Source organism: Mastigoproctus giganteus, chromosome 11 (genome assembly GCF_048544385.1).
Source record: "Mastigoproctus giganteus isolate SK-2022 chromosome 11, ASM4854438v1, whole genome shotgun sequence".
Classification (NCBI taxonomy): Eukaryota; Metazoa; Arthropoda; class Arachnida; order Uropygi; family Thelyphonidae; genus Mastigoproctus; species Mastigoproctus giganteus.
This window is the reverse complement of record NC_143585.1, coordinates 34,835,342-34,979,520: the sequence shown is the minus strand read 5'-3', so window position 1 is coordinate 34,979,520 and position 144,179 is coordinate 34,835,342. Positions and strand designations below refer to the sequence as shown.

The window sequence follows — 144,179 nt, the reverse complement described above, 5'->3', positions numbered from 1 at the left end:
GTCAGCAAGGCAGGGGGGTTACCTAATAGGTTGCTCCCACTGGAACAAATTAGGTGGGCCTGTTAGAACAATGCACGCTCTGCATGCACTCATCCCAATTGCACACCTGTCATACATTTATACAGAAAGGACAGTGTCTAGTGTTTATTGTCAAGTGGCACTGGGGTCTCCCCTTAAACTGTGTAGTATTTGCTGTCTTGCAGTACAAACTCTGTAAACACCAGAGGTGGTGTAAGTTTTGGTGTTGGTCTGCATAGTGTAGTGTTAGGTTGTTGGTCTGTTGTTCCTCTGGCATTTAGTTGTGGTTCCTCTAGTGGGACTCCAAACTGCCCATCCATTATCTTATGGAGGTAGCCAGGTGTAGTAGAAAACAGATATAGTGGGGTGAACCCTGGTCAGCACCTGAGCTTGGCAAGGCCCCATAACAAGAAGAAAAAAAAAATTCTCTAAGATAAAAAGAGCTGGGGAGACAGTGAAGGTAGGGGGGAACAGATGAAGATAAGGAAGGAGGATGATAGGAAGACTGTCCATCTGGAAATAGGAAATTAGGGAGATAGTGGGGCAGGTGGTAGATGACTTTCATCAACCAGTGAAATACCACCACTTTGCTTATTGGAGGCTTGAAGTGGCGAAACCCATGTTTAGTCTCTAGAGCAAAGTTTCCGGCATCCCCCTCTCCCCATACTTCTCCTTTAACCCATGCACGGTACTAAGTACTATAGGTTTTGATACCTTTCGTGTTTGGGGTTTTCATAAAAAAAAAAAAAAAAAAACCCTTTGTGGAAGGAGCCTATCCTCCACAGGGGAAACTTTGAGGGGAAGGGATATGGGATTGGTTGGGAGCAAAGTCATAGGACCTGGGTGCCCTATGGGGGGAGATCACACTGTGAGTGCACAGTGGCTCTCTATTTAAGATCCCACACTGGCCAGACTGGTTGGAACCAGTGTCAGCAGTTACCATGCCAGAGGGAAGAGGCATAATGTCAGCTTTGTATAGGGGTGCCTAATAGTTTGTCCCCTGCTGAAGTCTAATTTGGGACCTGTCAGAACACACTCCACATATTTGGCCCATCTATATACCTGTCACACATATACACAAGTACACACTTTTTTTTTCTAAATTATTTAGGGGCAGACTGAATAATAGGACAGGACAACTCTCTCACACACTTTGTTATCATGCATCCTTCATTCAGCCAGACAGGATGCAGGTGTTACCTAAAAATAGTAACTGTCTGAACCCCAGGGGCTGACATCTGGTGAGTATGGGCTTAGCACACCTAGGGTCCTGAACTGGATATCATCATTCTTCTCTTCCTTGGTGATTCCCTTCTACTTTTACTCGTTTCCCCTCCCTCTCTCTCAGGGTAACACAGAATTTTTTTTGGCTCATGCAGCAAAAGCCTCAGGCTTTCTTGCACCATATTGGCTAAATATAATAATAATAACTTTTATTTTATTTTATTATTGTTATTAATTTTTTATTTTATTTTATATATTTATTTATTTTTATTTTTTTGTACTATTCACAAACATTCACTAAGTTGTTGCATGGTCTACACAGGTGACCTGACATTCACTCACATATACAACTCAGCCTGCAAGTATCACTCTATTTTTTTAAATTTATTTTAATATTTTATTTAATTTTTTTTTCATTTTATTTTTTATTTTTAATTTTTTATATACATATTCAGAGTTCAATAGTAACAGTATCTATCATATAGTGCAAGGTAGCCAGAGACTTTTGCTGCACTGGCAAAAAAAAAATCAAGTAGATGCAAATTGTTATGATGCAAGTAGATAGCACAGGTTACTATCCAGGTGACCTTTGAATTTATTCAAACTGTCAGCCTCAACTACCTGTGAGGGCAACTTTTTCCAGCAATCAATGACTCTCTGGCTAAAAGAAAACTTCCTACAATCTGATCTAAATCTCAACCCCTGCAGTTTCAATCTATGACCCCTAGTTCTGGAATTCTTTATAATAGTGAGAATTCCACCATCATTAATTTTATTAATCCCTCTCAGAGCCTTATAAACTTCAATCAGGTCACTTCTGAGGTGCCTGGTTGCCAAGTTCTGTAGCCTACATAATCGGTGTCTATCCTCATATGGTGGTCTTTCTGCCGATCTCACGATTAGTTTGCCCTTTTTTTGGACTCTTTCAAGCTCTGTCTTTTATCATATGAGGCCTCCATACTTGAACACAGTATTCTAAATGCGGTTTTACAATTACCTTATACAGTGGGATTATGGCCTTCTTATCTCTAAATGATAATGTTCGATAAATCATCAATAGGACACCATGGGCTTTCCTGCCTGCCTGCCTGTCTACACTGTTCAGAAAATTCCATATCTGCCTATATGGTGCCTCCGTAGCCAGGTGGGAAGGAGTAGTAGTGCATAGCACACACTTCTTGATTAGACCGTGGTTCGAGCCCGTCACTACCAAATACGGAGGATGCGGAAAGGTCAAGGAATGACTACCGCATATCCCGGAGCAATATGGCCTTAGTTGCTAATGCTCCTAAAAACCAAATAACAAACAAACATCTGCCTATATTGTAACTCCCAAATCCCTTTCCTCCTCCACTGTTTTTAATTCAATCCCACCAAGTGTATCATTTATTTGTGAGTTGCTATTCCCCAAGTGTTAAGACCTTGCATTTAGCAGCATTAAAACATAGCTGCCACTTTTCTCACCATTTTTGAAGTCTGTTCAGGTCATCCTGAAGGAGTGTAGCGCTCGGCAATGACCATTAACAACTCTGCCAATCTTAACGTCATCTGCAAATACATATGTAGGATATTCATATTCAGCCATCCTTTTCACTCATCCCACTCACTACAGTGCTGTGAAAAGGACTACACTGACACTTTTTTCCCCCTGCAGGTTGAGCAGACATTTCCCAGTGCTTGAATATGAGCACTGGGATAACAATGTGTCAACATATGAGATAACAATAACAACATTCATAATTACTTAATGACTTGCACATTACATGTGACCCCTGCTTAATGCTGATAATTCGTTCTGGAAAAACAGAAAGCTAAGTGAATCAGCACTAAGCGAGCGCCATATTCCCATAATGTAACATATGTATTTGTGAGTCGTGGTCTATACCACTGCGACTTACAAATAATAAACGGTAGTGAAAAGACTTCAAATGTCGGTCAAAATATTTAATATTAAAAATCTGTACATATAAAATATTCTCCATTACATATGTATATAATTATATGGTAAGTAACTACATTACCTATCAAAATTAAACTTAAAATGCCAATTTAAAATCATGAATCTATTAATCTGATGGCCCTGGGCTGTCGAGTTTTCATACCTTTGGTCAATTTTGGGTTGTACTTTGGCCCTCTTCCTAGTAAACTAAAAGAGGTTTTACTTTAAAATCCACCACAGCGTTACCACTCAACAATAAACTCAACCGATCCTTCGCTGCTTTGAAGCCTGGCATGTTTTTTCCTTCTTTCGATATGAAACTTCTTTTAGGTATTTGTTTCCAAAAAAGTCCTATTTCATCTATGTTAAAAACTTGATGAGAAGTGTAACACACCTCTTCAATAATTTTAAGAAGTTCTTTTTTGAAAGTTTCGGCTCCTTCTTGATCTGCACTCACGGCTTCTCCCTGAATTTTAAATCTATCGAACCAGCCCTTACTAGCTTTAAATGGTTCCACTTTTTTTTTTTAAGGTGAGCTTTCTTCAGATCATCATAATATAGGCTAATCACTTTTTATTTAATAATATTTAACTTAACGGAATTGTGCATTGGTTTATTATCTTCAATAAAATTATTTAGAAATCTCCATTTTAATTATAATAGCCGGCCTAGCCATAACCAATTTAGTTGCTTGCAGTGGAACAACTATCTTTCCCACTGCTAAAATTAATTCTTTATTTTTTTATAATTGTTCTTACAGTTGAATCTGCCAGTCCCAAATGATTGCATCCCCTTGTTGTTGAACAGAATCGATTTGCTTCAAAACGTATAGTTTAATTTTCAAATTCAGTCTTTTTCTTACCTTAGTAGGCTTCGTATCGCATCCAGATGTTGTTGTTGCTTTTTAATTCTTATCAGCCATTATTCGTCTTCGAAAATGTAACTGCGTTGCATTAATTATTATACAATGTTCAAGTAAACTGTCTGTTACCTAACACTGTACTGAGTGATGACTAGTCTTCGGATAAATGCATATAACGCAAATATTACAAGAAATATACGTGATAATTTTTTGAAATGTTGATCTCAGAACTACGTAACAAGCCACTGTACTGCAATTAAATTAGCATGGAAGAAAATTTCACTGAGCATGGGAAACTTTTTAATGCTGTTTTTCTATTCATTTTCAAGCTATCGACTACATCAGATGAAACATTTTTATTAAACATGCCAAAAATTTAATCTGTACACTGGTTGTTAATCTGTACCTTAGTTGCTGTACACTGGTAAAAGAGCGTCATAGTGAGTTGTGACAGCGTTAGAGTGAGATATGTGTTATAATATAAGAACAGCATTATAGCAAATCAGCGTAGAGCGAACCGCATTATAATGAGGGCCTGCTGTATATGCACAAACACAAGCAAATATTCAGTCTCCCATACCTATGTTTACTCACAATATAATCACGGCGCCTCTGTTGCCAGGTGGGCAGGAGCAGCTGTGTGTAGCACATGCTTCTTGATTAGACCGGCGTTCGAGCCCGTGACCAAATACGGAGGATGCGGAAAGGTCAGGGAATGACCACCGCATATCCCCGGAGCAATATGGCCTTAGTTGCTAATAAAAACCAAATAACAACAACATATAATCACAGATACAGTCAATCACCCATGCATACTTAGGCTATCACAGATATTACTTTGTTTACATGATTAATTTTTACATTTAATCCAGAATATTTACTTTTAATTAAAATGTGCATTTTGGCAAGTCTATCAATCAAGTGCAACAACATGGATACGATTGAGAGCTGCAAGCAAGCACACACTGACATACACATTTTCACTCATTACCCACATGTACATGAAGATGCAGAACCATAGACTAGAGCTCTGTATGGTAAAGCAGACATGACTGAGCGCTATTAGCAACCACACACTGCCATATGCATTTTTACACAAAATGTTTCGCTGACTACAGCCGTTCATCACATCCGGCAATGTGGACTTGACAGAGAGCCACAATTAAGTAAAATTGTAATGCACACATAAATTATATAAACAATTAATATTCATACAGTGCATACAACATGCTCTCAAAAATAAGCACACTAAAAGCACTTGAACTAAGTACTATGAACCCATAGCATTTATATGGTTAATATAAATCTGAATTAATTATAAAAACATATAACATATATATTTATGAAAATATATACATGAAATTATGCACAGAGGTCAAACACATAATTTAATACAATTTCTAACGTGAACATTTTTGCTGGGTGAGAAGTGCATTCTAACAGACCAGTCACATTCAGGTTTGTCACTATCAGTAAATGTCACAATTAGGTAGGAGTGTCTGTTTAAGTGGGAGGGTCACAGTCTGGATTATAGCATGGTTGCTTTTTCTAGTCAAAAGTTTTTTTGAGCAAATTCAGAGAAGCCACGTAATGCATGTCATCAGAGATGAATAGTTGCTCAACTGCAATTTATGGGTCCAATTTTGGTCATAAGTCTACATCTGAGGGGATGGTAATTGGGGCAGTCATAAAGTACATGAGTCCTATCTTCATCAGCTCCACAGTACGTTTGGGATCCTTGGTAAAATCCAGTTGGCATAACTGTGCACTTATGGAACCATGCCCTGTAAGCAAGTAGGTGGCATATAGTCCTGGGGAAATCAGGAGGGTGGTTTGGAGGGAAACTAGGGTTACCTGAAGTAGGAAATGCCTATTGACTTCCCCTTTAGTTGACTCTTCCTATCTGGTCTTCCATTGTGGCTAGAATGTGTTTGTTTTTTTTCTTTCTTTTTTGATATCAGTTTCAACATGTATTGTAATCCATGCCCAACTCAATGCCAAAGCTCACTCCTGTGCATCAGGCAACACAGCGGCAATCTCCAAGGCAGAATGCGCTGGTCCCACAGGAGCCAGTTATTGTTGGTGACTTTATTGTCAGGGAGACTGGTATTATATTATGCAAAAAGGATAGGTATGTCTGCCAGGGGCAAAAGTTGATGACGTTGTAGAGCAGATATCATCTTTTAAGGGCACAAAAGGTGATATTGTTGTATACGTTGGCACTAATGACCTTAAGAGTAAGAGATCTGCAGATTTACTTAAAAACAAATACAGGTCAATGTTGAAAAAAAGTTGCGAGTTAGGGTTAAATTTGAAATTGTCTGCAATTCTGCCCAGACACGATAGGAGGGATATATGATGAGAGCCTTGTCAATCAATTCGACCCTGGAGAGATTGTGCAAGCTCGTGGGGTAGAATTTTTTTCAGCATGGTCTGTGCTTGCTAACAGGAGAGACTGCTTCTACATGGATGGGATACACTTAAATAGAAAGGGTGCAAGAATATTTGCTGATACTATCAAGGCTGTGTTAGGTGGGTTGGAAAACTGCTAGCTTGGGGGGGGGGAATTCAGAGACTAAAAGATTAATGTAGCTGCAGACAGAGGCAAAAGCGATGCTTGCACTGCTTCTATTGTAATGAGCATTAGACTAGAGAGCAGGTTGCTGGGGATTTCAAGAGCTGCTGGGAGTCATCATTAATATTAGCATTAGTAGAAGCATTTGATGCAAGAAAGCAAGCTTATGCAGCATCAGCCAAAAAAAAAATAATAAATAAATAAAATAAAATAAATAAATGAAAAATAACCATTTCCACTTCACCCCTCTGTTCGTTCGAAATACCTGTCCAGCTGAGCCTTAAACTTATTTAGGCTGTCAACTTCCACGACAAGGGATGGAAGTCTGTTCCACCAACCAACTACCCGCTGGCTAAAGGCAAATTTCCACACGTCTATCCTACATCTGTCTTTCCTCAATTTGAATTTATGCCCTCTCAGGTGATTATTCTGAGCAAGAGGAAGAATCCCATCAGCATTGAGCATGCTCAAACCATTCAAGGCTTTATACACCTCTATCAGATCACCTCGCTGGTGCCTAGTCTCCAGACACTGTAATTTGCAAAACTTAAGCCTTTCTTCGTAAGAGCACCCCTTTGTTCCATTCACTAATCTTGTTGCCGTTCTCTGTACTCGTTCCAGCAGCTCTACATCCTTATTGAAATGGGGCCTCCAGACCTGTATACAGTACTCTAGGTGTGGCCTGACCATTGCCTTATACAAGGGAATAATCACCTCCTTATCCCTGCTAGAAAAATTCCTCTTTATCATTGACAATACACCATGAGCTACTCTTGCAGCCCGTCTGCACTGCTCAGAGAACTTCATATCTGCCTGCACAACCAGCCCCAGGTCCCTTTCATTCTCTACCACTGTCAGTGTAGTACCACAGAGTTGATACTTTGCTCTGGGGTTGCTGTTTCCCATATGTAGTACTTTACATTTGTCAATGTTAAACTTCATTTGCCACCTCTCAGCCCATCTGCTCAACCTTTCCAGATCCTGTTGCAGCAGCATAGTGTCAGTAGTGTCCTTGACAACCCTGCCATCATCAATATTTTTTATAAATACAGAAAACAATAATGGACCCAACACTGAACCCTGAGGGACTCCACTAATAACATTAGTCCACAATGAGCCTTGAGCAGTGTCCATTGATTACCACTCTCTGTCTTCTCCCCCTCAACCACCCCTTTATCCATAGCAGCAATTTGCCTCCAATGCCACACTTCTCCAATTTGTGCAGCAGTCTTCCATGTGCAATAGTATCAAAAGTCTTTCTAAGATCCAAGTATATAATATCAAAGTTATTCCCTGCATCCAGTTCTTTTGTGACTGCATCATAGTATCCACTCAAATTGGTCAGGCAAGGCTTCCCTTTAACAAAACCATGCTGTGTCCGAGCTATAACTGAAGTCTTGTCTAGATGATCCTGCAGTGCTTCTTTAACCAGTGCCTCCATTCATTTTCTGGGAACAGAAGTTAAACTCACAGGTCTATAATTACTTGTGTCAGCCTTTGATCCTCCTTTGTGAATTGGGGTCACATTTGCACATCTCCAGTCCATGGGTACCTCCCCTGAGTCCAAGGAAGCTCTCATAATTATGGCTAAGGCTTTGCTTACTTCCTTTGCTGCCTCCTTTAATAAAACTGGATAGATCCCATCCACCCCAGGTGCCTTTCTCGTGTTTATCTTCAACAATTTCTCCTCCACTTTACTCTCAGTTATTACAATATTCTCTAGCTTACTGCCAGAGTTGAATACACCTCTGGCATTCCCCTCGCTGAATAACTCCTCATGTGTGAATGTCGATGCAAAATATTCATTTAGTTTGTTAGTTACCTGAGCAGGATCATCAAACAGTTGACCCATCGATATCAAGTGGACCAATCTGATTCATCCCCTTCCTTCTAGAGTTTACATAAGTAAAGAACTCTTTGCTGTTTTTCTTTGCATTCCTTGCCAAAGATTTCTCGTAATCTGCCTTCACCTGCCTAACCTCCTTTGTAACTTGGTTACAGATCAACTTGTATCTATCATAGGCTTCTGTGTCACGTGTTAATTTGTATGTATCCCATGCATTTTTCTTCTCTGCCATATGTCTCATTAGTTCATCTGACATCCATTTAGGCCTAAACCTTGAACAATATTTCTTATTTGGTATGTAAAGCCTAGTAGCTTCCAAGATCTTTGAATGCTTTCCATTTTGAATTTGCTGTTGGTAACATCATCAGTTAGTCCCACTGTATAGAATTTAAATACTGTCTCAGTCCATCATAGTCGCCTTTAACCCTTCCCTTTACCCCTAATGGTAGTTACCTCTTTGAGTAAATCCCACTTCAGCACACTGTGATCACTGCCACCTAGTGGCTCATTTATCTGCAGATTCTTAATGCATGAAGAATCACTACTGATAATCAAATCAAGAGTATTACTCCCTCTAGTTGCCTCCCGAACATGCTGATGTAGAAAACAATCATCCAATAAATCCCCAAAAGCCTTGCTAGTGTGTGAGTGACCAGTCCCCAAATTCCAGTCAATATCTGGGAATCATGGAACAAGTAAATCTGTATTTACTTGTTCCAGTCATGGAACAAGTAAATACATGGGCTGTGTTAGGGTAACTAAGAGTAAAAACAGGTGCATGTATACTTGCATGTACAGCAATGCTAGAAGTATAGTAAATAAATTTGATGAATTTGAGAGTAGGAGTGTGCTGCAAGCCTGATGACTCTGATGAGTACAATGAACAATTGTGCAGAGAAGTAGAGTAGGCCAGTAAATCAATGTCTTGTAATGAGGGATTTTAACTTTCCAGATATTGACTTAATGTTTTCTCTTTTTCGGTTCAAAAAAATCTTAGTTCATGTGACATCTGTTTGATGCCAGCGAGATCTTTCTAATCTTGCCATAGAGGTTTGGTTTCACTAGCAAAATGTGAATGGCTGACAAAACAGAGCCATTCGTGTGGTGTTTGTGTTTTTATTCCGAGGATGAATGACCTTGAAAATTTTAAGAAATATGATGAAAACATTATTTATAGATGAAATTATTATTATTAGTTTCTCTCATTTATTTTTGTTTGATATTTTGTAATTGAGTTCAGTAAATCATAATTAACCCTCAGCCGGATGTGCATCGTTGATGAGACCCAAACAGTATTTCAGTAATTCCTACTCCTCATCTACTCTCTCTCTGTACACAGCTGAAATTCTTAATATCCAGTTTTGAAAATGTTTTCTTTGATTTCTCCACTGAAAATTCCAGAAAAATCTCTGTTAATTAATCATGTAAAGGAAGGGTGCAAGAATTAAGTTATCTGTCACTTGTGGTTATTGACAATGAGCTGGCCTTGATGCATGCTTTTCTCCAGTTGATAATGATCTTTGGGTTCAGATGTGAAATGGAAGCTTCATATGGAATCAAACTGTTGATGTGTAGCAGTGTTTGTGATATTGACAGGCTGGCATCGAAATGCACGTTTGTTTGAAGCACAGGTTTTTCGATTTGTATTTTGCTTTGTCAGTTAGTCTTAATAGTTTTTCCTGTAAATGTACCACTATCCAAATTTTTTTTGATTTTCCAGTTCTTAAGTCATACCAAACTGATTCAACATTATATTGACTGCCTATGTCAACCAAGTGTCTACCTTAGAGTCTGTGTGCTACTAAACCAAGGCCATAACTCCTTTCCGCTTTCTCAAACTTTCTCAAATGTTATACTTTCCATATTCAAATTCTGCATCCCCTGCTCCTGAGTAGCATCTTGTTTCTGCTATCCCTTCAGTGTCTACATTTGATGACCTAACTAATATTTCAAATTCCTCAAATATATTTACTATACTGCTATTGTTAGTTTACTAGCAAGTGTATGTGCACCTGTTTTTGCTCTTAGTAACATTAACACATCCAATGTAACTGGCCTGTCCCATGAAGACTGCTAATAGGCCTTGTATTCCCCCACGTCTGTTTGCTGATTTCCATCGGCAAGCTTAGACCTAAAATTTCAAATACCTATATTAACATTAGTAGAGGCATATGATGCAAGAAAGCAAGCTTATGCAGCATCAGCCAAAAAAAAAAAAAAAAACCCTCCATTTCACCTCCATTCATTCCAAATTTTTGTGTAGTTCTGCCTTGAATTTATTTAAGCTATTAACTTCCACAACAACAGATGGAAGTTTGTTCCATCAATCAACTACCCACTGGCTAAAGGCACACTTCTACACATCTATTCTACAACTGTCTTTCCCCAGTTTGAATCTCTGCCCCCTCAGGCTTGTAATCTGAGCAAGAGGAAGAATCCCATCAGCATTGAGCCTGCTCAATCCATTCATGGCCTTATACATCTCAATCAGATGGACTCGCAGGTGCCTAGTCTCCAGAAACTGCAATTCGCAGAACTTAAGCCTTTCTTCATAAGACCACTCCTTTGTTCCCTTCACCAGTCTTGTTGATATTAGTGTCATTAATAAAATTAGAAACAGTAAGGACCTAATAATTTTCCTGGCTGCTGTGTGTCCCTATAGAAGCAGCACAAGAATCAGTTTTACCTTAGTTTTATCTTTACAAGAATCAGTTTTACCTAAGTTTTACTCTTCTTTGTCAGAAGAGTTTTACCTCTTCTTAAGGCTGCTATCAAAATTATTAGTCTGTGTTCCCTCAAGCTAGCAGTTTTCCAACCCACTTAACATTGCTTCAATAGCATTATCAAATATTCTTCCACTCCTAATTTAGTGTATCCCGTCCCTGTAAAAACAGTCTCTTCTGTTAACAAGTGCAGACTATGCCAAGAAAAATTGTACCCCATGAGGTTTCTCTATCGGAATTGACCTACACAGGTTTCTTTGATCGACATTTCACTCACTGTCACTTGAGATAATAAGGAAGGTAATATTCATAACCTGCAGATAATGAGATGTGATGAAAAATAACATGCTGCTGTAAGAAGCAATTATTAAGCAATTCTGTGAATGTCCGGCTGCTAGGTAAGGGAACAAACCATAAGTTCTAGTTAGTCTCTTGAGAAATTGACTTCCATAATAAGACTCTGATTATGTAAAGATATTTATTACACTCACCACAGTCATCTGGTCTCTAAACACTTCTACATACTTCTATGCAATGTACCTTTGTTTCTCCAAGTGCTTATGTTATGCCATACTGATTTAACATAATATTGGTATTGGCAATATGATGCAAGGAAGAAAAAGAAGAAAGCTTATATAGTACCAGGAAAAAAAAAAAAAAAAAACCCTTAATTTGGCCAAACTGTCCTTAAATTTATTCCAACTACATAGCTCTGCAACTAGATAGCAGTTTATTCCAACAATTGATTACAAATTTCCATACATCAGTTTTACCACCATCCTTTTCCACTTTAAATTTATGCCTCCATGTGTGTGTGTCATCTGAGAAAAAGTTAATTTCGTTAGCATTACTTAACCCTTTTAAAAGCCTTATACACTTCAATTAAGTCACCATGTAGGTGGTTCCAGAGATCACAATTTGTAGAACCTGGGCTTTCTTGGTATGAATATCCCTTTTTTATCTTTTTATATATCCTTTTTTCTTTTTTCCCCACTTATCCAACAGATGTATATTCGTAGGTTTCCAAATCTGCATGCAGTATTCCAGATGTGGCCACAGGATGGCCTCATGCTACAGGATGATCACCTTAAGGGCTAATCCTAATGAAAAAAGTTCCATTATATCACTGACAAAACCCTATGAACTGTTGTAGCAGCATTTTGCGCTGCACAGAGATTTTTTTGTTGGACTACAATTGCCTCTAGATCTTTTTAACACTCTACTAGTTAGGTACCACCCAAATGGCATGTTATTCTGGGATTACTGCTGCTCAAATGTAGTACTTTGAATTTATCCCTGTTAAACCTCAGTGGCCATTTTCCAACCCATCTCCTGAGTTTATCGTGGATCTTCTTGAAATAGCATACCCTGATTACTGTCATTATTCACTGTTCTCACCTTTGTATCATCAGAAAACTTAGACATAAAACTTAAAACTATCAGTGTCATTAATAAATATTAAAAACAATAAGGGCATACAAGTTAGTGCAATTTCATAATTTTTGTACGTAGCCAACTACTTTAGTAGTTATAAATTGGCATCATTAAGTATATTCTGTAAACAATAAAGGCATAACACAGACCCTTGTGTAACTCCACTCATCACAGTAGTCCACGAAGAGCAGTGGCTGTTTGTAAGCATCCTTTGTCTCCTACACCATTTTAATCATCCATTTATCCATAGTCATATCATCATCATCAGCCATTTTCAATCCACTGCAGGATGAAGGCCTCTCCAGCAACTTTCCAGTTCCTTCTGTTTTGAGCACTGGCCATCCATTTACTACTCAAAAACTCATGAATTTCATCTATCCATCTCCGCCTTTGTCTTCCAGGTTTTCTTCTAGCTCCTCTTGGGTACCATTCTGTTATTTTCTTAGTCCATCTGTCATCATGTCTTCAAGCTATGTGTCCTGCCCAAGACCATTTTAGTTCTTTAGTTTTGATAAGAATGTCCTTTACTTGAGTTTGCTGCCTAATCCATGTGTTTCTCTTCTTATCTAACAGTCTGATTCCCAATATAATTCGTTCCATTCTTCGCAGTGTAGTTCTTAGCTTCTCTTCCATTCTTTTGGTGAGTGCCCAAGTTTCACTTCCATAAGTCATGGTGGGGAGTATACATTGATTCATTATTTTACGTTTCAGACAAACTGGGATATTTGCTCTTCAGTATGTGACTATATTTCCTGAATGCTATCCATCCAAAATTTATTCTTCTCTTGACTTCCATCCATTTATCATTATTACAGCTAATAACTTGTCCCAGATAAGTATATGACTTCACCTTTTCAATTACTGCTCCTTCAATCATTATTTCCCTTTCCGTGGCATACTTGTTCATCATTACTTTTGTTTTAGCCATATTCATCTTTAGTCCAAAATCCTTACTCTAACTGTGCATAACTGATTATGATTTTCCTCTAATTCTTTGGGATCGTGGCTAAGTTGCCCCTAATGCCAAATTGTTCCAGTTTATAAAGTATATAAGGGCTGCTCAATAAAGAATGTTTGTCATTTTTTTTTTTTTTTTGCTAGCTTTATTAATTATCCAGTCCTGTTCAAAGTAGCCCGCATTTGATGAAATGCACTTACTCCGTTTCTGCCATTCTTCAGAAATATGAGGGAACCTATTTTTTGATACGTGTTTAAGAATTGCCTCTGATGCCTTTACAACTTCTGACGACCAACTGGAAACATTTTCCTCCCAGCTACTTTAACTTTGGAAGTAAAAAAAAAATTGCAGGGTCAGGTCTGTAGGGCAGATGAGGAACACATTTGACATTAATGCTGGCTAAGTACTCAAGGCCTACATAGCTAAGTGGTCAGGAGCAGTAGTGCAGTAGCACAAGCTCTTCGAGTAGACTGAGGTTCAAGCTCTTTATGCTAAATACAGTCTATCTGCCGACTTGCACTGACCGGCGTGTTTGATTATTGTCCATTTCCCTCAACATGAATCACTGAGGAGCCTTTAAACTGTGGCCTTTATCAATCCATGCTTGATTGTGAATTGATAAAGGCTGCAGTTTTACCTTTTACCTTTAAGTACTCAATGATAGTGTGAGCAATCTGTGAGGTCTTTGCATTGTTGTGATGCAACATCTGCCCCCCTTGCCGTGCAGTTGTGGTAATTTGCGACGAATGTGATATCCTGAAAAGTGTGCAGTACAGTTCTTTTGTAAGGTCCCATAATAGTTGTATGACATGCACAACATGCTACTAAACCATTCCTTGAATGCCAAAAAAGGAGATTACCATAACCTTTCCTGTAGAAGCTGCAACTTTTCCTTTTTTTGGTGTTAGTGATGACATGGACTTCCAGACAGAGCTTTGTTGCTTATTCCCTGGGTCAAAATGATGAAGCATATCTAATCTTCCTAGTTCATTTCACAAATATACATGGTCTCAGTTCTAATCCCAGTGATGCCCATTTTCACTTACAGTCTGCCAAATCCCATGTACTTTTTCTGACAGAATCTCAGTTATTCGTTGATTCAACCACTGCTCATCTCAGTTGCCCAAATTATTTGCTGTATGATTCCTTTCGCCTCAAAAGTGGTACTTGTGCATATGTCCTCTCTGTTATTCCCTGTCAGAGACTTGGTAATTTGGAATCTCTTCTTTTCGATCTTCTCTGGCTTAAAATCTCTCTACCTCATTGTGTCAAATTCATCTGTTGTCTCTACCGTTCTCCCATTTTTCACTAATCACTTGGAACTTTTTGACTTCCTCTTTTTGCAACTTGACTTTCTTCAGTCCAACTTTCCTAACAGTGAGGTAATTTTCCTTGGTGATATTAATGTTCACAACTCCAGCTGGCTTCCGTTTTCTAGTCACGCCGACCCAGCTGGTTGAGATACTGAGGCTTTTGCAATTACTAATGACCTTGCACAGATTTTTCATTTACCTACCAGAATACCAGACAATTCTAACCATACAGCCAACACGCTTGACCTTTTTCTCACAAACAACCCTTCTAAGTACACGGTCGAAGTGAGTGGTCCTTTAAGCACCTCAGATTACAACTTGGTGATTGTCTCTTCTCCAGTTGAGCATTTATCTTGTGGCTATTCCCAACCTCGTGTTGTTTGGCATTACAAGAATGCAAAATGGGATGACCTTCAAGATTTCTTTTCTTCTTTTCCTTGGTTGGATTACTGTTTCAAAACTTCTGATGTCAGTGTTTGCTCAGATCGTGTCAGTAAAATTATTCTTGTAGGAATGGAATCCTTTATTCTAGACTCCACTTTAAAATGTTGTCCTTTATCTAAACCTTGGTTTTTCCAATAAATGTGCTAAGGCTGTTCAGGAGAACAATGTTGCATATCGTAATTGGCTAGCTACCAATTCATCAGTTTCATTTTCTGCCTACACCAAAGCTCGCAACAATTGTAAGGCAGTTATTAATCAGTCCAAAATAGATTTTGAACAGGCTAAGAGTAGAAAACTTGCTTCTTGCCCAAGCATTTTGGTCTCTCACCAAAGCTATTGGCCACAACTTTTGCCCATCTCTGCTCCCACCTCTGTCAAAACCAGATGGTTCTATTGTTACTTCAGCCAAGGCTAAGCTGACCTGTTAGCATCACATTTTTCTTCCAACTCATGTATTAATGATTTTGGTAAAACACCTCCCACCATTCCCAATACACTCCATTCAATGCCTCCTGTGGTCTTCCATCAAAAAGATGTCAGAAGGATTTTGACAAATCTTGATGCTAAGAAAGCTCCAGGTCCTGATGGTATTTCTCCACTTTGTTCTCAAAACCTGTGCTCCTGAACTTACTCCTCTTCTTTGTTGCCATTTTCTCACTTTCTTATTCCAAAGGTGTTTTTCCTTCTTGGAAATTTGCTCATATCCAGTCAGTTCCTAAAAAGGGTGACAAATACCTCTCATCCAATTATCGTCCCAATGCGCCAAAAACTAACAAAAAGAAAAAAAGAAAGTAGAAATGTATCACCAAGAAAGAGAAGAATGATGATATCCAGCTCAGGACCCTGGGTGTGCCAAGCCCATTCTCACCAGCTGTGAGCCCCTGGGGTTAAATATGCAAATGATAATACTGTGCTTGCTTTCTACTGATATTCTCAACGTCTCTGCCAGTGACATGTGACTATCTTCTCTCTCATGATTACATAAGTAGTTTTTATTGTTTCTGTGATGACAGCAGTGGCTGGAGCTCCAAGGTCACAGATTTTGGTGATTGAATCATGCCTATCTTTAAACATTCTAAACCACTTTGGTTGGTTTTATTTTATTTTTTTTAGGAGCATTAGCAACTAAGGCCATATTGCTCCGGGATATGCGGTGGTCATTCCCTGACCTTTCCACATTCTCCGTATTTGGTGGTGACGGGCTCGAACCCCGGTCTAATCAAGGAGCGTGTGCTGGTGCTCCTTCCCACCTGGCTACGGTGGTGCCTTCTAAACCACTTGTGAGTTGTGCTACATTGAAGCATAGATTCACCATAAGCCTCTTTTAACGTTTCATATGCTTCAGATGATGTTTCCTTGAGACAGAAACAAATGTAAATAGTAGCATACTGTTCCTTCTGTCCCATGTCCATTGTTCATAGGCGAAACTGAACAGGCATAAACTTGACGAACTGCCAAGGTCACACCCTGCACACACACACGTCGACTGCACAATTTGCAGTCGACGTGTTTGGTTGGGTTTTAAATTACACAGCTCAGCTAGAAATAGCAAGCAGTGTGGTTAATGGAAAATTATGATCATTCTTTATTGCGCAACCCTTATAGTTACCTACTGGATATGCTTGCCTTGAATCTAAGTGTTTGGAAATTAAAAATATACCCTTCCTCCCCTTCTGTCAAGTCTATTCCCTTGTATAAACATTGTATTTTTTCCATATACATATTTAGCTTCATGTACTGCATAGCAACTCACATTGAACATCTCTACTGCTATTTTGTCAGGAAGTGGCAGTTGGCCGCCTGCTGTCAGATGGACCAGTAAGTTCTGGAACCAGCAATTATAGCAGTGTCTTATCTTTTTAAGAATAACAACTTAAACTTTGCCATTGTAATTTGTTTAAAAATTTATTGCAATATTAAGACAAATGATAATACAATTTGTTCTGCTGAGAGTATTGACTATTGTATTAATTAGGCAGTTTAACTCCTGCTAGCTACAAAAACTCAAAGTAGGTTGAGCAAGTCATTCTACTTTTCATTATTAAAAGCATCAAATATTTTAATTAATTTGTGAATTTATTTATAAATAATATTTTTAATTCATAAATTAATAATTAGTGTTTAATTATAATATATAAACAATTTGTTTATTACATATTTCTTTAATTATGCATTCATTTTAGTAATCAATGCATAATTGGTGCATAAGATTATGCATAATTAATGCATAATCTGGTCATGTCCCCTCCCCCCAGTGCCTTCATACTATATTTATTAATAATATAGCAGTGTTCACGTCCTTCATCTTTAGACAAATAAGGAAAAATTTGAAGAAACTAAATTGTTGCACTATACCTTTGATCAGACCTATAATGAAAGGCATACGGTCAGGTTTGGTATAAAGGATTTTTAAGCAAGCTCTCTTCGTGTGTATTTTTTTTTTTTTTTTTTTTTTCAGAATTGGATGAACCAGTTTCCTCACTGACTTTTCATTGTTTGTAATGTTAGCATTGGCATATGATGCAAGATAGCAAGCTTATACAGCATCAGCCAAAAAAAAAAAAAACCTTCCCATTTCACCCATCTATTCGTTCCAAATGTTTGTCTAGTTCTGCCTTGAATTTATTTAAGATGCCAACTTCCACAACACCAGATGGAAGTTTGTTCCAGCAATCAGCTAGCCATTGGCTAAAGGAAAATTTCTGCACATCTATTTGACAACTGTCTTTCCTCAGTTTCAGTTTATGCCACCTCAGGTTTGTAATCTGAGCAAGAGGAAGAATCCCATCAGCATTGAGCCTGCTCAATCCATTCAAGACCTTATATGCCTCAATCAGATTGACTTGCAGGTGTCTAGTCTCCAGATGCTGCAATTTGCAGAACATGTTGAAAGAAAGACAGCTATATGTTAGTGGCATGGTGTCTTTCTTTCTTTTCGGCTTATCCTGGGAGGCATCAAGGTTCTTTTCTTTCACTCATCACTTTTCTCTTGTTCATCCAGTAACTTTCCATTGACAGGAAGTTCAAAGAATAGTTTTGTTAATGTTAGTACATTTTGATGTTAGCTTGTTTGTGCCCTGCACAAACAAGCCAAAATTACTTAACATAGTTGGTCGTGTGGGATTGTTTTGCCCCTGCCATGTGTTTTTTGTCTCATGCTAAAAAAAATCTTTGTGCTCTCTCTCTCTCTCTCTCTCTCTCTCTCTCTCTCTCTCTCTCTCTCTCTCAGGAGTAACTTACAGTACTTTCTGAGCTAATTTTCTGCCATTATTTCTCTATTAAAAATTTATTTGGAAAATTAAATGCACTAGGCATAATCCTTATGGGTTTTGATAATTAACTATATAATATCGGTGTAAATACACCATAGTTAACCCATATATTTGAGCTACGATTGTAGCGTAGAAGGCATCGTTTTAATTGTATCTCATAATGTGGTTGCCTTCACAACAAGATAGCTACTATTGAATTACTTCAAATAAATAACGCTTCTCTAGTAGAGAAGACTACTGTTATTTATTTTCAGTGAAATTCACTGAAAATAAATAATTCACTGAAAATAAAAAATAAAAAATTCACTGAAAATAAATAACAGTAGTCTTCTCTGCTAGAGAAGCGTTATTTATTTGAAGTAATTCAATAGTAGCTATCTTGTTGTGAAGGCAACCACATTATGAGATACAATTAAAACGATGCCTTCTACGCTACAATCGTAGCTCAAATATATGGGTTAACTATGGTGTATTTACACTGATATTATATAATTAAAAATTTAAGAGCTCTCTGAACAAGGCCAGAATGACTGTAAAAGTGACAGCCTTGTTTATGTTGTCACAAAGGGATCACTAAATATTTTGTGATCCCTGAGTTCCACACTAAATGGCAGAGAACGTAATTTCACAGCACTTAGAGATCTAGATAAGAACACATTTTTACTTGCCATTGAATAAAACCAGAAAATAAAACGACAAATTCTGAGCCCAGCCCACCATGAGTTTCTTCTCTCTCTCTCTCTCTCTCTCTCTCCTCTCTCTCTCTCTCTCTCTCTCTCTCTCTCTCTCTCTCTCTCTCTCTCTCTCTCTCTCTCTCTCTCTCACTCACTCACTCACTCACTCACTCTCCTCCATTCACTGCCCACATTGAAAGTTCTAGTAGTATAATAGTTTTCCTGATGATTGATACCAACTTCAAATCTACTTTTGTATGAGTAGATTATAAATATTGCACCCTCTATATGAAAAAGAAAAAAAAAACTAGGCTTTCTCGTTTGCTCTCAACACTACTTTTTCTAGCAGTTGTTGCTAACCCTGTTGTGAATTAGTGTGGAACACCATTTCCAGATCTGAGTTGGTATATATCCAGAATCATTTTATATATTGATTTTATTTAGAGCTGTAAGATTAATAACTTATTCAGCCTTATTCCATTACCTACCATACAGATATTGTGTCAACTGCATGCCTTTCTACAGATATTTCCATGGGAACTGTTATTTCAAACTGACTTTTGTAATTCCATCTTTCTTCTCTCTAAACCATTCTGAACTAAATCAACAAGCCAGCATATACTCTTAGTTTAAATTCAAACTTATCTCACTTATTTTTAATTTATTTCTGTTACTACTTCTGTTTTCTGAAACAACCATCCTTGTAGTCACTCCCCCCCCACCAAAAACATGTAGCCAGAAGAAAAAAAACAAAACAATGTATTTCCAAAAAAATTATAACATACAGAAATTGAAGTCCAGTGTCAACAAGTTTCTTATGGCCTTCCAGCTCATCCACAGTACTAGAATGCTATAAATTTCAGCAACCTCTTGCATTTGGGATTACTATTTAAAAAAACCCAGATTTCTAAAATAATTTAATGGTAGTAGAATATATGTATCAGAATTGATAAATATTTACTTTATAAATAAATAAATTATAAATAACTTTAATAAATAAAATAACTATAAATTCCTGTATATCATTGACAAAAATATTTTTGTCATCTGCGAGGTGATCTGATTGAGGTGTTAAGGCCTTGAATAGTTTGAACAAGCTCAATGCTGATGAGTCCATCACTGATGAATCAATCTTGTCCAGATTAATTGCCTGAGGAGACAAATTCCAATTGAGGAAGGACAGTTGTAGAATAGATGTGCAGAAATTTGCCTTTAGCCAGTGTGTGGCTGATTGCAGGAACAAACTTCCATCTGTCATTACAGAAGTTGACAACTTAAATTCAAGGCAGAACTAGACAAACATTTGGAGCTTTAATATTTGAAACTTTGGATGCACTTCAGACATTTTATTTTTATTAGAAGTACAAAAAAAAATAATAAAGCAGTTGAATGTATGTATGTTTGATGTGGTAAAAATATGAATAACCAGTTTTAATGATCATTATTCTTTGGAATTACATAAAAAAATAAAATTAAGTATGGTAATTTAAGGTATTATTTTACAGTTTCTATTGGGAAGAATCAGCCACTGAAACATGAAAAGCCTAAATGGAAAAGTGCTGTTCCGTTGACAGAAGGGCAATTACGTAGCAAGAGAGATGAATTTTGGGACACTGCTCCAGCCTTTGAAGGTCGGAAGGAGATATGGGATGCTCTGAAAGCAGCATCATATGCTGCAGAAACAAATGATTTTACATTAGCCCAAGCTATAATAGATGGTGCTAATATTTCCTTACCAACTGGTAAGATATATATTGTTTAATTAAAAGCATGTTTTTGATATGATCATTAAAGGGCATATTTGTATTTGAGTTCCATATAACAATGAGAAACATACTTCACTGTGGAATGGATTACATATGGTTGTTAATATTTAGCAATGTCTGGTTACTGTTTCTAATTTTAATATTAAATTTATAAACAAAATTTATTAAATGCATATTCTAACCCATTATACAATGAAGTGTTTGTTAATCATAGTTAAAAGCATGTTATATTATTATTAACTACTTTAAACATACTTAAAAACAAAAGTAAAATAAGCCATTCAATCTGCTTACTATTTGAACAGGGCAACTTTTACAAAGAGCCTAGGTATAGTCAGGTGCTACTAGGTGACCAGTCTTAATTAGGCTCTTTCTTGAACAGCAAAAGTTTTTTTACATTTTTTTTTAAAATTAATTTTGCAAAAATATGGGTGTATTGAAAGTTTTACTGTGATATAACCTTATTGATTAATCATGCAGATCAAATGTATATCTGATATCTTTTGAATTAATTCTGTAAAATTTACATAAATACATCATTTCTACATTTAGTTCCATAAGGACTGGCTGTGGGTGTATATGAAATTAGATATGCACTACTAGTGCCTATCTTTCCAGATCATCCAGTATTACAGAAAATATGCATGGCCCATTGTTAACTGTAGTATCTGGTTCCATATTAACTATGGTAACTTGTGAGGGTGGCCACTGGCCAAATTTAAGAGGAATATTGGAACAGTGCAAAAATTTCAGGAGAGGGGTAAATCAGGCCACAGATTAAGATTACATACCTGAACTTAATGCCCCACCTTTCTCTCTTCTATTTCTGGTGGCTATTTCCAGTTCCATATTAACCTCTGGTTATATCAGAGATTAATATGGAACTGGGAACAAGGTGAATATTATATGACAGGGCAGGAGTGCGCCAGGAGTGTGCAGTGCCTGTGTGCAAAAATTTATACGTCGCTCCATTAATCGAAAACATCAGAAAATAATATTTTAAAATTCAACGAGTTTTACCTTTGGCCTCCTGGCACCTTTGGTGCCAGGAGGCCAAAGGTAAACAGGAGTAAAAGTTGTCCCTGTCATGGGGTATGCGTCACACATGTGGATGGCATGCCCCATGACAGGGACAACTTTTACTCCTGATTTGGACTCTGTGTTCAACATTAAGGTCCAACCTTCCTCTCTCCTACTTCTAGTATGCAACTTCTGATTCCCAAGCCAACGTATAGCAGACAAGGAAGGAAGATTGTTGGGCAAGTGTGGGTTTGTGTGAGAATGGATGGCTTTTGAATGGGTGGGACAACTGCCTCACCCTGTGCAAACCGTTGTGTGACTTGAGTCTGGGTGGCCTTAACCAGAAAAAAGAGTGTCATCTATACTCAGAGTGCCATGACTGATAGGAACTAAATGTTTGAGCAAATGAGAACATCCAAATTTATGTTAAACGTTATAAATGTGCACTCCTCTTAAGTATATATATAAAAAAATATATAATAGTCCACTACAAGCTGAAATGTGTAATTATAGCATGAATGATTTGGTCATGTTTGTAAACTGTGTAATGACAAAATGAGTGCTACGTGACTCATCATAAAAAAAAGTGTGTGGCATTTATTTTGTAGTGCTGTGATATACTCCATTTGCAAGAATGAGTGGAAGAGGGCAAATGGAGGGCGAGTGCTAAGTGTTTAAATGTTGTCAACAGTTCTGTCATATGTGCATCCTGATATTTTATTTTTAAAAAAAAATCCTAAAATGACTTGTGTTACGTAGGTATGGGTAGGAGTATGACTGATTGGAATGTGTTGTGTTCCCCGTGAATGACAGAAGTCTACCCTTATCATGGCAGTTGGGGGAAAACCAATTTTGGAAGCCTCCACTCTGCCCTTGCTGATGCTCTTCTTAGGTGGCGTGGGATGCTGACACTGGTTTCAACTGGTCAAAACCAGTTGAAACCAGTGTGGAATTGTCAGACTTTTCTGACCCAACTAGCCAGGATTGTCACCAGGAACCCACTTAAGGTGCCCTGGTCCTATGATTTTGTCCCCCACTTTATTCATAGGACATTGCCTATCTCCCTACCCAAACTTTCACTGTCATCAACAGTCCCCCCATGTAGGGTTGGGTTACCTCTGCAGAGGTGCCCATCCTGTCCTCATTCTTCCAATTTTTGGTGAAAGCCTTCCTATTATCCACCTTTTTTGCCTTAAACTATTATCCAAAATTAAAACTGTTGCACCCACTTGCTCTCTTCTGGCCTGGCTTCCAGATGAACAACATAACCCTACATTAAACTACAGGTAGTTCTCGGCTTTACGAGTTAATTCTTTCCTAGCGCGTGCTCGTAAAGCGAAAACTCGTAAAGCTGGAATTTATTTCCCATGGACATAATGTTAAAAATAGGAGTTACGTTATCAACAATGAAATTAGTTAGCTAATTAGTTTGTTTAAACAATGATTGATTTATCCAAAGAAATGAAAATCTAGCCTGTAAAATCAAGCAAATTATAATAATAGAGAAATTATTTATTACTTAGAAATGTTAAAGAATGTTTATCTTTCATCATCGACTAAATGCACACTCGTTGATTACTCATTATTGGCTTGGCACTTGTTGGTTTGTTGTACAAGGAGTCGTCTTCTTCAGAAATAAAGCAAATTATAATAGAGAAATTATTTATGACTTACAAATGTTAAAGAATGTTTATTCTTCATCATCATTGACTAAATGCACACTCGTTGATCACTCATTATTGGCTCGGCACTTGTTGGTTTGTTGTACAAGGAGTTGTCTTCTTCAGAAATGCTTCAAGAGGCGTTTATTTCCAAGATAATCTTCTCTTTTCTTTATAAATTTCAATAGCATGCATAAGCATTTTTTAATGGAACATACAAATTGCAACTAACACGATTTGCACGGAGTAACAAGTTTATGAAGCAAAAAAAAAAAAAAAAGATTGAGGAGAAGATTCTGAAAATTTATTTGTTTTTTATACGATTGAAGATTTCAGTAAAGGGCAAACACATTTCACCATAATAACGTAAAAAACCACACAATTGCAGTTTTCGGTATTTTCTCAAATGCAATAACATCGAGTTTACTTCCCATTTATAATTGCTTGCATAACAGAAAAGCCCAATAAACCGGAAAGTGCAAATTGTTTTTATTGTTTTATGGTCATGACTTCTAGAAATGTGTTTTAGAAAAATATCACAAAGCCGTTCAAAATTGATTCTTATAACAAATGATAACATTGAAAGTGTAGTGCATTTAATGATGTAATTGGTAACTAACCAATTTACACTATAAAAATAACCTTTTAGGGAGTTATATAGTGAAAATTTGAACTTCTGAGGTCGTGGAATGAATTACGTACCAAAAAACAATGTGTTATAGGGTTCCCATTACGATATTTTCGTGATACAATGGTAATGGATTAATATCGTAAAGCAGTACACCGTATTGTATAACTACGCGTATGGTTTGAAATGCGGTATTTATGAATGTTTAACATTCATTTTTTGCAATTAATGTTCATATTTTCGATTTTGTTGATACTTGATACTTTGAAAAAAAAAAAAAAAAAACCTCATAAAGCGAGAACTGCCTGTACATAAACCACATATCACTCACACTGTCTGGCCTTTATATGTACTGCATTGAACACAAGAATGAATTGCAGAGTTGTGGAAAACCACCACAGTTGATATACCCATACTATGTTAATTGTAGTACTGGTATATCAACTGTCTTAAGCAGTTGTGATGAAGATGTAAACTTTTCTTGCCATGGATGGCTGTACAGAGTATAAAAATTTATTTGCTGAGAAGTATGTGAAATATTACTATTCACTAGCATTAGCATCGTTTATGTACTGATGTTATAAATATCACACAACCAGGTTAGTGATTCTCAACCTATTTGACCCCACCCAAATATGGGCTGTCATTAAATTGCTAGGAATGCAAAACATTATGCATTATACCCATTATTTTTATATTTAATAAAATACTGATAAATAATATTTAATAAATTATTACTTCTAACCTGTCATTGTGCAAATCATAAACACTTGTTTTGTTATTAGTACAGCAGTGCAGTGTATTGTAAATTTTATTTCATTCCTTTTCACTAAAGTATGTTGACCTAATACATAAAGCATGTATTTACTTTGATAATTATAGGAGTTGAAAGACCACAATACATATGCTGAAGATCTGGCGACCAAAGCAGGACATTTGTTATAATGCAGCTATGTTATGAGGTGTCCCACTTTTATAAATATAAAATTGGGATGCCTGACAAAAGTAGAAGGTTATAGCTTTTCCATTTCTACTTTAATTGCATTATTGAAGTAGTCCAAATTTTATTCACCATATAAAAAATGCATTTTAATGTCAGCATTACACATTAATTCTGGATAAGCATAATAAGTATACCTTTATGTGTTTTAAGTTTTCCCAATGCTTCATTTACTGAAAAACATTAAGATATGCCCTCCTTATAATCAATGTGAGTGTGTGTTGTTTTCTTCTGATATTCACAATATTTAAGCTGGCAGTAACTGTACCTCTTATCATAAAAAAATTGATTGCACTGCACCTGGAAAGTGCCCAACTTTCTTTAAAGTTCTTTGTTTTTTTAAAATTCTACTTGTATGTGCTTGATTGTTTATTAATGGATTATATTAATTATATGTAATTTTTTATTTTTTAATGAAAAATTTGAAAAAATTAAGACACATCCCTTCTGTTTCCTAGTTTATAAAATATATAAATATTTTCGAAAAAATTATATGTGTGGATATATACATGCATATATAAATTGAAAATAATTGAAGGAATACAGAAGAATATTTTTTTCCCTGTTTTTCTGTTCTTTTATGTTGTTATGGTTATGTTTTCAATATCAATATAGTAATATTTCATATTATTTGGCTTTGATATTGTCACGGGATAATAATGATGGTTTAATTTTATTCATAATTGGCTTGTAAATTTTCCCTTTTGCCATTTAATTGATGTATTCTGAATTGTCAGGTATGTATTCCTCCTGCAACAACCTTAATTCTTTCTGTAACACCTTTCATTTTTAATTAATTCCCCCCCCTTTCATTGTTTCTATTTGTATAGTACTGGTTTTTGTTGGATTTGAATCTCACAGGGCATAGCCACTCTGCTAGTTTGCTCTTAATTTAATTTGCATTCATAATTTAACTTACATTATACATATATATTCTATTGATGACGTCCCTTTTTAAGTTTATTTTAAATGCAAAATGATGCGTTTAGAGATTTCTGCTTATATATCATGTATAAAAATTTCACACACCCACATAACTAGTATACAGGGTGTTTCAAAAATGATCAATAATTTAAAGGTGAAAAGTACAAACTAAAATAAGCAAAAAAGTCCCAGTGAACGTTGGGCCGCAAATGAACTGGTTTCGAGATAATGCACATTTTCTGTTAAGTTCTGCCACTGACTGTGGGAGCACTAGTTTAGCAAAAAGCTGTGAATCCTTTGCCAAGGGTGGTTTTATTAAATGTAAGATAATACATTTTTAATTTTTGGTTTCAAAACCACAGGATTTTACAGATGTTACAAAAGGTGTTCAAAATGCTGTCCTTGCATCCGTACGCAGCTTTGTAGCGTTCTCTGCATTGAGTTGCGAATCCTCTCAGGCATTCCTGGGTCATTTCTGATTTGCTGAAAGGCTCCAATCTGACGCTGCAATTCCTCAACTGTGTTAATGTCAGAAGTGTACAGCAAGCTTTTTACAAGACCCCAGATACAAAAATCCATAGGATTTAAGTACTCTTCATTGCTGTAACCTCTTTCCATGTTGACTAGCCTTTGACAAGTACTAGTATGCCTGCTATGTCTCAGAGCATTGAGAGAGGGGAAAGGGAGAGAATGAGCATAACTTAACCTAAACAAACAAGTCAGTGGTGGATTCCAACTCTGTACAGTTCACCTTGTCAGTGGTGGATCTCAACTAGAAATGTACAATATCTTGAAAACGATTCACTTAAGGACCCATGTTTATAGGCTTTTTTTGCATATTGTAGTCTGTAAAGTTCATCTTTAAATTATTGACCATCACTTTTGATACACCCTGTATATGTGCACATACCCTCGTGATCTGTGTGTGATTAAAAATGAATGTAGTACAAAAATAAGTGTAACGATCATTGTAAAGATTGCCAGGCTTACAAGAAGTAAATGATAGTAAGCATGTTATATACATTTAAAATGAAAATAAAATGCTGTCAGTAATTTGGTAAGTAAAAGTATTAGTTATAAATTAGAAATATATTATAGATATTAATAATGATGTCATGGGGATATGTATTAAAATAAGTCAGAAGTGGATGGAGAAGAACGAGAGTAATATAAACATTGATATCAGTATAAATTGAGAAGTATACATTAAATTTTTAATTTAAATAAAAAATTTATAATTACTTAGATAGCTTTGGGTATAATTACTTAGATATTCAGATTATAATACTGGCACAGTGGACCTCCGCTTTACAATATTAATATGTTCCAGAGACACCATTGTATTGTGAAAATATTGTAATGTGAACCCAAATAACACATTGTTTTTGGTAATTTATTCCAAGACCTCAGGAATTGAAATTTTTGATATATAACTATGTTATTTATCTCTCTAAAAGATGATTTTTATAATGGAAATTGTATTAGTTTTATATAGAATACTGAATACCGTATTTAGTAAATTTGTCAAATAAGCACAATACAAAAAATCACTTCAACTAAAGGATGCAAAAACAAAACACGTGGCCAACACATTTACAAGCACTGCTATTGGCTGACAGAACTGGTCTGGTCAGAGACAATCGTAAGTCCCTGTCGTAAAGTGAAATAAGTAGGTGCCAGTTGACATCACAGAGTAGTAAGATATCTTACTACTCTGTGGTTAACATGATCATTGGTCAGTAGAATCAGCTGCTTTATAGAATAAATTTCAAAAACCTCAAATCATTAAAATGCACTACACTTTCATCGTTATCATATGTTCAGTTATAAGAATCAGATTTGAACACCTTTGTGATATTTTTCTAAAGCACATTTCTGGAGGGCACTACCATAAAACAAAAACAATTTGCAGTTTCCGGTTTATTGGGCTTTTCTGTTAGTGCATTCTATTATAAACGGGTAGTGAACTCGATCTTGTTGCATTTGCGATAATACTGATAGCTGGAATTCTGTGGATTTTTACGTTATTATGGTGAAATGTGTTTCCCCTTCCACAATCTTCAATCATATATTAAAAAAAACATAAATTTTCAGAATCTTCTCTTCATCCCTATTTTTACTTCATAAACTTGTTACTCCGTATATCAACCTGCACATATTGTGTTAGTTGCAATTTGTGCCTGCCGTGCTCGTTACTTTTTTTACTGTTTTAAATTTTACAACCCAAAATAAATCAGCGAACAGAAATATTAGTTAGTTAATTATTAGTTAGTTAATTAATACTGTAATATACATGCATGCATGTATATTACAGTATTAATTAAGCTATGCATATAAGCATAAATTTATTTTTATTTTGCTAACCTCTGGAAAATATTCTTCAGATTTTCACATATCATTTAATTTTGTTATTTGGTAAGTATTTAAAGATTAAATGCACAAGGCATAATATGATATGGGTTTAAATTGACTATATAATATTATGCCTTGGTCATTTAATCTTTAAATACTGTCTCATTCTGTTTACCATTTGGCATTTCTCATATTGTGGAATTAACTTTGCAACTGTGATGACATGTTTGCATTATCAGGGTACCTGCCCACCCACCGATGATGAAGCCAACTAGCTTTGAAACGGTGCTGTCTGGGTGGTGGTGCCCACTGAGAATAAAATAACAATAGTCTCCTCTACTAGAGAAGCATTATTTATTCAAAGTAGTGCAATACCTGGTCTCTCGTTGTGATCATCATCATCAGCCATTTTCAATCCACTGCAGGATGCAGGCCTCTCCAGCAACTTTCCAGTTCCTTCTGTTTTGTGCAATGGCCATCCATTTACTACCCACAAACTCGTGAATTTCATCTATCCATCTCTGCCGTTGTCTTCCAGGTTTTCTTCTAGCTCCTCTTGGGTACCATTCTGTTATTTTCTTAGTCCATCTGTCATCATGTCTTCGAGCTGTGTGTCCTGCCTAAGACCATTTTAGTTCTTTAGATTTGATAAGAATGTCCTTTACTTGAGTTTGCTGCCTAATCCAAGTGTTTCTCTTCTTATCTAACAGTCTGATTCCCAATATAAGTCCCAATATAATTTGTTCCATTCTTCGCTGTGTAGTTCTCAGCTTCTCTTTCATTCTTTTGGTGAGTGCCCAAGTTTCACTTCCGTAAGTCATGGTGGGGAGTATACATTAGTTTGTTATTTTACGTTTCAGGCAAACTGGGATATTTGCTCTTAATTATGTGACTATATTTCCTGAATGCTATCCATCCAAAATTTATTCTTCTCTTGACTTCCAGCCATTTATCATTATTACAGCTAATAACGTGTCCCAGATAAGTATATGACTCCACCTTTTCAATTACTGCTCCTTCAATCATTATATCCGTTTCTGTGGCATATTTGTTCATCATTACTTTTGTTTTAGCCATATTCATCTTTAGTCCAAAATCCTTACTCTGCATAACTGATTAAGATTTTCCTCTAATTCTTTGGGATCGTGGCTTATGACCACAATGTCATCTGCAAATCGTAAATGGTTTAGGTACTCTCCATTCACATTGACTCCTTTCTGCGACCAGTCTAATCTTCTGAAAGCTTCCTCAAGGGTAGCAGTAAACAGCTTCGGAGATATTGTCTCCTTGTCGAACTCCTTTCTCGATTTTAAATTTGCTACTCTCTTTGTCTAGTCTAATAAAGGAGGTAGCGTTCTCATATATTTTGTTCAAAATCATAATATATGGGGTATCTATGCCTTGTCTTTCCAGTGCCCGAAACATTGCCTTATGCTGTATGGAGTCAAATGCCTTTTCATAATCCACAAATGCCAGGCATAATGGTGTTTTATATTCATTTGCTTTCTCCATTAGCTGTGACATCACGTGAAGGTGATCCATAGTTGAGAATCCTGTCCTAAAGCCAACTTGCTCTTTTGGTTGATTCTCATCAAGTATTCTTTCTAATCTGTTAGTAATGACCCTTGTGAACAACTTGTAGATGTGGGATAACAAGCTAATTGGTCTATAATTTCCAATTTTTGATTTATCTCCTTTCTTATGCAGAAAAACTATGACTGCATTATTCCACTACTTAGGCACCACACCTTTTCTATTGCATTCTGTGAAGAGTCTTGCCAGTTTTTGTGTCATGTCTCTTCCTCCCAATTTTAACAACTCTACAGTAACTTCATCTTCCCCCGGATCTTTCTGATTCTTCATTTTCTTCAACGCATGTTCTACCTCATCAGGAAGAATATCGGGTATGTTGTATGTGTTACTAATTTGCGATCCATCTTCCCCACTACTGGCATCATTCCCTCCCTCCTTGTATAACTCTTTATAGTAATCTTCTGCTATTGATAAGTATACCATCGCTATTCTTCAGTTTCAGTATCATTTGTCTTTCTGTATTACTGCTCATGACTGCTGATTTAAATCCTTTGTTTTCCCTTAATGCTTGTTCTACTTTTCTTGTGTTAAATTTTCTTATGTCCTTTCTGAGTCTCTTTCTAATGGCTTTGCATAACTCAGTATACTCAATTTTCTCCTTGTCAGTGTTTATCTTGCTCTTCATTTGTTGCCTTCGGTTCATCATAAGTGTTTCCTGACTGATTTTTTCTTCTTTGGATTTCTTTTTCCCTGTAGGTTTCTTGGGCTTTATCACTTTCAGAAAGTTGTAATATTCCTTGTCGATATCTTGGTCCTGAGCAGTGTGCAGAAGCTCAAACTTGGTCTTAAGTTCCAGTACATACTGCTTTTTCTCCTCTTCTGTTATCTGAAAGACCTTTGTATTATTTACTCGAGTCAGTTTTTTCCTTTCCTACATCTATATCAAGTGTACATCTTACCATTCTGTGATTCACTTCCAACATTTATCTTATTCAGGACGGTAACATCATTCACGATATATTTTCTGTTAGTGAGGATGAAGTCGATTTCATTAGTTAATCCATTTGGACTCTTCCGTGTCCACTTTCTGTTCACCCTTTTCTTGAAAAAAGTGTTCATTACTGACAATCCTTGAGATTCTGCAAATTCCACAAGTCTTTCACCTCTTTCATTTCTTTCACTAATTCCAAAATTTCCTATAGTTCCCCTTTCTGCGCTGTTTTGTCTTTTTCCAACCTTAGCATTGAAGTCCACCATAATAATAGTGTAGTGGGTTTTCTGCTCATCTGGGACTCAATTTCAGTGTACATTTCTTCAACCTCTTCATCATCATGGCTCGATGTTGGTGCATAAATCATTATAACCTTTAGCTTGTACCTCTTAGAAATCTTGAGTATTAGTCTTGACACCCTTGGTGATGTATTTTTTGTATTCCAAAATGTTGTTTTTTAAATCTTTATGGACCAGAAACCCAACTCCACCTTCCCTCCTTTCACTGTTTCCATTGGTGTACAGCAGATTTCCACTTGATAAACTTATAAGTGATTAATTTCTTCTTGTTTCAGCCAAACCGATGATATTCCAATTCACATTTTCTAATTCCTTTTCCAGCTCTAATATCTTGTCTTCACCAATGAGCAATCTTACATTGTAACAGGCCAAGTTCAGTTTCCATGCATGGCAGCCTGGTCGTACCCAGAGATTCTTAGCACCCTCTGCTTCCACTCTGATCCTCTCGCTGCTGTAAGAGGGGGAGTGAAAGCCGCTGGGGACTGATGGCCATTTGTTTCGTCGTGCAGTCATATGCTGTGTGCATGAGTGGATTTTAGGGAGGCAGGCCAACCGGACTTCTCCTAAATCTTCTGTAATAGAAAGATATTGGATCCATCAATGTTTTAGACTGAGTGTCTGATAACACACAGAATACCTGTTCCTCTCTAAGCCATCTCTTTGTGAAGGTAACCACAATATGAGATAAAATTAAACAATGCCTTTACACTACGTATGGAGTTAAATTTATGGGTAAACTATGGTGTATTTACACCGTTATTATATAGTTAATTGGTAAGGTAATAAATTGTAAATTTGTGCTTTATATTATAATATAATGTAAAGGTAATATTATCCAAAGGCTATAAAAGTAAAGATACTTTTATAGCCTTTTGGATAATATTCCTCCTATTTTCGCTTATTAGAATCACCATTTAATAGAATTAAAATTCAATTTACAAACGTGATCACAATGCTTACCACATATCATATAGTGAATGGTATTTTATTATGGAAAGTCCATAGAAAGTGATTTGATCGTACAGTGAACCAATCATAAAGTGAGGATCCACTGTACATTCATTTGGACTCTTTTTATGCATTGGTATGGAGATTTGAATTGCTGTGCTGTTGCAGATTGATTATTAAGAGTGCAGTCCTCTGAATATGTTGGCATTAATAATTACTATCCTCTCAGTTTATGTTGATATCTATATTATTTCTCATACTTGCTTACTTTTTTGACTTTTAAATTTTAATTTAATACACATCTATGACATCATTATTAATTAATATGTATCTCTCTGAGACAGTGCCATTGTTTTAAATAAATTTGCTTGCAAAATTGCGATATTAAGTTGCTGGACATGCTTAACTTTTTTTTTACTTGATCATCAGTTTAGTGTTTTATGACTGCATCACTCATTGCAAAATAGGGTAATTAAAATTGACACTACACTTTATTTTTACTAATTTTGATTACTGCAACTTGCAAAAAGCCAAGTTGTTGAGCTAATATTTAATAATAATAAAAGCTGTGTTAATCAATTTTTTAATCTAAATAATTAAATATATCCACAAGAATTCACCAGGTATTAGATAATTTAACATCAATATAAACAAGTAATTTTTTAGAGGTAAGTGCATACACACCTGTCTACCCATCCATATGCAAAGAATATATTTGTATATTTTAGGATACTCATTTTTATATTTAGCAGTAAGTAAAAGACTATTAGAAGGACCATTGAGAGTAGGTGATGTAGTTGGGTCTCCTGCCCTGGCCACTAATGTAAGTTATACAAAAGGGGAATTGGAGTGGAAGGCTGGGCCAGAGGTCTGGCCTATACTGGTTCTTAATGCACCTGAGTATTACTGCTCTTCTCACTCTATATTTAATTTATATATATATTAGGCTACTTTAATTGCTGATTATTTAATTTTTACTTTTAGGAACATTAATGGACTGTTATGATGAATTAGGAAATCGATATCAGTTACCTGTCTATTGTTTAAGCTCTCCAGTCAACTTGATAGAGAACAGCAGTGATGCAGACTCTCCCTCTCCTGACAGTGAATCTTCAAATGGTGGTGGTGATGAGTTAGTAATAAAACTACGACTGTCTACTACTGGCAGAGATGTCAAGATGGCTGTACGAACGCGACAGACAGTACTTAGTGCCAAGCGTAAATTGCAGATTATGGAGGGTATTGACATCTCTCGTCAGAGGTGGTTCTTTGGAGGCTTGCTACTTAATGATAAAATGAAAATAGAAGAAGTAAAGCTCCAGACCGGATTTGTTGTACAAGTGGTAATATCAGTAACAGAACCAATTCAGACTGAGAAATAAACTCATGGAATTCTAATTCCTCTTGTATTGGTGACTGAGGTGATTGAGATATTGTTTGATATGATAAAAAAAAAAAAAAAAAACAAACTGATTAAAGTGAGTGTATAATCATGACACATATATTAGGAATGTTTAGTTTAACATTGTAATTTTTTCTGAGATATGAATTTGAAAATATGACAAGTATGTAATGATGATATTTTATAACAGATAAGAAATGCTGCCTGAATGGATTGTGCATTATAAACTGTAGGATTAAGATTTATTTTAGTGTAGATTTTTAATTTTAATTACTGGGAATTTTTTCCTTTTTAATTGCATTTGCATTTTAGAATAGGATAATTATATAAATGAATTAGCGATAATTATGAAATTTTAAAATTTTTCTTTAAAAATTTATTTTAAAAACTGCAATAAAGGGAATAAATCTTTAGAAGAGGTTTTTAATCTCTTCTTCAGTGTATATATTTCTATACAGTTTTTCCTGGACACAGAAGTTGATGGCTTTTACATTTAAAAAGATGTCATCATTCATTGGCTCCTTTAACTGCTATTTTGATTTTATTTTTGAAATTTACCTTTCAGTCAAATTGGCAGGTGACCAGTCAAACTGAAAATTTCATTGGATGTTCCTGTAGTGACTGTATTTTTCTTTTATTGCTTTCTACACACAATCCCACAATTTTCAGGTTAGATAAGTATTCTTTATTCTGTTACCTTCTCTGAAGTATGTGAAGTGGACATCGATATTCACAACATGAAGTGATTTTTTGGTATGTTTACTTTTCAGTTTTTTTTAAACCAGATGAATTTTATAGTTTAGTCTTAAGATGAACTCTGAACAACATTCATATGTTGTATTTAATTTTTAATGAACTATTTTGTTTTAAAATAAACTTCTGCCATTAATTTTGTTATTGGGAATTAATGGCAATTCACTGTTTATATAATTTGCACCGTTCTTGTAATCTTATTAAAAGAGTTTGTCTACTTAATGAAATCAGTTTCTATTGGCTTTCAAGAATAAGTAGCATAAATATTTAAAGAATTTTTAAAAATTTTATTTTGGTTAATTTAAACCAGCTTTTTGTTTTGACAATCATAATTATTTCTGACATAAACTTTTGACTAAAACAAAGATTGCACATAGCACTGTGATATTAAATTGCATGAACTGGAAATAGTTTTTTTTTATGCACACTCTTTGAATATACACAGAAGGAAAGGTGTTTGTATGCACTTCACTTGAAACACATTCGTTATCTTATTTATTTCACTTTAAGTTTATGCATTATTAGACAGTCTTCACACTGGTATGTGAAAATTTTTAGTAGAATTTGAATGAATTTGGAAAGAAAAATGTTTAATGTTTCTGTAATTTGCAACTGGAGGTTATTTCTAGTGAATTCACTTCTTTATAAATATAAAATGAACAAACAAATTACTATAATATATTTACACAAATGGAAACTTGATAATTTCTCAGAAATCCTGTGTTCTGCTCTGTATTATTTATTATTCCTGTCAAGGCCAGATTAGTTTTGTCCTTCTGGAAAATTGCTTCCACATCAGATAGCCTCCAGAATTAATGTGCACACTTCATTCATAGTTGAACTCTTCTATTAGTGCATTTTTTTTTTTTATAACTGAAGAGTGACTATTTGTAATGGAAAAGTTTCTGAAATCTTAATGATATGAGAGAAAGAAACTTATTTTCCCTGATGAATGCCTAGAACAGAAAAAAAAGTTCAGGTAACTTTTGAATGCTTTTATTATGATGGTAATGCAGCCTTTATATAATTTTTTTTTAAAGAAAAGGGATATTTTTGAGGTAGTCCTGTAACTTTTGCAAAGTATTTTATGACAGTTTACTTTTAGTATGCTTCTATTTTTAATAATCTTCTGTTGACTTTAGTTAACAAGAGTGCATTATTCTGTGTTCTCTGCTGAAGTAGCATATTACAAAGAGCAATGAAATGTCAGATATAAAATGTGCCTGAAGGGAATATATGCAAAAATTGCAAACGTACATATTTAATACTGCAAGAGTGCATTATTCTGTGTTCTACACTGAAGTAGCATATTACAAAGAGCAGAGAAAAGTCTAATGTAAAATGTGGAAGACAGGGAATGTATGTGAAAATTACAAATGCACATATTTAACAGTGCAGTGTGTTGAAATTTTAAAGATACTTTCTGAAAGCACTTACGAAATTATAGTGAAGATATCTGAGACTAGTAATATTTCCTTGACAGGCTGCATTTGTCAAGAATTAAAGGCTTCAGTGAATAAAAAAAAGAAAAAAAAAATATGCATTTTAGTAAATCCTAAACTCTGCCCATAGAGCTGGATTCTGAGGCTGTGGTCCTATGCTATGGAACCGCAGTTATGAAGTGCTTACCAAGCTTCGAACTGAAAGACCAAAAACTTTAGTACAAATCAATAAATACCCCCAGAAAGTGCTCTCTTAATGGAAGTGTCAGTCAGAGCAAAAGTATCTTGCATTTATTTCACTAATTTTTGCACTCTTTGAGAGCACCAGTTACAGAGGAGACAAGATAGTTTCAACAGGTTTTATTTTACTTTTTTTAAGTACTTTCCAAAATTTTCTTTCAGATTTCAGTGAAATGTATTATGAAATACATAGAGAAATGAGTGTTCACTTTGGTCAGAAGTTTCTCTTGAATGTCCTGTTTTATTGATAGAATAAAAAATTTCAAATTTTCCATTTTCTCAAAATATATATATTTTCAATCAAGGAGCCTCCATATTCATAAAAGGTGTGCATATCTCTCAGATGTAAGTTATTTGATAACTTATTTCTGGTAAACTGAAGTAATTCCTTTAGACTTAATAAATCAGTTCTTATGGTCCTGAATTCTTAAATTAATTCATTCTCTCTCTCTTGAGAAGGTAACTTGCTTTAAATTGTTTTTCCGTAACATAACAAATATTGTAGAATTTGCTTTGTATTTTATAGACTAAATATGGATCTAAGTACAGATTTTCTAACATTAGAAATATTAGTTAAAAAAAATAAATCCTTATGCTTATATCAGGATTTTGAAGTGATACATAATTGCACTTTTACTTGCAGTTATAATTATGAGCCTTGTAAGAGTAGCTTACAAATTAAAGTACTACAATTTACTGTTACACTGTGATTTTATACTGTGTTACACTATTACTGTACATTTTGTAGCACAAAATGCACACTAGTAGTAATTGTAATAAGAATTGTTTGGTATAACATGAGGGACCACAGAGTAGAATTAAGTGCCTGGAGACTTTCCACGTTACTGATTATGTGGAAATGTAAAGATTTTGGAGCAAGAGAAAACTTTATTACTTCAGTGATTAAATGCCCGGAAGGTGGATAAGATATAACAGTATCCTTGAATATATCTCATGTTTGATTTTTGTGATATCTGGTAGTATTGATATACTTTAAAGTTAGTCTTTTTCACCTAATGTAAGAAAGAAATTACTAGAAAAATTATTTTACGTTTCCACGAAATATTTACTAGGATTTGCACCACTTTAACATTATATTAAATGCCACATTAAGTTTGATTTAGGAGTTACCAAATTTAGCCTTAATATCTACATATTTTAATATTTGAGGAAGTTATAGTATGTGCAAAATAAAAGATGGGGTTTACCTCCATGAGACCCACTGAATAAAAATAAAAAAAATTTCACTGCTAAATATAGCTGTTATACTCTGCATTGTGTGCAAAAAAACCATGGAGAAAATTAGCTATTAGCCACAAGTTCATTGAAAATTAAAATGTTTCCACATTAAATTTCTTGACTTGCTGCACTTAAAATTGTTACTTGCACATATACCATTTGGTAATGTAACTATCCTTTGTGTTTATAATGGAACATAATTCTGTTTACAAGTGCCAGCTAATACTTAAGTGCATATCAAATAAAAAATGTCACAGTATACATACAACTTATTCTGAAAGTTAAATAAGGCTACTTTCTGCCCCAGATGTAGCCTTATTCTATGCCTCTTTATTTACTTTTTTTTGAAAAAACCTCATAATTTAAGCAGAAAGTCTAATGACATTTACTAATAAGAGTGCTTATCATATGTATGCCGCTGCCAAATATTTTATCAGCATTTGCATTAGTCAAGGCCTGACAGAAAAGGATGTTTCAAGTTACTCAGACGCTGCATTTTAATTTTTTTTTTCTCAGAACTTATTACAAAATTATCATTACGCCTTTTTTTTTTTTCGTATAATTTTATAACCAGGCAGCAGTGTTAAACTTACATTGAGTATTGTGGATTAAATTTATTGTGTAACTGAGTATTAGTAACTATCTATTAGAAATATAGGCCTTAAAGAAGGAAAGCTCTAAATATAAAAAGATATTTTTTGAAAAACCAGATGAATTATTTTTTGAATAAATTATTGAAAGACCGCCTGATTTTCATTCTTAATGGTTGCAGAGTTTTGCAATATATAGTCTAGTTTAAATTCATTACTTAAAGTTTTGAGTCACTAAATTGTATCTTCAAGATTAAAGCATTTTTGTGCTGAGTTGCCAAAATACCATTCCTCTTTAGAGGTTTGCTCATTAAGTAATTTCTGCTAGTTGTACTACATTAAAAAATGAGTACTAATTTACTATTTGATAGTGGAAAGGTCTCACAGATGTATAACTATGAACTGATCGCACAGTATGACACACACACACAGCTGTTAAACATTTTGAAAAATTCCAACAAAGGACTTAAAATCAGAAAGCAGATTAAATACAGACTTATACTGGAGTCAGTTTGACTCCATTTATTATTTTTGGGTTGTTTCCAAATTATATAATGTTTAGAGTTATATAAGGTTTAAAGCTGGGTTTCAAGAGTAGGCTATGAAATTAAATCAGTCACAGTAATAGCTAGAAAGGATCAACTAGAAATGATTCACTTTATAAACTATCTTTTTTTGTTTAAGTACAATAAAGCAAATCAACTAAAAACTCATTGAGAATACAACTTAAAAATATCTCCAAGGTAACCAACCTAAGATGCATTTATTGTATACCCTGGTTCAACAGTTGAATCAGACAAATCCCTAAAAAAACTGATTACTGGAACTGATATTAAAGTTATAATTACTGCCAACTGCTTTCACATTCAAGCATTCTCAGTTGATATTAAACAAGAGAAGTGCATGATAGAAAGTAATAAAGGCTGTGCCTCTATCTGTGATCTGCCAAATGTTTTGCAACATCAGATGAAGAAGCAGGGTATACAATAAGATGCATCTTAGGTTACCTCTGAGGTATTTTTAGTTGTACAATATAATCTCAGTGATTCATTACCAGTGGAGCCATCACAACTATGATGAATTAACCAACATGAAAAATGAAAAGGTCTAGAAATTTACATAAACCAGCGGAAGCTTTGGGAGTTTAAAAAAAAAATTAAAAGTGGGGATGACAAATTAAATGGGTGATGAATTACTGAGATTATGCTGTATTTTAACTTATGAATCCTTTATTTTCTTTATTATGTATAAGTGGAAAAGATACAATATATAAGATGAGTTGGCTCATTTCTAGCTATTGCTGTGATTTGATTTAGGAGTTACCAAATTTAGTCCTAATTATACATATTTTAATATATGGTATAGAGAAGTTATAGAAAGTGCAAAATAAAAGATGGTGTTTACCTCCATCAGGCCCATTGAATAATAATTAAAAAAATTCACACTGCTAAATACAGTTATTCTACTATGCTTGTGTGCATAAAAACCATGAAATTGCCAAAAAAAAAAAAAAATCCTAAGCAGTATAAAGTTAAAATATGATTTTACTATACATTTTTTAGGTTGTAAAATATTTGCTTTTCCTTTTTTCCCCCATTTATGCATCATAGGAAATGCACCATTTTGCTTTGAAAAATATTAAAGCAAAAGGATTGTTCATTTAAATTAAGTATTAAATAAAATGTAAACAGTTTTATTTACACTACATGCTAATTAAGGAAAATATTTAATTTTACTATGAGTACTTATTATTTTATCACATGCCCTATATTTGGATGCTTTCTGAATATATTAATTATTTAATAGCAGCTGAAACCCCAGCTATATATGGACAAAGGTCAGCTGTATTGAGTTAAATGAAAAAGAAAAGAATTTTTTTTTCTTTCCCTTTCAGTCGTAGGTCCCAATCTGTGTACCCATAGCCTCCTTCAAATGACATTGAAATTAGGTAAAACTCCATTGAGTTTGATGGCAATCATTCTTTAGGCCTGCCCCAAATATGTCTTTTAATTCCATTGTGACATAAGTGACAAAAGGTTAAGAACCGTGTTATTATATTAAAGATATAACTTTAATTCATTCCAATAAGTGTGCAACCTCTCGGATAGTGATACTAGTGGTTTTTTTTTTTTTTTTTTTTTGTTTTCTTTAAGCTAATTGGTGAACAGAATTTAATTATCCAAAAAATCCCTTTTCTCATGATTATTCACGCAGGATCCTTTATTATAAAGATATTACTAATATTTTTAATAGTGAGGTATCTTCGTACTTATGTAGCGGAAGTGCACCTTGCCAAGTATTAGTGTTTCTTTTTCTACAGTAGTGACCCAGGATAATTCTTATGTTGATAATTCAGTCACTTTAGGTACTTCTTGAGTTTAATTTTAAAGACAGTGCAGTACAGACCATTTCCCTTATTAGTTTTAAAGGAGTTATTTTGATTTCTTCTAAAAGAATGAACCTGATCTGATATTTATTATATGACAATTATATATGGTTTAACAGTTACAATAGTATTTGTAATTAAATAACTTATTCAAAATTCTATTCACGACTAAAACCCGTTGATACATTTGTAAATGTCTTAACATAGTTTACCGAAAATTTATATAGAGATTTTGCTCTGAGGAAACTTTAAGGCTTGATCACTCAAATTATTTGTAAAGTCTTTTATTGAAGAAAAAGCTCTTCACTAATCACCAGTATGTACAGGATTTCAAAATAAGGAATGTTCTATAATAGTAGTTAGTCTTATATTGTGTTGTTTGAAAGACTTTTAGAATAAAATTGAGTATTGTTGAGATTATGATAATTTTCAGGGTGAATTTATGTACTTTGCATTTTAATATAATTTTATATACCTATGCTGTTTTAGAGATTAGTTTTTTTCACATCTTTTAATTATTGTGCTGAGGAACTGAAAGCAGAAACCAGTTGCAAATATATACAGCCAGTTAACTGGACAATTAATTTCAGACTGACTGGAGCTACTCATGCATTTGATTTCAAATTGAAGTAAAGGGATGCGTGTGCGTGCTGCTTGCAGTAATTTGAATTGAAATCTGTTTTCAATAAACAGGTGCGCTCCTGTATTAAAGACAAGAATTTAGAAAAATTATCCAGAACTGTTTTTGTTACAAATTTCATTTGGTACTTTTTGATTTTATTTCAGTTTTAGAATTGTATAAAATAAAACTTGCTTGAGCTTGTACTTAATAACTTGATTGAAAGCTTGATATTTAACTTGCTTTGTACAACAAATTAAAAATTAATTTACTTGCCCCTCCCATCATAGTAGGTGTCTGGAAGTAATTTTTCTAATTTTAAGTAGTATTGTTTTTGAATTCCTGACAAAGCACAAGATTCAAATTCACTGGTTATACAAAATATTGTTATATCCATGCACAAAAAAATGTTTGTCTACTTAACATATATTTTAATCATGAAGAAATGCCACCTTAGAACAGTGGCTATTCAGAGATAAACTAAAAATTTGCCACCATATTAAGAATTAGTTTTTTCTTATAAATGTATTTCTAGGTACAAATGTTTAGTTTGATTTTTGGCTGTATCTTTGATTGCTTCTTTTGCCCATAAAAAGTTATTAATTAGTATTTGACTGATCTCAAAAAGAATTTCAGTTGCTTCTCAAGTTATAGTGAATGCAGTTCCTAAGAAAGTTTTAGGACACTTTCTTTTCTTCAAGAATTCTATATTATTTCAACATTTAAAGGTATTAGTACCTCAAAGGCTAGCAGTGCAAGCCAGTCATTCTGAGTGCACATGGACTACTGCTACAAATAAATGAAGCTGATATAAGTCATTAGTGGTGTGTTAACTAACTGCAGAATGCTGAAAAACAAAAAAAAAAAAATTCTCTGGCACATTTTATGCCCAGCAGGTAAGCACAGAAATAAGTTAATTGAAATTATAGTGGTTCTCTCTTGCCTACACATTTAAGTACTAGGAATGATTAGAAGCTACATGATTAATTAATCTCTTATATTAAAAACTGTTCTAACATGTAGTTGGGCTCCCTAGACAGCCATTATCCATGAGTATTTGATAATAATTCTAAAAATAATTTATCTTGAACAGCAGTGATTATCTTTAAGTATTTAATTGGTTTTCATGTCTAGTTTCAGGCTTGCTGATTCCAGCTAAGTTTAAAAAGCTATTTCAGGTACAGAAAAAATCTTGGTTGTTTTTCATGAACAACCAAGAAATATTCATAGTTCATGTTCTTTAAATCTAGGGAGGCTAGTAGGTATAGTTTGTTGCTTTTACTAGTTCAATCATTGTACAATAGAGACTAAAACTGATATGCTTGGTTTTAGGATAGTGAAATCCCTAATGGAAGGCACAAACTTCCCTTTCTAGTTAATAGTTAAATAATTTGTATAAGAATACATTAACCTTCTAATGTATCAAAAAAAATTACTAATGAAATGTGGTGTAATCAAATGATTTCCAAAATTGAGTGCTATTTATTTTGTAGTGCTACTGTACCTAATTTTTTTCACAGTACAATAGTGTAAATCATTAAAATAACATTTGTAGATGTGTTATAGTACAGTGGTCACCAGTTTTATTTAAAAAAAAAAAAAGTAGGCAAATAGTTTAAAGTTTGGACTTTAAAATTTTATTCCTTGTTCTGACACTTTTGGATGAAAAAAAACAAATAATATCTTCAATAATAGCATTCTTGCTATCCAAAAAAATATTTCCCAGATACCCTGATGGCCAAATCTCAGGGCTGTGAAGCAAACAATAGAAAGGAAATCAAAACTTTGCAGAAAATTAACACAGGTGTAGGTGTACAACAGATATTTTACATGAACCATGAGCCATAAAGCATTTTTCTGCAATTAAAAAAATAATCACTGATGCAGATCAAAACTGAAGATCATACTAGAAGAATACTAAAATTAATTATTTTAGTATCCTCACATTTTTAAATTTTTTTTTTATTTCTGGTTGTTAGTATATTATAATAGATCTGCTGGAGGGTTAAGAGCGAAAATATATTTTTGGATATTTGCACCTATACATTATAGTTCCATAATATTATATATAGTTTTAAAATTTATTATACGCTTTATTATTATTATATTTAAAATTTCTTATTAACTTATTTAGCATTAATTTCTTAATGCTGCATTTTGAATAATTATGAGAAATTAAAAATCAGTGGTAAGTAACTTGTAGATGTCCTTCATATCTATTTGTTTCAGATTTCTTATGAAATTAAGATTGAAGATGTTTGTGTAGAGCTACATATTGTTAATTTAATGTATTTAATCTGCATGAGTATAGCAAGCACAATTCATTAAAATGATATTGGCAACATTTTTGATCACTAAATTCACTGTTTACAGCACAGCATGTTAAAAGTTTTCATTTTCTCTCTTGCTCTGCTATTACCAAATTCTCCTGAGGAATTTACCTAATCAACATACTCACCGAATTGTCATAGTCACCAGTCGTCTTTCATCAAATTGTCTCGTACACCAAACTGTCATGCACCAAATTGTACATCTATACTTGTCTCGTATATATATATATCAGTAACCCCCAATTTTTATGCACCTCAATTTAATGAACTTCATATTTAATGGATGAAAAAAAATTGGCTGGTGCTAGAGTTATCAGTCAATCATCAGAGTGTGGTTTTGACTTAATGGATATGCAGCAACATTCAACTTCCCCTTACCCCTGTTAGCACAAAAATTGAGGGTTTAATGTAAATATATATATATAGTTTCCAAAGAACTACACATTTATTTAAATAAAAAAATTAATTACAAAGCCAAATAAAATTTTTACAAATTTACAAGAAAGTTGTTACTTGACAAACTAATTATTAGGCATAGGTGCTCTAAACATTAATTTGATATTTCACTTGTGACCCCACTCACAAGATACTTAGCTTATTAGCCCCTCTCTAATTTTCCCATCTTGTTTTAAATAATTTTATATTTTTTCAATCTACTACTTTCACTTGGTAAGTGAACCAAAATTACTCATTTTTTTTTTTTTTTTTCTTCTTCTTTTGATACCTAGCTTATATAGAACTCATCCACTGAGTTACATTAGGGTTGAATTTAGATACCATATTTTTTTTACAACTGATTTTTCCTATAATAGATTGTTCATATGACTAAATTTTATATTGGTTTTGCAATTACCTACCTACAAATTTCTCTGTATTCAGTATTGTGTTGTGTATTTCAATAATCTGACTTATTCCACATCTTATGTGGCCATCTGCAATTCACAATTTATTAAAACCTGGAACAGTTACAGATCTCAGTATATTCATGAATTTTTGGTAAGTTTTTGGTGTGATTTTTTTTTTTTTTTTTTTTTGCATCATTGATATGTAATAGCAAAAAAAAAAAAAATCTGTTTTGGATATATGAGTATGAGAAGGAAGATGATTTGCTAAATTTTTAGTCGCTACAGTGAGCTTTCACTCTTAAAATTAGTTTTCTAGATGTGTTACTATAATGTTCATGTGATGTATGTTAAATTTTCATCAAATGATTGTGAATTTTTACTGGTGCAGTCTTGTTCAGTCAAAAACCGACTGCATTATAGTTCCTTTTCATATGCTTCAGTTATAAATTTCTCTTTTCAAAATCTCTCGAAACTTGAATGCTTAGGAGCATATATCCATCCACTTAAATTGAATCAAGTTAAAATGGTTACAGTGCATCAGTTATGGTACTGAATTTCCACAAATTAAACTTGTTTCATCCAGAATTGATGACCATATATATGTAAACTATGTACAGATGTAAACATGAATATATATTTATATATATGTTTACATACAAAGCGATGTACAGTAAACTTTATGCAGGAAATCTGTTCTTCAAAGTAATAGCCATAAAGAACATAACTAAATTATTTATAGAGTGGGAAAAATTACTTAAAAATAATGCCTGAGTGATACCTATAAATCTGAATAACTGTGTGTGTGTGTGTGTGTGTGTGTGTGTACGTGTGTGTACACTTTTGTGTTTCATATTCTTTTAATGAAGTGAATGTAGTGAATCAGAATGTGATTTTAAGTTTTGAAACTTATATTAACCTTTGAATATTAAGAAAGAGAGGATAATGATAATTGTTCAGCCATCCAACTTTTTTTGCCATTTGTATATTAAAGATGGGAGAAATATGCAGGAAAATTTGCAATATAAGTATGTGATTTTTAATGCCCTGACATTTAGCAATATCAAGCAATTTTTTAATAGTTCTTTTTAGCTATTTCTATGGGAGACTATTGGATAAACTCAGTCAAGTCATTCTATAGTCTTACTGTACATTTATTGTTAACAAAAAAATTATAATACAGAAGAATTTTAAAATATTAAAAGCAGTTATATTAATGCACTGTATCAATGATGAAGAAAATAGTATTTCTTTGAATTTTTGATGTGAACTTATTCTTACTAAAATAACTTTGATTTCATATGCTAGGACTTGGATGATTCAGGGTTGATCACAATTAGACTAGATTATAAAGAATGGTTGGTTTGCAGTGCATAGTAGATTCAAAGTTTTAAAATTTTTGAAACTCCACTGAAGGATACATGTGTGCATCTATGGGCCAGTTGCAAGCACTGATATGAATATACATAGTTGCTTGGAGGCCAGGAAGGGTTGATCTGAATCTCTGTTGGAGTAAGCAACAAGTTGTGTCCATCTGTAAAAGATTTTCTCATATTTTTCCAGACTCTTGCAGAACTTGAATTATCCAACTAAATGCCTGAACATGTTCAAGCTTCCATATACATCCATACATGCAGATCTGAAGATGCACACAGATGCTGTCTCCTTTGAGAGTTTGTTTAAAAACAGATATGAAACTTTTTGACTCTACTATGTATATTGGCACCTGCCTAACCAGAAAATTTTCATTAGATTACAACTAAACCACTGACTTCTGCAAAAGACTTCACATTTGCTAACTCTTTCTTTTACAAAAGTCTGTATTACTGAATTATTTTAGACCAGATCATTGCTTGCACTCAGGAGTAACTTAGTGCTTTTCAGAGAAATTTTTTTGCCACATTTTCTCTACTGAAAAATTTAGGAAATGTATTGAATAGAGTTAGATTAACCATCAAAGTGGCAACTTATTTCAATGACAGTGGTTGAAGTTACAGGAATATGGCAATTAATATTGCTCATCTTTTTTTATACTCTGTGGAAGCATTTAGAAAGATCATGCAAAATTTAGAATATTTATTCATATTTTTGTCTGTTTCTGTAGGATAAAAATATAACCTCTAGTTATCAGTTGCTAAACCCCAGAGTTGCCTTCACTGTTGGTTTCTTTTTGATATGTTTGCCTATTATTTTTATCCATTTTTATTTTATTTCTTTGCATTTTATCATCTTGAATTACACAAAGCTTAGATATTGTTTATATCACTGAATTTATTTTTTCCTTCTCGAAGCCTCTTATTTAGGCATGTGATATGTAGAATAAAAAATAAAAAGAACACTATATTAAAGAATCTCTTAATCTTTTCTGAAAATAGCTAGAAAAAACAGAATTTCAATATGTGAGTTTGATATTTATTAATCTGACACTGCTGGATTACCATCGGAATGAAACATGCTGGGTACATAATAAAATTCTTCTAGACACTAACTGATTATATGAAAATGTAAAAAACACAATGAATATAAATTAAAACAGAAGTATAAAATTATGGAATTTTGTATAAACAAAATGAGTAGGGTAATGTCAATTTTTTCTGCCACAGATATAGTGGTAATTAATAGCATCTTAGGTAACTAGTTACTTGTACCACTTTATTAAATGATATTTCTTTTATATCTGGTATTGATAATTTGTATCATTTATATTTCTTACTTGACAGTCCTGAACATGTTCTTATTAAGCATTATAACGTAATAAAAATTTTTGATCTTCAAAGTGTATTAGATTCAAATTAAATCAAAATTTAGGCTGTAAAGAAAATTTTTTATATGACAGTTCTACAATGTCCTTGAATTAATTCATGATTACTATTAATAATATATACATCTGTATTTTCATTTGTAATATTCTTTACATAAAGAAATGCTTTATGTAATTCTGTGTGCATTCAAAATGCTGATAGAAAACTGCTTATTTATTGTGCAGATATTTCTTAAAATAGTTAAAAACCTTGGTACATTTCACGGTATTGAATTTCTTTTAGTGTTTATATGCACTTGCAAACATATATATTTTTTGTGTTGTATATTTGCTTAAACATCTGTTTCTTAAAGAACAGTAGCCGTCCTTTCTTGTCACCATAAGTGAGCTTTAAGGTTGTCCTCTTTATTTTATGATTATTATTTTTTTCTGTATTTAAATTTGATTTTTTCAAGTGTCAATCTTGGTGCCAAGTATTTACTATGTAATTTCATCTCAGCAGTGTTCTTCTTGACTTTTTTTTTGTGTATATAGTAACAAAAATGAATGTAAGAGAAAAAAAATATTGTTATTTAATTATATTGCTCATCTGGTACATAACTTTATTTTTAAGAATCTGAAGCGTAGAGTTTAGTTTGAGATTAGTATTTCTATAAATAAATGAGATATGCTAAAGTAAACAGGCAAGATGTTTTATGCTAATATTTTGTCATCACTTATTTACTGTGTATTTATTTTGCTATTTTTTATATAAAGAGAATTATGAAAGATTCTGTAGATGATAACTCTAAAATTTACTTGTATTTAAAATATGGGAGTATTCAGATTTTTTTTATTCCATTTGAAATTTGTACTCCTATTATATTGTTTATAATGAATATTTAAGAACTCCATAATTATAATATGTTAAAATGAATGAGTTTTTTTTTTTTTTTTGTTTGGATTTTCTTGAAATAAAGTTTTTGCATTAAAGTAATACTTTATATTTTAAAAGTTGTAGTTCTGCAAGTTTCCAAAAAAAAAAAAAAAAATTCATAGGGATCTGAATGCATTTTGCCGTGCAGTTTGTCTTTCAGTTTCAACTAACAAATCATAAGACTGCACTTGGTAAAATGCTAGCAAAACATATTCCAGATATTCCAGGAAGCACATGTATTTTTCTACAACTTTGTTTCTAATAAAATGTTTCATATGGATTAGAATATTTTATGCATCATTACCTTGAAGACATTGACTCTCATAGTTTGAAAAGAGATGTTTTTTCTGATAACTTAAGTTCAGTTAATACAAACCACATAAAAGACATGAGATATTACATTATAATATAGTACAGTTAAGTCAACGGTTATAAATCAGTCTGAGCACAGCTTATCTTTATGAAACCTTGAATTATTTCTGAAATTTCTCTAAAAAAAAATCTAAGAGATAATGGTAATTAAAATTTTATGACATTTGTTTTTTTATTATATCAGTACACATGCAGTACTGAAAGTGAAAAGTAATTTAGGTTTCTTATAAAGGTTAAATGAGCCATAATTTTTGATAAAGAAACAAACTAATATTGTAATACAAAAAAAGAAGTTCCCAGGGGAGTTTCAAAAATGCATTAGTGCAAAGCTGACCCAAATAGAGAAAGTTTGAGATTTATGGTACTTCAGTTAATGTGCCATAAAATCATAATTGCCATTACATCTTAGTTTCCCCTCCCTTTTCTGAGTGCAGGGCTACACCTGCTCAGATTTTTGTTTTCGTGACATTTTTTAGTGTTCATTTGGGATTAAACTCAGAAGTCAATCTGTTTTCCCAAAACATGCCAATTTGGGAAAACGGATTGACTAAAAATAACACATCAAAAGACCAAAAAAAAATTGGAATGTCATTGAAATCAATGACATTCCAAGGTCAGGCTGTTCTCACACTGTGGTGTGTGGAAAATGAGTGGGGGAGAGGGAGAGAATAAACTTATGCATTTAGATGCAGTAAATGTATATAAGATTGGGAATAGGCTTTAATGCAGTCAAAACAGATTAGCATTAGTAGAGGCATTTGATGCAAGAAAGCAAGCTTATGCAGCATCAGCCAAAAAAAAAAAAAACCACTTCCACTTCACCCCTCTGTTCGTTCAAAATACCTGTCCAGCTGAGCCTTAAACTTATTTAGGCTATCAACCTCCACCACAAGGGATGGAAGTCTGTTCCACCAACCAACCACACGCTGGCTAAAGGCAAATTTCCGCACGTCTATCCTACATCTGTCTTTCCTCAATTTGAATTTATGCCCTCTCAGGTGATTATTCTGAGCTAGAGGAAGAATCCCATCAGCATTGAGCATGCTTAAACCATTCAAGGCTTTATACACCTGTATCAGATCACCTCGCTGGTGCCTAGTCTCCAGACACTGTAATTTGCAAAACTTAAGCCTTTCTTCGTAAGAGCACCCCTTTGTTCCATTCACTAATCTTGTTGCCCTTCTCTGTACTCGTTCCAGCAGCTCTACATCCTTCTTGAAATGAGGCCTCCAGACCTGTATACAGTACTCTAGGTGTGGCCTGACCATCGCCTTATACAATGGAATAATCACCTCCTTATCCCTGCTGGAAAAATTCCTGTATATCATTGACAATACTCCATGAGCTACTCTTGCAGCCCGTCTGCACTGCTCAGAGAACTTCATATCTGCCTGCACAACCACCCCCAAGTCCCTTTCATTCTCTACCACTGTCAGTGTTGTACCACAGAGTTGATATGTTGCTCTGGGGTTGCTGTTTCCCATGTGTAGTACTGTACATTTGTCAATGTTAAACTTCATTTGCCACCTCTCAGCCCATCTGCTCAACCTTTCCAGATCCTGTTGCAGCAGCATAGTGTCAGTAGTGTCCTTGACAACCCTGCCAACCTTTGTATCGTCTGCAAACTTGGACATTAATCCCGATATACCATCATCAATATCATTTATAAATACAGAAAACAATAATGGACCCAACACTGAGCCCTGAGGGACTCCACTAATAACATCAGTCCACGATGAGCAGTGTCCATTGATTACCACTCTGTCTTCTCCCCCTCAACCACCCCTTTATCCATAGCAGCAATTTGCCTCCAATGTCACACTGCTCCAATTTGTGTAGCAGTCTTCCATGTGCAACAGTATCAAAAGCCTTTCTAAGATCCAAGTATATAATATCAAAGTTATTCCCTGCATCCAGTTCTTTTGTGACTGCATCATAGTATCCAATCAAGTTGGTCAGGCAAGACTTCCCCTTAACAAAACCATGCTGTGTCTGAGCTATAACTGAAGTCTTGTCTAAATGATCCTGCAGTGCTTCTTTAACCAGTGCCTCCATTAATTTTCCTGGAACAGAAGTTAAGCTCACAGGTCTATAATTACTTGTGTCAGCCTTTGATCCTCCTTTGTGAATTGGGGTCACATTTGCACATTTCCAGTCTATGGGTGCCTCCCCTGAGTCCAAGGAAGCTCTCATAATTATGGCTAAGGGTTTGCATACTTCCTTTGCTGCCTCCTTTAATATAACTGGATAGATCCCATCCACCCCGGGTGCCTTTCTTGTGTTTATCTTCAACAGTTTCTCCTCCACTTTACTCCCAGTTATTTCAAGATTCTGTAACTTACTGCTAGAGTTGAATACACCTCTGGCATTCCCCTCGCTGAATAACTCCTCATGTGTGAATGTCGATGCAAAATATTCATTTAGTTTGTTAGCTACCTGAGCAGGATCATCAACACTTGACCCATCAATATCAAGTGGACCAATCTGATTCATACCTTTCCTTCTAGAGTTTACATAAGTAAAGAACTCTTTGCTGTTTTTCTTTGCATCCCTTGCCAAGGATTTCTCGTAATCTGCCTTCGCCTGCCTAACCTCCTTTGTAACTTGGTTGCATATCAACTTGTATCTATCATAGGCTTCTGTGTCGTGTTAATTTGTAAGTATCCCATGCATTTTTCTTCTCTGCCATATGCCTCATTAGTTCATCTGACATCCATTTTGGCCTAAACCTTGAACAATATTTCTTAGTTGGTATGTAAAGCCTAGTAGCTTCCAAGATAAGTTCTTTGAATGCTTCCCATTTTGAATTTGCTGTTGGTAACATCATCAGTTGGTCCCACTGTATAGAATTTAAATACTGTCTCAGTCCATCGTAGTCGCCTTTACGGAAGCAATAACCCTTCCCTTTACCCCTAATGGTAGTTACCTTTTTGAGTAAATCCCACTTCAGCACACTGTGATCACTGCCACCTAGTGGTTCATTTATCTGCAGATTCTTAATGCATGAAGAATCACTGCTGATAATCAAATCAAGAGTATTACTCCCTCTAGTTGCCTCCCGAACATGCTGATGCAGAAAACAATCATCCAATAAATCCACAAAAACCCTGCTAGTGTGTGAGTATCCAGCCCCCAAATTCCAGTCAATATCTGGGAAATTAAAATCTCCCATTATAAGACACTCTGATTTACTGGCCCACTCTATTTCCCTGTACAGTTCCTTATTATACTCATCAGAGTCATTAGGCCTATAGCACACTCCTACTCTCAATTTTGATCTCCCAATGTTTATGTCACACCAAACTGACTCCACACTGCACTGTCCAGCGATGTCGACTGGCTTCACTTCCTTGGTTTTTATGTGTTTCTTAACTAATAGCATAACACCTCCCCCCTTCCTATCCTGTCTATCCTTTCTGTAGACGTTGTACTCCCCAAATTGCAGTTCCGCATCCCTTATATCTGTGTGACACCACGTCTCTGATATCCCAACAATATCTGCCTTCGATGTTTTGAGCAATACCTCAAATTCATCAAATTTATTTACTAAACTCCTAGCATTGGTGTACACGCAAGTATACCTGCACCTGTTTCTATTCTTAGCTACCCTAACACAACCCATGTGTTTACTTGTACCACAATGGCTCCCAGCAGTCTCTGAAATACCATGCATCTTGTTTTTCAGGCTTCTGCTCATTCTAATAGAAGCAGTGCAAGAATCTCTTTCACCTCTGCCAGTGGCTACTGTCAATCTATTGGTCTTTGTCTCCCCCCAAGCTAGCAGTTTTCCGACCCACCTAACACTGCCTCGATAGCATCAGCAAATATTCTTGCACCCTTTCTATTTAAGTGTATCCCATCCCTGTAGAAGTAATCTCTCCTGTTAACAAGTACAGTCCAGGCTGAAAAAAATTCTACCCCTTGAGCCTTGCACAATCTTTCCAGGGCCGAATTGATCGACAAGGCTCTCATCATATACTCCCTCCTATCGTGTCTGGGCAGAATTGCAGACACTTTCAAATTCAACCCTAATTCTCGGCTTTTGTTCAACAGTGACCTGTACTTGTTAAGTAATTCTGCCGGTCTCCTACTCTTAATATTATTAGTGCCAACGTGTACAACTATATCACCTTTTGTGCCCTTAAAAGATGATATTTGCTCTACAACGTCATCAACCTTTGCCCCTGGCAGACATACCCTGGTCCTGTTCCACCTATCTTTTTTACAAAGCATGTTCCCCGTTTCCCTGACAATAGAGTCACCAACAACTACTAGTTCCTTCGGGACCAGCGCATTCTGCCTTCGGGGTTGTCTCTGTGTCACGCGATGCCCAAGTGCAAGCTCTGGCGTTGATGTGGGCAGCTGAGAGCTTGATGGGCCCCTCAATTTAGTTTCTTCGAGGGCATCCACCCTGTCCTTCAAGCTCTCATATAGGCCCAAAAGAACGCCGAGTTGTTGCCTGATATCGATACACTCCTTGCATCGCGCACACACAAAGACATCCCACTTGGCAGTATCATGTCCCGTACCCGATTGCTCTGCAAACATCAAGCAAACAGTGCATTTTATAAGGCTGTGAGTCAGAGGACAACTGCCCCCCTCAGTTCTGCTCTGAGCCACAGCACTTCCATTAGCTTGAGTCTTTTGCTTTGCTGCTCTGGTCTGAGTCATGATTCTATTAATTTATTAATTAATTATGTTATGTTATTAATTATATTACGTTTGTAATCTAAGTCGTTATATGTATTTATTTAAACGTACAATTTAACTGCTAACGAAGTTCAACTAACGCTATCTAGTACGGTATATAACCTACGGTATATCTAGTACGGTATCACAATGGCGGGAAAGTTAATAACGGTAGCGGTAGTTACGAACACGTGGAAACCCTTACCGATACTTTTACAAGGCCGAGTAAAGAATAAATACACCAAATTAATCAAAAAATCACAAAATAATGTTATACTACTAAATTTAAATCAAAAGTTTTAGAAAAACAATAATTTCAAATCAATAAATAAGAAAAATCCACTTAGCGGCTTGGAAGACGACCGTCACTAGTAGCCTCGTCAGCAGATCTAGGCAATTGGATATAAAAAATTGTGTGCTAGGTAGGCACCACAAATGCCAATGGTAAATCACAAGGATGCAGGCTGTTGCCAATTTTCTGTAGCAGTACAGGACTGTGGGTGACTATTTTCTTCACAGGAAATGAAAGTTCAGAATTCATGGGATGACTGATTATTGGGCAATGCGATGCTGTCACCCCTCACTAGAGGATGAACTCACAATTTGGCAGGTATATAGGTTCACTGCATTCACCTAGACAGTAATTCGTATGGATAAATGTTGTGAGTTAACCGACTTTGAAAGAGGGATGATAGGGGGTGCATGGGTCACTCTATCGTGGAGGTGGAACAGAGGCACTATCCCCATTCGACAGTATCAAGAGTGTATTGAGAATATGCCATTTCTGGAATAACATCTCATCGTGGGAGGAGAAAGCCAACCAGAAAGTGACAATTCACAAATCGGCACCAACTTCAACAAGGGAGGTGTCAGAAATGTCTCCACTAAGACCATTAGGTAATCATTATCCATAATAGGTTATGGGAGCTCATGACCCACCAGAGTCCCATTGCTAACATCACGACACAGGAGACTTTATTCCTCAACTAGGCAAAAAAACATCACCATTGGACCTTGGATGATTGAAGATGGGTCTCCTGGTCCGATGAATCCCGTTTTCAGTTATTTCGAGTGGATGGGAGGGTGCATATTTGTTGGAAACTACACAAAGCTATGCACCCGTTATGTCAACAAGGAACTATTTAGGCATGTGGACAGTCAGTAATGGTCTGGGGTGTGTTCAGCTGGCACCGTTAGGACCTCTGGTACGTCTAGATGAATCTCTGAGCAGTCCAGGTTATGTGTCCATCCTTGCAGACCATCTGCATCCCTTTGTGGTCATTGTGCATCCACATGGCAATGGACTTTTCCAGCAGGACAATGCGCCTCCCCACAGAGGCATGGCGACTAGAACATGGTTCGAAGAGCATTCTGCAGATTTTTCCACCATGGAATGGCCTCCCGCTCACCAGACATGAACCCTGTGGAGCATCTTTGGGATGCTGTGGAAAGGTTCATTGAAACTTTGGATCCTCCACCCAGGAATGCGATGGAATTATGGACAGTGGTGCAACAAGCATGAATGGAAATACCTGTGGAATGCTTTTGTGAACTAGTGGACTCAATGCCTTGCCGCTGTGATTGCCCTTATCTATGTAAAAGGTGAGCCTACTCATTACTAGGTACGTATTCCATGATTTCTGTCCACTCACGGCTTAATTTTATTTCCCTCAAGGCAAGCTGGGATCGTGTCAATTCAGTATATGTGACATTTTAGTGATGTGACAATTGGATGTATGCTAGACTGATGAAAGACATTAGATATTCCTTGAGTGGCATGGCATGTACATAGGTAAACTGTTATTTCAAGATAAAGCACTGAAACCTACATTGGTTTAATTATGTTTATTTATGATTCGGAAATATATACATAATGGAGTCAAACGTTTCATGGTATTTTCTTACCACTTCTTCAATGACAGCCATTTTTGCAATATCACCATCAAGAAAGACTTAGGTTACAAGAACTAGTTTGATGAAAGACAATTTTAATGGTATGACAATTTGGTGTATAATATAGAGATTAAAAGTATAGAAAATAAATGAAGGCTACTTTGTTTTATTAGTGGATTACTGTTGAAAATGTTAAGTTTAGGAGTGTGGATTAGTTAAGAGGTGGAAAACTGGGAAGTAAGTGAGCAAATAAAGAAGGTTATTGTTAGCTTCTTTTCTAATAGCACTGGCCACAAGCAGCACTTGATCACTGAAGCTTGTCACAGACAAGCTCAGTGAACAAGTGCTGAGGTTGTCGTCACAGATATTCTTCAAAGTACGAGAGACTAGGGATTGCTACCTGGGAGTCTGAAATGCTGATAGAACTGATAATCAGGTCCCATCTACAATTCTAGTGGACTGAATTTCAGCAAAGTCTAGTCATTCTGTAACAGCCATATTCTTTGCTTGCCCCTTCACATTGGTGTGACTGTTTAATAATCCTGGTAATATCTTAAATGTGCAAGGCATGAAGCATTGTAGCTGGTATATGGAGGTGAGCAGCAAGGTGCAAACCAACCTACAAGTAAGCAGGAATCGAGGTGACTACAGCATACAAAAGAATTTCACCCTCTGTCTCCAAACGGTGCTAGATGACTCATCTAGTACAGTATCACTGTTTATTGGAGGATTGAAGTGGTAAAACTGATGTGTCTCTAGGGTAAGGCACTGCATCCCTCATCTCTTCCATCATGTAATAGTGATATTTCATGAGATTATGATGGGCAACATGGAGAGTCCAGTATTCCTTACATTTTGAGGGTTCAGCTCTTTAACTGATTCATATTTACTGTAAATACTGTTTACTGTTTATAGTAAATTAACATTATATTTATTTACTGACTCATTGTTAGGTAGTCCAGCAGATTGAACCTATTGGTTACCTCTCTAAGAGGCATACAGATCAACTAATGTATAATCTTGATGCATCTACTCTGCCAGCTAGTGAATGGAGGGAGTCTGAGTAGTGTATATGTGGGAGACATTGTCAGGGAGCTGAGTATATTCTTGCTGTGTTGTATGCCATGTCCAAAAATTTCATTAATTCAGACATGTCTCCCCTCCCATTCACTTTTATTTTTCAACTGAATGTATCATGAATAGGCAAACTAATTTCTATTGCTTTTGAGCCTAAAGGCAAGTATGGCTCCTGGAGTTGATGGCATATACCCAGCAATTCTAAGGGAACCAGCCAGTAATTATGAGGGTTTCCTTTGTATTGGAGACATGTCACCATATACATAAAGGCAGTTCTATGAGTGAAGTCAGTGACTACAGACTGGTCAATCTGACTTCAGTGTTAGGGAAAATGTTAGAGGCAATCCAGGGACATTTCGGTAACAATGGCATTCAGAAGGACATACAATATGGTTTTTGTTAAGGGAAATCATGTTTAATCTGATAAGCTATTTTGACACAGTTACTCATGAGCTAGATGTAGGGAACAATTTCGACATAGTTCATTTGGATTTTAGCAAAGCATTTGACTCAGTCCCTCAAGAGAGGGACTGAGTCAAATGCTTTGCTAAAATCAATAAAATAAAAGAACTGAGTCGCCCTCCAGTGTAAGGTGATAAATCACTTTCAGAGATATTCTGTGTGCAAATCAAATCTCAACTTCGGATCAAAATAGACACCAAGGTCCTTATGGCTGGTAACCAGTGGGATGAGAGTGCTGTAAACTGATGGTTGAATTACTTTGGTCACTATTTGAGTGAATAAATCATTATTACAGATTTCGAAGGTTTAACCCAAAAATCTGCAAGTAAGTTGAAAGAGCAGTCACACTCTGTGATTGAAGACACAATTGCCTTTGGGCTTGCTGACAGTGGGATTAAGGTAAGCAACTTTATATCATTGGCATATATTAAAGTATTGTCACAGAACATATAAAAGGAATAATAATGGCTGAGAAAAGGGGGCCAGAAAGGACACTTTGTGGGACTCCTGCAGCGATCTTCTAGGTAAAGTGGGACTTCATTGTGAGGTGGACACGTCTATTCCTCAATAAAGCGGTGAAGAAAGCTAGTAGATTGCCATTAATCCTGAAGAAGGATTGCAGAAGACTGAGAAGGGCTGAGCTGTCTAGGCTATCAAAGGCAGCTGCAATATCAGTGTACACAATAGCTAATTCAGATTTAGTTTTGAAGGCCTGAAGGATGGATATCTATTATTTGCTGCCATGAGGTTTGTTATGGTTGATCTATTTGTGACTGAAAAGTGGAACTGTTTCAGTTTCTGTGGCATGTGCTGTTGGCTTAATGCTGGAAGGAGTACCTTTTCTAGGAATAGGAGTTTGAGGGGGATGGAAGAAGTTGAGATTGGTCTGAAATCTTTAAGGCTTGTTGGCAACTTTATGTGGTGGAATCACAGAGTATTCATTCCAATGGGCAGGGAATATTCATGTGGGAAGGATTGAATTGTAGATTGAGAGCACTGCATCCGGGATGTAGGGGCTAAGGCAGTTGATGAAATTAGGTATCTTATCTCGGCTTGCCATACTAGATGGACATGGAGTTTAAAAAAATTATAAGTTGCTGTCTGGTGATAGAAAGGATGGAGGGGTTACCAGTAGGAGAAAAGTCAGAGTGGTGGAGAAGTAGTTCTGCTGAAGTGGAATTGGCTTTGAATCTTACAGTGTGGTCCATCCAGTTATCTGGATCAAGATTTGAATTAATGATGCTGGCTGGAAAAGTATACCACCTTTCCTTTAGATAAGGTAGCATCGGTGTAACTCTTTATGACCGATGCCTTGAGTCAGTTGTAAATAGCTCTTGCTCTGGAATACAGGATCCAATCTTGGGTTGTGCCAGAGGTTTTCCACTGCCTGTAAAGGTATTACTTATGTGAAAACTGCATGCTAAATTTTTCGTCCACCACACTTTAGTCCTTGTAGAAATGCATATGGTTTTGACCAATGCATTGATGGTGAATATTTATCTATCTTGTGGTTAGATCAACTGTGAGGGTTGGGTCACATCCTTCATGCACATGCCATGGAATATACTGTGCTGCCTCAAGGCACTTATTGGGATCAAGAAAAGTCAGAGAAAATATAACTTCACCATGGTATTATGGCAATTGAAGCTAGACATAGACAGTAAAAGTAGTAATGCAATTGAGTTGTGATCTGATTTGAAGGACATTTCTGGTGGAATGCTGACTCTGCAAATGCCTGAACACAGAATCAGTTTGAGATGATTAGTGCCTCTAGTTGGCTCCTCATCAACAATTGTAAAATTTTATGGGAAGAGATTGTTCATTAATTTCGTTAGTAGCATTAACATTCTGTGATCTTGCAATGAACAAATATCAAATTTTGAAAAAGAAACATGAAATGTTAAAAACTGTTTATGGTGATAAAACATTAAGCTGTCCCAGCGTGTTTGAGTGGTATAAGTGGTTCAAAGACAGATGTGAGGATGTTTGCATTGATCCAGAAAGTGGGCATCTGCATCTGTGAACCTCTCAACATGAGGACAGAGTTGCAAAAATTCAGGAAACTATGGCAGCAGATCATTGTTTAACCCTCAGAATGATGGCTGATGGGTTAGATATGCATAAGGAGATGATTCATCAAATTCTGCATGTAGATTTAGGGAAAGGAAGATCTGTGCAAAATTTGTTCTGCATAGCCTCATGGATGAGAAAAAAAAAAAAGAAACGAAGAGTGTCATCATGCAAAGGCCATCCAGATTTGTAAAGAAAATCCTAATTTTCTTGACTGCATTGTCACTGAGAATGAGCGTTGGGTGTTTTTGTAAGAACCAGAGATGAAACACCAGAGCATGCAGTAGACTTCAAAATCATTACCAAGGCCCATAAAAAAATTTGTTTAGAGAAGTCCAGGATCAAGATGATGCCAATCATGTTTTTTGACAAACAGGGTGTGATTCACAAGGAATTTGTATCTGAAGAGGGGAGAGAGTCAATGCTGCATTCAACTTACAGGTACTTCAAAGACTATTGAAGTGCATTTCCCAGGCGAGGCTACAATTTCAAGAGAAAGGTAGTTGGTTCTTGTTGCATGACAATGCCCTGACCCCATTTCACACTTGTGAAGACATTTCTGACATGGCATTGTACAGATCAACCATCCACCCTAGGCTCCCAATCTAGCACCATTCATTCATTTCATTTCATTTCATTTATTGTCATTTATTGAGTAAAGTGGCCCCTAGCCAAAAAAAAATCTGTCAAATGCCAATCTAGCACCAGCAGACTTCTTCCTCTTTCCCAAGGTGAGGATTGCCTTGAAAGGAAAGAGTTCAGGATTTTGAGGACAAAGAAAAATGTAACAGCTGAACTGAACATCTCTTTTGGATGCCTTTGCTGACTCTTTTCAGAAACTTTTAGAACAGGGTAATAAGTGCAATCAATCAGATGGTTAGTACTTTGAATAAAAATAAAACCTTTGAACCCCTTAACTTTGTGTTCTAAAAGTCACCCAGTCATTAAACTGAGTGACTTTTAGAGTGATAAAGTTCCCAGACCGGTGCAATATTTTTATTGCACCAGTCTGAAAATGATGGATCCACCATTTTGTGATGACTCTAGTAATGTGCCGAGCCTTAGCGGGATCAATATCTCCAAGTAAAGACTTATTGAAATGATAAATCAATTACCCAATTGCTCTATTTTTGGGGTAGAACAATTTCTAAGTTATGCCCTTAAAATTACTAGCTATTATTGCATTGACATCCTTGTAGTCTTGATCAACAAAATGTTCACAGTAGTTCTTGGCTTAAGTAGAGAGTGATTCCTGTGCCTAAAACAAACATGCTGGTCAGATTTTCGACCAATATGTCTCTTCAAGTCCAAGTTATTAAAGAAAATCAGCTTATTCTTCAGTGAAAAACCAATATGTACCTGTTATGGAATGAGAAATCAAACTATCATAACATGCTGAGATATCCTAATTCTTAAAATCCTTAACTGTTGGAATCAAGACAGCATGAAGGTCCATGCTGTTGCCCTTGGCATATCCACTATATCTGACTCCACTGTTTCCATTAAATCCCTCCCTTTTCTACTTGAATAATTCTTATCAAGGGTCTTATGCTATCCTTCATTAAGCTCATTCTATCAAAGAGTACTTCATTCCAATTATCAACAAAGAACCCTAAGGTGGATACCCAAGGGGGTAGGGTTCTTATCAGTTTTTTTGCTGCCATCTTTATTGTAACTTTTTTAATAGAAACCAGGTGGTTTCTCTCATTTTCTGATAATGTCCTCCCTACCCTCAAATCAGAAATTGCTGCCAGGGCCATGCAGAGCCATTTTAGTACTTGAGGCAAGAATCAATTTGCACCCTACTGTTAATCATGGCAATGTTGACAATTATTTAATCTTTCTTTTGACACCCACTTTCAGCTTTTAATCTGAGGCAAGAGCCTTGTTCGCCTTACCCTTGGCACAGCTCTGATTGCTGCCAGTACTATATAAAGGGGTATTAAAAGTTTCTTGTGCCATCTGTACTTTAATAATACTTTAGTAATAATTATCTACCTTCTTCAACCTGAAGCTGAATGCAGCTAAAACTCAATATATTAACTTCTCACTACCATCAAGACCTTCTACTCTTGTCCAAGGTCAGTTTACAGCCTATAAGTGCAGTTTTGGAATTTAAGTTTCCTGCTATCTTTTTAGACTCCAAACTCACCTTTGAAACCACATAGAACATCTTAGTAAAAGAATATGAAAGGGATACTGGCTAGAAGTTAGGTCTAGTAAAAATTAAAAATATGGAGAATATTTCAAATGTATATTTTTTGGAATCAATCATGCTACTCACCTCTAACCAGCATCTGCTGCCTCTAATTGGAAATGTATATTTACTATAGAAACCTGGGTCTTGAAACATGCTCCGTGTCCCACCTCGCAGTCCAGACCATGGTTTCTTGAGAAATTTTAATTTTTCTGCACTTGCACACCATTTCATATTAAGTAAGACTGAGTTCATGGTGAAATGACATTAGACCAAATTAACATTTGGGATTTTGTTAAAATTATAGCTCAATCAGCTTGTCTCTGAATCTTACCTTCAAACCTGAATAGACTGGTAAAGTTTCATTACCACTCACCAAACTCATCAGTACAGCTAATGAATTGTTACAAAAGCAAAGAATACAGACAGACTTATTTAAGAATATGTGTTCATGTAAAAATGTGAACTATTTTCAGTAGACTTAATTCCTCATTAGTAAAGGTTTCTGGTCTCTGTTCTGCAATTGATGTCACGTGCCCAAATTGAACATAACGTCTGGTTGATGTTATGTACTCATTTTGGATTATTACAGAGTATTATTAAAATCCAAAATTTTTAAATCCAAAATCTTAACATTCATTCTCAAAACATCTTGTATAATATACAGATAATTAATTAAAACAGGCACTAATAAGGTTACATTTACACAAATTGAAACTGCATAAATAAAAATAGAATGAATGAAAAACTTCAGTACTGAAAAAGCATGTCTATTTTTATTTTCTAGTTTACATATATACAGGGCATTTCTTTTGAATCATGTTTGTATAGTTGAACAACAATATAATATATTGAATTTACATCTATTTTTTTATTTATATATTACCCTGCTTTAAAGAAGCACAGTAATAACAATGAATCTGAAAATGAAAACAGCTAATTCAATCGTAACATAAGAACTGGACACACTTTCATCTTAGGTTGTACTAAAATTTTTTTTATCCTAAAAATACCTAAGGGAGTAAAATTATTTTTACATAGATATTAACGTGCATTAATTATTTTTAAGAAACTGTTTAAACTGAACTGAGTAATGTTCTCTATAGCACTAATTTACATGTGTGGGAATCATTCTGACTCCACTTTATAGTAGCTTTTTGAAAATCCGAGACCATTCTCTTTACCTAGTTGTAATTCACAATACCATTCAAGAAACTTTTAATCCTTAATTTCCCTATTTGGGATTGAGAAATATCTGCTGAATGAGGTCAAAATGGCCCCCACATGCCCATGGTTTTTGTATGCTACACTGAAGCATTTAAAAAAGATTATTTTCAAGATATATTCCATTATATTAAGAATTTGTGGAATTAATAATTTGTGAAAGCCAATGCTCTTCTACAAAATAACATGGGGGATACAATTTTTTTAAAGTATAAATTTATACTGTTGATATACATACTTTTTGTATAATATTGAATTATCTTTGCAAACCAGTTATTACACAATAAATATTCACACTCTTATTCTGTAACTTTAATGGGGCACACTGGTGAATGAATAGTTGATACCTTGCAGAGTTATCATATAAGTAGATGTCTGAAATGATGGAATTAAATTATTTCTATATTTTAACCTGGAATGTGATTTCTCATATAATCAGGGTGTAAAATGGAAAAATTTTATGAAATGGAATGCTCATCAGGATAATGTGGGCAGAAGGCAGTTATGAATATATGTGACATTACCGATGCATATGACAAACCATCCTCCCTACACTGGGTGGAAAGGGCCTCAGTTCAATTCCCGTCGGTGACAGGAGGAATTTTCACGAGCCTTTTCCACAACATGACTGATGAGTTAGTTGGTCTCGGGCGAGGGTAGCATGGTTTTTTCTCCAAAAACTCAGCTTTTTTGTCCAGCAAATCGACAATGGAACACACACAATATACAGACAGTATACACAGAGCAATATGGCCTTAGTTGCTGATGCTCCTAAAACCCTACAACAACTGGTATTGACTATACTATAACAGAGGCACAAAACCAATAGTGAAATTACTATACTGCTAGATCTGCTGCCTACCGACCAGGCTAGATGGGTGGGTAAAGTGCCTGCCCAATTCGCGGGTTCGAATCCTGCCTCGGGCTTGGATCAGAGTAGAAAATGCAAAAACCTTGGGAGGTGCAATATGGTCACAGAAGCCGATGCGCCAACAACTAACAAAAAAAAAAAAAAAAAAAGCTAGATCTGCCACCATGGGACAAGGACTTTTCTGGCCTCCTTTTGTGGGCTCAACAGTTGATTTGGTATCTTTTTAAATAGCATGTGGTAAAATTTTGAGTTTTGTTACTGTACAGTTTGTGGTTTTTCACATGCTTTTTCCCATTATATTGTGTATGCAAAAACTGACACCAATTTACAGACTACTTCCCAGGAATGAACATTATTTATAAATCAACTGTACAGCAATAAGCATTATGTTATGTTTTGGAGAATCATGTCAATTCAAAGATGCAGCATAAGTGACCTCCATATAAGCAAGCCCAGTGTTAGGGATTGCCTTGGGCACCATGCTCCAATTGACAAAAAAATTTAGACATGCAACTTGCCAAATGGAAAGCTGACCACAGTATGTGTACAAAATGTGGGAAAAGTTGAAGACTGACTGATAACTGTAATTGGCTGCTAGTACAGCTAACAGCACATACACAGAGATAATGTATTTTAATGGAAATGCATTTTCACCCTGCTGCAGTTTATAAACTGATTACTAATGCTTACATAGAATCCCTCTGACCAGTACCAATTTTGATAGCCTGAGACCCTGAACCAATAGTAGTGCCACACTTACTCCAAAATGCATAGGTCACTGAGCCCAGGAACAACTGTGCCACTCTACCCTGGTAAATCTGGCCATACTCTGTCTGCTCCTGTCATCCAGGGAAAGAAGCTGTCAAAACTTATAAAAACTTGCACTTACCCGTGGTCAACTATGCTTAAAGAACTGGTTTAACAACTGCTTTTTATTGATTAAATATGATATTCTCTGTGAGCTGGACTACAGTGAAATTACAGCAGATTTTCATTAAATAGAGCTCAAAAGATTTGTTTATAACTTATTTGCTTGGAATATCAATAAATTTTGTAAAATTTTGTTATTCATTTATTTTAAGATTGGGGTCAATGGGTTTGACTTAAACTATAGCACTCACCAGAGGAACTTTGCTGCCCTTGGGCACCTAATTATGAGGGTTAATTCATAATGTAAGGTCTGAAGAACCAGTTATTCCTACATATATTAGATTGACCAAATTATCCAATGACAAAAGTAGTTGACAGAATACCAAAAGAAAAATTCCATCAGTCTTATGAGTAACACCTTCATGGCAAAGATGTCGGGTATTCTTAAGTATAAAATGAACTGAATGAGAGCAAAACTAATCAAACCAGAAATTTCTACAAAAGTTAATTATAATTTAACCTGCAAACCCTTTAAAAATGTTTAAAAATTAAATTAAAAAAAAAAAAAAACAACTAATAAATTGGTCAACTACTGAGTGCTGGGTACTCAGGATGAAGGGTCTGTAGTCACAAATGGTCATTAGTGTAATATCTCAAATAAAGAGCTTTATGGTAACTGAAAAAAGTTTCTAGTACCCAGGCTTGGCCTAAAACTGAGGAACTAACGAAAATGTCTATTTGAATCTTTCCAGTTGTGAATGACAAGGGTGGGAGAAATGACTCTGCCTTCTTCCTGGAGAAGCGATTAAAGTCTTGGGGAGAGATGAGGACATTGCAAAACTCTGCACAGGTGCCTCCCCACCACCGCCGCCTCAACACTAGCTCTCTGAGTACCTCCTTGCCGGGACAACTCCAGTTTTGAAAATTGTTAAAAAATACTTTTCGTCGCAAATTTTATAAATGACCTTTATAGAATTATTAGCTATTTAGCAACCTTTTTGTCACCAAAAGGAGAGTTACTTAGTACAAAGAAGCGCGCTATCAAAGAGCAATAAAAAATTGGCTGTTTAATTTAACGCAAAAAGTAAATGATAGATTTCAATCGGAACAGTTTTCCCTTGATAAGCATCGAACAATGCATAGCTAATGTTATTTTTAAATTTTTAGTTTCATTAATGACGGAAATAGAGGGGAGACACAAAAATTACTCACATTTTCCTGTCTGGTGCCGCCATTTTTAATTAAAAAAATATTTTAAAATTATATTTTAAACCTACTCGTTGAGCTCTTTTCAACGGTGTATAATAAGCTATAGGTTGTCGACATTTTTGTTCCCCCCCAATTACCCCCTAATTTCTCAAACAAATTTTTGTCAACAATGATCAATATGGCATTATGTTGGCCCACATTATGTACAAACCTATGCAAAATTTCAAGTCAACAGGTTCCACAGATAGAATGCTGTGACAGATGGACAGACAGAAAGACAACCGAGTGACATAAGGGTTCTTTGTTAGACTACAGACCCTAAAAATTAAATTAAATTAAAAAGGTTTAAACATTTAACCCTTTAAAAGCATATTTTTAAAGTTCAACGTTGCAAATAAAAAATTACAAGTTTACACTGTATGGACGACGAATATTGAAATTTAAAAAATATATTTATATACCCATCCTTTTTTTATGGGGGTGTACAAATTAAGATTTACTTATTTTTCCATGTTATGAATGATGGCAAGTGTGACAACCTCTGCGATATTCAACCATAATTATTTAACAATCGTTATCAGTCACACTTCGGAAACTTGGATTCAGTTAGGGATAAGCTAGTGCTTGCTATACTGTGGTTTTACCAAAACCCGTTTTGTTTATTTTTTTGATATTTCTGGAGGCACCCCAACTAATTTATTTATTGGAAAATATACCTAACAGGCAGGAAGTGGGAGTGTAGATAGAACGTGGTATAATTTTTTTTTTTTTGTAATTGTACATTTATAATACAGTATATACTGCAAATAAGCACTTTTTGATGAGTAACATGAACTCCCTCCAACTCCTTTAGTACAGCAGTTCTCTAGGTATTGCACTATTATGAATTAGGGTTGCGGTAAAACTTTTGAACAGGGTCCCCCCTTCCGAAATGGCGGCAAGAAGAAAAGGAAGAAGGCAGTGACTGACATGCCTAACCCGCTATGGTTAGTGTTAGTTAGGGTGTTTGGACGGTCCAAACACCCTAACTAAAGTCCATCCACGTCCAAAAGATATTGGACGCGGATGGATTTTTTTGGATTTCTTAAGACTTTAGGGGCTCATTTGAGGATAAGGTAACCCTCCAGACTGCCTCAGTCTTAGGGTGTTTACACCCCCTTCGCCACTGTTTTAAAATCGGGAACTCGTTTTCCTATTTTAAAAGAGCGGGAAGGGAGGGGTAAATACCCTAAGACTGAGGCAGTCTGGAGGGGGACCTTATCCTCAAATGAGCCCCTAAAGTCCATCCGCGTCCAATATCTTTTTGGAATACACACTACCAATTAACGCATGCGCAGACAGTATAGTTTTCTTAAGAATAGGAACTACAGCAACTGCACGCAGTATCGTGCATCAGACAGTTAGTATGCTTTAGGTACTGCTTAAAGTGTTTTTTTTTTATTTATTAGTAACCATATTAAAAATATCGACACGATCAGCATCGTACTCAGAACAGTGAGAAAAAAAATAACCTTCCGTAAAAAAGAGTGGCAAAGATCAACAGTACCCGTATTTGTTTGTTATTGTCTATGTGCGATATACCAACATACCAAATCAAGAAACAGTGATTTTATCAAACATACTGTAACTGAAAAACATGAACTGATTAAAAAAATGCGCCAAGTTCGCACAATACAGACTTCTTTAAAATATTATCCATATATTTTCAAAATATTTAATTTTTTTAATAAAATTATTACAGTTCGAGTATCCCCATCCGAAAACCGAAGAGCTCCAAAAACTGAAACTTTTTGGAAAATACAGTACGTACTCGAAAGTTCTGGCAACTGGAAGCCGTGGCGGGAAAGAGCTGTGGCGCGGTGTGTGACGTCAGTAAAGCGCCAATTATCATCAACGCAAGGTGTCTATGTCCATTACTCACCGTTTGTTTAGTTTATTCTCTGCTCTGTGGTGCCAAGATATTGTCAAAAAAACCTGATACCCCGGATAACAGTGATAAGAAGAGGAGACATTTAAGTTATCTACAGAACAGAAAGTGAATTTGTTGAAGAATCTGGGCAGCTATGTAAGTGTGAGAGTCTTACAGAAGAGTTTGGTGTTGGTACGACCACCATCTACGACCTGAAGAAAGAGAAGGATAAACTGTTCCAAGTTCTATGCTGAAAGCAATGAACAGAAGTTAATGAAAAATAGCAAAACACCGCATAAAGCTAAAAATGAAGATCTGGGTTGTGTTTTGAAAGAGTGGATCCGTCGGTCGCCGCAGTGAACACATGCCACTTACCGGTCAGCTGATCATGGAACAAGCAAAGATCAATCATAAAGAATTGAAGTGAACTGTGAATATTCAACAGACTGGTTACAGAAATTCAAGAAAAGACAAGGCATTTTTTTTAAAAGATTTGTGGTGATAAATCATCTGCTGATCACAAGGCAGAGGAGAAATTCATTGACGAGTTTGCCATGGTCATCGCTGATGAAAATCTGACGGCAGAACAAGTCTATAATGCTGATGAAGCATAATTATTTTGACGTTATTGCCCCAGGAAGACTAACTACAGCTGATGAGACAGCCCCAACAGGAATTAAAGATGCCAAGGACAGATTAAATGTGCTGGGATGTGCTAATGCAGCAGGCACGCATAAGGTTAAACTTGCTGTGATAGGCCAAAGTATGCATCCTCACTGTTTTAAAGGAGTGAATTTCTCACCACTCCATTATTATACTAACAAAAAGGTATGGATCACCAGGAACATCATTTCTGATTAGTTTCACAACTATTTTGTATCAGCAGCTCGTGCTCACTGCAGGGAAGCTGGACTGGATGATGACTGCAAGATTTTCTTATTTCTTTACAACTGTTCTGCTCATCCTCCGGCTGAAATGCTCATCAAAATAATGTTTATGCCATGTATTTTCCCCCAAACGTGACTTCATTATTTGAGCCATGGAACCGAGGTATCTTTAAATTAATGAAGTGTAAACATAAAAACACTTTCTTGAACAGCATGCTGTTTAGCCTGAAGGATGCCGTATAAGCTGTTGCAAACGCTTGAACCTCAGTGAATAAAGACACAGTTATGCATACCTGGCACAACTTCTGGCCTGCGACAATGCTCAGCGATGATGATGAAGTGCCTTCGGAGTCTGTCAGTAAACTGGAAAAAGTAGATACCAAAGAAGTCTTTAACTTGATAATCAGGCTCCAGTTATTCATTCAATGAATGATGGTGAAATAGCTGAAATGGTTTTGAATTCAAGGCAATCATGGTAAAAGTGACGATGAAGATGACATTGTTAGCACTGCAGTAAAAATGCCTATAGACACATGGTGAAAAAATGTGATGAACTCATTGAAGGACTAGAGCAGCGTGTTTTTATAACAGAACAAGAAATAATGTCAGTTTATAAAATAAAAGAGAGACTTCTACAACAAAAACCTTTGTTAATGAGGCAAATTACTCTGGAAGAAACATTTAAAAAAGACTCAGTTCCTGGTCCCTCAACAGCTTGTGATGTTCCTTCTCAAGATGGTAAATAAAAAGGAATTTTTTTCGCATGAAATATGAAATTTTGAATTAGTATTTGTTGCATTTATATTCTTTTGGAAGCAGAGACCATTTTTTTTTTTTTTTTGTTTTGGTAAATAAAACTGAATTTTTTTTTCACGAAATCTAAATTTTATTTCCACCTTACCTCAACTCCACCATGCCATGTATTCCAAAATCCGATACATTTCCGGCCCCAAGCATTTCGGATTAGGGATACTCAACCTGTATGTTATATACTGTACCCAAAATCCACATTTCATTCTGTAAATGTTGATGTTCTTTGGATTTTGAAATGTGGCAACCCTATTATGGATATTTGGAAAGTCCACTTATATGTTCTGTTTTGTAATTTTTACGATACAATAATGTAACAGTATATAGAAATAATATTTTAACAATATTTAATTTTAGTAACATTCAGCAAACAAAACAGTTCCTACGAAAAACCCATGCATTGCAATAAGATATAAAATCGAGATTGCATCTTGACTGTTTTACCATACATTTCAAACGATGAGCCGTTAATGGCTTTAATCAATGGCAAACCATCACTCATTTCGTGTATTGCATCTGTAATAAGCTTTCAAACAGAGACCTGCAGTAATTTATGACTCATTTTTGATGCACAAGTATATCATGGCGTGACCTATTTTGGGCGTTCACTGTTGAGACTGAAAGAAAATAAAAAAGAACGCTTTGATAAGGTTAATGGGTGCTATTCGTGATCTCATTAAAGTATGTCCTTGCATTATTCTTTCTCAGAGCAAATCTTCTTGACAAAGAAGTATGTTTACTTTTTATGCATATTCACATAAAAATATGTACAAGAAAAATGTTATCCACTCTTGACTAAATATGCTAGGTGGCGCATCGGTATCAGTATCTTATTCTCAAATGAAAACAGTATGTAGATATTATTTGTTATATTGAAACAAAACATACTGTATTGTACCATTAATTACATTATGATTCCATATAATTAATGAACAACCTGCTTGTTTTCAGCAGCTGATATATAAAGTTATTAGCTTCTTCAGTCTAAATATACTATAGTATGTTCAGATGAAGAGTAGTATTATTAGATGCACAGTGATGGAGGGAGAAAGTAATCGTATAACGTAATCTTTTAAAAAATTAGCAGTAAAATAAAGAAATATGAAAATCTCAATAAACTGCGTCCAAATTGGAAAATATCAACAAGAACGCTAATAATGACAGCAAAAACAATATTAAAAATTTGTCAAAAGTTTATCCAGCATATGTAAACAGAAAGCAGTTTTTATTGGTTATGCCATTTCAACGCAACGATAAATAAATAAAAAAGTAAGCTTTCCAACAGGAACGGTGTTTCAGTCCAATTCGAGCACTGTGAACAAGCCATTATGCACATTTTCAGATATGAGAAATACTAACTGTAACTGTGCCAGTAATCTGTGATTGAAATAGAAACAAAAGAAACTAGAATTACCTTGACAAGTTGCGACACTATAAATCAGATTCGCCCCGCTTTGGAAAAAAAAAAAAAAAAACAGGAAATATTCATAGATAATATACCGGTAGGTAACCGCTGGGGGACTTTATGGCCAATTTCATGCTTGTTAACTTTTCCTTATTATAATTTTTTTTTTTTTTTAATCAGATTTAGGTGTACACCTAACCCCAGACACGGCCCGCAAGCCAGGGGAGGGATGGATGCAATAATGGCAAAATATGCTGAAACAAGACATACTGAAATAAAACACACAGTATTATAACATTAATTACATTCTGATTCCATATAATTAACAAACATCTCGCTTGTTTTCAGTAGCTAAATTGCCGAAGTGCTCGTGATTCGACACAATTAGGAAACTGAACATGGACTTCCAATAAACACAGCAGATGATTGGTTGGTTGGGGGTTATCTGTAGTTTTTTTTTTTTTTTTTTTTTTAATTTTTAACCCATCGACTACTTTTGATTAGAGTGTGCCAATTCATACAGTTTATCGTTGTTAATGTCTATAAGCTTATGGGTTGAAATGCATGTATAGTCTCAGCAAGAGGAAGAATCCCAATTTATTAATGCTCAATGCTCTCAGCTTACTCAATCCATTCTTCACGGAAGGTCATTTGACTTTAAGAAGTAAAATAAATCCTCATTACAACATATTACAGTAAAACTGATCACCATATAAAAATAAGAAAGCTTAATATATAGATCGTAAAAATATTGAAGTAAGAAATCACTTTTACATAACACAAGAAACAACCATTTCGGTGGAGAAACTACCATACCGTCAGATTTGCCACCACGAAGGGGAGGAGCGAAGGCTCTGGGCATATTAACAGCAAGAAAAACAAACTAACACACAGCACCGAAACTAGTTTATTTTGGCACCGCAGAAAAATATTCAGTGTTGTCCCTTTCCCAATTATAGCTAATATCAACGTGATTCAACGTTCATTGAACTAAATTGAAATAAATATTTAACGTAGGTATAATAGTATTATGTGAAAATATTAAGGCAATAGCTGAAAATTATATATATAAAAATATATTTTTTTTGTCGTGATCAATGATATTTTGATAAGCAAAAATTAAAACCAAATGCAATAATGCAATAATGGCGAAATGTTACCAAAACAAAGCATCTATTCATGTGGGGAAATGCTGCGTGACTTAAAACGTTTTGCAGATACAACTGCGCTTCTGAATTTAAAAATAACTTACTGTTTGCTTTGATGTAACTGTTGAACGACACGTTGAAAACATGAATCTGTGATAAAAATCACAAGTTTGGAAATGACGTTTATTCTAACAGTTAGCTAACTAAATAGCACATTATTGGACAAAACACGCCCCACGTTTCGAGATAAGTTGTGCAATGTCATTTTCAGAATGTACAAACGCAGCGCATAAAAGACTCCTGGGAGAGATAATTATTTATTTTTATATATGGTGAGTTTGACAATGGTGTCATTTTTTATTAATCCACCGTTATAGAACCCAACAGTCGCGGAAGTCATGAGACTATAGCTATGTGCTGTAAAACTACATGCCATTTGTTGTTACGTGCTTCTAGATGTTTCAGAAAACCTAAACTGCCGATTTGCCAATAATATGATTTCGGCCTATGTTTCTACTTTTTATTCTTCTTTGACGATTAAAAATTTATTTTAAATCACAGGATGAAAACTATTTTTTTTTTTTCTACCCTAAAGCTATCCTGATAAAAATCTAAACGAAACGTATGAAAAATAAGAACAGTGTTCGCTTTCAAGGTAACTGGAAATATGGAGCATCGAACAAAATGGTCCCAATGGAAATATTAAAAAAGGTTAAAAGCTTATCATAAATCAGATATGAGCGTGCGCTTGGTGTGCAAGTTCTAAATATGAATTCCACTTATTCATACCTGTCTGATACCAACCACAACTGTAAGGAGCCCTTATCACGTAACACAAGTATAAAAACACGAAGATCTTTTTACAAAATCTTAAAATTGATTTTGGCTATTTCTCTCCTTACAATTATTGTTACATTGTGAAAAAAATTGATAAATATTAAACAACTAATGAATATGAAATTCATTGCTAAGATGACTATTAAACACTAGCCGATTATATGTGTGTGCTGATGCCAGCAGCCTGGCAATCAGCATACACACACACAATCATTCCCTTTCACTCAGGAGACAGGACAGCTGAATACGAAGAAAATAGCATAAAGGGATTAAAAAAAAAAGTGGAGTACGATAAAGGATACTTCTGGACCATCATCCAGTGCTGCCCAAAGTAGTCCACAAAGAATAGAAGTGTTCGGTCCAACAGTAACAGTAAAGTTATCCAAAAACAAGATCAGCAAGGCAGGAACAAGTTCTAGATGTAAATCTGTTAATCTGAAGTGGTATCAGAAGTCACTGGTTAATGACAGCATTACTGTACAGAAGAAGGATTGAATTGCGGAGAGTCTTAATAATTAAAACCTTCTTCGCGTGTTCTTGAAAAACCAGCAAAATACATGGCATCATCAGGAAGACAGACGAGGGAACAGATAGTATTTTCAATTTGATTGCTTGCATTAACACTGAGGTTAAAAGTCTTCCTACGATTAAAAGCAGCATTGCAGAAGGTTTTAAGGGCCTGGAAATTATTGATAGATATGAATAGCTCCTAACGTCCAAGAGGCAAGTTTGGAACTGTTGCCTTAAGAGCCGATCTTATCGGCTCTTAAGGCAACTTTAAATAGAGCATTCAAAAAGGACGTGAGAAGAGTTCGGTAAATGCGAAGACGGCCAAGGAGAAAACAACGTTGAATAGTGGATAACTTAGTGTGCAGTTTTAAGTGTAGTACGTGTAAACCAAACGCTGGCAGCATAGGTTGTAATTGGGATTATCGCAGCATTATAAAATAAATGTAGGGGTTTGGATTTCAACCCCCTGTCTTGTCTGGTAATTCGGAACAGCATTGCGGAAAAACTCTTTACTTACGTCTAGTGAAATACGAGATAACCCCAAGGGCTCACCTCACATCTGGTGAGTACGGGCTTGGCACACCCAGGGTTCTGAGCTGGATATCATTATTCTTCACTTTCTTGGTGATTGCCTTCTACTTCTGACTTGTTTTCTCACTGAGAATTTTTTTTTTTTGGCTGGCGCAGCAAAAGTCTCAGGCTTCTTTGCATCCTATGGCTAATAATAACAATAATATCAATCGCCAAATGAAAATATCCTTCTCTTGTATTTTTCGTGCTGCCTGCAATTTTCATTAGTTACTAGTAGTTACAAGTTTCACCGCTGGTTGTCGCGTATGTAATGGCAAAAAATACTATTTGGGTGAAATAGAACGTGAAGACACACATGACAATCTATATGACACACAGTGCGTTTATCTTTTGACTCTTTTCTCATTTTTCTTTGCATGTTAGAAAATTTTCTTCTACCACTGCTCATTTTTCCATATTTCTTCCCTCCCCAACCCCATTTCTCTCTTCATGTGTAATTTATTTCATCCACCGTAAATTTCTTGGTAAGAACTTTTTCAAATCAATTGGGACCAGCAGGTCCATTTCATCAGCAACGGCAATTTCCTGGATTTTATACCTTTTGATGATTCCCTAAGGATCAGTCAATTTTATCGGTGGAGTGCTAAACCTTCCTCTGGTTATTGATCATGAAAAGTTTAGCCTGTAATCTCCATTCTTAAAAAAAAAAGTTTAACAAAACTTGTTTTAATTAAAAGCTTTTTCTTTCTGGTTATTTGAGAATGCTTTATATGTAATGAGACTTTATCTAGCATCTCTTGTCTTCATATTGCGCAGCTCACAACAAATAAATGCCATCAGAATTCTTATAAGTTTCAACATATTGTACTTTTTAGAATTCGCACTTTCTCTATCAGGAGTGTGCAATGATATCTCAGGGTCCAGTAAATGGCTCGTTTAGGATTCCCTCATGTGTCGAGGTCTGGGTGCGAAGCACTTATTGTCCCTATTTGCATTGTCCTATTCATAAAAATCTCTTTTGCCATCCATTTGAAGGTTCTGGTTCTAAATCCTACTGATTCAAGAATTTCTCATTTTTAAAACTTCTACTGATAGTTTTCTTCAAAACGATAGAACTGCCTATAGATGTTTTTGATATATTTATGATGAAGCACAAACAGAGGATCTCAATAATTCAATGGAAAATTAAGTCATCCTGAACTGAAGTGTCCATGGCAGTTGCTCCAAAAGAACATATTGATATTCGGGGATGTCGAGAGCAAGCACAATTCTTTGGTGGAGAGAACTTACGAAATTGCTACACTCATTAATGTCAATAGTGGTGATATAATAATATAAAGTCCTAAAATTCTCTATAAACAACAGATTTTTATCTATGTAAATTATGCATTTATTATTACTGTTTTCGCTTACAATTACTATTACAAGTACTATTTTGCGATGATCTTACAATTAGTCACCGAGAAGCTCAAAATAATCAGCAAACACAAGGTGGATGGGGGATGGAAGTCGGCAAAATCTTTAATATTTATCAAATAAAAAGTGTTACTATTTCCTAAAAATCATATTAGATTAGTCTAATATGATTAGTCAGTCTAAAAATCAGTTTATTAGTCTTCCCTAGAAGCTCATTAGAAGCTTTTTATTTTCACTTTGCCTAGAACAATTTTAGCGTAAAGAAAATCTATTACACAACAGATTGTTCACGATATTGGGCTCGAGTTTCGCATCTGCAAAGATAAATCATATATCAATCAAAAATTCCCATCCAAGAACAGAGTTTATGATATTAACCAAAATTTAATGAGTTCATTTTTAAATACGAGATTTAGTAACTGATGCGCTTGCGCAAATAGTGACATTTTAAATTAGGATATTATAAGCACAATGATCATAGCTGAAACAGTAATGCAAAGATAAAACAGTTCAAGTGTGTTTTTATTACTTTTTTTTTTTTTACTTTAACTCTTCTTTGATTCATTCGACAGAATTATCGAAGGGATTTAAATGAGAGATATAAATCAAAATAAATGTCAACGCAAGAAAACTAACTACTGAACGTTCTTTGCCTATGTTGCAAAACTATATTAAATAATTTAAATTACGGTTTACATATTTAATTTAATCCTATATTAAATGTGTAACCATAATATAATACATTTATAACACACATTCTCAAATGGTTTTAAATTGGCAGTACGCTGCTCGTTGCGTATTTGCAACTGATAAACTTTTTTTTTTTTTTTCTGTTTTCTTCTTCTTTTTTTTTTTTAAATTTAAGTTACAAGGTTGCAAATCAAAAGATGATCGATCAAATTATATGTATTTCTATTAATTACTAAATTTTCTATATTTGTTACATTACTATTTTATGAATCTTTTCCTGCTTTTTCAAGATGACGTCATGAACATTAATTGCTATTTTTAAATAAAAATCGATCTATTTTAATATAAAGCTATTGAATGGAAATGACTGCCTGTTTTGTAATATTTATTTGTTATCTGAACAATCATTCTATCAAATTCAATAACATTCACTGTATCTATATACTTATATACATTTGTATATATGGCAGTGAAAATATCACTTTAAACTTAAATGGCACTTTTCGCGGGCAGTGCATATATTTTCATTTATAATGGTCCCATAATTTATTTTCAAATGACTTATTAGTCTTACTTATCGGCAGTGTTTAACAGAATATGAGATATTTGTCGAGGAAACTTCCAGAAAATCAACCGTTTACTTGATACACCAAAAAAAAAAAAAGGTTTTCTTAAAAATAGTTTCATTTATAGGGGCGGTCACAGGTAGGGGTTAAAGGGACTATAGCCCTTTCCTCGTTATGATCAAAATAATGTAGTTTGTTTTTTATACTGCTAAATGATAATTAAAGCTTAATAATTCCCTAGAATAATGCTTCAGCACCCTTATAAAATCCTGGGACAGCCCCTGTCCATCTAAATGATTAATAATCACTAAATTATGACAATGACTCTTGATAATTTGTTAAGTTATGGTCGTGAATAGGCAGTTTGGGTATATACAATTATCATAAATAACATTTTATCTTTAACTACGTTCTAATAGTTATGATAGGGCTCTAACTCCATCCCCCCCCGCTTCCTTAGCTATCTTGCATGCATTACGAGATATTTATAAAATCTTCAACAAGGTCTGTAAGCAGTAATATCGCCAGGTTATTTAATTTGGAAAGATATGGGGAGTTCAAAATTACCAGGGCAGTTTTAAGTTGGAAACCTGGAAGTGCCATCTCAGGGGTGTAAAGGTGGGTAGCACCAAGATCTATTTCATATAGGGGAACGGGGAGGCTTTTTTTTTTAATCTGAACGTTTAAAAGTCTTGACATGGACCTCGATAAGATACAGGAGAGGAATCAAAGAGATGGATATACAAAGCGCTGAAGCATCTACAGTTTCTGTGTAATATTTATGTCGTTATAGTGGAGAGGAATTCGATAGGCGGTTGAAGGTCATTCGTTAGCAGACCTTTTCTCTCTCATTGCGTATACCCTGTTACCCACATAATTCGTGGTACCGACTGCTTACGTAAGCAGGGCGTTCCTTAGATCAACAGTTTATTGACCAGAAGGGATGGAACTGTAGCATTACTGCGTCAAAGTAATAGTTGGTGAATGCCCTTGACTTGCCTACAAAAATTCTCTTGATGTATACAAGGTAACGGCAGAACTTTCTCGTACGAACAGAGTTGGTACGAGAAAGTTCTAACGAATTTTAGGACTATGGCGAAGTTCGTGAATATACCGAATCGTTGTATATCCATCTCTACAGTAAGGAAACGTAAAGGGCAGGGCAAAAAAGATAACCATAGATGAAAAGACTTTAATCTATTTCGAAAGCATTTTTAATTATTGAATCTTGGTGGGTGAAGTGATTATATGGTAGACAAAGGTCTTGGGATGGTACTGTCTCATTCTATTTCTCCGGTGGCAATGTCCCTGGTTATGAAGTCATCGCCTACCACATTTTGTGGTGTTTAAGTCTTGCTAGGCATTCTCCAAAAACCGAAGTTTTTGCAAAATTTGGATTATATCTGACAACTGATTTTGGGCGCTTCTATAGAGAACTGACAGGAAATTTCCAAACTCGCTTATTTCTGGTTTCACAATACACGGTAGCTAACCACAGTTGTTGTTGTTATTGTGTTTTTAGGAGCATTAGCAACCAAGGCCATATTGCTCCGGGGATATGCGGTGGTCATTCACTGACCTTTCCGCATCCTCCGTATTTGGTGGATCACGGGCTCAAACCCCGGTCTAATCAAGAAGCGTGTGCTACGCACTGCTGCTCCTGCCCACCTGGCTACGGAGGCGCCATCTAACCACAGTTGGCCATTCAGCTAAGATGATCAACGCAATAGACTATGAGTGAAGTTTTAATTCACTAAGAAAATTGCTTTATAAAAGGATCATGTTAAGGCTGATAAAGTCTGCTTATTATATATAACAGGAAAAATTCCTTGAGGTGTTGTTAGCTCTGCATGCAAATTAGCTGTTGGAAAACATTAAGACATTTCATTTTATCACAAGAGATCAATCAAAAAGTAAGTTAACAAATATGGCCATATTTTTTGTAAAACTGACCGTTAAATAAGCATTTGTGGCTAACTTATTCTGGATTTCTGTTATAAGGGGTTTGGGAGGGTGGACAGTATGTTTTCTCTGCGAGAAAACTCTTTAAGGAAGCGTTAATTTTTCTGAAGAAGAATCACTGTCCTGTTTATACTCCAGTACAACCAACATGGGCCAGAGGAATTTACAACTAGACATTTGAAAAGCATTAATCGTATTTTATGGACACGGCAATTCGAACAATGGTCAACTACAATGCTTTTGAGTTGACCACTAGGTTACCTCAGGTTCACATCTTAATTCTTCATTCAGTAATAACTTTTGCCTCACCCACTTTGTTTACTCATTTGTTAAACTCTGAGTAGCCTCTTCTTGACCCTAACTAAACTATTTTCCCATTTCTAACTGCTTTGTGAGGGCTTGTGGTAAAGTATCTATATCTCTTGCAGAAGGTCAATCATTTGTATGACAGTGTCACAAGTCCCACTGCTGCCAAAACTGTATGGTCTGTAACAACTGGAGACTTGGTTTCAGGATTTTCATTTGTCCGAGTCCATGAAGACACGGACGTCTGAGATGCTTCAAATATGATAATGAGGACAGCAATGCTCAAGTAAATAAATCAGAGTAATGCCAGATTCTGGGATGGGTACAAAGAAGCTGATCTTACAGTGGGATAAATGCAATGGGGTTACTATAAATTCAGGCCCCAGCGAGACATTCGAAAGACCCCATTGTGCTCTTTAACAACCATACCATATCACCCGTCGGGTTCTCCCCGAGATGGATGCTTTGGTGGTATGGTGATTTTCAGGAGGGAAATACGTAGATGGGGAAATGTAATAAATAGTATTCGGTCTAGGCCCGTACTAAGGGTATGCCATACCCGGGTACATGATTGTTTTGTGGCACTTCCTCATCTCTACATTATACGTCCCGTTTTCAACGGGACAGTGCCATTTTTTTGCTATGTCCTGTCGTTTTAGTAAAGATATCATTTTTGCCCAATTTTTTAAAACTAACTTTTAAAAACGCTTAAATATTGGTGTAACATAACCTATAACGCGATTATATCGGAGGATGGTTACCATCGTAGGTAGCAGTCATTCGTGTAACCACAAGTAGAGCTGTCGGTTGTCGCACACACACACACTTGAAAGTTTTTATTTTATAATTGTAAAAATTTAAGCCTCAAAACCTTAAAATTGAGCATTTAAAAGACCTTCAAAAAGAATTCAAATTTATTAAATTGGACAATTTGTATAGTAATAAAACAAAACTAGTTTGTAATGTTCATTTTTTTTGTTGCTCATGGAGGTAGGATTGACATTAACCAACATCTATAGCCAGGAACATAAGGATTCTGAGAAGACTTTGAATTCGGTTTAAAGCATCAGCTCGTTCATCGTAAGACGTGATGATGGATAAAATCGCAGCATGCGAAACTCTTGTTGTCCATCATACCGTACAAATGACTGCTTGTCAAAATTGATGAAAAAGATTTATCAACCAAAATTTTCTTCCCCACCTACAAAATCAGAAGCAATAATTATTAACTTTTTATCACCATATATATTCGATGAAGTAATAATGGATTTGAATGAAACTAAAAGCATTACAATAAGTTTAGACGCGTCAAACAAAAAAAGACACGAAAGAAAAATTATTTGAAGATCTCTGAAATTATGGTTGTCATTCGCAAGAGATCAAGTTTCAACATTCCAAACATAAATTAGTTTTATTGAAAAAAAAAAAAAAGATATTTCAGCTACAGAAGTAGCTATGAATATTAAAAATCTTACAAACATATTAGAAGCCAGAAAAAACGATCTTTTTATAACAACATTTGTTAAAAAATAAACTAAAAATGTTAATAGACGGAGGTGAAATTAGTGAGGTCAAGTTTTTTGAAGTAGTTAAAGAACTTTTATGAAACCAGCTTAGAATATGTAAACAAGTGGAAATGTAGCTTGGGATATACTGAAAAATTTAAATGGGTATTACTAGGAAAGGTACCTTAATGGGGTAAAAAAAATAATAATAATAAAAAAAAAAAAAAAGGGTCTTTGGCACCATATCGGTGGTACACGATGATCAGAATGGTGGTTACTTGTTGCATATTATTATTATTTTAAGTGTTTCTGTTTAATAAATTAAATTAGGAAAAAAATTATTAGCAACTATCGATTTAAAATTTAATTTTTAATTTCATTGTTTCTTATTTCAGATTTTTTTTTTTTTTTTTAATTTTCAATTGCGAGCTTAATCGCCTACTTAATTTTTAAGTAGTCGATCGTTATCAGGCAGCTTTGTACACGTCATGCACCCGGGTGACATGCCCTTGTATCTTTCTAAATCATGGATCTTTGTTAACTTTATTTTATTTTTTTTTTGAATGATTTCTTATTCGTGATCAGTAGTACTTTTTTAAGTTACATTAATTACATATCTTATGGAAGATGCAGACGTCATTTAAAAGAAAATTCAGGTATGATTTTATGGTCTGACATTTTAAACGTGCTTCTAAAGCAGTTCTTTGATGATGATGATACATAAACTAAATTTTCGACATCATGGAGAAATAAATTTCGTTAATTTTTTTTTTTTTTCTTTTGCAGGCAGCCAAGAGACTTAAGCCTACTGCTTATTCACAATTCATTTTAATCACTCAATATCAACGTCGAAGCATTCTACCTATGCAGGAATTATGTAATTGTATATTTATTTAATTTTATAAAATGCTATAAAAATACGGTCACTCTTAATTAACTAATCATAATTGCTCACCATTTTTATTAAATTATTTCGAGAGCAAAATAAAAATATAATACGAAAAGCGACAGAGCAAAAGTTACATTCATACCTTGTCCATTATTAACATGAGAAATCGTTGGGCAGGTCACATGATAGGCGCCGAACACTAATAAAAACAAGTATCAAGAGTAAAACAAAATCAACAAACAAAAAAAAAATAATAATATTGACTAATCTAACGAAAATGTTTAACCCTTAGTAACTGGGAATTCAAATATAGAGGCAGTATTTCCCTTTACATAGGATAAATTAACTGAAATAGTTCATTGGATATAAACTATACTAATATGTACTATATTAACTATTCTATTATGATCTTCACAAACACGCAGTTTTAAATTCGAGAATATTTCAGGAGTTTAAATTTTTTTGTTTTCTTGTATAACTAAGGATACTTATAGAAAATAGTTATTATGCAGTTTAGTATAAACTCTGTCTACATTTACACCGTACATTAACCACGAAAACAAATCCATTCTCACGAAAGAAGTTAAGCAGTTTGTATTTAGAGCATTTGTGTGATTGCATCAAAACTATACATTCTAACCAATATCTTAAGATATTTCAGACAATTTTTACGAAAGCCTTAATGATAAAGAACCAAAATAGTATTATCAACTATTTAACATATATCTCTCATTAGATTAGTTTTATGGTTGTTTGCTTAAGAACTGTAAATATATACTTTACATTATATGACGTTTATAAAGTAACAGGATTTGTGGTGAAATCTTCATTTTTTCTTTGCATATCTCGAAATTCGGTCATACTTCGTTGGACCCCTTCACTAAAACCTACTCCTAAACTCGTTTTCGTAGTGTTGTATAATGGAATGAACCCTTGATAACCAGGAATGGGAATATTCCCTATAGCGCCAGGAGATAAGTCGACTTTATCGACAGTAGTTTTGATAATACAATTTTCTTGGATTACTGGAGGTTTAATTTCGATTTTAGGCTCATGTAGACTCCGAAACTCTCGCATGCAACGCTTCACCGCCTCCCTGAAGGAAACTCCCAAGCCGGATTTCGTAGTCCACAGAAGAGGAATGAAGCCTTGATATCCTGGAATCGGAATATTCTCCCCATCATTAGAGAAACCATAAACTGCTCTCAGAGGCTTCAAATGCTTTTGCTCTTCTATTTGTTGCCGAATTGCGAATTCTTCCATGGAGGCTTTAGCTGCTTCTTGAATTCGAATATCCTCATTCTTCTTTTGGAGTTCCCGGAATTCTTTCATGCTACGTAGAACAGCTTCAGTGAAGCATACGCCAAGCCCAGCTCTTGTTGTGTGCAATAAGGGTATAAATCCTTGGTATCCTGAAATAGGTAATCTAATGTAAGTACTAGTTGGAAAGTCTAGTACGTTCGTTTGTACTCGTTTGTCTTCAAAAGTCTTTTGAGATTCTTGGATGCTTGGTTGATAAGACTCCTCTAGGTTATGATTTTCTGACATGTTGTGCTTAGAATAGGCTCACAATTGTGCTTCTTCATTTGGGCTAGTGGTTTCGTCCACGAAAAACAATGCAGAATATATGGCCTAAGAACAGAAATAGTAAATAAAAAATAAAATATGCATGTGCAATAAACAAAGTGCATAGCTAATTAACAGTTTAAAATAATTAACAAGAAACTTAATTTTGTAAAAAGTAATGAAATGGATATATAGATCGATATTTGTTACTATTTTCTATATTGGCTGCGATGTACAAATACTCTTAAATCAAGAAGAAATATTTGTTTCTTGTATTTAGGGTAAATAAATTTTTCTGTTTATACTCCGGCACGACAACCAAGTCAGTAGAGTTTACAATAAATCGTCAATACAAATATTTATCGTATTTAGTAGTCACGGGCTTGAACCCCGGTCCACTCAAGGAACGCGTGCGATGTACTCTCGCTCCTGACCACTGGGCTACGTCAGGCCTGTAGTCTAAGTTATTTTGTTCTTTATTAGAATCACTATCTGTTATTCCGTATACATTCACCAGTCATTAAAGCACGAACACCTTCCGAATAACGTGTTGGGGTGGGGTATCTGTCCTGGATAATAAGGCCCTTCAAAATGACTTCTCGATTTTGAAAGAGTACAGATCTAATTCGTGTACTTCTTCTCAAACTTAAACGCAAGTGTCACAATCATCATGGGAGATCTGAATATGCTAATGTTAAAGCACAAAGATGCGAACGCTGAGTTACACATTACAATAGAATTACTTTGCAATTTAATTTAATTTTATAATAACACACAGGATATTAATTTAATGACAACTCCATGGGAAACTTCCTCTGACCGCTCGAAGACAAGCCTTTGATCAAAACATCAACACATACCGGTATAATAAATTAAATGCAATGTTCTCTTTTTACTTTTTTCTCTGTAAAATTTATTAAAAGCGATGCCATTTTGAAGTCATAAACTTTTGAAAAGCTTTGAAAATCATATTATTATTATTAGCCATATGGTGCAAGGAAGCCTGAGGCTTATGCTGCACCAGCCAAAAAAAAATAATTTCAGAGAGAGAGAGAGAGAGAGAGAGTAGAAAGGAATCACCAAGAAAGAGAAAAATGATGATATCCAGCTCAGGACCCTAGGTGTGCCAAGTCCATACTCACAAGATGAAAGCCCCCGAGGTATGACTATAGAATGTCTACAGAAAGCATCTTTGATGAGATTTCGCAGTTGCTCTTGTATGTTGTCTATAAAGGAGCAACTAAAGAATTAAAGACCTTGGATAAAGCAAACTTTTAGTTTACTCCCTTGGTTAAATTATTATTATTATTGTTGTTGTTCTTATATTATTTCTCCCTGATTAGGAGATTCCACCCCGTGACGGGTACTGCCACCAAGTACACAGGGTAGTTGTTATGCCTAGGATTACTGTTGGTCGAGAAACTCCCTGACTATCCTACAGGTGTTCAGGATTCTGACTTTCTATAGTTCTTCGTACGTGTTCTCTGGAAGATTTATTGCTGCTAGTCTGTTGCGTAGGGTCTATGGCACCATACTAGTGGTTGACACGATGATTGGGATGGTCGTTAATTGTTGCACATGCCACATCTCTTTGATCTCCTGTCTTAAGTTAGTGTACTTCCTGATCTTTTCGTCGTGGGTTTTCTGGAGGTTGCCAGTGTTGGGCACCGCTATGTCAATCAGATAGGTAGCCTTTTCTTTCTTGTCAACAAGGGTTATATCCGGTCTGTTGTGCAGGATTGTCTTGCCCGTTATTATGTCTGCGCGCGTAGCACTGTGGTACCGTCACCGTCCTCCCCACACTGGGTGGAAAAGGCCCTGGTTCGAATCCCGTCGATGACGCGAGGAACTTTAGTGGGCTTTTTTCACTCCGTGGCTGAGTTAGTCGGTCTCAGGCGTAGATAGCAAGGTTTTTCCCCAGAACTGGGGTTTTTTCGTCCAGCAAAACAGGCAAATCGACCAGAGAACCACGCAAATTACAGCACGAATACGGGTTAATGTAATCATTTACGGGTAACCCTAATATAATAATTTGATTTTTTTTTTTTCCGTTATTATGGCGCGCTCCCAGTACTGCTTGTGGGTTGGAGTCTCTGGGACTGCCTGGGCTTCGTACTTGTAATAAGGTACACTGGTATTTCAACTGGTGTATGATCAACTGGTATTTCCTCGCCGCCTGCGCGGGTAGCACGTCACCGTTCTCTCCACACCGGGTGGAAAAGGTCCGGGTTAAAATCCCGTCGATGAACTTTAATGGGCTTTTTTTTTTATTTCGTGGCTGAGTTAGTCGGTCTCAGGCGTAGATAACAAGGTTCGCCCCCCAGAAACTGGGGTTTTTCGACCAGCAAAACAGACAAATCGACCACAGTACGCACAAAATTAACAGACATAAGACACCCAGCACGGCAGATGAATTTAATTATTCGAATGGCCTAAAAATAATAGTTTGGTGTTTTTTTGTTTTTTTTTTGGTATTTTTGACATGTATCATCTGACACTCCGAGCTCCTTGGCAATATATTTTCTATAGTTTATAGTGTTGATTACCTGGTCTTGGATGGCGAGCATGAATCCTTCAGTCTCGAGAAAGAGCGTCTGACTCGTGAGCCATGCATTGGAAGCCATTTTTATCTATGTGATCTTGATGGAGGCCATGTAGTGTTTACCATGGAGTGCCTTCTTTGTCCATCGTTCTAGCTGCATTTGTGCCGTCTGGGCGGGAGGGGACTCTTCGCTTAGATTGAGTGGGATATGCCGCTTGCCTACCTTTCTTATGGTCGGTAGATGCTGATGTGCTTTTCTGGAAGTAATCCTTCAGGTTAGCCATCGTTGTTTTGTGTTTCTCGATGAATTCTATCAGGCCCCTTCCTCCCTCCTTCCGAGCTATTGTCAGTCTCTCTTCGGCTGACTTCGGGTGGTGTTGGGGACTCTTGATCATCATTGTCCTTGTCTTTCTCATGATATCCTCCAACTCGGTGTAAGTCCAATCTATGATCCCGAAGGAGCATGTTAGCACTGGGACCGCATAGGTGTTTATTGCTTTAACCGTGTTCCCTACGTTCAGCTTTGCATTGAGCAGTCTCTAAGTCCCTGATGGTATTTTTCGGTGGGGCAGATCTTGATTTTCTTGAGCTCTTGTTCTCCTGACCGCCCAGGAACCAGGTGTCCCACGATTTCTGTCTTTTCAGTGTATATAATATGTCTGTAAATTGCGTTTGTTCTGTGGTCAATTTGCTGTGTGCTGAATGAAAAAAACAGAATTTTCGGGAGTAAAAATATGGTACTCTCACCACAGACCGAAAACTCGACACATTGTGAAAAAAATGTCCTTAAGAATTGGCAGATGTGCAATTGGAGGATCCCCCAAACCCTTAAGAGCTGTCCCCTCTCTATAGTCTGTGGCGTAGACTGAGGATAGGCAACAGATGATAGATATGGACTACAAAAGTTCATAGAGGACAAATCCTACAGAATACGCATCATGAGGGAACAGCTTTCGACTTCAGCTGAATGGTTGCCATTGTTTTTTCATCGCGCTGTGTGTAGCATAAAAAAAAAATTAAAAATAAAGAATGTTCATTCATTTCCCATGTTAATATATAATTTTTATATGTAATATATGTAATTATACGTTTTATGTTTTAATATATCTTTTATGTATTTTTTCCTGTATTGGTTAATTTTATGTTAAACTCCTAGCATTGTCGCTGTTATGCATATAAGTATTCACTGCCTGCAATAAAGATATTATATATTACACTCGGGTAGATGAGTTTATTGTCGAGTGGCCCTAATATGACAGTTCTAATTTTATTGGTTGGTTAGAAACACTTCTCTAGAACATCTGAGCGAAAAATTATGATAAGCAGATCAGCCAAACGTTTTCTCTCTGTTCTAGAAGCGAAATTCGTCAGCCCAATGAAAAAATGAAAACTCAGACAGCTGAAGCTATCAGTATATAATATCTAACTGATCGTTTCTAAATAGCAGTAATCGATCTTGCTGACTAACCTAAGAAACATTATTATATTCCTGATGGCTAAATTGCAGAAATAATTTGAGAAGCTTCGTGAGCAATCTCGAAGCAGAAGTCGCAATCTGTGTAGGGTGTTGGTCTACACGGATATAGGTGACAGAATAAAGTTGCAGTGCTTTGATTGAATTTTATTATTTTACAGTTAACATTGAAGCAATTAAGGTCATGGCATTAAGCCAACCGACACAATCTGCTGGCGTCTATTTGAAACGTTAGTATATCGTGTCGCATATATTCTAAGCCAGTTTGTATGCACATTCTCTTCCGAAAGAGAACACCCTGCTGTTGTAGTAGGGTTTTAGGAGCATCGGCGACTAAGGCCATATTGCACTGTATAAATAATCGGTAAATTGCGTGCGTTCTGAGGTCGATTTTCTGTTTTACTGGACGAAAATCCTGAGTTTCCGGGAGGAAAAACCATGCTACCCTCGCCTGAGACAAACACCGTGCACCTATGCGTGAATCCGGCATAGAAGAGGGTTCCACCCTAAATAAAAGCCTTTAGAGAGAATTTCTCCACTACGAGACAATAAAACTATTGATCAAGTTAATTTGGTGTTGTCATTTATATGATGCATGAGCAGGTAAGGCTATATAGCTCTATGTATTTTTGTCTGTAAAAGTGCGTGTTTAGGAGCTTTTCATGTCGTGCGGCTAAAAATCCCTACTACTACCCTGAGATATCGGCTTACTACAACTTTATTACAGTCTTTTGTGACCACTGTACTGTCATAGAGGACTCACTGATCCGAACTTTTCAGAACTTCTAAGCCAATTTGAAAATGAGACTTGAAAGTCTTCAGTTTCAAGAGCGACTGTTTGATGCAATGTGGAGCAAAAATACTGATTGAATTCACATGTGACTAATTGGTATTGACTAATTGGAATAATTAGCTCAGTTGAATAAAAACCAAGATTCAATTTTAAAATCTACTCTTCATTTTTTCACATCCGATATGATTAAAACTTTTCTTCATTTATTTCAATTACATGGCACTACTCGCTTGCATTTCGCAGACATTTGTGCAACACAACGAAGAGATACACTTCACTTACAAGTATAAATAGCAGACTAAATGTATATATATATATAGTCCTCGCTTAACGTCGCATTACTTAAAAAAATATTTTTAGACTCTAAAAACAATTTGAATGAGAATAAAAAGGTAGCTGTTCTTGTTTACAATATTAAGGGCATTCTTAAAAGCCATTTCCCAAGAGAGTGAAATTTCTCTGAATGTTTCACGAAAACACAATTTCGAATGACAGTATCAAAATGGAAACTCCAAACACGACTTCTGTACAGTATTTCTGAAACAATTGTTGTTGTTGTGGTGTTTTCTGGCCCAAGGGCAACTTAGGCTATATTGCGCCTCCCAAATCAATTGACTTTACATATAGGAACTGCTTGTATAGCTGTTAGAAACGGTCATACATTTGAATTTGTTTTAAATAGAAAAAGAATCCAGAGAGATTTACTTCTTTACTTATGATGCTATTGAGAGACAGAGGTTGTTGCAGATCTGAAAGGAAACTAAAAACCATTCGTCGGGCGTTCAAAAACAATTAAATCGCTTGTCCTGAAGAAAATAAGGACACTTCGTATTTCACTTTTTCCACCCGATATTACTAAATGAAAGAAAGTTTACTTTTTATCTGTTTAATGTTATTTAAACGGGCGATCTGTGTGCTGGATGAAAAACCAGAGTTTTCAGGAGAAAAAGCCATGCAAACTTCAACTGAGACCGACCAACTCGGCCACATTGTGAAAAAATGTCCATAAAAACTCCTGACGTAATTGACGGGATTCGAACGCACACCTTTTCCAGCCGGTGTGGGAACAGCTGTCATTATATCGAAAAATTAAACAGCAAACACCTTCTGTAGATTTTGGTCAGTGAATTTATTATGTCAGGTAGTTACCACTATAATAAGGGTAACCTTAATACAACACCTCTAACTATGTCTCATTTCGAAGGCGTATGCTTATAGGGCTTGCTATATATGAAAAAAATTAATGATTGAAAGGGATGATGATCTCATAAGCTTGCTTTCAAATTTTAAATTTTGGAAAACAACCTAAAACGTTCTCTCCACTCCTACAAAATATGCAATTCAATATTACCCCAGTGAGTCAAGCTTATTCTATCATAATAATAAACTCTAGAACCATGATTTTTCTCAACATTTTAAAGATTTCAGCAATTATTTTTCAGTATTTGTGTAAAAGACCATTTTGTAAATGCTTTGGTTTTATCAGAAGTTTGGAATTAAATTGTCTCATGGGAAAAATTACACTGTCATAAATTATTAGAGAAGAAGAACGCTAACACAGGTAGAAACAACTGACTTCTACAAGCAGATAAATTGGTGATGTAAAATTATTTGGTACCATGCCATACCGTTTTGGAATAAAAAGATCGATAGGGAGACTTGCTGTTGTAGCAACGCCGGAAAAAACAATGATGGAAGACACTATTTTTAACGAATAAAACTGGAAAAAATGTAACATCGTACAAAGCCAAGTTGTGTGTAGAGTTTGTTTACAATTAATATTTCATGGTCACTTCACAGAAGAAGTAGTTAATTCTATTATGTGCTTGCATATGTTGTCAAGTTTTAGGAGCATCAGCGACTAAGGCCATATTGCTCCATGTATATTGTCTATAAAATTGTGTGTGTTCTGAGGTCGATTTTTTTCTGTTTCCTGGATGAAAAATCCGATTTTCGGGGAGGAAAACCCACGCTACCCTCGCTGAGACCGACTAACTCAGCCACGTTGTGAAAAAGTTCCATAAAAATTCCTCACGTCATCGACTGGACTCGAACTCAGGTCTTTTCCACCCCGTGTGGAGAGGATGACGATTCTACTAACTGTGCTACACACGAAGGTCTGGTAATTGGATCAATATTTTTTGTAGGTTGGAAAGAAGTTGTCATAGATAGGACAGGTTTTTTTTTTTTTTTTTTTTTTTTTTTGGCTGAACTTCTTTTCATCTTTTGGCTTTTACTAATACAAATACCCTCAGGGCGTGCTTATTATTCGAATACAGTTTAATAAGTGGAAATTTCAATAATCGCAAGTTGCCTATTCTACCTATGAAAAACTAAAAACATTAAAAGAAGAAAAGATTTTTTTTCTCAGCATTAAATAAAATAATAAAAAAAAACGAGATAGTTTTATTATTCTACATGGAGTAATCTGTAATATATAGTCCATATTACTCTAAGATTGATCCTTTTCTTGGGAAGTTTTTTTTGTCCATCGACTAAGAAATCTTTATTGCAATAATAATAATGATACAATTCGATAGATTGCAATGTTGCCCTTCACGGCCACCAGGCCAGGGGTTAACAGTAATAATACAGTATAAATAGGGAACATTGATATATAAAACATAGGAAATGCATATGCGGAAGTACAATTCCAAACTCCAAGTATCGTACAGTTATTTACAATACAATATATAAAGAAGATATTGGCGGAAACAGATAATTTCATATACATATAGTAGTATAAACAAGCAACGTTCTTTGCGCTGAACAGAAGTAGTTAGTCCATCATTACTAACTGTCATACTGAAGAGTTAGTATGCTGTCTTCACATCAGGTGTTATTGATGGCTTGCAGCATTAAGACGAGCTTCGAGGAGAAGGATCAGGGACAGGGAAGTACAATTCAAGGATGCGACATCTGTATTCCCTGTCAGAAGCGAACTTGTTAAGGTCAGCATCCAAGGACTGGGCACACGAAAGTAGCTGAAAAGGCAGAAACCTATCTGATAGGTGGAGACGGCTGTGATGTGGGCATAGAGTTGGAGTCGCTCTGAGGGAAGACTGAGGGATTCTCCATGAGCACAGGTCCCAGAATGATGGTGCCGAAATCTCGCCAACCATCATTTTGATAGTCGTGGTAAGACGTTTCACCCAAATCAGCGTGGGGAGCCTGTGAATCTGAATCAAGCTGGCCATTTCAGTTGTCCTTAGCTGTGGGGGAAGTTTGTGTTTGTTTATGGCCCATTTTAAGAGCCAGTACTCAGCAGAAAAAAGTGGCCTGATTGTGCTAGTGGCAGCTGATGCCCATATCTCTGCAGCATATAAAAGCGGAGAGTATACAGTGGTTTTTATATATTTTCTAGTAGTTGTGACTTCATTTATATAATGTAGATGCTGTTTGGCAATCCATCGGAGTCGAGCTGCCAGGGTGAGGAGCTTGTCTATATGGTAACTGAAGCAGAGCTTAGGATCAAACACAACCCCGAGATCAGTATGCTTATTGACGATGGGAATTGGAGAATTACACAGAATGGGCTGAATATAAGAAGGCGTTTTCTTTAAAGAGAATATCATAAATTCAGATTTCTCTGGGTTTATTTTTAATCCGAACTGGTTGAGGTAGTTTTCAATTTCAGTCAGTGTAGTATTAATTGATCCTGTTATCATGAGAAGATCATCATATGGAGAAATCGGTGTGAGGAGCTTTATATCATCTGCATAACATAAGATATCATACCTGGACTCAACAAGTGGAGAGATAAGTGCTGTGAACAAGAGCCCAGATAAGACACCACCCTGTGGCACGCCTGAAGAGATACTTCGCTCATATATGTGCCCATGGACAATAAGCTGGATTATTCTGTTTCGAAGGAGTGACGTGAGGAACTGTAGAGTATCTCCCTTGATCTGGTAGTGGTCAGAAAGTAGCTTCAGCATTGCAGGAACGTTTATAGAGTCGAAAGCTGCTTCAAGGTCTACATAGGTGACTGCAAGCTCTGCTTGGGATTCAAATGCAGAGAGGATAGAGCTGGTGGTGGCTAAGAGGTTAGTCACAGTGGATCTATGAGGAAGGGAGTAATGGATTTGAGGAGGCTGATGTGGAAGAAGTTGTTTAGTTAGAACGGGGAGAAGTACCTTCTCAAGGAGCTTTAGAAGACTTGAGGCATTGGAGATTGGCCGGTAATGCTTAAGAAGTGAAGGAGATTGAGTTTTGGGGACAGGCTTCACAAGGTAGATATTCCACTGCTGGGGAAAGAAGTGGGTTGACAAAACAGCATTAAAAATAGTTAGAAGGGGGTCCAAAATATATGGGCTGAGACATTTAATAATGAATTGGGGGATTCCATCAGCACCTGCTGTCGCAGAAGCTGATGTAGAATTAATGGCAACAATAAGCTGTTCCCTGGAGATTGATACTGCCGACAGAGTGTCAGGCGGGATTCTGGTTGTTGGAGTATGAAGATCAGGACATTGTTCCGTGTTCGAAGCAAATTTAGATATGAAGTCAAGCCACTGGTCAGGTTCAAGATTTTGGGGGAAATCCGAAGGCCGCTCAGAGTAGGGACATTTTCCGCTACGAAGGGTTCTATCCATATAATGCTTAATTGCTTTTGACTTTGCTTATTAAATGTTGCGCGAGCTTTGGAGTAGGCAATCCTGTCATGGATACTGTGCGACTGCTTCCACATTTTGTGCAGATGCTGCTTTAACTTGAAGCTCATGTTAAGATGGGGAGTCCACCATGCTTTGGACCGAGGCATGATGGAAATTCTTTTTGATGCTGCAAATGTCGCAATAGTCTTAAGCCAGTTAGTCAGCAAATTCACTGCAATTTCTAGGTCACAATTTTCTAAGACTGTCCATGGGATGACAGAGGCAGCCTCAACACATTTAGAAATACTCAAAAACCTGGGACTTACTATTACTTTGGTATTAGTCGAATTCACAATATTGAAGTTTGGAGCAGGTATGTGTAAAAGAACTCCAATTGGCTTGTGGTCCGAATTGAAATACGTCTCTGGCAGGTAATCAGGTGTGCAGGGAAAAGAAGCAAGGATGAGATCTAATTGGTTGTTACCTCTTGTCGGGAGATCGTTGATCATTTGTAACCCTGTACAAGATAAGTTTGATAGGAGCATTTGCTGAAGGTTAGCTAGCTGAGGAGGAAGATTAAAATCTCCACAGACGAAGTGCAAGGCTGAAGGATGAAGCTGGTTGATGATCCAGTTAGATATTTCATGGATGGCTTCGTAAGAAGGTGCTGGGGGTATATATATAACAATTACATCTATGAGAACCCTATGGTAGCTGAGAGTAACAGCAAGCGCTTCGTACGCTGATGTTTGGCTAGAGACTTGATGAATGAGTGAGGTTTGTGAGCTCTTAAAGAAAATTGCAACACCACCTCCTCTTTGCCCAACTCTGGAAGTGAAAGCAGATTTATATCCAGCTGGAACACAGGATATAAAATATTCGTGGTCTTTATCCAGCCAAGTCTCGGTGACACAGAGGATATCGATATCACTGGCGAGGAGAATTTGGTCAACGGTATCCAGCTTATTGCGAAGGCTTCTAACATTCTGGTACAAGACTCTGACTGCATAATTCCGGGGGATCTTTTTTAAGGCACATGCCTTGTTTTTATTGATGTCAGGCTTTCGAGTTCGTCGAATCGTGACCCATGTTGGGATGAGCATTCCCGAACTGTTTGTTACTGGTGATCGCAGGCTGGTGGAAGTAGTTGTTGGTGACTCTATTGTCAGGGAAACGGGAAACATGCTTTGTAAAAAGGATAGGTGGAATAGGACCAGGGTATGTCTGCCAGGGGCAAACGTTGATGACGTTGTAGAGCGGATATCATCCTTTAAGGGCACAAAAGGTGATATAGTTGTACACGTTGGCACTAATGACATTAAGAGTAGGAGACCGGCGGAATTACTTGACAAGTACAGGTCACTGATGAAAAAAAGCCGTGAATTAGGGTTGAAATTGAAAGTGTCTGCAATTCTGCCCAGACACGATAGGAGGGAGTATATGATGAGAGCCCTGTCAATCAATTTGGCCCTGGAAAGATTGTGCAGGGCTCAAGGGGTAGAATTTTTTTCAGCCTGGTCTGTACTTGTTAACAGGAGAGACTGCTTCTACAGGGATGGGATACACTTAAATAGAAAGGGTGCAAGAATGTTTGCTGATGCTATCGAGGCAATGTTAGGTGGGTCGGAAAACTGCTAGATTGGGGGGATACAAGGACTAATAGATTAACAGTAGCCACTGGCAGAGGTGAAAGTGATTCTTGCACTGCTTCTATTGGAATGAGCCGCAGCCTGGAAAATAAGATGCAGGATATTTCAGAGACTGCTGGGAATCATTGGGGTACAAGTAAACACATGGGTTGTGTTAGGGTAGCTAAGAAAAAGAACAGGTGCATGTATACTTGTGTGTACACCAATGCTAGGAGTTTAGTAAATAAATTTGATGAATTTCAGGTGTTGCTCAAAACATCAAAGGCAGATATTGTGGGGATTTCAGAGACGTGGTGTCACTCAGATATAAGAAATGCAGAACTGGAATTTGGGGAGTACAATGTCTACAGAAAGGATAGACAGGATAGGAAGGGAGGAGGGGTTATGCTATTAGTTAAAAAACACATAAAATCCAAGGAAGTGAAGCCAGTCGACATCGCTGGACAGTGCAGTGTCGAGTCAGTTTGGTGTGACATAAGCATTGGGAGATCAAAATTGAGAGTAGGAGTGTGCTATAGGCCTAATGACTCTGATGAGTATAATAAGAAACTGTTCGGAGAAATAGAGTGGGCCAGTAAATCAGAGAGTCTTATAATGGGGGATTTTAATTTCCCAGATATTGACTGGAATTTGGGGGCTGGTCACTCACACAGTAGCAAGGCTTTTGTGGATTTATTGGATGATTGTTTTCTACATCAGCATGTTCGGGAGGCAACTAGAGGGAGTAATACTCTTGATTTGATTATCAGTAGTGATTCTTCATGCATTAAGAATCTGCAGATAAATGAACCACTTGGTGGCAGTGATCACAGTGTGCTGAAGTGGGAGTTACTCAAAGAGGTAACTACCATTAGGGGTAAAGGGAAGGGGTATTGCTTTCGTAAAGGCGACTACAATGGACTGAGACAGTATTTAAATTCTATACAGTGGGATCAACTGATGATATTGCCAACAGCAAATTCAAAATGGGAAGCATTCAAAGAACTTATCGTGGAAGCTACTAGGCTTTACATACCAACTAAGAAATATTGTTCAAGGTTTAGGCCTAAATGGTTGTCAGATGAACTAATGAGGCATATGGCAGAGAAGAAAAATGCATGGGATACATACAAATTAACACGTGACACGGACGCCTATGATAGATACAAGTTGATCTGTATCTATCATAGGAGGCAGCTAATGAATGCTGCCAACAAACAGGCATATCAGATCGCCCTATCCAACCGCTTCGAGATGCTGGCCGTGCCCGAGGATATAAATGAAGAAGAAAAGCAGATCTCTGATGCCATCCTGGAATGTGCCAAGCCCCTATGTCCACCTGCCCGACGTCGAACGCAACCATGGATATCAGACGAGTGCCTCGACCTCGTGGACAAACGGAAACAGGCAAAGTTGGTCGACTTTGAACGGTACCGGCAGCTAAACCGAGAAGTCCGACAAAGAATGACAGCAGAAAGAGAAGCATACTGGAACCAAGTGGCAGACGATCTTGAAGTGGCGGCATCCAAAAACGAGTATCGCACTCTCTACCGCACCCTCAGATGTCTGAGTGGAAAGACCAAATTGACTAGTGACAACATCAAGAATGCTGATGGGACCTTCGTGCGATCACCATCCGAACGCCTGCAACGGTGGAGTGAATTCTTCAAAGCTTTGTATAATCACGACCCACCTCAGGGACCGCCAGCAACAGCACTCTCGATCGACCCCCCTGAGGTCTCCATGGTCGATGTTGAGCCTACAGTAGAAGAAGTGAAAGCAGCCATACAATCCCTGAAGCATGGCAGGGCACCAGGAGTGGACCAAGTCACCACAGAAGCGATCAAAGCCGGGGGAGATGTACTGCTTCGCCGACTACACTCACTCCTCAAAACCATCTGGTGCACTGAACAAATTCCGTTAACATGGAGGAAAGCCATTATCGTACCGATCCACAAGAAAGGTGATAACCGGGACTGCAAGAACTACCGTGGCATCAGCCTCCTTTCCATCATCGGAAAGGTCTTTATGAAGATCATCCAGTCAAGACTGCAAAAACATCGCGAGCAAACCAGTCGAGAAGAACAGGCAGGATTTAGACCCGGGCGAGGATGCTGTGATCAAATCTTTGCCATTCGTCAGCTGATGGAGGAGAGGATCCGGTGTGGACAGCGAACCGTCATTGTTTTCATTGACTTTAAGTCTGCTTTCGACTGTGTCCACCGGCCTGCCTTATGGAAACTACTTGAGGTTGAACATGTACCTCAAAAAGTCATCACACTCCTCCAAACTGCATACAACGGTTTAACCAGCCAGGTGCGCATCCAGAACGATTTATCAGAGGAATTTACCATCCAAACTGGAGTCCGCCAAGGGGATGTAGCCTCCCCGTTGCTTTTCAACATCGTGGTTGACGCCATTATGAGGCAATCATTCAGAAACAGACAGGGCATACAATATGACAAGGATCACTATGTGACTGACCTGATGTTTGCTGATGATAGTGCTATCCTTGCCGGTAACGACGCTGAAGCCACGGACATCCTCTACGACATTGCCCGCATTGCCCGGCCATACGGTTTGAAGATCAATGCTGGTAAGACAAAGGCCCTGACAACAGATGGGTCGCAAGCCACCATCTATCTCGAAGGCGTCCAGATCGAGCAAGTGCAGGACTTTAAATACCTTGGATCGCTGGTCCAGGAGAAGAAAGTTGCATCCACCATGGAAATCCACAGCAGAATTGGACAGGCGGCCACTGCGTTCGCCTCGCTCAAATGGTGTCTGTGGAAGAGGACCAACATTTCCACAAAGACTAAAATCCGACTCTTCCGGACTTTGATCCTGCCCATTCTTCTTTACGGATCGGAAACATGGATTTGTCTCAAGTTAGATTTGAACAAACTTGAGGTATTCCAAATGCGATGCCTGCGGCAGATCTTGGGCATCTCTCTTCGCGACCGCATCACTAATGATACCATCCGCGCCAGATGCCAACAGCAACCAACCATTGCCGACCAAATCCAGAAGCGAAGGCTCAGATGGTTTGGCCACGTATGTAGAATGGGCACGAACAGAATACCATCCACACTCCTTTGGAGACAACGACCCACCCAATGGAGCATCCAACGGACCGCGCCTAGGAAAACGTGGGCCAAGCAAGTGGAAGATGACTTGAAGAGCCGACGTCTCGACCTTAACCAGGCCAGGACTGAAGCCATGGATCGTAAGGTATGGAAGAACATCACAGAGCAAGTCCGAAACCCTGCGGCACCTACAGCAGCATACTGGTTGCGTGGCCAACCGCCTCCCCCAGCTGCCAGCTAAGGACCAAAGAAGAAGAAGAAGAAGTTGATCTGTAACCAAGTTACAAAGGAGGTTAGGCAGGCGAAGGCAGATTACGAGAGATCCTTGGCAAGGGATGCGAAGAAAAACAGCAAAGAGTTCTTTACTCATGTAAACTCTAGAAGGAAGGGGATGAATCAGATTGGTCCACTTGAGATCGATGGGTCAACTGTTGATGACCCTGCTCGGGTAGCTAACAAACTAAATGAATATTTTGCATCGACATTCACACATGAGGAGTTATTCAGCGAGGGGAATGCCAGAGGTGTATTCAACTCTAGCAGTAAGCTAGAGAATCTTGTAATAACTGAGAGCAAAGTGGAGGAGAAATTGTTGAAGATAAACACAAGAAAGGCACCTGGGGTGGATGGGATCTATCCAGTTATATTAAAGGAGGCAGCAAAGGAGGTAAGCAAACCCTTAGCCATAATTATGAGAGCTTCCTTGGACTCAGGGGAGGTACCCATTGACTGGAGATGTGCAAATGTGACCCCAATTCACAAAGGGGGATCAAAGGCTGACACAAGTAATTATAGACCTGTGAGTTTAACTTCTGTTCCCGGAAAATTAATGGAGGCACTGGTGAAAGAAGCACTGCAGGATCATCTAGACAAGACTTCAGTTATAGCTAGGACACAGCATGGTTTTGTTAAGGGGAAGTCTTGCCTGACCAATTTGATTGGATACTATGATGCAGTCACAAAAGAACTGGATGCAGGGAATAACTTTGATATTATATACTTGGATCTTAGAAAGGCTTTTGATACTGTTGCACATGGAAGACTGCTGCACAAATTGGAGCAGTGTGGCATTGGAGGCAAGTTGCTGCTATGGATAAAGGGGTGGTTGAGGGGGAGAAGACAGCGAGTGGTAATCAATGGACACTGCTCATCGTGGACTAATGTTATTAGTGGAGTCCCTCAGGGTTCAGTATTGGGGCCTTTATTGTTTTCTGTATTTATAAATGATATTGATGATGGTATATCAGGCTTAATGTCCAAGTTTGCAGACGATACGAAGGTTGGCAGGGTTGTCAAGGACACTACTGACACTATGCTGCTGCAACAGGATTTGGAAAGGTTGAGCAGATGGGCTTCGAGGTGGCAAATGAAGTTTAACATTGACAAATGTAAAGTACTACATATGGGAAACAGCAACCCCAGAGCAGCGTATCAACTCTGTGGTACTACACTGACAGTGGTAGAGAATGAAAGGGACCTGGGGGTGGTGGTGCAGGCAGATATGAAGTTCTCTGAGCAGTGCAGACGAGCTGCAATAGTAGCTCATGGTGTATTGTCAATGATATATAGGAATTTTTCTAGCAGGGATAAGGAGGTGATTATTCCCTTGTATAAGGCAATGGTCAGGCCACACCTAGAGTACTGTATACAGGCCTGGAGGCCTCATTTCAGGAAGGATGTAGAACTGCTGGAACGAGTACAGAGAAGGGCAACTAGATTGGTGAATGGGACAAAGGGGTTCTCTTACGAAGAAAGGCTTAAGTTTTGCAAATTACAGTGTCTGGAAACTAGGCACCAGCGGGGTGATCTGATAGAGGTGTACAAAGCCTTGAATGGTTTGAGCATGCTCAATGCTGATGGGATTCTTCCTCTAGCTCAGAAAAATCACCTGAGAGGGCATAAATTCAAATTGAGGAAAGACAGATGTAGGATAGATGTGCGGAAATTTGCCTTTAGCCAGCGGGTGGTTGGTGGGTGGAACAGACTTCCATCCCTTGTCGTGGAAGTTGATAGCCTAAATAAGTTTAAGGCTCAGCTGGACAGGTATTTCGAACGAACAGAGGGGTGAAGTGGAAGTGGTTATTTTTATTTATTTATGTTACTTTTTTTTTTTTTTGGCTGATGCTGCATAAGCTTGCTTTTTTGCATCAAATGCCTCTACTAATGCTAATGCTAATCAGTTTGATGCTGCCGATCTGGTTCACCACTAGTATAATTGCGATTTATGCTGCGCACATTTTGAGACGATACCCGGAGCGTGGAGCATTCATACTTGTCTCCTTGAGGCCTTGATTGCTATCGAGGAGGGTGAGTTAGTTGAGATTGTTGATGGGGTCTGTTTTCCTCAGAAAATGGTCTGATATATATTCCTTAGGGCCAAGAGGCAGGATCTACAACCTTTTTGTAGACAGCGGGTGAGCACATTATAAGGAAGGAGGCATAAGATGTTTGCCGACTTTTAAGTCGTTTAACCTGAACTGAGAGGTTATGCTCCTTAATAAACATTCTCCTAATAGATTCAGGAGAGGTTCCAGGTCCAAATCTGGAGGCGAAGATCTTGGTTCTGGTGGGAACGACGGAGATATTATATTTCTCGGCCAGTGTCAGACGAGATTTGGAGGCTGTTACTTGGCGGGATAGAGAGGCCTGGTTAGTGATAACAGCATGATGGGGAGGGCGATCAATATTGGTAGCTCGGCGGCATCCTGAGGAATATGGGGCGGGGTTGGCTGCTGGACTGAGGGAGTTTTGTATATCTCCAGATGGGACATAGGTATAACTAGAAGGGCTGTTAGTAAGCACGCCAGCATATGAGGTAGGCAAAACATGATGGGCGTTAGTTAGATTATTGTTTTTTTCTTGAGCCTGTAGGGAATCTTTATTTCCTGGTCGGTTCTCTGGCTGGGATACTTCTTCAATAGCATGAAGCTGTGGTTGCTCACCAGCCACTGAGTGTCTGAGTGTGTCTTTCTGATGAGTGCATGATCGGTCCGTGCTAACATGCTCAGTCAGAGTGTCTGCAGAACGCCCCAGTGATTGTCTTGATTGGATTTGGGTGTGGGAGCCAGGCTTTATAAGGCTAGGAGGCTTTACTGGATGATTGGTTTTTGTCCTTTTGGGTATTATTGGTGCCTGAGATGTCAGCTTGCCATTTTGGCTAGCCAAAGAGCAGAGGTCCGAGAGCATATGAGTGATATGCTTATTTTGGTTTCTCAGTGAGTAAACCTCATCCTTGAGATCTTCTGAAGAATATAGTGAATCGGTTCCTGGGTACTGCAGCAGTGCGATTTGAGGTGTATTAATGTCTACATATGTGTAAAATGTGAAGTGTGTTTAGGGTCTAACGGCACCAGGGGCTTCCCCCATCTCCGCGTAGTATACATTGTCGTGTGTTACAGTACGCTGTAAAGGCCAGAAATTTAAAAGTGTATGGATATTGTGGGGGGTAGTGTTGAGTACCGTTTTTCATCTGGTCATTTAGCCGCTGGACCCCTGCTGAGGCCCAACGCTGCCTGCACAGGTGTGTTCAAGAGCTGAGGGACTCGGAATATATTGGTTGGACTCGGAATATACCGATTAACTCGGCCACGATATTAAAAATTGCCCATAAGAATTCTCGTGTCATTGACGGAATTCGAACTCGGCCCTTTTCCACAGGCTGTGCAGATGACGGTGCTTATATGTACTGTTTGACCTGGGATTGAACGAACGATGTAGTTCAGTTATAATGACATACATTTTTAAGTTATTTAAAAGTACTAATTTCAGGGCCTGTTGAATTCAACTGTTCATCTACTTAAAACTATATCCATCATGCATTGCAACCATCGATTACTGAGAATACAGATACAGTGGATGAAGGACCAACAACAGCTTATTGATCAAACAATGGAAGCTACACCAGCAGAATAAAATCACAATATTATGAAGAGCACTGTAAATGTATTGCGTGCTGACAGATGGGCAGACTGAATACTTTACGGAATTATGGATGTAGATTTTTATTTTGTTTATTTTGTTGTCTATATAGCTGTTCAGTACCTTGTTCTAAAAGTACTGTAATGTTTAACAAATTAAAAAAAAATTAAGCGTGATTATCTGAAGGATTATTCACACCTCTGTAAGATTGTCATAAATTGATGTGAACCAGATTCGGCCAAGATTTGATATGAATGGATTTAATTCAAGTAGAGTGCACAATTAGGCTAATCGACAAAAAATGTTGAGCTTCAAAAAGTAAACATTGTTTAAATCCTAATAGGTTGATCCTAATGTCTCCTTTTTTGAAGGAGCTCACGCAACTAAGAAGTACAGCTACACTGGACCTATCGTAAATCCTAAGGTAGCCCCGTTTATTCATGTATTTTTCTATTAATCATTCAAAAATCAAAAGATGTGTAACCTGGCTCATCGGTCTATTTAAAAATCCAAAGATGTTTAGTCTTGTTCATTCAAAATCCCTAAGGTATTTGGCCTTTGAGAGTGTTATAGTCTGTTTTAATTATCTATAGGCTTCAAGTGTTTAATAGGTTGCAGTATACTCTGTAACGAAATGAATGGAAATTCTGATAAAGAATTCTTGTGATTCTTGTCCGGCTATGTTTCTTCTGGCAATTTTCGTTGTTTTTAGGACTCGGCTCTAAGTCTAATCCTTAAGGAACAAGAATGCAATATACTTAGCAATGTAGACTGAGTGGACAGAAATCATGGGACATCGACCTAGTAACGGGTAGGCCCACCTTTCGCTCGGATGAGGGAAGTCACACGGCGAGGCATTGAGTCCACTAGTTCACGAAAGCATTCTACAAGTATTTCCATCCATGCTTGCTGCACCACTGTCCATAATTCCGTCGCATTCTTGGGTGGAGGATCCAAAGCTCCAATGGACCTTTCCACAGCATCCCAAAGATGGACCACAGGGTTAATGTCTGGTGAGCAGGGAGGTCATTCCATGGTGGAAAAATCTGCAGAATGCTCTTCGACCAAGTTCTAGTCATCTCGCCTCTGTGGGGGAGGCGCATTGTCCTGTTGGAAGAGTCCATTGCTCTGTGGGTGCACGGTGACCACGAAGGGATGCAGTTGGTCTGCAAGGATGGACACGTAATCTGTACCGTTCAGAGATGAGTCTAGACGTAGTAGAGGTCCCAACGTGTGACAGTTGAACACGCCCCAGACTATTACCGTCCACCTGCCTGAACAGTTCCTTGTTGACATGACGGGTGCATAGCTTTGTGCGGTTCCCCCCAAGATACACACCCTGCCGTCCGCTCGTAATAACTGGAAACGGGAATTATCGGACCAGAAGACCCGTCCCCAATCATCCAAGGTCCAGTGCCGATGTTCTTTCGCCCAGTTGAGGCGTAGTCCTGTGTCGTGGTGTTAGCAACGGGACCCTGGTGGGTCGGCGGTTTCCATAACCTATTGCAGCTAATGATCGCCTGGTGGTCTTGATGGAAATGGCATCGTTGAAGTCGGCGGTGATTTCTGCCACGTTCGCTCTCCGGTTGGCTGAAAAAATACGAGACAGACGTCAACGGCCACCTTGGACTCGTTCAGTTTTATCTTTGTGCTGTGAAAATGTGCTCCTGCTATTTTGCATTTTTGTGAGTTTTTAGGCAATCTCCTTATTTATAAATACGTGTCTTAGGTAGATAAAGTGTTGGTGTATTAGTAGGTATAATTTTTCGAAGTTGTGGTGGAGGGATTGTGTTGACATAGAAGGAAAACAGTGGCTGCTGATTGACGAATTTATTACCACATACATACATAGGCTCCTATAGTGTTGCATAGAATTATCATTGTGGTTTTACTTTTTAATTTAATTAAATATCCTGCCAGGGGATTGATTTATAAGTTTCCCGGAATAAATTGTTGTCGGGAGAAATTTATAACACTGTTACGTCTGGTGAACAGGAGACGAAAGACTGGAGAAGCACAGTTGAGGTTATTGTAAGCAGTCTATTTCCCGAGGATACCCCCAGCCTGGACACGAGTGATCAGGCTAAAATTCGTCAGGATAATAGTGAATATGTTGGTTCTTTCAATGTAGAGCTTTTTCACAGGTGGAACTCGGTATTGCAATGGCTAAATTGAATCCTAAAAAGTGTCCTGGCCTGGACTTGATTGAAAACCAGGTGTTGATTAAATTCTTTGAATTTTTTCCTCAAATTTTGCTCTCTCTTTTTAATGTGTTTGCTGGAGAGAGTTTTTCCTCGTTCTTGGAAATTGGCATTGTTCAAGATATTACATAAACCTGGCAAGCCTAAGTCTGACCCGAGAGCGTATAGACCGATATCACCTCTTGAAAATTTGGGAAAGTTGTTTGAATGATTGCTGGCTCCTGGAATTTTGGTAATGTTTGAGGAACATAGTCTTTGTTCTGCTCACAGTATAGATTTAAAAAGGGGCATTCTACTGAGGATGCAATGACTGCTCTTTTGAACTATGTTAAGTTGTCTTCAAGTATATATGTTTTAACTATGTTCGTGGATTTTGAAGGAGCTTTTGACTCCGTCTGGTAGGAGAGTGTTCTTAAATCTTTAAGATTGGCACATTGTAATAATTATGTTTAACAAGTTATTAGATCGTACTTTCAGGACAGAGTAGTTAAAGTTTGTGCCAAGCATTTGGTGTATTGTAAGCCAGTTACACGGGGATGTCCCCAGGGCTCAGTTTTTGGCCCTTACTTTTGGAATGCGGTATTGGACCAGTGGTTGACTGAGCAGAATGATGAATTTTTCACAGCATCTTATGCAGATGATCTTGTCATCAGTCTATCTGGAAGATCTCCGATTGTGTTGGAACAGCGTATACAGCCAATACTTGATAATTTGGTGCAGTTGGCAGAGCATAACAAGCTTAAGATCTCCACCAGAAAGACCAATTTTATGGTATTTAAAAACATTTTGACTATCATCGCCCACCTAGGGTGTTGTTGAATGGTGTTCAAGTATCTTATGTTTCTAATGTGAAATACCTTGGAGTAATACTTGATGATAATCTTGGATTTATGCATCATGTGTCTCATATCAATGAGAAGATTAGGAATTTACTTCGTCGGTAGTAAGAATTTCTCGAAGTCAGTGGAGTTTAAACAAAAGAACTTTGTTTCTGTATTATAAGAAAATTTTTTTACCCATTGCAGCTTATGGCGCTGGGATTTGGTGTGAGGCTGTGGCAAAGGTTAAGATTAAGTTTAAATTGATGTCTTTGCAGAGATTGATGCCCTTGTCTGTGCTTATGGTTCCGAGAACTGTTTCAACAGTTGCTTTACAGGTGATTAAAGGAACTATCCCATTGGAATTATACATTGTACATCGTGGAATGATATGCAGACTGAGGAAGGGTTTGACTACGAATTTTATGGACATTGTCACAGATCCTACTAATGATATTAAAGCAGAAAAACTTCGAATTTGAAATGGATTGATTAATGTCTGGAGGACCTGCAGGAATGAAAATGAACATGGTGAAGTTACAAGAAAGTTTATACCTGCTGCTGATTTTACTACTTCTAAAACAATTTCTTTTTGGTTCTTCCCTACAATGCACACGTCCTACTTGTTGACTAGAAATGGCTCACTTCGTGCGATGTTGTTTCGTCGTCGACTGGAGGATGATCCGTTTTGTTTCTGTGGTGGAGAAGAGTCTTGGTTACACGTGCTTTTTAATTGTGTTCAATACACTATGGAAAGACAGATGCTTATGTGCAAGGTTCTGGAGTTGGCGGAGGATAATTTGCATGTCCTTGTCAGTGATGCATTGAGCTTTCAGGCTTTCCAGGACTTTTCTTATTCTGTTTTTTCTAAAAGAACTGTGATCATCAGAAGCTTCATATGAATTTGGCGACTTATAAATGCTGAATTATTGTAATCATCTGAGCTCTGGAATGTTGGAGCCGAGTGTTTTGTCTCTGGACTACGTCTCCAGAGCAGTAACCACTATCCGTCTTTTTCTTTTTTTTTTTGGCGGCTCCCAGGTTTGGACAACTGGGGAGTCGTATTACACTATCTCCGGTGGGTGCGGGATTTTTGAGTTCTGAAGGCAATCGACAGCTGATAGTAGACCCAGGTCCGGCTCTCCGCGCCTAGGAACGGGCATCTTCCATCTTCCATCTTTTTATACTTATATTTTACAGGCCCGTTATACAGATTTTCTGTACCATCACAGGTGTCAAAGGTGGAGAATTTCTGTACCACATCCGCGATAGAGTGACCCACGCGTCGGGCATCTGCTTTCATCATCCCTCTTTCAAAGTCGGTTAACTTACGACGTTTATCCATACTGACATCGAATTACCGTCTACGTGAATGCAGTGATGCAGTGTACTTATATACCTGCCAAGCGATGGGTTCGTCCACTAGCGAGAGGGGTAACAGTGTCGCTTGCCCAGGAACCAGGTATCCCATGAATTCTGTCCTTTCAGTGTACGTTGAACGGTTGTAACGAAACCGTGTTTTTGAAATAAAGCTATTTATGAAATTTAAAAATTCAATTATTCAATTCTTTATAATCAAAAATAAATCCAATTAAATATTCTTCAATATGAGAGAAAGGGAAAAGAATTGAGTAATATCACAAATGTTATCTGCACTTCAAATTGCAGGTATAATTCCTACTCCATCATATATTCAAATATTAAATATTTTAGATTGAATAAATACTATTAGGTACATAACAAGGTAAATACGAATAGGTACTATTCGCTATGTTTATATGAAATATATACTGTATAAACTGAAAGAACTCATGACCTCTTTGTAAATATTGTTCATACAGTTCTAGAATTCATCTCCCTTTATCTATCTTTTCTTTCCCACACGCGTGTTTTCTGAATATATGGATTATGTAAATGTGTTATGACTAGACATTAAGGCTATCTTAATATTCAGAAATGATAAATGTGAATGTAAAGCTACTCTCTCTCTCTCTCCTTAAAAGAGAATTTACAGATATAATTGTCCCCACTCCAGTCTATGGCCTTGGCTGAGCTATCTGAGAGTATATAAAAGACCTAAATTCCATTATGTCTTTCTTAGTATAGATCTAGACTAGTCCACACGACAGACAGGCAATTAGTCTTATCTGATCATAGTAGGGAAACTCCGAACCCAACTTTATAAATAATAGAACCATTATAAATATGGCATAAAGTCAACTTTAAACGTAATAACATTGCAAAGCCTAGTCGGATTCAACCTGATTGCTTTGTTTGCAGACTTGGCGACATGCTCTATAAAATATTAATGGAAACTGGCGATATAATCATTCGTTTCAAATCAGTTTTTTCATTTTCTACTGTACTTATAATCTTAGTAAGCAAGGGTACTTTTTTGTATAATCTCATGGTTTGTATAAGTTAAAACTTTTGAAATCTCTGAAATTTTTAGCAGACGCAAAAAAGTCCACTTCCTTGAATTATTTAGCTATTATAATAATAATAATATAAAACTAATACTAAATCGGAGAGGTACGAATTCAGGCACATACTACAGGCCCTCATGGGCAGCACATTTAGTAGAGTCACCATCCTTCCCATACTTGTGAGAAAGACTAGAGTCCCATCGATGACACGAGGAATTTTTATGGGCCTTTTTACACAATGTGGCCGAGTTAACCGGTCTCAGGCGATGGGTAGCAGGTTTTTTTTTTTTTTTCCCCTCCAGAAAACTTGGATTTTCCGTCCAGCAATCAGAAAATCGACCTCAAAACACACGCAATTTACAGACAGTATACATGGAGCAGGTTTTACAAGCATCTGGCTTTAGTCGCTGATGCTTCTAAAACCCCACTACAACAACATAATAGTTAAGGGAAATGAAGAAACGTGCTTGATTTGCCAGCCAAATTTGTTTCCTAAATAATACAAATAAAAACATTCCAACGATTAGATTTCTTAATGGAAGAGATGCACTATCTTGAAACTTGTATTTTCAAAGTAAATTAAAAAAAAAAAGCATCTGGTTAGGAAAAAAAAGAAAATTTAAATATCGAGTGTGGCGCCTGTTGGCTTTAAATAATCGTCTTGGAAGGTTTTATGTAAGTTTTTGCTACATGGAGACTGGAATCGTGTTCCACTTCTAGTTCGGTGGCTAGTTCACTACTCGAAATAAGACGTCTCATTCTGGCTCTCGGTTTTATTCTAAAGTATCACAAAGACGTTCAATTAGATTAAAATCTGGGTCTGGGCTGAAAATGGCAAGTCGACCACATTATTCCTCTCAAATCTACAATTGTACTGCCGCGCTTTGGGACACGGAGAGTTATCGTGTTGACATCAATGAAACCCTCTCTTCAACAAATTGCCACATTGCAGATAACACAGTTTTGTTTAGAATCATAATAGATTGTTACATTTGTTGTTTCATCGATGGTAACCGGTGTTCTAAGTTCAAGCCACATGTAGAACAGATCCATGTCATTCCACTAGCATCACCTAGCTTTATTGTCGATAGTATAATCTTGAGTGCTATCGTTTTTTGGGAATACGCCGCATCCTTGGCCTTGGCTGAGCATGCCATTTTGTAGCATGATTCCTCACTTCACATTATATTCTGACACTGCTGTAACGTCCATAATTCCCTCCTCTACATAAGGATTGGGATTGGTACAGCACAGAGAACTGAATAGACTTGGTTATCCATTCTACGAAGTGTTGTTTTTGATGGTTGTTAGTTCTACTCTTGAGCATTCACACAGATTAATTGAAGGAGAAAACGAATCAGTGTATTTGTGAATGAATGAATTATTGTGATGAAATGAAATTTTCTAGGCACTTGGAATTTTTTGGTTGTTCAAGAACCCAAGCACAGCACATTTTAGATTGATTAGATCAGTCTTCCAAACTTTTTGACTGATGGATCTTTAAAATTTCAACGTTTAGGAATCGGAATACAACTAGTATTTGAAATACATTTTGAAATCTTCCCAATCCTCTGACTGGAACACGCTCAACTAGATGATTGTGCTCTGCCAGACTTTCAAGGATTATAAACAAAATCCTTTCCACCTTCAAACCCAGACCTTTTTTCACACTTGTACAGAAGAACATTGGTTTCAGTTTCTGTGCTTTTCAAGAGAACACTATGCAAGAGCAATGACAGATTTAATACTTTCGAGGCTCTAGAGAAAAATATTTTTTGGCAGGAGTGCATTTATAAATTTGTGGATCACAGACAAATTAGGCATGCGCAAAATATCTGTATATATCCTACTTTCACTATTCTCTTTAATACCCATAAGAAAAACTTAAACAGTGCCTACGCTCAATTTCCATTACGAGTTATATCTCATACAGATATTAAACAAAGTATAACGGTATTGTTTTTTAATGAATTAACTTTAAACATTTCCTTAGTTTTTTTTTCTTTTGACAAACTCTCTATTAATTTCTCTTAATTTAATTTTCTAAGACGGCATTCTCATTCTCTACTGTATATAGAAATAAACTACTGAAGCAACCATGGGACAATTTTTTTAAAGGAAAATCATGCTTAACCAATCTGATTGACTACTCTGAGGTCATCTATCTACTTAGATTTCAGTAGTCTTTGATATTCTACCACAGGAACGATTGTTCATTGTTGGAGTAATGTTGTCATTATGGGCAAGTTACTGTTATGGATAAAGGAATGGTTGAGTGTCAAAAGACAGAGAGTGGTTATTAATGGTCACTACTCTTCATGGATTAAACTTATGAGCTGGGTACCATGGGTTCAGCATTGGACCCTTACTGATTCACTTTTAAATGAATTAAGTTAATTCATTTAAAAGTAAAGGAATTACAGGAAAGCATAAAAATCACAGAAGTAAATAGGAGCAATATCAGGACTGCAATGTATAAATAACTGTAATGTAGAAGGAAAGGAACAGCTGTCTGTCTTTTGTAAACATGTACTTTAAGAAAAAAATTGTAAACATATTAATTTATTTGAAAATTATCCTAAAGTATAAAATTATATAAACAAAAAATTGTGAGTATTAATGATCCACCCTATCTAGCCTTTACCACTGTGTCGGGGTGATTTGTAATAAACAGATAAATAAATAAAGAGGTGGCTGTCCCATTGTATAAAGCGATGGGTAGGTCATATGTGGAATAATGCATACAGTTTTTGGAATCTCGTTTTAGGAAGGACATAAATCTGTTGGAACAGGTACAGAGAAGGGCAACAAGATTAGTTAGGGGCCCAAAAGGATATTAAAGAGTAAAGATGCTGATGGCATCTTTAATCTTTCTCAGAAGGCACACATCATCATCATCACCAGCCATTTTCAATCCACTGCAGGATGAAGGCCTCTCCAGCAACTTCCAAGTTCCTTCTGTTTTGTGCAATGGACATCCATTTACTACCCACGAACTAGTGAATGTCATCTGTCCATCTCCGTTGTCTTCCAGGTTTTCTTCTAGCTCCTCTTGAGTACCATTCTGTTATTTTCTTAGTCCATCTGTCATCATGTTTTCGAGCTATGTGTCTTGCCCAAGACCATTTTAGTTCTTTGGTTTTGATAAGAATGTCCTTTACTTGAGTTTGCTGCTTAATCCACGTGTTTCTCTTCTTATCTAACAGTCTTATTCCTAATATAATTCATTCCATTCTTCGCCGTGTAGTTTTCAGCTTATTTTCCATTCTTTTTGGTGAGTGCCCAAGTTTCGCTTCCATTGGTTCATTATTTTACGTTTCAGACAAACTGGGATATTGCTCCTCAGTAAATGACAATATTTCCTGAATACTATCCATCCAAAATTTATTCTTCTCTTGACTTCCAGCCATTTATCATTATTACAGCTAATGATTTGTCCCAGGTAAGTATATGAATCCAGCTTTTCAATTACTGCTCCTTCATTGATTATATCCCTTTCTGTGGCTTACGTAGTCATCATTACTTTTGTTTTAGCCATATTCATCTTTAGTTTGAAATTCGTACTAACCCTGCAAAACCGATTAAGGTTTTCCTCTAATTCTTTCGGATCATGGCTTATGACCACAATGTCATCTGCAAATCGTAAATGGTTTAGTACTCTCCATTCATATTGACTCCTTTCTGCGACCAATCTAATCTTCTGAAAGCTTCTTAAAGGGCAGCAGTAAACAACTTTGGAGATATTGTATCTCCTTGTTGAACGCCTTTCTCAATTTTAAGTTTGTTATATCTTTGTCTAGTCTAATAAAGGAAGCAGCGTTTTCATATATCAGACGGCACACAATTGAACATAAATTGTAAAAAGATCGTTGCAAATTGGCATTCAGCCAGAATAAATGATCGTTGGAGCTAACTTTCACCGGTATTGTGGAAAATTTTGAATTTGTTGTAGTACGGTTTTAGGACATATTTCTCCGTGTATATTGTCTATAAATTGTGTGTTCTGAGGTAAATTTTCTATTTTCTGGACGAAAAACTCCAGTTTTCGGGAGAAAAAACCATGCTCCCTTAACTGAGACCGACTAACCCAGCCACGCTATGAAAAAGGCTCATAGAAATTCTTCACGTTATCGACGGGACTTGAACTCTGGTCTTTCCCACCCGATGTGGGGGAGGACGGCGATGCTACCAACTGTGCTACCCACGAGGGCTTTGCAGATGTTGTATAAGCTTTACCATTACTAATGCTAATTTATTGCTAATGGTTTCGACTCTTTTAAAACAGAAAACTGGTACCAATCATTGGTGTTAGTGATAACACTAAAAACATTTTTTTAGTGTTTTTTAAACATTTGGGAAATATTGATTCCAAACTCTTTATAACAAATTTGTTAGGTGTGAACTCCTGGAGTTCATTAAAATTTAAAAATTACAAATTAGTGCCAGTCAGATATATATATATATATTTGAATTTTTTGTTTTATGCTACATTTAGAAATACTTTTTGTGATGTTTGAAGGAACATTCAGTCTAATGAAAGTAATGTTATTTAAAACGAAGCAATTTTGGGAAATTGATTGGAAAACGTTAACGCAAGTAAGTTATTTTATAAATTCTACTAGTCTGTGATCTTAAAATGCATTTTTGCTATTCTGTATATTTCGCAGGAAAGTTAATTTTAGGTGGTAGCTCAATCGCTATGTTCATGCAAGTGTCTGAAAACATTATTCAGGTAAATGGGTCACGAAACACATTTCGCAACCACAAACATGTTACATGTCACGATATACCAGGTGGAAGTTCGATTTTGAAATGACAAAATTATGCAGAAGGGTATTTTACAGGAAAGCTAGACTGAAAGCAGAATTCGGAAGAAATGGCTGATGTACAGAAATAACTGACAATTGTAATAAGGGGTGTGGCACAGCCAGCTTGGTTTAATTTGTGTGATGGTTTGCTGAATTCAGAGGGAAGTATTATTTACAAAATAAAACATACAGTACAAATATATGTACATGAATGTATATACTGTATTTGTATATTTTCCGCGAACTCTATTCGCACCGTGAAAAAAGATCAAGAAGAGACTTAAAGAGTCTAAGTGAAAATACCGGGATTTTCAGTTTTATCCTCTCAGCAACTTCGTTTTTCCTTCATATAGCAAATCGGCCACACAAAGCCATAAATTACAGACACATTATACGTGGCTATTGACATTCATGGTCTTAAATGCTTCAGTCTCTATCTTTAATGTCTTTGACAACAGGATACGGAATTGAAAAATACGAAGTGTTGAAATAATTACATTAATATATTGCAAAATTTCAATTTTATCGGTGAAGCAATGTTACACAATTTAGATGTTGTGTTACAAGGGGTGTGGTAGAGTCAGCTTGGGTTAATTTGCATGATGGTTTGTTAAATTCGGTGGTATGATGTTCATACAGGGCTTAATGTTTTTCCCGTATATAGACACTGCTTGAGCACTTTGTTACGACTGTGAGCTAACAGAGTGTTGAATTGTCGTTGGCCGGAACCACTGTTCTCACCGACGTGGGATTGAATCCGCAACATTTTGAAAAGTGACAAGAGACATATTGAACCATCCAGGTGGCCGAACTATCCTCAGTTCATTGAGTGACGCGGAAAGAGAATTGTGCTGAGAAACACGCCTTTCCAATTCATTTCACGGATGCCCAAATGGATTGAGATCTCGGAAATGGCTGGCCAAGGTTGATGCTTAAAGTCTTCCTCGTGTTTCTCAAACCATTGTTTTACACATTTAGTACGTTGGATGGTTGAAATGTCATCTTGAAAGTGCCTCTGTCCATAGGGTTAAAAGTGCAAAATTTCTGAACGTTCCTGTCTGCACCAATGCTTAAATATGCTCTGGCATTCATAATATCATCTATTGAGACCAGGGGACCAAGAATATGCCACAAAAACATGTCAACACCATTATACCTTCTCTCAGCAGCTTATGCAGTTGGTACATATCTGCATGTGACTCTTTCGTTGGCGCTAAAAATCGTAAATCGGGATGCATCGTACTACACGATATGCTTCCAGTCCTCCCAGGTCCATCCTTTGAGTTCCTGTCACATGCACTCTTATTTTCCGGTTGGCGTCTGAGGTCAGTGGCTTACAGATTGCATCAGATAAGACTGACATGCGTAGGTGATGACGTAATATTGCATCAGCATATATTTAGCTATATAAGCACGCGTTGCAAGAGTTTCAGTAATTCCTTGCTTGTGTCAGGATGGCGAGTTACTTGCTGTAGACGACACAAAGAAAGAGTGCTATTGTTGCTTTACGTGAGGAAGGCTGTTCTTCCCGTCATATTGCTTATAGAGTGTCTTATAATCAGTCGTCAGTGTGTAGATTTTTTCAAAACTCAAGAATACTGGTTCTGCTGATAGGAAAAAAAAAAAAGGAACTGGACGCAAATGAGTCTCTACGCCAAACCAGGACAGCATTTTGAAGCGCTTATGCCTTAAAAACCGAAAAGCTTCGTCGTCTGAGCTGAAAAGAGAATGGGAAGAACATACAGGAGTGGTAGCAGGTGTAGTAACAGTCTGAAGACGGCTCTTTAAAATGGACTTGTAGCCCGCCGTCCTAAGAAAGACGCCCCTCACACAAAAAATGAAAAAAAGGCCCGATTAATTTGGTGTAAGGAGCCAGTCAAATGGACCCCCGAGCAGTGGAAGTCAGTTATTTTCTCGGATAAGAAGAAATTCAACCTGCATGGCTCTGATAGGAGACAAAGGATTCGCTGCAGACGTGGTGAAGAATACCATCCAGACTGTGTGGTGTCTACAGTGAAATTCCCTACCACCCACATGATATGGGGGTGCTTTTCATATCACCTGCAGTTTATAAAATGTTCCGTAAATGCCAATGGATACCTGTCTATAGTGGAAGGCAAACTGCTGCCTACCATTAGAGACCATTTCAACCTGCCAGGTAACTGCATCTTTCAGGACGACTCCGCTCCTTGTCATCGGGGGGAAAAGTGTAAGTAGGCACTTCTGTAGTTACTTTAGCTTCATTTCTGCATTAGAGGTTCGACAGTAATGTGTTTACTTTTGTTACAGGTGAAAAAATAGTTTGAAGAACGGTCCATTACAACTCTTAGCTGGCCAGGAAACAGCCAGCCGGACCTGAATCCTATAGAGAACTGTTCCACTATGACTACAGAAAGAAACCAAAGACCCTTCGTGAACTTCATAATTCGTGTTTGGAACAACGAACTATCAGTTGATTATCTTCAGAAATTGATCTTATCAATACCTCGATGGTATGCTGCTGTCATCAGGGCCAGAGGTGCTTCAACTAAATATTAGTTTGCACCTGGTGAACTTTTCATTTTGTTTTCCATTTAAAATGATAAACTGAAGCAAATTGCGGGCTTCTGATAACATTTCAGCAATAATTGTCGTGTTTATCAAAACTGTTTAAAAAATGTTGCAAATGCTCATTTTGGAATATTTTGAGAGCACCTGTAAAATATTACTTAGCTTTGCCTTAATTATTAATACATATCTTTTGTTTATATTTCTATTTGTGATGTTAGTCATTAATGTAACATACCAACTCGAAAAAGGATTAGAAATGTAAAATTCCTAGGTGATGCACTTTTTTTTGAACACCACTGTATAATTGCAGACATGCGGGAGAGTCTAAAAAATACTGAAGTAGAGTTTCTGATATTTTGTCTGGGTATTGCAATTTCTCTCAATTGAGAAGGATACAAAAATGGCATGACTATAGATTAAAAAAAACAAAACAAAACAACTCAAAATCCCATAATAAGAGAGGTTGCCTCGAAATATGCGTATACAGCTTAAAACTCGTTCTTATCTTTTCCAGAGAAAAAATAAAATTTATATTGTGGAACGGCTACATAAGGTTAGAGGTATTTACAAGGTAGATTATTACCATAAGGAAAATTACGATATTTTGTGGTAACACGCGGCGCACATAATTTTGTGTTTTTACACCGACCACTCGACTACAGTTGTACAAATGAGAACATTTATATAAATACATTCTTTACTTGAAATATGCGCAACTGGCTGGCAGTTATTTTACAAAGTTTATTGCAAAAATGGTTGGTAACTTGGTTAGCATTTCGAAGGATTCATTGTGAGGGAAAGTTTTACATATAACCACCCAGGACATTTCAATTTTTATCTCCAATGTGGCATCAACATCAGCAGCATTTCTTTCACTGTGTATTACGGAGATGAATAAAAAACATGGCTATGTAAAATCATGTATTTTACAGTACACACATAAAACAATAAGTTAGTCTTTATAATAAGGTATCCCTTCCGATTGATCGTTGCGAGTTTACATTTGTTACAGGTGAAAAATGGTTGGAAGAACGGTCCATTACAACTCTTAGCTGGCCAGGAAACATGCCCAGCCAGCTATGGTTAGTCTTAGGGGTACGTGTCCTCCCCTTTGCCGCTGTTTTAAAATGGAAAACGAGTTCTCCAATTTTAAAACAGCGGCAACAGGGGTATGAACACCCTAACTATGATTGACATGACTAGAAAGCAATGGTTAGTCGTAGTACCAGATTAGCATTAGTAGAGGCGTACGATGCAAGAAAGCAAGCTTATGTAGCATCAGCCAAAAAAAAAAAAAAAAACCCGCAGATTTCAACCCTCCATCCGTTCCAAATGCCTGTCCAGTTCAGCCTTAAATTTATTTAGACTATCAACTTCCACAACAAAAGATGGTAGTCTGTTCCATCAATCAACTACCCGCTGGCTAAAGGCAAATTTCCGCACATCTATTCTGCAGCTGTCTTTCCTCAATTTGAATCTGTGCCCCCCTAGGTTCTTAATCTGAGAAAGAGGAAGAATCCCATCAGCATTCAGCTTGCTCAACCCAACCTCAATCAGATCACCTCGCACGTGCCTACTCTCCAGGCGCTGCAATTTGCAGAACTTAAGCCTTTCTTCGTAAGAGCACCCCTTTGTTCCCATCACCAATCTTAGGCCTCCAGACCTGTAAAAAAGTACTCTAGGTGTAGCCTAACCATTGTCTTGTATAACGGGATAATCACCTCCCTGTCCCTGCTAGCAAAATTCCTATATAACATTGACAAGACTCCATTACCTGCCCTGGCAGCTCCTCCGCACTGCTCAGCAAACTTCATATCTGACTACACAATTACCCCCAGGTCTTTTTCACTTTCCACTTCCCTGAGTGTAGTACCACACAGTTTGTACGTTTCTCTTGGGTTATTGCCACTCATATGCAGTACTTTGCATTTGTCAATGTTAAATTTCAGTTGCCACTTTTCAGCCAATTTGCCCAACTTATCTAGATCCAGTTGGAGCAGCGAACTGTCTTTACTATCATTAACAACCCTGCCAACCTTTGTATCATCTGAAAACTCGGACATTAAACTTGATATACCTTCATCACTATCATTGATAAATATACAAAACAACAATGGGCCCAACATCGAACCCTGGGAAACTCCACTAATAACATTTGTCCACCAAGAGCAGTGTTCATTAATTACCACTCTCTGTCGTCTCCCACTCAACCATCCCTTTATCCATTGTAGCAACTTACCCTTAATGCCATACTTCTCCAATTTGTACAACAGTCTTCCATGTGCAACAGTATAAAAAGCTTTCCTGAAATCCAAGTATATGATATCAAAATTATTTTTGGCATTCAGTACCTTTGTGACCACATCATAGCATACAATCAAATTGGTAAGACAAGACCTCCTTTAACAAACCCATGCTGTGTCTTAACTATTACTGTAGTCTTGTCTAGATGATCCTGCAATGCTTCTTTAACCAGTGAGTCCATTATTTTCCTGGGAACACAAATTAAACTCACAGGTCTATAGTTATCTGTGTCACCTTTTGAACCCCCGTTGTGTACATTTGCACACCTTCAGTCCATGGGGACCTCCTCGGAGTCCAAGGAAGCTCTCGTGATTATGGCTAAGGTTTTGCTTGCTTACTTTGCTGCCTCCTTTAATATAATTGGATAGATCCCGTCCATCCCAGGTGCCTTCCTTATGTTTAACTTCAACAATTTCTCCTCTACTTTGCTCTCAGTTATTACAAAATCACTTAGCTCCCTGTTAGAGTTTGATAAACTTCTGGCACTCCCCTCATTGAATAACTCCTCGTGTGTGAATGTAGATGCAAATACTCCTTCAGTTTATCAGCTACCTGAGCATGATCATCAATAGTCAACCCATCTATGTTAAGTGGTCCAATCTGATTCACCCCTTTCCTTATAGAGTTTACATAAGTAAAGAACTCTGCTATTTTCCTTTCCATCCTTTGCCAAGGATTTCTAGTAATCTGCCTTCGCTTGTCTAATCTCCTTTGTGACTTGATTAAAGACTAGTTTATATCTGCTTCTGCGTCACCTGATACTTTATATACATACCATACATTTTTCTTATCTGCCACAAGCCTCATTAGTTCATCTGACATCCTTGAATAGTGTTTCTTAGTTGGAATGAAAAGCCTAGTAGCCTCCAAAATGAAGTCCCTGAAGGCTTCCCATTTAGAATTCAACGTTGGTAACATCATCAGTTGATCTCACCGTACAGAATTTAAAAACTGTCTGAGCCCCTGTTGTTACCTTTATGAAAGCAAATTTGATGGTGGTTACATCCTTAAGTAATTTCCACATCAGTACATTTTGATCACTGTCACCCAGTGGTTCCTTTATCTGCTAGTGTGCCAGTGACCAATCCACTAGTTCCAGTCAATATCTGGAAAGTTAAAATCCCCCATTATAAGACATTCTGATTTACTAGCCCACTCTATTTCTCTGCACAAATGCTCATTATACTCATCAGATTCATTAGGCCTATAACAGACACCTACTCTCATTTTTCCTTTCCCAGTGCTTATGTCACACTCAACAGACTCAACATTGAATTGTCCACCAACATCAATTGTATGTACTTCCTTAGATTTTATGCGTTTCCTTAACTAATAGCATAACCCCTCCTCCCTTCCTGTCCTGTCTACCCTTTCTGTACACATTGTACTCCCCATTTCATGTTGATATCCAATGGTGTTGGGATATCACCACGTCTCTGATATCCCAACAATGTCTGATTTTGATGTCTTGACTAGCACTTCAAGCTCATCAAATTTATTATCTATACCCCTAGCATTGGTTTACAAGCACCTGTTTCTATTCTTAGTTACCCATGTATTTATTTGTTCCACCATGACTCCCAGCAGTCCTGGAAATCTCCATTGCCTTGCTTTCCAGGCTGCTACTCGTTCTAATAGAAGCAGTGCAAGAATTACTTTGCCTATTCCTGCGGCCACTGTTAACCTTTTAGTCTGTGTATCCCCCCCCCCAAGCTAGCAGTTTTCCGACCCACCTAACACTGCCTCGATATTCTTGCAGCAAATATTCTTGCACCCTTTCTATTTGTGTATCCTATCCCTGTAGAAGCAGTCTCACCTGTTAGCAAGCACAGACCATGCTGAAAAAATTTCTACACTATGAGTCTTGCACAATCTCTCTAGGGCCGAATTGATTGACAAGGCTCTCATCATATACTCCCTCCTATCGTGTCTGGGCAGAATTGCAGACACGTTCACATTCAAACTTATCTCGCGACTTCTTTTGAACATTGACCTGTACTTAGCATTAGCATTAGTAGAAGCATTTGATGCAAGAAAGCAAGCTTATGCAGCATCAGCCAAAAAAAAAAAAAAATAATAAATAATAAATAAATAAACAAATAAAAAATAACCACTTCCACTTCACCCCTCTGTTCGTTCGAAATACCTGTCCAGCTGAGCCTTAAACTTATTTAGGCTATCAACTTCCACGACAAGGGATGGAAGTCTGTTCCACCAACCAACCACCCGCTGGCTAAAGGCAAAGTTCCTCACGTCTATCCTACATCTGTCTTTCCTCAATTTGAATTTATGCCCTCTCAGGTGATTATTCTGAGCAAGAGGAAGAATCCCATCAGCATTGAGCATGCTCAAACCATTCAAGGCTTTATACACCTCTATCAGATCACCTCGCCGGTGCCTAGTCTCCAGACACTGTAACTTGCAAAACTTAAGCCTTTCTTCGTAAGAGCACCCCTTTGTTCCATTCACCAATCTTGTTGCCCTTCTCTGTACTCGTTCCAGCATCTCTACATCCTTCTTGAAATGAGGCCTCCAGACCTGTATACAGTACTCTAGGTGTGGCCTGACCATTGCCTTATACAAGGGAATAATCACCTCCTTATCCCTGCTAGAAAAATTCCTATATATCATCGACAATACACCATGAGCTACTCTTGCAGCCCGTCTGCACTGCTCAGAAAACTTCATATCTGCCTGCACAACCACCCCCAGGTCCCTTTCATTCTCTACCACTGTCAGTGTAGTACCACAGAGTTGATACGTTGCTCTCGGGTTGCTGTTTCCCATATGTAGTACTTTACATTTGTCAATGTTAAACTTCATTTGCCACCTCTCAGCCCATCTGCTCAACCTTTCCAGATCCTGTTGCAGTAGCATAGTGTCAGTAGTGTCCTTGACAACCCTGTCAACCTTCGTATCGTCTGCAAACTTGGACATTAAGCTTGATATACCATCATCAATATATATATAATCTATAATCTTTATTGTACAAAGAATTTATACAATTTACCCTTCAATATCATTTATAAATACAGAAAACAATAATGGACCCAATACTGAACCCTGAGGGACTCCACTAATAACATTAGTCCACGATGAGCAGTGTCCATTGATTACCACTCTCTGAAATATCTGCTGTTGCATTCCCTTTGTGATACTTGGCATCATAGTAAGATATCTGCAGATTTACTTGTTGAGTAAATCTGCAGATGTACAACATATCACCTTTTGTTCCCTTAAAGATTATATCTGCTCTACAACGTCATCAACTTTTGCCCCTGGCAGACATACCATGGTCCTGTCCCTTCTTGCATAGTATATTCCCCATCTCCCTAACAATAGAGTCACCAGTACTGTAAAGACTAACCAAAGAATATATTATTGAAGCCCTACATACCCTAATTTAATTTTGTAAAGTAATATTCAAGCCAATTCTACATATTGCTGTAGAATTGGCTTGAATTATTTGTTTCAAGCCAATTATAATTATTTATTATAATATATAATATAATATTTATTATAACCATATATCTTCTGTTGCATTCCCGTTGTGAATGCATCATAAACTATTTATCTCAAAATATGAATACCATTTTTGAGTACCTGCTATATGATTATTTATTTATTATAGACATCAAAACTAATCCTTTTGATGTCTTCTCTCAATTTTGGTTAAACTTAATATTTATTATTAATTTATTATAATTTTTATAATATTCCTCCATTTTTTTTTATTTTTGAAGTAACAATTTCGTCTGCTATAAGTCAAGCTGCATCGAAGTCGTTTGCTTTAATCTTCATAATTTCATTGCGATATAAATCACAAGAATTTTCTTTAAACCTACATAAATTTAAGTACGAATATACTCACCCCATGAATATTTTAAAACGATCACAGCAAAAATGAAATATGGATACTTGGATTTACAAGTAATTTAGTGTAATATTTAATATTCACTGCGTGTTGTACGTACTGTCGAGAATAAAACACTAGAATAGTTACACTTGACGTGTCCCACCAGGTGTCCTCTACTATGACTTTAAATTCTGTGAGCACTAGTTTGGCTTTGCCCTCATTATTAATGCACTGGTGCAGTATCTGATCTTGTACCTGTATAGATGATTTAGATCTTGCCGCGACCTTCTTCCGGGTACTGTGGATCGATACCATATTCTACCACTTTTATGAAATTTTCCCCGCTATCTGTTTCAAGGCTTTTAGATTAGAACGAACTAAATACGAACTGTCAGATATCTGAAACGGTAAGCCTACGTGCAATTTATCGATATATAATGAATTTCTTAACTATATGGATTCCTTGAAGAAAAAGCAGACGATGCCAGTATATACTGGTGTCTGAAAGTTAAGATGATCTTGAAGTTCATAAATAATTTCATAATGATTAAAAATATCTTAAAAATGACACGATGTCTGGATAAATGTAAATAATAAGTAGAAACGTAATCTTTACGTAGTTTAAATAGTTGTAGTTGAAAGTTATACGCGCCTGCAACCAGCCCAAGTACTTTGTTGTTGTTGTTGTTTTAGGGTTTATGAGCATCAGTGACTAAGCCATATTGCTCCGTCTCTAAATTGTGTGTGTTCTGAGGTCAATTTTCTGTTTGCTGGATGAAAAACCCTTTGTAAAGTTTAAATTGAATGAAAATGAAATATTTTCCAGATTTATATGTTCAATTTATACTGTACATATACTATCCTACTAAAAGTATTAGGGCACTTCTCTCCCTCACAAAGTGCTAATACCATTTACTACTTAATCACGATGTACTACCTGCTCACTATCATTCACTGCACTGAAGAGAAGTGACGCTGACACTGGTCTTACAAATATCAAATGGCCTTTCAGTTTTTCAACTTTTTATGTTAGTCAATGTATACATATGGCGCTGCCCAGATTAAGAAGTGGAAAGATGTTTATGAGAAATTAATGAATGGTCCACATAAGTTGGATATGATAAAAGTTTGCTGATGATACTAAGGCAGGAACAACAGTTAATCGCAGTAATCAGGGTATGATACTTCAAGATCGTGATGATCTATGCGGATACGGTATAAAATGGAAACTGGGTTTGCGCATTGATAAATGCAAGGCAATAACATTTGGGCATCAAGGAATGACATATTATTTGGCCATGTTATTATGGGATTATTGATAGTTGATAGGGAAGATGCTCTAGGGGTAATTGTATACTCTGACATGGAATCATAAATGAGCATAAATTATTGCAAACATCTGCAGAACTAGGCGGCCAGAGTAGATGTTGGAGATCTTGGGAATGTTCCTCGAACTCCTTATTCCTGCTAGCAAATTCCTGTATATTAATAATAATAATATCATTGATATAATCTCATGAGCTGTCCTGGCAATGCAGAAGATAGGGTGCTAGGACAGTTCAGGGTTTTTTATCAATGATATACAGGAATTTTGCTAGCAAGGATAAGGAGGTAATTATCCCATTGTATAAGGCAATGGTTAGGTTACATCTTGAGTGCTGCATACAGGTCCAAAAGCTTCATTTTAAGAAGGATGTATAGTGTTGCCATTCTCTGTACTTGCTGGAATCACTTCTCTGTACGAGTACAGAGAAGTGATTCTGATGGGATTCTTCCTCTTGCTCAGACCACACACTGGTCTGAGCAAGAGGAAGAATCCCATCATGAGGGAGCTTAAATTCAAATTGAGGAAAGATGGTTGTAGAATAGATGTGAGGAAGTTTGCTTTTAGCCAGCCAGTGGTTGATTGCTGGAACACACTCCCATCTGTTTTTGTGAAAGTTGATACCTTAAATAAATAAATTAAAAACATTATAAAGAAACTATTGGAGGGGATGAAGAGGTACAATGGAAGGAATCGCGTTTTTTCCCCATTGGCTGATGCTGTATAAGCTTGCTTTCTTGCATGATTTGTCACTACTAATGCTAATGCTAATCAATAAGATACAATTTTTAAAAGATGGATATTGCGTTGTAGTCTTGAAAGAATCCGTCGTAATCCGAGTAAAAATGAAGGGCTGCAGGATGAAGTTGGTCCGATACGAAAGAGAGATATTCATTGGCGGGAACACGACCTTCTAACTGTATGAGTGGACTCGGCCCGTATCAACAGAACATACTCCATACCATGATGCTACCTTCAATTGCTTGAGTGGTGGATAAGGGAAATTCTGGATACATAGCTTTATGAAGTTTATGCTACACTGCCACCCTACCATTGGGGCATAAAAGCGTAAGTGGAGACTCAGTAGACCATATGATATTTTTTCACGATTCTGCAATATAATCTTGAAGTTCGCAGCACCACTCCAGTGGAATCTTTCGATTTTTCAAGGAAATTTGTTTTCAAAAAAGGCACAAGACTACCAAATCTGAGGTTCTTCAAGTCCCGCTACATAGTTCAGGTCGAAGTGAATCTGTCCCTCTTTGCCTAAATCGAAGTTTTCAGTCGGTTGCTGCACACTGAACTTTCTATTCTGACGCACAATTCGCTTTAAATTTATGTGGTGTCGTTCTTGGACTTTCTGCCTCATTTCTTCCCTTTAGATTCACGTTCTCTTTTCTTCCACTTACTTCTATATTTTTGAGATAGTTGTTCTCGACACACCGATTTCTTTCTTTTTTTCCCCTCAATTGTGAATCCTGCCAAACGTGCTCCTATAATAACACCTTTCTGAAAATCGAAAAAGATCACCTATCGTTCGAAGGAAGATGCCAATTGCAAAGGTTTCTAATTTTTTGGCCGTATGAGTATACAAAGTAATGGTTAGGCTACATCTGGAAAACTACAAAGAGGTTTGGAAAGCTTTGGAAAATACAGGTTCCTCAGGATAGAGATATATTGGAAAGGGGACAGAGAAGAGCTCTATAAAATAAAATATATTTATAGAGTTCTATAAATATAATGTATTTATATTTCTATAAATATGTATTTATAGAGCTCTAGTATAATAAGATTAGTTGGGGGGCACAACAGGATATTCTTACCTAGAAAGCCTGCGGTTCTGTAATTGCAGTCTCTGGAAACTAGGCATTTGCGTGGTGGCCTCATTGAAGTGTAAGGCTTTAAAAGGGTTAAGTAAACTAAATGCTGATGCTATCTTTACTATTTCTCAGAAAGCACAGACAAGGGTAAATAAGTTTAAATTGAACAAGTTAGGCAATTTTCGCAGCGCGTTACATTTCAGGTGCGTTCGTTTTTTTTTTTTTTTTTTTCTTAAATTGAATTTTCATTTTCTGTGATTAATAAAAATGAAAAGAAAGTAACCAATTAACTAAATTCCCAATTAATTACTAATTAACTAAACTAATATATATATATATATAAGTAAGGATAAATTGTTTTCACTTCACTGCACATACCTAAACATAATATTCACTTAATTTTTTTTTTATATACTGTACTTTACTTATTTACTTCTGGATTTTAATGAAAATGTAAACGCAACATGCATTTCGCAGCATGATGTTAACACTTTCGTAATGAACTTTACTATTTCTTCTTGGATATCACCAACAATTGAAATATAACATTTCATGTTTATTCCGTGATTAATATAATAAGCAAATAACAATAATTCCTGATTTATATACAGTGGTTAGTAAACTGATAACAATAAATCTAGCTCCTCGAAAGGCAATGACTTTTATGCGCGAACTGAGAATATTTCTTTTCTGTGCATCCGCCATATTGCCCATTCATTCCTCCAATAAGCGCACGGCAAGAAACATATCCTGTGCCTCAGATGCAACATATGGTATGCGGATATCCTAATTGAAATGATTGATTGTTGTAGGGTTTTAGGCATATCAGCAACTTAGGCCATATGTCTGTAAATTACGAGTGTTCTGTGGTCGATTTGTTGTTTGCTGGACAAAAAAAAATCGAGTTTCTGGGAGAAGACCCACGCTACCCTGCTTGAGACCGACTAACTCAGCCACGTTGTGAAAAAGGCTCATAATAATTCCTCGCGTCATTGACGAGACTCGAACTCAGGTCCTTTTCACCCGGTGTGGGAAGGATGGCAATTATACCAATTGTGCTATCCACGAGACTCCTACGTGAAATGCATGAAAAAAGAGAAATAATAATTGCCGAATTCCTGTTTGATTTGTTTATGAATTTTGAAATCGTTTGACAAATTTTTTTCTAAAAGTGCCGAAATAAAATTTGATGAAAATCTATCCACTACGAGTCGACTTGTTACATGGCGAAGACAATTGACGTTCATGCATATACAGCAGGGCCTTGCAAGAGTATGTGGGGGCACAAGGCAAAGCTCCATTCGGAGCTCCCTCCGATATTTTTGTTTATTATTGTAACCTCCAGAAATCCCCTATTTTTAAATTTTATCTGCGGGGCCATGTGGAGCAATATGGTCTTAGTTGCTGATGCTCCTAAAAACCTACAACAACTGTCCATCCTTCTAATAATTCGTATACTTTGTTGCTTAAATTGATTCAAATTACCGCCTTCTACAACACCAGATGGAACTTTGTTTCAACAATCAACTAAATATTGGCGAAAGAAATCTTCGCACAACCATCCTTTCTCAATTTGAATTTATACCCCTTCAGGTGTTATCTGGGCAGGAGGAAGGAAATCCTCAACATTTCACTTTCTCGATTCATTCAAAGTCGCAAATATCTCAATTAGGTCTCTTCGCAATTGCTTTTTATTTCTTTTTACCTGTTTGATAATCAATAAATTATATCATACAAAACAAACAGTTTTTCTGAAGTATTTTTGATATACAAAAACATATTTCTTTTAAGATAAAATGATCGCATAATTTGAAACTTACCATTCTTCCGGCAGCAGCCATATTTACCAACTTTAAAAACGTTTCGAATAACATTCTCTCCTTACTTGAACTAGCTTCTGTCGACTGGAATAAAAAAGATATTTGGATGGAGTGATTTCATGAAGATGAGGATGTATAGAATTAATTATTCAAGTATGAGCTTATATATTACATAGACTTAATGAAAAAACTGCTTCATTTCAGTCGAAATATGGTTGGTTAAACAAAGAGGAAAAGGCTTTGTGATTCAAGTTTCCGGAGCTAGCAACATTTGGCAGGAACTAGTAAATTAGAACACGCAGGTGCTCTCAAGTGGTCGGAGTTATTCAGGTGTTCGCAGAAAAGCAACTGTAGACTATGACTCACAGTACGTTTGTTCATTCTTACCTGTGTACCCTTTGGAGTACGGGTGGAAGTTGCCCAGCAAGTTATGCAATAAGTATTCTTATTGTCAAAACTTGCCTGTACATTCTTTTTTATTTCGAGTAATGAGTTCCATTTGCAATAGGGCCTTCTAGTTTGCACGATGTATAAGGACTGTGGTTTCACTTCCTTGAAGGTAGGAGACAACAACAACAGCTGAGTTCTCACTCAGCTGTTGTTGTTGTTGTAATAGGGTTGTAGGAGCATCAGCGACTAAGGCCATATTGCTCCGTGTATATTGTTCTGTAAATTGTGTGTTCTGAGGTTTATTTTCTATTTACTTGACAAGGAACCCCAGTTTCTGGGAGAAAAAACCATTCTACCCTGACCTGAGAGCCCTCGTGGGTAGCACAGTTGGTATGAATCGCCGTTCTCCCCACATCGGGTGGAAAAAACTCAAGTTCAAGTCCCGTCGATGACGTGAGAAGTTTTTATAGACTTTTTTTTCACAATGTGGCTGGTTAGTCGGTCTCAGAATAGGCAAGCATGGTTTTTTCTTCCGGAAACTCTGGTTTTTCGTCCAGCAAACAGAAAATCGACCACAGAACACACGTAGTTTACGGACAACATACATGGAGCAATAAACCTTAGTCACCAATACTCCTAAAATGTTACTCCAACAACAACTCGCCTCTGACCGACTAACTCGGCCACGTTGTTAAAAGGTCCATAAAAATTCCTCACGCCATCGACAGGACTCGAACTCAGGCCTTTTCCACCCGGCGTGGGGGCGATCCTATCAACTGTGCTACCCACGAGGGGTGAACTCAGCTAACTCTATGCATGAAGCGCACCACACCCATTTTGGGTCACTCCCGCGCTTTTAAAGATGCATAGAGAATTTTCCATTAAGTTGCGTTCCTTATAATTCTACCTTATCTATTAGGTTAATAAATTTATTTATATATTAGCTAAATCAAAACATTTTAGTTATTATACGCAGTGCGTTGCAAAAAAAACAGCAAAGACTTTTATCGGAGAACAGATAATACTTCGTTTCTGCGCATCCGTCACATTTCATTCCTCCAACCAGCGCATGCCAACAAACAGTATCCAGTGCTACAGCTACAATACAGGGTATATGAATAGAATTAACAGAAAGGTATATGAATATGAATGAAAAAATAAATAATAATTATCGGATTTCTATTGGTCCGATTTTAACAAAATCTTGGAAGGCTCCACAAATCTGTAAAGAGCGAAACATAAGATTTCATGAAACTCCATTTTCAGGAAATGGAATTATTATATGCGGAAGGACAAAGAACTAATATTTGTTCGATTTATTTTGGTGCGATTTTAGTGAAATTTTTGATAAATTTCGTTAAAATGCACAAAATGTTAAAACTAAAAGCACTCATCTGATCATGATAAGACTAGCAAATCTATAGATTTAGTTTGCTGAATATAGTTAGTGGATTGTTAGCAGGACTCTAAAAGCTACTCATAAATTTGGTAACTTACCTTGTAATTTGTTAGTATTCATAAAATTAAAAATACTTAAAATCATTTATTGGATATACTCTGGTGTTCAAAGAAAGTGCATCACATCTTAAAATTGCAATTGTCGTCCGAATAACGTAAGTATATGGCAATATTTCTTACAGATTGCATCAGATAAGATTGACGCGCGTAGGTGATGACGTAATATTGCATCAGCTGTTACTTTCAGCTATATAAGCACGCTCTGCAAGAGTTGCAGTCATTCCTTGCTTGTGTCAGGATGGGGAGTTACGTGCAGTTGACGCCACGAAGAAAGAGTGATATTTTGTTGCTTTACGTGAGGAAGGATGTTCATCCCGTCGTATTGTTTATAGAGCGTAGTAACAGTCAGAAGCTGCCTCTTCAAAAATGGACTTGTAGCCCATTGTCCTAAGAAGAAGCCCACACAAAAAATGAAAAAGGCCCGATTAATTTGGTGTAAGGAGCATGTCAAATGGACCCCTGAGCAATGGAAGTCAGTTATGTTTTCGGATGAGAAGAAATTCAACCTGCATGGCTCTGATGGGAGCCAAAGGATTCGCCGTAGACGTGGTGAAGAATACCATCCAGACTGTATGGGGTCTACAGTGAAATTCCCAACAGCCAAATGATATGAGGGTGCATTTCGTATCACCTGCAGTTTCTAAAAGGTTCTGTAAATGCCAATGGATACCTGGCTATATTGGAAGGCAAATTGCTGCCAACCATTAGAGACCTTTTCATCCTGCCAAGTAACTGCATCTTTCAGGACGACTCTCCTGCTTGTCATCGGGGGAAAAGTGTAAGTAGGCACTTCTGTAGTTACTTTAGCTTCATTTCGGCATTAGAGGTTCGACAGTAATGTGTTTACTTTTGTTACAGGTGAAAAAATAGTTGGAAGAACGGTCCATTACAACTGTTAGCCAGCCAGGAAACAGCCAGCCGGACCTGAATCCTATAGAGAACTGTTGGCATTGTGTGGAATGTGCAGTTGCCATAAAGAAACCAAAGACCCTTCGTGAATTTGAGGAAGCCATAATTCGTGTTTGGAACCATCAGCTATCAGTTGATTATCTTCAGAAATTGATCTTGTCCATGCCTCGACGGTGTGCTGCTGTCATCAGGGCCAGAGGCGGTTCAACTCTATTAGTTTGCACCTGGTGAACTTTTCATTTCGTTTTCCATTTAAAATGATAAAGTGAAGCAAATTGACGGCTTCTGATAATATTTCAGCCATAATTGTCGTGTTTACCAAAACTGTTGTAAAAGGTTGCAAATGCTCATTTTGGAATAGTTTGAGAGCACCTGCCAAATATTACTTTGCTTTGCCTTAACTATTAATAAATATCTTTTGTTTATGTTTCTATTTGTGATGCTAGTCATTAATGTAATATGCCATTTCAAAAAAAAAAGGGTTAGATATGTGAAATTCCTAGGTGATGCACTTTATTTGAACACCAATGTATTTTAAGGCAAACAGCCTTATCAGCCTTCCTTGTGTAAAAGAAAAGTGTAAAATTGTTAAACAGGTTGTTGATGACAACGGGTTATCTCTCAAGCAATATAGAACTAAATTTAAACTAACTGGAAAAAACCTTGAAAATTCATGAATTCCCTTCAGAGAAATTAATGAATTCATGAATTCCCTTCATAGCCCTCGCGGCTAGTGCAGTGGCTATGTCAGTGCCAATGTTCCACACCACGCGATAGAAGCAAGTAAGCAGGCAAATCGACCACAGAATACATTGATGTTTGATAGCCTTAGTTACTGTAACGCTTAACACAAAAAAGGGGGTAAAAGCCCTGGGTCGATTCCAGTATAAACCAGAACAACATTTTTGGGCTCACCCCACTCGCATGCGCGTGCATATACAAAGTAATCGATATTAACCTTGACTATTAACGTAAATATTAAATTTTAAAATAAAATAATTCTTTTAGTATCTATAGGGACGTTTTTAGGCGTGTTAGCATACGTAAAGCACCTATTGTTCGTCCGTCTGTCTGTCTGTCCGTCCACATGTAATAATTCGACTCCTAGTTGAGTTTTGATGATCGATTTTCAAGAAATTTTACATTCTGCTCTTTTAGAAAAACCAGATCAACAGAAATCTGGCAATTATTTATATCTTTTATCATATAGGCTACCCATATACCCATATATTTTAGCTGAAGCACTAGATATTGTGTTTGCACACAGAAATAAATTTATTATCATAATAAAGGGCCTCAAACCAATTGAAAAGGGGAATGAAGAAATGCCCCATCTGCCGGGACGCCAAAATACCTCGTACACTGGAGCTAATATCACTACGGATACTTTGTGCTGTGCATCTTGCATGTAGAATCAGATGAGTGCCAAGCAGTAGCTGCTGTTATCACAGTCGGAGAGAGAGGAGATCGATTGTCGAAATCGATTGCCGGTTAAATGCATTATTTAATACTTTGGTTACCAATGTATTACAGGACAAGCCATTTGTTATAGATCTGGGGAATCACAATCATATCGATAATATTCAGTGTTTATATACTGAGGCATTTTCGTAAAAGTGCATTTGTGATTCACAATTATTGTCCAACCATCCACATGTCCATCAATCAGTACTTAACAACTCGACTCCCAGTGAGCAGATTTTCATGAAATTTTATATTTGCGCCTTTCAGAAAGATTTGTAGAGCCGTTCCAAATATAATTAAAACCACATCAATAGAAATCCCACAATTATTATTTCTTTGTCCGTCCGTCCACATGTAATAACATGACTCCCAGTGAATGGGTTTTCCACGAAATTTTATATTTCACTCTTTAGAACGATTTGTCGAGACTTCCCATATTTCATTAAAATCGGACTAATACAAATCAGACAATTATTATTTCTTTTTTTATACATACCACATAAGCTGTTCTTGTTGTTGTAGGGCTTTAGGCGCATCAGCAACATCTGCCACTCTTGGCTTTAATCGCACACTGTATCTTCGACAGTAGACGCCAATCCAATTTTTGAAGCAGTGCTTCAGAAGAATTGTGCACATCCACACCATATATCAGTCAGCAAGGTAGCCCACGGGATCAGTTAGTCGTTTAATGTGTTCTAGAAAAACTGATGGTTGTATGAGTTGTTTGAGGTAATAAATTGTAGCGTATCAGTGCTGCGAAATTCTTTCCACAGCATGTTCAGCGCCCCCTACGTTTATCAATAATACATCGTACGCGGAGTGTGAAGTTCTAAAGAACATACTACAGTTTTTCCTCAGAAATAGAAACGTTATAATCTTCAATCGCTTTCTTAAACGCAAGAATGATTCTTAGATTCTTCAGAAACACTGTCTTTGAGATAAACCCAGAGATAAAAAATCACGACGTTTAAATCAGTGACATAGAAGGCCACACCAGCCTTTATCATAGGCAGGTTACTTTATGCATAAAAGAATGTTTCAGTGGCAGAAGACAGAGAGTGGTTATCAATGACATGCTCTTCTTGGACTAATGCTATTAGTGGAGTCCCCCATGGGTCGGCGATGGGCCCATTATTGTTTTCTATATTTATTAATGAAGGTATATCAGGCTTAATGTTTAACTTTGCAAATGATATAAAGGTTGGCAGGGTGGTTAAAGTAATCAGGGTAAGCTGCTGCAACAAGATATCAAGTGCAAAGTACTGCATATGGGTAGCAGTAACCGCAGAGATGGGCAACGAGATTGGTGAGGGGGGACAAAGGGGTACTCTTACCAAGAAAGGCTTCAGTTCTGCAAATTGCAGCGTCTGGAAAGTGGACACCTGCTAGGTGATCTGATTGAAGTGTTTAAGGCTTTGAATGGATTGAGCAAGTTCGATGCTGATGGGATTCTTCCTCTTGCTCAGACTACAAACATGAGGAGGTGCAAATTCAAATTGAGGAAAGTGGGTTGCAGAATAGAGTGTGCGGAAGTTTGTCTTTAGTCAGCGGATAGTTGATGGCTGGAATAAACTTCCACCCGTTGTTGTGGAAGTGAATAACTTGAATGAATTGAAGGAAGAACTAAAACTAGTCAAAAATTTCTTCCAGGAACTCCAGGACAACTCTGGAAAGTATTTGATGTTGCTGAACAAAACTCCTAAAAATCTCCAAACCTTTCTCTACAGAATCATGATCTTGTTGGCACGAAAAATTGGAAGCTGCGAAACTTCAAAGAAAAAAATAGCATGACGAATGCAAATTAATTCTGTACATCTGTACCTAGTACTTCTATGTACACTATTTTTAGCCACTAAACATCATCACACTTGATGCTTATTGGCCAATGATTCTGTCATGTCATTGTAAACTCGAGTATTGTGAAATATCTTTATTCAAGAATTTCCTAACATCTAATGATGTATTTTATCTGGATTATTGAAGTATGCACATACAAATCCTTCGAGTCTTGTTTTTTTTTCAATACAAAAAAATGCAAAATACTCTACCAAATGTTTTGGTTTCAAATATTTATAGAATAACCTCTGAAAAAAAATTGATTTATTAGGGAAAAAAACCAATAATTTCTGTTGGGCGTACATTCTCAGCTCAACACAGATTTATTCTATTTATAGCATGTCATAATGAAGTCAGTTGTTACGCCACTGTACCCTCTTTAGAATTCTAGAGCGGCACATAGTACTGTAGGAAAGCTAAGTCACAAGATTTTTCCGATAATCATTGGTTACTTAACATAGCAAGGTTACTGACCATCGAATAACTCCGTTAATCTCATAAAGTGGAATTAAAATACAACAGTTTTGTAGAAAGAAGGAAAACCATGGTTCTAAAGTCAGTACAGTATCTATTGTTTGGTGAAAAGCCACCGTGTGTCACTACGTTGTAATTAACGTTTCAAGAATTTCCATCATCAGAGCAAGGGATTCTAGAATTATTACAGCTGTTTATTAACCTTGTTAAATGACCATCATAGGATAATGGTTATCTGAGAAAAATGGGCAGAATTCCTATTTAGACCGATGGCCAAAGATGAAGGAAGATCAACAATGGTTTGAGCAGCACAAGACAGTCAGGATGATCCACTTCTTTTGGCATTTGCCAAACATAAATTCTCCCTGATGTTGGAAAAAGTGTGAATGATGATTCATTTGAAAATATGACGTTTCCAATAATCAAGTGTCCACTTTTTGTGTTCCTCACACCATTACATCCTCTAGCATTACCATCATTAACGAGTGGCTTGGCAATAGCGGCACTGCCAAAAATTCCAGCTTTATGACCTTCTCGCCGGACTGTTTTGCTAGAAACTGGATTGCTCTGAGACACATTAAAATCTGCAATTATTTTTGGAATTGTAATTTTACGTTTTCGGGCTACAATCCTTTTCAATGTCTGGCGGTCTCTTTCATTCAGCTTAAATTTTATGCCACTTTGATCTTATCAGATCTTGTTTTTTCGTACTTGGTGAATATAGACATTAGACATTATTTTCAACACATTAGACAAATCAGCAGTTTTAGCCACCAATGCCCCCTGCTAAACGCGCACCAACAATTTGACCTCTTTGGAATTCAGACAGGTTGGGCATTTTCTTCGTTTATTTTTTTATATCACTTCTAAACAAACAGTTTTTATCGTCTTCAACAGCCTGTAATAAACCAAAAGTAAAAAAATCATCACTGCATGTTCATAAGTACATCATACAGCCATTACAAAAACTACTACTTTCAGGTGTTTCCATTATTTTGTTCATCCATTGTACAGTAAACCCTCGATTTAACGGACCAAAAATAAAGTGACTGGTACTAGAGTGTACTTAGTACATACAACACTAAACTAAAGTAAGTATAATAATAATAATAATAATAATCTAATAAAACAATCTACTTAGCAGCTTTCGAAAATAGCTCCTGCTCAGTAGCTAACGTAGTTCCATCTTTTAGGGAATCAAAAGTAAATGAAACAACCCCTGGCGGGACTCGAACCCACAATCCCCGGTTTAGGAAACCGATGCCTTATCCATTAGGCCACAGGGGCGTGTCATTAGGGTAACTAAATGGGATCTACATTTTAGACCTTATATAATGATGCCAAACATTAACATTTTAATCTACAGAAATAATCTCTATTCAGTCTTCTCAACTTTTACCAAGGAACATGGCAGAATCCGTCCCAGTATCATTATTTTCAGAAAAACTTTTATAATTCCAAGGAAAAAGATTATGAGGAAAGAAAAGCTAACGATTAAAAAAAAAAAATTACATTAACTCTTCATTTACCTTTCAGGTTTATAAACAACGGTATATGAGGAATATATCCCTTACCCCAGTAGGTATGTTCTTTGATTTATTTTTCACAGCTATATATATATTTGCAATCGAATAATTGTTAGGCGTCATTAATATTACTAGGTAAGCCATAAGTTCCTTTATTGCCATTGTTACCAGAACCTTTGAAAAGTTGTAAGAAGAAAGAATTCTAACAGTGAAGCATTTCTACAAATTTGGTAGTGTGATTAGGATTGGTGAAACTATTTTGATCCTTCTCCATTATCAACAACCAACAATTTTGAAAACATTTGAGAGATTTGAGAGTACAAGCAGACCTTCCTAGAAGTGGTAGACCACATTCTCTTAGAACTACATATATTTTCTATGCGAGTTGATGAAGCAGTATAGAACAATTATCAACTGAAATTATCATAAACTTCCTGTAATGAGAATTTTAAAAGCCTCAGGATATAGAGTTTGTTTTCCAAAAGTATAAGCAGTCTTAAATGATAATTCGGACAGAAGAATGGGATTTTCTGAGACTTTTATCTAAAAGATTCTCTAGAACTGATTACGCGATTTTTATACTAATTATCAATGTTAGTTACCATAGTTTTGCTTTTTTTTTGCACGTGATAATCCACATCTGCCAAATGAGTCAATAAAATGTTCCTGAGGTGTAGTTTTTTTAGGGAGAATAAGGGGAGAAGGTGCATCATCTGTTTGGAATGTCTGCATGGACCATTCTGTTTTGAGGAAATCTTTTTGAGGTTACTTCGTAGAGATATCTTGTAATGTTACAGGGATATGCTTCACTGAGTTACCAGAAAATACCCCATAGTTTATGTTAATGAGATACCACTAAATTATTTTCTCATTGGAAGAAAATTTCTTTATGAAAAATCCCCCGTCAATGGAGTCACTTAGATCCACTGGCTTTAGGGTTTTCAATTTAATCTTCGCAGATTTCCTTTCTTGTGGTGCTGTTTGAGATAAAAGGTTTTAAGTCATAAACTAGTAGACATGCTGAAAACATTTATTACTGAAGAATTTTCTAAAACTGGTCACATGATAATGAAACAACGTATACATAAAAGAATGCATTGAGGTACAAGGACACCATTCAAAAATAATGTTGGAAAATATTTGTGTGGTTGCAATTTTGATCTTTCTTTGCTGTTTGGTCAATATCACCTAGTTTTCATCCTTTCTCTTGAAATATTAAAATTAAATTGTTAAGTGACTTATAATTCATCCTACATGATGTAGGATGAATTATAAGTCACTTAACTCATGATGATAAACATCTCAACAGACCTATGGAAAATAACCTACAAAAGGGTGGTGTAAATGCTATTAATAATTAATTTATCGTTAATATTGCAGTTATATTAAACGAAATATCGTTAGTACTGTATTACTTTTGTTATTGGGCTATTTTTAGGCCCAAATATACCAGAATTTTAAGGTGTTTCTTAAAGTTTTAGATTTGCATTTAACAAGTTCAATCAGCTTACATTTTATACACTTTTAAACTTTGCAAATTTGAATTTCGAAAAAAAAAAAAAAGTCTCTCGTGACTCTTTAAATCAGATATAAAAAAAATCATAGCGATAATTCTATTTAATATATTCCAATGCTCATTTATAACTAATTGTATTCGAGTGCATTGATGACAATGCCATCTATTGACACTTACCGAAAAACAAAGTAGTGGCACGTGGAGTTTTAAGAAACCATTTCCGTATAAGTAGTTCCCTCACCACAATCATTAAGGTGAAAGTGTCCTCATTCCTTCTGCATACAGAGAATTCTTGAGATTTTTGCTTTTTTTTTACATTTTCAATGATATCGGAACGTTTAATATAAAATTAATGACAGATTTCACTTATAAAAGATTTGCCACTTGCGTAGCAACACAATCTCCTTGAAACATGACTGCCAACCTTGGCATTACATCGGCGCTAGTGTCAACTGGGGATGTTGCCATAGTTACGCACGACAACAGCATAAATATGCTCTTTGCCATTTCAACACGAAAAAAATGAAAAGTGCCAATTTTTTCCCTCTGGTGGAGAAAAACCAAACTATGATATTAATAAAATGTTAATAACTGTAGCCCTAAATAAAAATTAGTCAAATGTTGTAGCACATATCATTGATATAAAGTTATACTCCAACAACTGCTTATTATAAAGGAAACGAAATAGAATCAACAAAAATTCAATAATAATAATATTATTATTATTATTGTTGCTCTTATATTATTTCTCCATGATTGGGGGTTTCCACCCCGTGATGGGTATTGCTACCAAGTACACAGAGTGGTTGTTGCTATGTCTGGTATTATTGTAGGTCAAGGAACTTTCTGACTATCCTACAGGTGTTCAGGATTGCGACTCTGGAGTTCCTTGTAGGTGTTCTCTGGGAGGTCTATTGCTGCTGGGCTGTTATGTAGGGTTCTTGGTCCGTATGCCATATCTCTTTGATCGCTCATGGGTTTTCTGGAGGTTGCCAGTGTTGGGTACAGCTCTGTCAAATAGATAGGTAGCCTTTTCCTTCTTATCCACAAGGGTTATGTCCAGTCTGTTGTGCAGGATTGTCTTATCCGTTATTATGGCGCGGTCTCTGGTACTGTCTGGGGTTTGTACTTGTAGTACGGTACACTTTCTTTGATCAATTGAAGAAGAAGAACTCTTTATTGCATACAAAAGGCACACGCCATACACAATACCCTTCACGGCTACAAGCCAGGGGTTTAGAAGAGAGGCTAATACAATGTAATAAACAAAGATGAGAGAGGAGACGAAAATAATATTATTACTAATTATACAAGTGTAGGATTAAACATTGGAGAAAAAAAATGACAAATTTACATATGAAAATATATACACAACAGCATGTTATCAAGTTAAATTATTCTCCAGGGAGCAGTCTTTTTACAGTGCTGGAGTCATCCGAGCAGGCGCAGAAAGTTGGAACACTGTAGTGATGGATCCATGGCAATGATGGACAGGTCCTTGAGAGCAGGTTATAATGTCCTGTGAGGTAGTTCTGAGAAGGAAGTCGATGGTCGATGGAGTAATTTCTGCCTATATTTTTTTTTTTATCGACTGCGAACTTGTAGACGTCGCCGTCCAACGAGTGTATGTACTGCAGCATTTGCACAGGTAAAAACCGATCGGATAACTTTAACCGGATTGGGGTGGCCTTAAGGACTGGATTGGCCCTAAGGCTTGGTACTGAGATTCTCCATCCACAGTTAGCCCAGACTGGTATTTCCTCAATAGCTTCTGATGCGTTATCCTGTCTACTTTGTCGTGTCTACAAGTGTACTCAGTCTCTTTCTGAGGCCAGGTGACGTCGTCAACATGTGTCGTCTGATACTCCGAGTTCCTGGGCGATGTAATTTAATAGAATACAATAGAATCTTTAATTGCAGCATGATATACAAACAATTAGTCCCATCACGGCATGGTGGTGCCAGGGGTTTACAATACATATTTACAAAAGAGATACACATGAGAAAAACATATATGTTACATAAATCCAGATTATTGGAAGGCAACAAAGCACAGTTCTACATCTTCATTCGACGAGGCTTCCCTTCCTGTATTTTTTATTGTCGACCACTTCTTGGAGGTCCCCGTTAATCGCTTGCAGTGACGGCAGCATTTGCTTTGGCAGGAATCTGCCGGTTAGTACGGCCGGTTATGGTTTTCTAGCAGCTGTGCTGAAGACCGGAGATAAGGGGGAGGAATGCGCCAAGAGCAGTGATCCCAGAAGTTCGGCTCTGTAATTTTACCGGTGGCCATCTTGATGGTGAACAGCAATCTTCTTTCTCTGATATAGTATCGGAGCCTGCGCAGTTGAAGGGCATCTGCTAACTGCGTTGATCTGAGAGCTGGAGGAAGTGGAGTTTGGTATTAGACCATTTTAGAAGCCAGAATTCGGCAGAGAATATTCTTTTAATGTTGGATTCGGCAGCCGAGGCCCATAGCTCTGAAGCATACAGTATTGTCAGGTATAGGTTTGATACGATGTATCTTTTTACTAGGTTTGGGTCGGTGGTGTGGAGCAGCTGTTGTTTGGCGACCCAGCGTAAAGATCTTTGTACGTTTGAACACTTGGAACTGAGGAGCCATTGAGCACAGGCTCCACCGTTGTTGGGCTGCCCTTTAGTGAAAAAAATTATTTGTGCCGATTTTAGGGAGTTAATTTGGAGGGTGAAAGCATTAAGGTAGTCAGCCATGTCCTGTAGTTTGCTATTGATTTGCTGAGTGGTTCGGCTGCCGAGTCGGATGGCGATATCCTAGTAAGGAATTTGACATCGTCAGCATATGTGATCCAATTGCATTTGTTGGCCACAAACGGCACCATGATTGCCGTGAAGAGAAGGCCAGACAGGACACCCCCTACTTGAGGCACCCCCGCAGTTTTGTGACGCTGGAAGGTCTTTGTTCCAATCTTTAGCACAAGGATCCTCTTGGACAGGAGAGATTCTAGGGGCCAGAGAAAATCGCCGCGAAAATTGAAGTAGTTTTCTGAGAGATGTAGGAGATTGGGTATATAGAGTAGATGGCATCAAATGCAGAATGGATGTCAACATATATAACTGACAATGCCTGTCTTTGTTCTAAGGCTTCTAAGATGTGCAGTGTGGTTGTTGCAAGATTAGTTATAGTTGACCTTCCTGATGTCCCATAGTGTATTTGCTGAGGACTATCATAAAAAATTTGATGGGCGATGGACGGTAGTAGTGCTTTTTCCAGAATTTTTAGCAAAACAGAGGCTCAAGTGATGGGCCTATGGTGGCTTTGGAGAGTTGATTGTTGGTGCTCAGGAAGGGGCCAGACAGAGTACCTGTTCCCCTGTGGTGGAAAGTAATGAACTTCCAGGCATCTGTTATATACATTGAGCAGGGGGATTGATGATGAAGGCGCTTAAGCATTTGATGATGAACTGGGGGATGCCATCGTCACCGGTGGTTGCTGTGAGAGGAAGAGTGTTAATGGCCTGCATCAGTTGTTGCTTGGAAATTCGAATCGTAGCGAGACTATCAATGGGATGAGAATGGCTGAAGAGTGTCAGATGGGTAGAGCTGGAGGCTGCTTAGAAAATCTGGCAACGTAGTCGAGCCAGTCAACCGGGTCGATATTACTGGAAGAACTAGCCTTTGTTCTGTAGAATGGTTTCCCCCTTTTTAGGGTTCTTCCGAGGTGCTTCTTAATTACAGCTGATTTGTTTCTGTTGAATTCGAATTCGGCCCTGGCTTTGGAGAATGCAATGCGGTTTTCTATAATTTCTCTGATGTTGATTACCTGGTCTTGAATGGCGAGCATGAATCCTTCAGTCTCAGGGAAGAGAGACCTCGAGATTATTAATATTGTTGATCTTATATTATTTCTCACTGATTGGGGGATCCACCTCGTGACGGGTATCGCTACCAAGTACACAAGGTGGTTATTATTATTATTAGTAGTAGTAGTAGTAACGGAGCGCAATGGCTCAGTGTTTACGACCCTGAACTGCCAGCCTGATGGATTGGGTTTGAGATCCGCCTTGACGGAACCCGTCTCCATCACGGTGGGAGACCGGCATAATAATAACAGCAATAAATTACAATAAAGACTATTATTTTTAGGCCACCCCAATAATTAAATTCCCATGCCATGCTGTGTGTCTTATGTCTGTTAATTGCATGTGTTCTATGGTCGATTTGTCTGTTTTGCTGGACGAAAAACCCCAGTTTCTGCTGGAAAACTTTGCTATCCACGCCTGAGACAGACTAACTCAGCCACGGAGTGAAAAAAGGCCCATTAAAGTTCCTCACGTCGTCGACGGGATTCGAACCGGGGCCTTTTCCGTCTGGTGTGGGGAGGACAGTGACGATACCACTGTGCTACCGCGCAGACAATAAATTACAATAATAATTTAAAAAAAAAATCATAAAAATCGCTTCAGAGGATTTACATCCCCAAGGTCGAAGTGATGGTTGAAGCAGATAGTGGTGCCATCTAGTGCCGCTCACGAGAACTAATACCACCACTGGCTGCAACCCAATGCTAAACAGGTCCACCCCTATAGATGGATGATGATGTCAAAGAGAAGTAATGATCGAGTGTATGGCAGGATAAAGTTACTTGCCATCAGGCCTTAGGCAGAGGGATCGGTTCTAAAAGTCGGAGACAGTCTCCAACTTTTGGAAGAGCTTCATATGCAACCATGCTAATCCAGGAAGCTAATCCATACTATCCAGGAAGGAAGAAAACGCCAACACAGTTGGCGTTTTGAAATAACCAAGCTAGGGACCGATATGCCAGTGTACAGGCCGAGACTACATACCAAATGGTTGGAACGATTCCCGGATGTACAGGTAACCGAATAGCAGAGCAGAGAAGGACCACCGTCACGAAGAATCTGATAGGTCCTGCAATCTTGGAAAAAATCAAGCAGGATATGAGCAACGAATTACAAAGAACGAAGAATATGGAAAAACCAGAGGAAAAAGAGCAAGAAGAAATACAACCCAAAGCAGCTGAAGTGGAAAGAGACGAGGTCATGACATCCAGAAAAGAAAACGAGTGGAAGAAGGCTCTTAAAGAATTTGAGGAAATAGACCCTGCAATGGCCTACGCAATACCGAAGAAGAGACCCACACACTACCTCAACAAAAACAACGATGCAGCACTGGAGGCCATCCACACAGTCATATACTGTGCTGGCCTCAGAAACGATCCAACACATCACTGCAGGATGCAGGGTGATTACCCACATGGAATACATTCGTAAACCCGACCAGGTAGCCATGATAATACATTAGAAGCTAGAGAGGAAATACCAGTTCAGCACAGAAAGTGCACCGTATTACAAGTATGAACCCCAGCCGTACCAATGACTGCAACCCACAAGCTGTACTGGGTTGGAGTCAATAGTCACTAGTATTTCGTGCCATAATAACGGACAAAAGAATAGACCGGACACAACCCTTGTCGACAAGAAGGAAAAGGCTACCTATCTGATCGACATATCGGTGCCCAACACTAGCAACCTCCAGAAAATCATCATCATGAACTTGGTCCGGCTTAGGTCTTTTAAGACCTGTTCCCTTGTAGCTCTTGGAGGTGGTCTTGATCTCGCCATCGTTGTTTTGGTCGACCCACATCCCTCTCTTGCCTGTAGGTTGGTAGTTAAAAGCTAATTTTGGGATCCACTCTGGGTTCATTCTTTCTATGTGGCTGATCCATTTTTTCTGATACCGTTTTATGTCATTTATTATGTTATTTGCTTTTAATTTCTCACGAATATCTAAATTTATTTGGTGGTGTAGTCTTGTAAAGTCTAATAATGATCTTAAAAATCTCATTTGTGCTGCTTCTAGTTTGTATACATCTTTCTTATTTATGATCCAAATCTCTCAGCTGTAGAAGAGGGCTGGTTTTGAAGTGATGTTGAGCAGTCGTAATTTTGTTTCAGTTGTCATTCTTCTTCTAAGAATTGTTCACTGTATTTATTAAGTTTATTCTTTAGTATATTAGAGTATAGCTTTGCAGCAGTTGACAGTAGTGTTATCCCTCTGTAGTTGTTAGGGTTATTTTTGGAGCCTTTTTTTGTGTAAATTGATTACTATTCCTGTTTCCCAATCTTTGGATATCGGTTGCTTATGCCATATGATGTTAAATAATTTTAGTAGTGCGTTTTTTAATAAGGTGCCACCATATTTTGTCCTCATGGGTAGCACAGATCGTAGGATTCCCGTCCTCCCCACACCGGGTGAAAAAGACCTGAGTCCGAGTCCAGTCGTCGACGGAAGGAATTTTTATGGGCCTTTTTCACAACGTGGCTGAGTTAGTCAGTCACAGGCGAAGGCAGCGCGGTTTTTCTCCCGGAAACTCGGGTTTTTTGTCCAGCAAAACAGAAAATCGACCTCAGAACACGCAATTTACAGCCAATGTACACGGAGCAATATGGTCTTAGTCGCTGATGCTTCTAAAACCCTATTACTACAACAACAACCACCATATTTAAATAGTTCTACATTCAAATTGTCTATGCCTGGGCTTTTTCGGTTTTTTGATTTTTCTTATATTAACTCTAGTTCTTCCATTGTTATATTTTCTTCATCTTCGGTTACCACAGGTTCATCTTCTAATTCCCTATTGCCAAGGTTATACCATAGTTTGGAATAGTGTTGCTTCCATTCTGTTTGAGAGATGGAGTTGGTTTTTATTTGATTATTTATGTCTAGTTGTAATTTCTTAAAAATTTTAAAACCTCTTCTATGTGGGCCCGTGATATCACGTTTTAAGGATTTAACAAATTTATCCCAGTCATCTCGTCGGATTCTTCTGGTTAGTTTTCTGACTTCTGCTCTAAGCTTTTTATCTTTTATGTTCAATTCTTCATTTCCAAGTTCTTAGCCAGTTTTTATTTTTTATAGGTTTATATCCAAGACTTTTTTCAGCAGCACCCAGAATTGATTTTTTCATGTTTGACCAGATTTCCTCAACATTATCACTTTCATCTGATTTGAGTTTATCTTTCAATAGACTTTCATACAGGAATTTAGTGCTTTCATCTTCCAACAAACGTATTTTTAATTTCTTAGTAGTTTTTGTTGGTATTTTCTTCTTTTTATTAAGATAATTTATTTTTATTTTGAAAGTGCTTTCTGCTAGGTAGTGAATGATCACTGTCCATTTCGATGCCTCTGAATACTCTGGTGTCTCTAGTTTTGTCATTTAAATTTTCAATAATGATAATATAATCTACTGTAGACCAGGGAGCAGCTACCACCAGGGTAGCTTCAACCTGTTGCTCGTCCCTAGGCACGTAGAGTCTGACCTAGGTCTACTATACTGTCAGTGCACAATGCACTAGAATCCCACACCTGCCGGAGGTATTGATATACCAGTGGGTGCCAGAAATCCCGCTCCCAGGTTGCTCAAACCTAGGAGCCAGTAAAAAAAAAAAAAAAACGCACTCATGTATGGTAAGTAACCCCACCCCACTCCTGTAATTTAGATGATTTTTTGAGAATGTGGGCCATTGGCCGACTTGAAGCCGATCGTAGGCGGAGGTGGTACGTTGGCCAAATTTGTCATGCAATGTCGTCTAGGCACTGTGGAAGCAGTTTCAAGAGACAGGAACCATTACTAGAAGAGCTGGCCAAGGTCGCCCGAGGGCTACTTCAATCAGAACAGACCTCTATCTGGCTCTATCAGAAAGACGGTTCTCTACGATGTTCTGTCATCAACTGTGTCTTGAGGTTACTGTGTCCACAGGTGAAAATATTCCCAACCAGACTGTGTTAAGAAAGCTCAATTTAAGTGGACTCTACGCAAGGAAGACAATGGTTTGTGTCCCATTAAACCCAAAACTCCACAGATCTCTCCGAAACTGGCGCCATAAACATATGACTTGGAGTTCTGACAAATGAGGTACAGTTCTATTCTCTGATGAGTCCCCCTTTAGCCTACAAACAGATTATAGACGTTATTTCATGTGGAGAACGACGAATGCGTTACCATCCCTCCAACAGCAGTGAAAGGGACACTTACGGTGGAGCGGTGTTCTCGTATAGGGTGGAATTATAATCAGCGGCAGCACCCCTCTTCATGTTTTTGTTAAAAAAAGCTAAATTGTAGCTATTATCAACCCACTGCAGGATGGAAGCCTCCTCAGCAGTTCATGTTGAGGGAAATGGACCATAATCTTCCACGCTGGTCCAGTGCGGGTTGGCAGATCAACTGCATTTAGCAGTCAGGGGCTTGAACCGCGGTCTACTCAAGGAGCGTGGGCTACGGCACTCCCGCTCCTGACCACTCGGCTACGAAGGCCTTTTGTTAAGGGTACCGTAATTGAGCCGGGGTACTGAGAACAGACCCTCAAACCTTATGTGAAACTTTTTAGGTGTGCGGTTGGCCCAGATTTTCTTTTCATGCACGACAACGCTACTGCATGTGGAGCCCAAGTGCTGGAACCGAAGATATCCAACGATTGCCTTGGCCAGAATGATCAAAAGACTTAAATCTGATCGAAACATGTGTGGGAATCCCTCGGGTGTCGTATTGCACGCCGACAACCAACCCCACGGTGACTTGGTGAGCTAAGTTCTGTGCTGGTGGAAGAATAGGATTTATTTGTTGCCACAGAATCTTATAAACACCCTTATATCAAGCATGGTTCACCGCTCTCAGGCCTGTTTTGCCATTGGAGGAAATCATATGCCATTATATGCTTTGCATAACAGAAACTTGGCTTGACCATGATGAAAAAGATTTTCCATTTGCAGTTTCGGCTGGTTATTATTATTATTATTATTATTATTATTATTATTAGCCATATGGTGCAAGGAAGCCTGAGGCTTGTGAGAGAGTAGAAAGGAATCACCAAGAAAAAGAAGAATGATGATATCCAGCTCAGGACCCTGGGTGTGCTAAGCCGACAGGACAAAAGAGGGGGTGGAGTGGGACTTTTCTATAAAACGCCACACATGGTTGTAACAAAGAATTACAAAAGTCATTCCAATAATTTCGAAGGCCTAATTGCGTCATTCCAATTTAAATCAGCCCGCATTGATATTGCCGTTATCTATACACTCCCAGGACCCAATGCTGAAACCATCGATGAGATAACTAATTGACTCATTCACGGGCTTCGTCCGTCGGCAAGGCACGTAATCTGTGGAGACTTCAACTTATCCACTCAACTCGTGCATCTTCAGTCAAGAATGCTAAATAGCCTTCATCCATTAGGAATCTATCTAATCAATCAGCTCCCGACAAGGGGTGGCAACTATCTTGATCTTGTGCTATCATCATACGACTGTGAACTTGATTCAACAGCAGAAACTGCCTTTCAATCTGATCATATTCCAATTTTCATTAACTTGTCTTTCTTAAACTACTCCAAACTACAATGTCTCGACTAGGGTCCACACAAAGATAATAACAGGTCCGAAATTAATCAAAACTAGTAAATGCCTTGAATCAGCCACTGCAATTCCTTGGAATGCATTTCAGCAGGATGATAGTCAACTTGCCTTGGATCTGTTAACTAGCTGGCTCGTCACAATTTTAAATTTGCAGCCTCAAAGAAAATAAGGATCTCGGAACGCACGAGATGATGGTGGACCCCTGAGCTCAGCAACAGCTTTAAGATTAAACAGCAACTCTACAAACAATGGAAAAGAACATTACAAATCCCAGACCGAATTGCATACTCTAAAGTACGAGCAAGCTTCAATCGACTCAAGTCTCAAGCCATAAAACACCACGTTAAAGTCACACTATGTAAGGGTGCCCCATCATATCCACAGAAACATTGTGATCTCTCCTCACAGCTCGATCCTGATATCTGGATGGACTTTATTGCACGATATCAGCGAGGTAACCATGAGTCCAGTGATATCCCTCTGCTTGATAATGATGTACCCAGAGATGCACTTGCATCCATCTTAATCACAAGAGACGACCTTATATCTGCCAGTAATCAATTGCCTGCAACTAGTACTGCAGGGATTGACGAAGTTCCACAGTTTATCATAAAATCTTTGAGTCCATATCTAATTGATCCCCTCTTAATAATTTTTAATAACATTTTAAAAGGAGAATTTTTCCCTCCAGCATGGAATGTGTATTCCGTCAATCCACTGGCGCATTATAGCCTTAGTTGCTAATGCGCCAATAAAACCCAAGAACCAACCAACCAACCGTCAGGCCACTCCCAAAAGTCTCTCAGCCAACTGAAGCCAAGCACTTTAGACCCATCTCTCGCTCCTCGTGTTTACTGAAGCTGCTTGAGAAAGCAGTACTGAAAACGCTTACCACACACATCCTCCCTCACAGGCCACATCAAATTCATTATGCGTTGCACGACAGATCAACAATTAGTAATCTGCTTATGACCACCAATGCCATCCTTGGATCGTTTGAGGAGAAAGAAGAAATTGCGATCACATACCTGGATCTACAAGCAGCGTTCGATAATGTCAACATCGCAGCCTTGCTTAAGCTCCTTCAAAATTACTACGATATCACAGGCCAAGTATTGAAGTTTCTGACATCTCTTTTTCAGAATAGAACCATCAAAATGTCCATAGGAAAGCAGACGTATACTAGGAAATACAAGCAGGCATGCCACAAGGGGGAGTCCTGTCTGGAATTCTTTTCACAGCTATAGTTAACCCGCTAGTACACAACAGACCAGATATGTCATCATATGCGGATGACTTGAAGCTCTTTACAAAACTAAAATCAACCGATGAAGCAATAAACACCACAGCAATCATCATGTGGACATGTGTATA

At 37.0% G+C, this 144,179-nt stretch overlaps 2 protein-coding genes and 1 non-coding gene across 3 annotated transcripts in view; 1 reads left to right on the top strand and 2 right to left on the bottom strand.

The window, feature by feature from the left end:
- LOC150077894 (ubiquitin domain-containing protein 2-like) overlaps positions 1-33,847 on the top strand; it is a 54,177-nt gene extending 20,330 nt beyond the window's left edge. Inside the window, exons 2-3 of the mRNA XM_090384739.1 lie at positions 20,788-21,024; positions 33,389-33,847. Of these exons, the coding sequence (XP_090240865.1) occupies positions 20,788-21,024; positions 33,389-33,786 (635 nt within the window). The 3' untranslated portion in view covers positions 33,787-33,847. The remainder of the gene's footprint in view (positions 1-20,787; positions 21,025-33,388) is intronic.
- Positions 33,848-81,024: 47,177 nt separating this feature from the next.
- LOC150077892 (uncharacterized) lies at positions 81,025-133,662 on the bottom strand. Its single transcript, XM_090384394.1, has 3 exons — positions 133,569-133,662; positions 123,759-123,842; positions 81,025-81,861 (listed from the first exon to the last, which is right to left on the bottom strand). Exon 3 carries the CDS (start codon positions 81,775-81,777, stop codon positions 81,025-81,027), a length of 753 nt encoding a protein of 250 aa, XP_090240520.1. The 5' UTR covers positions 81,778-81,861; positions 123,759-123,842; positions 133,569-133,662.
- TRNAR-CCU (transfer RNA arginine (anticodon CCU)) lies at positions 131,564-131,636 on the bottom strand. Its single transcript has one exon. It is a non-coding gene; the product is annotated as a tRNA-Arg (tRNA).
- Positions 133,663-144,179: the final 10,517 nt, after the last annotated feature.

Coding starts and splice junctions, on each gene's coding strand:
- LOC150077892 (XM_090384394.1), bottom strand. CDS start 81,777: ATGTCAGAAAATCATAACCTAGAGGAGTCTTATCAACCAAGCATCCAA.